General features: G+C 49.9%; 3 protein-coding genes across 4 annotated transcripts; 2 read left to right on the forward strand and 1 right to left on the reverse strand.

Annotated features, from left to right (window-relative positions):
* The first annotated feature begins 470 nt into the window (after positions 1-470).
* VSTM2L (V-set and transmembrane domain containing 2 like) lies at positions 471-41,273 on the forward strand. Its single transcript, XM_065414981.1, has 4 exons — positions 471-561; positions 30,076-30,245; positions 32,919-32,969; positions 40,935-41,273. Exons 1-4 carry the CDS (start codon positions 471-473, stop codon positions 41,271-41,273), a joined length of 651 nt encoding a protein of 216 aa, XP_065271053.1.
* Positions 41,274-53,577: 12,304 nt separating this feature from the next.
* On the reverse strand, positions 53,578-69,956 carry TTI1 (TELO2 interacting protein 1). Its single transcript, XM_065414206.1, has 7 exons — positions 67,652-69,956; positions 65,616-65,819; positions 64,547-64,695; positions 63,903-64,043; positions 62,165-62,369; positions 61,301-61,388; positions 53,578-53,842 (listed from the first exon to the last, which is right to left on the reverse strand). The coding sequence occupies exons 1-7, from the start codon at positions 69,954-69,956 to the stop codon at positions 53,578-53,580; spliced, it is 3,357 nt and encodes a 1,118-aa protein (XP_065270278.1).
* Positions 69,957-73,037: 3,081 nt separating this feature from the next.
* Positions 73,038-120,444, forward strand: RPRD1B (regulation of nuclear pre-mRNA domain containing 1B). Of its 2 annotated transcripts, XM_065414207.1 has the most exons (8): positions 73,038-73,208; positions 75,949-76,078; positions 80,243-80,376; positions 93,856-93,968; positions 94,789-94,863; positions 97,767-97,893; positions 99,328-99,503; positions 117,654-120,444. In XM_065414207.1, the coding sequence occupies exons 1-8, from the start codon at positions 73,058-73,060 to the stop codon at positions 117,801-117,803; spliced, it is 1,056 nt and encodes a 351-aa protein (XP_065270279.1). In that variant the 5' UTR covers positions 73,038-73,057; the 3' UTR covers positions 117,804-120,444. The 2 variants fall into 2 exon arrangements, with proteins under 2 accessions (XP_065270279.1, XP_065270281.1); XM_065414209.1 differs by lacking the exon at positions 94,789-94,863.
* Positions 120,445-141,583: the final 21,139 nt, after the last annotated feature.

Genomic DNA, 141,583 nt, shown 5'->3' on the forward strand with positions numbered 1-141,583 from the left:
ACAAGGGGCCCCATGGCGGGGGCAGCCCCGGGCCGGTGCACGGCGCAGCGCGGGGGCTCCGCACCCCGAGTCCCCCCCAGGGCCAGCGCGGGCGGGACGGGGGGGGCGATGCAGCCCCTGCCCGAGGGGGTGTGTGTAAATCCGGACCCCCCCCGGCCAGCGCCCCCCCCCCCGGGCCTTGGAGCCCCCCTTCCCCCCCCGGGACCCGGCCCGGCTCGGCTCGGCTCGGCCGGACCAATGAGACCCTGGGAAAAACTTTGATGCTAAATCAAGCGCTCGGATCCCTCCGCCGGCGGGGGGAGGCTCTGGGTGAGCCGCAGCACCGCCACCGAGCGCGGAGCCGTCCGCGGCAGGGAAGAGTCCCGCAGTCTCCGGCAGCAGCGCGGGAGCAGCCGGCACCGCGCCCCGGCGGCTCTGCGGAGGGGCCCGAGCCCATGTGAGCCGGGCGGGCGGACGGAGCCCCGAGCACCATGGGGGCCCTGGGCCTGACCCTGGGGATTTTCCACTACCTGGGGCTCTACCTCCAGCTGGGCGCCCCGGCGCGGGCCCCCGCGGCCAACGGTGAGCCGGGGCAGGGACCGGGGCAGGGCAGGGGCAGATACCGAGCAGGGACCGGGCTGGGGGAGGGACCGGACAGGGCAGGGGCAGGGACCGGGTTGGGACCGGGCAGGGGCAGATACCGGGCAGGGACCGGGCTGGGGGAGGGACCGGACAGGGCAGGGGCAGGGACCGGGTTGGGACCGGGCAGGGGCAGATACCGGGCAGATAATGAACAGGGACCGGGCTGGGACCGGGGCAGGGGCAGATACCGAGCAGGGACCGGGCTGGGGGAGGGAACGGACAGGGCAGGGGCAGGGACCGGGCAGATAATGAACAGGGACCGGGCTGGGGGAGGGACCGGGCAGGGCGGAGGTCAGGCTGGGGCAGCCTCCGGGGGGTAGCGCGGGGCTTTGGAAACTTCTCCCCCCGGGGCGGGGGGCGCTGAGTCCGGCCGGCTGGGCTCGCGGGGCTGCGAAGCGAGCTCGGGGCGCAGCCCGCCGGGCAGGGGGCTGCTGCGGAGCCGTGTGCGGGGGGCGGCCGGAGATGCCGCTCCCCGCTGCGTACCGAGCACCCGGCTCCTGCCGCCCGCCCCGGGCAGGGCCCCCCCGCAGCCGGTCCGTGGCGCGGGGCACCAGCGAGCGGAGCGGGTCCGCCTGTCCCGGGCTGAGCGCGGAGCTCGCTGGGCAGGGACCGGGGTCGCGGAGGGGGTTTGCTGCCCGCGGGGGCAGGCTGAGCTCCCGGGCAGTAAGTTTGGGTGCGCGCCCCCAGCCCCGCTGCGTGGGTCAGGAGCAGCCGAGCGCACCCGGAGCCTGGAGAAACCCGGGTCCGGGGACCGCGGGCGCAGGAGCTCGCGGGGGACCCTGATCTGCCAGGAGTTTAGCGAGGAAAAGTTAGCGACCCTTCTCCGGGGCTCGGCTGCTGCGGGGTGGGGCGGGGGCCAAAGAGGCCATTTCCGATTGCATAGTCTTATCAATGTAGCCTCGGCCACCCGGCACCGTGTGTGTACCATGGTCTGGAGCCACTGCAATCCCCCTGCCCGCTCCCTTCCTTCCCTCGCTCCAGTCTGAAGCCGCCTGGGTTGCTTCATCTTGATTCCCAAACAGAGCAACCCGGAAATCCTACCTCCCCTGGCCTGGTGCCAGGAGCTGGAGCTGGCTGGAACATGGGAGAGCCCTTCTTGTGAACAGCTTCACACATTGATTGTCTGGTTTCCATGAGAACTTCCCAAGCAGCTCCCACAAGGACCGCATCCCTCACCGGAGGAGGAGGAAAGGACATACTAGCTTCTGGTTTCTCCTGTCCCTGCTGGAGCCAGGGACCTGGATGTATGTTACATCCCTCACCCCTCACTGGGGAAAACCACAACTCCGGCCATGTCAGGGGATGGTAGCCTGGTCTGTAGTTATGGGAGCCTTCATCAGAACAGGGACCCCACTGTGCTGGGGCTCAGCAAACCACAGAGCGAAAGCTGGTCCCTGCCCTGAGGCGCTTCCAGTCTATTGAAGAGCCATGTACCGTGACGGCCTGGCGCTCAGAATGACTGTCTTGCTGCCCGGTGTAGTGTTACCGTGCCCTGCAGTCTGTAACAGGGATGAACAGCAGGAGTAATCTGTCATTTGTGCTAGGGCCTGGGAAACCAGGAGCATTTCCTGACCTTCCTCGGGTGCTGTGGGAAGGGGGTGCTAGAGACAGAGATCTGCCTCCCTTACCTCCCACAGCAATAGACAACTAAGCACGGAAATGGTTGCTGTAAAGAAAAAAGATCTGAGTGGGTGAGTGCATTTAGGAGCCTCTTACAGGGCTTTGTACCATGGGCAGTTCCGCAGCAACTCACTTAATCACAACAGAAACCTTTATTAAGGACCCTGAAAGGCAGTGAATAAGTGGGTCATGTATAATAAGCCATTTGTGTTCAGCAGGTGAATACCAATTTGATAAAAGCTGTGTGTGCTGCAAGCCTGGATAAATTGCTGTTTAGCAGATTGGAGATTGATCATTTAATTAGTCACTGGTACAGCTTTCCCCAAGCAGCGGGAGAGAAGGGGAGAACAGAGCCCTGGAAGCCTCCCTGGAGTGAACAAGTGATCCTGCAGGGCAGGGCTGGAACCAGGCATCAAGAAATTCAGGGGGCACGTCAAACTGGTTACTCCAGAAAACGACACCCCGGTGTGCTTCGTCCTAATTCCAGGCCTGATCCTCCACGTGCCTGTTGACTTTGGTGGGTGCAAGCCGGGGCCGTGTAGCCTCTTGGATTGAGAGGAATGGCTTCCGAGAAGTGCATCCGCCTCTGACCTAAGTGGAAGCACAAGAGGCTTTTGGAGGAGGGACCAGCAGCCTGGGTGCCCCTGTCTGCAGCTGAGAGTTTGAACCAGAACATGTGCTCTAGGGGATGCAATATTTCAATCCTGTCCCCAAAGGCATCAGCTGGGTGTTGGAATGAAAATGCGCCATACGCTCACCAGGCTTCCGAGAGGTTTGTTATGAATGGTTTGTGACTGCAGCTCCTAGGTGTTACGGTAATACACACAATACGTCTTCCTTTACGGGGGTATGTGGGTACCTTAGACCCCCCATCCTCCTCTGCGTTGCAAGCCTGAGCAATGTGATCCCAGCCCACCTGGCTGAAAGAGGCTGTTCTGACCAAATCTCTTTCAAACTCCCTCCCCGCGCCCCCACCACAAAGGGTTTGCTTTGAGCTAGTTGTGCCGGATTTTGTGCGGAAGCCCACCCTGGCCCCCCCAGCAGGGAGCCGCTACTGCATTGTACGTCCCTGTCACTCCTCCACAAACAGCACTGCCTCGCTGTTCCTCAGGCTACTTCCTTCAATTATTCATGCCCCCCATTGCAGACAGTGTGCGCACGCTGGGCTGGTGCCATTGGTTATTCTCAGTCTGTCTGTGTGCACAGAGCCGGGAAGGAAAAGAGCCAGTTGTAAACAGCGTGCATTCCAGAGCAGGAGAATCCGGCCTTCTTCTTTGCATCAGCTGCAAATGTTAGTGTCTTACATCAATGAGCCAGTTAGTTTAATGGCTGAAGGATTAAGGGAGCTGTGCCCTGATTCCCCACGGTGCTGCCCTTCTCCTTTGTCGCACACACCAATGATTATTCTAGCAATTACTTTCAGAAACACTCTGCATTCTTCGGGATTTTTTTCAAGCTTCCTGGTGGGAATTCTCCATCCGATGTGTTTTTCCTGCTGCTTCTCGTGCAGTCGTTCAAGACAATTACTTCTGACATCCCTTCCCCATCAAATGTCTGTGCTTACCTTTCCCTGGAAGAAGGCTGACATATGATGGGCAAGACAGTGGGAATTATCACATTAGGACAATGACAGCTAATTGGCATTTAAGAATTCTCCACGAACCAGGCAGCAAATCAACTAGTGCAATGGGTGCCTTTCCCAAGAATCTGGGAATCATGAGGCAGACAGGGCTGGGACCTTGATTTAACCAGGAGCTGGAAACTCCCTGCTTCCTTCTGCGTTGTCTCGGTCGTGCTCCTCTTTCAGGTTGGTGTGATTTGGGTGGCGACTGGGACAGGCGGCTCGGCTCCCTCGCTCTGGCCTAGTCCAGGTTCTCTCTGTTCACATCCCTGGGGGGGGAAGAACTTTTGCTGCTGCTGTATGGTGCAGCCTCTCCCTGAGCCTGGATAATGTGCATCTTTCCAAACCCAGACCACAGCCACCTCCTCTGGCTTGAATTTGGCCTTAACCCGAGTTCTAGTTTTGATCTTCCTCTCCCATTCCCAGCAGCCCTTGGGTAATGCTCTGTGCTGGGCAGAGGTTGTGATAATGGTCCTTGGTCATTGGACTCACTGGGGCAGATTAGACCAGGCCAGTGGTTTCTGGTCCTTCCTTTCACGCTGACTTAGTCCTGGTCCTTCCTGGACAGGCACATGCCCCCTCAGCCAGCTGCACGGGCTGGCGTAGGATGGCGCGTGTTGTTTCCTTTCCCATCACCAGACTTCTTGGAGCGCCCTAGTGATACTGACTGTGGCCAGCTCCCGGGGGCAGAACCAGAGGAGCCAAGAGCAGCGCTCTCTGAAGTGGCTGTTGATATTTGGTGCCTTGTTTATTTTGGGTGCCCAGCTTGAGATGACGTGGCCCCGGCTTTCTTCCCCCACCGCTCCACTGGGAATAATGTGGAGCCACAGGTGCCCAACCGCCACGAAAACCAGGCCATGGTGTCTCCAGCTGAGTTTCCAAATCAGAGGCAGCTTCTGGCGCTTTGGCTGGAGGAGTCTTGCCAGGGGCCCCTCGAGAGTCACTGGTAGAGTTTTTGGAACAGTCCCAGGAGTCCTGGTGCCCCGTTTTCTACTCTAACTGCTTCTCCTCTGTTCTCTCTGGAAGCGAACGGTGGGAGAGACGGGAGTGTGACCCCAAACTAGTTCACATTCAGGCTGCTGGGTGTCTCTTCCCTTGAAGTGTCACCTCTTGGGAGGGGCCTGAAACGGGGGACAGGGACGATTTCTGCCATGCATTCCTTCCCTTGCAACGGTGAAGCCTCCCATGGGGACAAGAGGCCTATTCCTCTGTGTGGGTAGCAACCCAGCCAGCAGCCGTGAACTGTTAGAAATACACACCGGATCGGGGTAATTCCAGCTCCCTGGCAAGGTGAGCTCTGGCCCTGGTCAAAATCCCCACGTTCGTTGCATTTTTTTGGTTTTTGTTTTGTATGGTACATATCACAAGCTCCTCCCCTTGCTGTAGTCAGTGGGAGTTTTGCCATTGACTGTGATGGGAGCAGGATTTGGCCCTATGTTAGTAAGGCATTTGGGGATCTTTCTGGGTGAAAGGTGTGCTCCACAGCTGAGCTTTTGTGTTTTTCTCTGGGGGCTTAGTGCTGATTTCCAGATTTGCAGTGTGTGTGTGTTTGTGTAGCCTTGCACATCATGCTATTAATGAAGCGAGTGACTTACAGATCACTGAGCAAGGACTTCTGCACAGGGACAAAGGAGAAAGATACCTTCTGTTTAAGTGTCTGTATCTGGTTGCTTTCGGAGCTGAATCCCCTTTGCCACTCTCCCAGCTATCGGTGCCCCCTCTGCTCACGCCTGTGACATAGGAAGTCATAGTGCTATGTTCGTGCATCAGGCTTTAGTGCTGGGATGCATTCTTGATGACCCAGCGTCAGCGTTCCCCGGGAGCAGGCTCATTAAAAACAGATTCATTCCAAGATTCTCAGGCCAGACAGCACCATTGTGATAATCTAGTCTGACCTGCACAATGCAGGCCAGAGAACCTCGCCCAGACGGTTTAGGAGAGAGCATGGCACGGCATGCTGAGTGTATGTGGAGAAACGGCCGTAGTTCAGATACCCTGGGTGCATTCTGGCATCAGAACGGCCCTCAGCCCCGACCCCACTTCCATCCCTTGCTCCATGGAGAGAGGCATGAAGCAGGAGCGAGCAGCATCTGCCCAGGCTAGAGGGTTAATTGAAATTTACAGCAGAAATGTGCTATACCCCTCTCTGCACACACACTCGCCTGCCTAGGCACCCTGGCTCTTCCCTTTGCTCATTCCTGCCCCAGGTTTGATGACGCCCAGCCGTGAGGTGTCTGCTCCTAGGCAGCGGAGGCCATCTCTAACCAGAGCTAAGGGAGTCCAAGGACTGGTTACCATGGCAGAGCTGTAGGACAGAAAGGCCTGTGGCGTGTGGCTCACTGTGGGCTGTATTTACTCCGGGGTTCACAAACACAGCGCTGGGAGCGTTGGCTGTGGAATCCGTCCTGCTCCTGAGGAAGTCAAGGGAGTTTTGCCATCGGCATTAATGGGAGTAGGAGCAGGGGCTGAGTGATGAGTGGCGTCCCCTGCTCCGACCACACTGGGGCTGCAGGTGAGCCCAGCCCATCAGGATCAGGGGAGTGGCAGCGACCAACTCGTTGGATTCCCACTGTCAGAGTTCGGTATGTGCCCAGTAGCTCCAGGGGTACTTTGAAGAATATTCAGTGGAGGGGGGGGGCGCTGAACCTGAGCCATGTAATAATGAATTTATCATGCGCCTTTGAGCACCTGGCCTCGGCTTGCTGATGCTCCCCCGAGCTGCCGGCTAATGGCTCCAGCCCAGGAGAAACTGCAAATCACCAGTTTAAAAGATAAATAAATCAGGCTGCCAGACAGATGTTTCCTCCTCCCTCCAAACATGGCAATTCTCCCCCAGAATTACCCAGGTTATGGGGCAAGATACAGGCCATGAGATTGTCCCAGCTTTAGATTGATAAGCCCATGCATTATCGGGAGCGTAGGGCTGGGGGCTGGGATTGTGGTGCATCATGGGTAATGGGAGCTCCATCTATCGCCTGCAGTCAGTGGAAGAGCACTATACAGCCGGCCTCATGGCAAGGGAGGTGCCAGGTGGAGGGTTGTAAAAGAATCCCAACGGGAGACGTTTGTAAGAGGCTTTCTGCAATGGAGGGTGCCGCCCGGGGAGGTGGGGGGGAAATGGCTTTCTGGGCACTCGTGCAGTGAGTGCAGAGCTCTCGGCTGTGCCACTGGTCAGTGATGCTGCCACCCCAAACTCGCTGAGAACCCTTTGTCCCAGCCCTCGCCGGCAGGCTGGCGGGGGGCGGGGACGGACGGGATTTGCATGCATGTGATAGGTGAATATCTATAATACACAGAGTACACTCTTCTCTATCCCCAGGCATTTCAGTGTCTGTGTGTTTGGGGGGATAGGGGTTGCTTGAGGGGGATTTGGGGTGGGTTCATTTACAATACAAGTGCTACAATTGGAGGCATGTCGAGAGCTGGTGCGTGACTGCCCCTTTAGCTCGCCTGTAAATCACCGTCTATGTAATATCCCATCAGGCTGTCAGGAGGTGAGTGGGAGAAGAAAGCTCCACTGGGTCTGCAGAACTAGCTGTTTGCTTGCGGTGGTTTAACCCCCAGCCCCCCCACGACGGCACAAACCTCACGAGCCGGGTGGGTGCCAGGCGTTGGCTCCAGGTCTCTGGTGAGAAGCGTGGCACGTCGTGAGTGACACAGCTGTGCGGCCCATGCAGGAGTGCAGCTGCTGCGAGGTAGGGTTGTCTCTCGCGCTATGGAGTGTGCGGTGAATCAGGACTGGGTCGGGTGTCTCCAGCGCAGCAGCAGCTGATTGGGCCAGGCAGAGCTGACGGCCGAGGGGAAGAGCCATGAGTTTTCTACACTGGGTAAGGGCTTGTCTACGGACTGAGAAGGGTGGGGAGAAATCCCCCGTCGGGAGTTTGGGGATGGCCCTGGAGGGAGCTCATGGCTCCGTGCCAGGGAGAGCAGACCCCAGGAGCAGGTTCTCCGGTGAGACACCCACGGCTCTCCATGGCGCAGTCCAGCCCCAGCCTCTTCCCTTGAGCCACCTCCCTCCCCAACTCGCGTGCTGTCTCCTTCCCAGCACGCTGGGCTGAGAGCGGCAAAGGCTGGGGAGCTCAGCGGCGCAGGTTGGAAGTGATCTGCACTGGGGTGGGGGAGAGGAGAAATGTGACCAGCCAGGACTTGGAACAGATGTGTGAAGTCAGAGGAGCTAGTGGCTGTGGTTAGTTTTAATTAGACGGGCCCTGGCAATTCCCGCAGGCTGCTCATGTGGTGGTACTGGGTGTTTGTGCGAGTAATGTGTAAACACGCGCACACACATGTGCGTGCACACACTGCTGCGGAAGCCAGAGGCAAAGCCCCTGACCCCTCTCTGCAGAGGGGCCACTAGAGGGAAGCTCTGGCGCTCCTCCTGCGTGTGAGGGACGCGAGCTTCTCCCCAGGCCCGGGCATGGCCCAGAGGGGCGAAGGGGCTGAATTGCGAGGTGATGGCATCAGGCCTTGGCTGGCCATGAGGCAGGGCTGGGGGGGTTTCCCAGAACTAATGGGAAGGTGTAAATTAAAGCAGGCACCTTCCACGTGCAGATCCCAGGCAGACATTTTCCAAAGGGCTGAAGGGGCGGAGCAGCCTAAACCCCACTGATTTCTGGGAGACCCAGCCCCCCGAGTGCCCAAGTCACTTTCCAAACCGGGACGTAGGCTCCCGACTCTCTAGGCCGGGTGGGCGATTTTACCCTATGTGCTTGCTCAGCCTCAGCCGCGTGAGCTGCCTCCCGAGCACGCCCGGCGGCGTGTGCTGGCTCTCACGTAGCATTGCTGTGGAACCTGGCCCTAACTCTGCCCTCATTTACCCCTCTGCCACCCCAGCAGCCGGCAGAACATGGCCACTCTGGGACGCAGGCCCCAGGGGAAGGTGGGGCCGGGTGGGAGCAGTGGTCACTGAGCTATTGATGGGCCAGCACCTGGTCAATGGTACCTCCAAGCCACGGCAGGCTTCCTGGGTCCGTTCGCATGGCGGTGTCGGCTGGGAGGTATAATTAAATCGCGGCATCCCCGCTGTCGCTAAGGAGCGTTGCTTCCTAACCCCAGCCGGGAGGAGGGTCAGCCGTTGTGGGACTGAGCTCTTTGCTCCTGGCTAGTGTGACATGGCCGCGGAGCCCGGGAGGGGGGAATAGCTTAGTGTACGAGTGAGACTGAGCTGGCAATTAGTTCTATGACCACCTTGACTCACTGAACCATAATAAACCATGAATTATGACAAGGAGTTCTGTGAAAGGAAAGAAGAAGCCGCACTCAATCACAGCCCAGCACGTAATGACAGAGATCAGCGGTACAGAATGTACCGAGAAATTAGAGAACTACTGATACAAAGTCCTGCTCCACCTTTCTTTGTGTCTCCCCGCTCTTCCTCCCCCTTCCTGGGATTAGCCTGCCTCCCTCGCTCCCTCCCCTTCCTTTTCAGATACCTTTCCTGCCTCTGCCTCTCCAGCTCTGTCCACATGTGATTCCTTCGTGGTCCCTGCTAGTGAAACGCTCAAGGATGTCAGCCTTGAACCGTCTCTCTGAGTGGCCCAGGGGCCTGCCTGGTGCTTTTCCCTACAGACCCGTCAGTGGCGCGGCCTGTGCTGCTGGAGTCCAAGGCCTGTTCCTGTCATTCGAGTCCCCTGTTGTTAGGGCGGGTGGCAGGTGCTCTGTGCCGCATGTTGCCATCAGCCGCCGGAGCAGCTTTGATCATCCCAACAATTCCCCAGCTCCATGGCTGGTTGTAAGTTCTCAGTGCAAGTGGAAGCGGACAGAGCTCAGAGGCTCTGACTCAGAGGTGTCAGACTCCGCGTTGTCGTTATTTAGCCTGCAAGGAGCCTGTCTCGTGATTCTTTTTCTTCTCCAAATTCCCATTGACTCCAGGAGGGCCAGGATTTCACCCCTGATATTCACAAGTGCTGAGCACGTACAGCTCCATGTCCAGCTGTGTGACTTGCAGGGACTCAGCACCTCTGGGCAGTGACCCCGAGCCTACGTAGTGGGCACTGGCGGCTTTGGGCATTTCAGAAAACAGCACACTGAAACCCACACGGATCTGTGTAAAAAACCCAGTTCCCTCTACAACCATCACGCTTCCTCAGGGGTGGAGCCAAGTCACCATGATGCTGGTCTGTTCAGGAGGAGGTTTCCATTGCAAACTGGATGCAGCTCCAGAGGAGACGCTTTTGGCTCATGTAGATGTAGCCAGATGCCAATGATTGACTAGAGTTAATAATGGTTCATCGGGGTAAATAATTCACAGGCAAGCTAGAGCTTTAACTAAGTAATTAATATGCCTTTTGCAAATGTCCAATACATCTTTAATTGCCCTTCAATGCGTGTTTACACAAATATTAACCTGTGTCTGTGCCGGTTTGTCTGAGCTACAGCGTTCAGAACATATCTTCAGAGGAGACGCTGCAGAGCATCAGCTGTGCATGCATCCCCAGCCGGGGCCCAGACTTGAGAGGGGCCAGATCCACTGTTGTTTTTTCCCCTACCAAACAACATTATTTCGTTGAAACCAAAACAGGGTCGGGTTCGACGTCTCTCCCGACTTGAAACATTACTGGGGGGGGAACTTTGGAACTGTTGAATTGTTGGTTTTTGAGTCAAAACAGTTTTTGGTTTTGAAATTTTAGTAAATTTAGACAAATGTTAACAAAAGAGAAGGTCCAAATCAAAACTCATCACTTCAAATGGCCCAAAGGGAATTTCTATTCATTCATTTATTTATTGGAGTTCTTGCTTTGTGAAAATTTTCAAGATTTCAACTTTTCATCCCAATTCGGACCAGGACAATTTTTCACTATCTTGAAAACGTTTGTGGAATGGGAAACCTGTTTTCCACCCGCTCTGGGGGTGGGGTGGACACAGAGCTGCTGCCAAGCAACTCCCAGGCACATTGGGGCTGGAGCTGACCCTGAGAACTGCGAAGCCTCTAGCAGCTTCCTGATGCCCTCACTCCCACGCTGAGCAAAGCTGGGCCCAGAGACAATCTAGCCTTTGTCTCCGGAGTCCGCTCAGTCCTGGGCTCTCTGGGAAGGCTGCTGCTAAGGGCACCAGTTGTGGGGAAGGATTTTGTGCTGTAAAACCGGAGACGCGCTCAGCCACCATCGGGATGGGCACAGGCTAAGCGATGGGCACACACTGGAATCCCCAATTCATGGTGCGCAGGCCAGCATGCTGCTGTCCGATGTCGCAGACCCGGCCTGGGTTGAAGCCGAGCACTGAGGATTGAAAGATCTCCAGCGGGAGGCCCCTGCTCTCCCATGGCAGGGTCTGAGGAGCTCCGGCTAATGTGGAGGGGATTCCAGGGAAGGGCACAGGTGGGGCAGGGCCCTGGTACTGTCCTCAGAAGCCACCCACTCCCCACAAAGCTTGTTCTCAGGAATACAGACAAAGCCAGTTGATTGCTCCGTGCACTAGCGAGCCTGTGTGTGTCACTGAGCACTGGCTCCTCTGCTCTGCGCCTGCCGCGTGCTTCTCTGTCCGAGCTGCACTGGCCACCGGCTGCCTGGGGACGGGAGTTGATCTCGGCAACAAGGACAGCTGCTCCCGCCCCAGGCTGCGGGGAGGGAAGGGGCAGAGGAGACAGTGAACTGGATTTGTTTTCAGCTCAGCACACTGAATATCTGTCCCCAATTGATCTGTTGCAAATGCCCAGTGGACAGTAATCAGAGGGGAACCTGGGGCTGCTCCGAGCCGGTTCCAGCCAGGCAGGAACACCTTGATGGAGAGAGTTTTTCTCTAGACCTGGGCCTGGCTGTGGGGTTTATTGTTAGGGTGACAAGAGGCCACAGCAGCAGAGCTGTGTGTCTGCACAGTGGTGAGTTTGGTGATTTCAGGCAAGGCCCTGGCATTGCAGGGGCTCACCTGTCTCTTGGATCATCCCCTCTCCGCAGACGCTGGTGGACTCCAGTTATCGCTGGTTAAACCCACCTGTGTTGGATGAAATCAGCTCTGCCTGTCTGCTGCTGAAGTCCTGCACGGTTCTACCTGAATTCCCTCCCGTGCCTCTCTCCTGCACGCGCCGCTCCCTCCGCCCTGCTGCTGCGCTTGGCTTTTGTTCGGCACCATCCTCCCTCTGCTCCGGAATTGTGAGCCTCTCGCTTCCCGGGTTCACGCCCTGGCTTCCCCGCTCCCTTTGCTTGGAGCGCTGCAGACTTTGCCCCTGGATGGGTTAGTATTAGGGCCGGGTCGATAGATTTTCCCCCCTCCCTGGGCCTGCTTGCAGGACCCCTGTGAGTAGGAGGCCCCCCAATAAGAATCTCCTCCCTCCCTCCCCTGAGCCTGTCCAGTTGTATGCTATGAAATCCCACCGGGGAAGCTGCTCAACAAGCACCATCCTGCAAGTGCCAGAGTGGTTCCCCCCCCCTTAAGTCTCCCTAGGTTTGTAATTCGCCTGCTGTCTCCCTTAATATCCCTGCAGCAGCTGAGAATGCATCCCAGGCACTGCCTTGCCGCTCCTTGCACGAGGAAGGGGTGGGGGGCTGGGAGTCCCTGGCTCTTACCCACTCGCCCCCAGGCAGGGGGGGTTGTATCTTTCTGGTTGGGTCCATTAGCGATAAAAGTCCATCTGTGAGGCTCGTTTACAAGTCTATGGAACAACCCCCCCACCCTTGACCTCTCCAAGTATCGCCCCGTCCCCCTTTCGTCTCTGAGCTCGCTGACGCTGCTGTTCACTGGCGCTGTCTGGAGTGACCCTCCGGCCTGGTTTCCGCCCCTCGCACTCCACTGGGGCTGCTCTCCTCCGAGTCCTTTTCCTAGCCAAATGGCAGAGCCAGGGCTCGACCCGCAGCCCCGCCTGTCAGCTGCCTTCGAGGCCGTTGGCCAGGCTCTTCTGGCTTCCCTGGCTCTGTCCTCTCTCTAATCCTCCTCTTCCCCCTCCAGCTGTCTGTGGGGCTCCACAGGGCTCGGTCTTCGGTCCTCTCCTCGTCTCCCTCTGCAGCTTCTCTCTGGGTGATCTCATCCACAAACACAAATTCAGCGACCATCTCTCCGCCGATGCTCCATAGACCTACCTCTGTACTCCAGACCTGTCACCTTCTGTCCCTCTAAACCAGAGCTCCCAATCTTCCCCTGCAAAGCCCTGCCTGCTACCTCCTTTCTCCACCGTCCTGCCTGTCACTCAGACCTCTCGCTAGGGCGGCAGGCTATGTCTAAGCCTTGCCGTCTCTTCCTGCGTACCGGCTCCATCCCTCCACAGAATTACATGCTCTCCTCATCTTGTGTCGCAATTACTGGGCCATGTTTCTCTCTGGCCTTGACACATGTGGTCTTGCCCTGCTCGTCTCCTTTCAGAATGCGGCTGCAAAGATCACATTCCTCACCCGTCACCCCTCTCTCTGCATCCCTCCACTGGTCCCCTCTCTACTGCATCGAACATAAGCTGCCTGACTTTGCTTTCAAGGCCCTTCACAGTCAGTCCCCCCTCTCCCTGTCATCTCTCACTTGCTTTCGTGGCATCAGTGCCCATTTTGGATTGGCCCGGGGCACCAGCCTCCATCCCTGGTTACATTTTGAAACAAGCAGGCTCCTGTTTTCTGCCATGCTGCCCCTCCCGCCTGGGGAGAGCTCCCCAAACATCGGCAAAGGTAACGCATTCGCCTCCCGAAAATTCTCCTTTGCCGTGATGCCACTGCTGGGCGGGGCCTGCTGCCTGTCATTCTGAGCCCTGTTGTCTCCTGGCTGCAGCCAGACCAAAGGAGGAGCCCGAGGAAGCAATCTGGTGTCTCCTGACAGACTGAGATTGGAATCTCTCTGGGGCAGGGGCTGCCCTTTTGGTCTGTCTGTTCGGCACGTGGCACAGTCAGCTCCTGGTCCAGCAAACGAGTAACTAATCATACAGATGCTGTGTGATGGGCTACCGCTCGCTGCCTAGACAGGCGAGTCGACCGGGGATTAAACAACTGACTTTACAGCATTTCCATTAGCCAGGTGTGTTGAAAGCACTCCAGGGCCTTTCACAGCGGGTTTTCAGCTCTTTTGAGTGAATCTCTGTTGAAGGGAATGTGAACCCTAAAACTGAGCAATGGCCCACAAAACCCTTCCCCCGCACTCATTCTGAAAGCGTGAGACTTGCTTTCGTGTCCCAGCCAACAGAACAGAATTCCGCATCTACCCACCATACAACGGTTCTCCCCCTTTTCAATACCGTCCTCCTCCCGTCCAACGGGGATCCAGCCAGGGCCCCCCTCGCTGGTAGCAGTGTGAGAAGGCAGCTGGCTGAGAACCCCTGCCATCATAGACCTCACCCAGCATGGTCTCTAGGAATCTGCTGGAGATGGAGGAACTGTATTCTTCTGAGGTGCCACCTCTGCAAAATGGTATCCAGGAAAGGAGGCTACACCTTGCTGTATTTTTCCGAGTATCTAGGGAGTCTAGGCACCAGATGGGAGGTTAATTTGTGAAATGTGAAGCTTCCAGGCGGGTTGTTAATGATGAGAAGGAATGTTATTTAATGCATGAAAAACTTCTAGGCCCAGATTGTTAGGAAAGGACACACGCGGCTGTGGCAAATACAGGCGCCGTGAGCTGCTGGGTGTTCATTTGCACAAGCACTTACTGCAGTTGCGACTAGAGCTGTACAACTTTTGTTCTGTGAATAGTAAATTCACTGAAAAATATGCTTTCAGGGCACTGAAACTTGGTGCATTCAGGCAGAATTGGGTGAATAGTTTTGGTTGAAAAAAAACCTGAAGACCAGAGGTTGGAATTGTGGCTTTGATTTGCCGTTCCAGGCATTTTATTCCCCTGAGCAATTTTTTTTTTCATTTCATGGTGGCGGGAAATTCAGTGTTGGTTTGAACCGAACAAATCTTTGGATTTGTCAGTTTGTCACCCAGCTGAAACCAACCTGGCTCAGCAATAATTGTACCAACCGCATCCACCCTGCCAGGGCTACTTGGCTGTTGGGGGAGGGGTTCCCGCTGGCCTCTTGTGGCTGATAATGGCCACTTGGAAAAGTCCTTTGCCATCTAGGTAGCTCCAGTAGTAGCCTGGCTTCTGTTAGTTCCTCTGACGCCCGCCCAGGAGCAGCTTGCGTTCTGTTTCAGTTTCTCCTGCCTTCCGCGTAGAGCATTGCTCCAGGGTGCAGGGGACTGACATGAATTCGAGCGTAGGCTGCACACGACTTACAGGCTTGAACGTGTAAATTAGGGCCTCAAACTTGGTGGCAAGATCGTCCCTCCCCCAGCTGGGAGCTGCATGTGAGCGCTGGTTTGGTCTGTGCGCGTGGGGCTGTCAATGGCCAGCAGGCCAATGTCACACGCTTATTGCCTCCTGCAATGACTGAGAGGCTCCTTTGTAGACCTTAGCATTGTCTTTACCTCCTGGACTCAAAACCGAGACCGACAAACTCCTCTCTGACCGACCGACCGGGCAGGGGAAGTGCCTGGAACAATTGGGTGTCGGTACTTTCAGGAGAATTTCCCTCTGCCTTCTCTCCAGGGTATCCCACCGGTGGGAGGGGACAAGAGGTGAAATGCAGGCACAGCACTTCAGGGTGCTGCAAACCTGCCCTCTCCCCCGGCTGCAGTTCTGCTGTGCGAGGAGAAGGAGTGAGCCGAAAACCAGTGCTGAGAGAGACTGTGCCGGAGAGCGGCCCTTGGCACTGCTGGCCTTAACGAGCTCTGCTAATGAGCCTCGAGATATTTTAGCCTCTTGGGGTGATTAGAGCCCTTGGAATCTGTGTGTATTGGCATATAGCGAGGAGCCGCTGCCACGGGCCGGGCTGCCAGGCCACGAGAGGCCCCGTTTGTTTCCTGCAGGAGAGACAATTACCGGGCACCAGCGCACATTCGTTATTCACTTTCCGTCCGCTCCTGGCCGGGAGAGCAGCTATGTGACGATGGCAAAGCCCTTTCGCTATGAAACTGCCCTGCCCTGGGCTGCTTCAGCCTGTGCTTTGTCAGCTTGGCACAGGCAGGGCGCAAGCGTCACCCGAGCCATTGCGACAAGCCGGGGAGCCCGCGGCTGGTGCCCCAGCTGGTCCAGCGGGGATCTCGTTATCTCCAAAAGATGCTCTGTTATGCTGCCTGCCGTGGGCGTGGAGCGCGGCTGTCACATAGGAGGCGGCGTGGGGACCGGAAGCTGTCTGTGCTCCGGTAACCCCGTAATCCAAATATTGGGTCCCCAGGTCTGCACACGTCTGGCAGCCCCAGGGGCTGCTCCTGCTGATTGTTTAGGTGGAATAGGGAGGAGAAGAGCTCTGCCCACTCCCACGTGTGCCCAGCGCGTCGCAGAGCACAGGGCAGGCTCTGAGCTGTCACCCGCCTGCGTCCCGGGAGCAGCTCCACGTTTACTCCTGTGCAGCTGAGAGCAGAATGGGGCCCACTGCTGCTGTGAGCTGGGTCCCCGGCCCAGGTCTGGTCCCGTTAAGGAACATGGCAAATCTCCTGCTGATGTCAGAGGGAGCAAGAACCAGCCCTAAGGGAGAGGGACGTGGGAGGAGCAGGCAGTGTCGCTGTCCAGCAAGGTCCCGCTCCCCCCACACAATGGATTCGGGGCCGTTTCTGGAAGGCCGAGAGGCTGGCCTGGTCTCTGTGTCCCTCCCGCTCCCCCTTGAGCCCTCAGCAAGGGAGAGCTGGTGTCAGGTCCTTGTGCTCACCTGGCCTGGATTGCGGATCGCCCCAGGAGCAGACTGGGGGGCAGCCCCAGCAGGGAGAAGTGTGGCTGAACACCTCCCAGGAAAGTGCTGGGCGGTCGGGCGCTCCTTCCCTTTCTCCCCGGGGTGTCTCATTCTGCGTTCGCTGCCAGGAGCGCCTGGCTGCGCTGAGCGACCCCGGTGGGTTGGTCTGTGCTGCCCTCCCCTGCCGGGACTTGGGCTCCGCGGCGCGGGGGAGAGAGCGAGGCGACCGGTATATCTCAGGGTTATGACAGCACCAGGCTGTCCCAGCAGGCGTTTTCAATTCCGTTTATCTGTGTTTCCCCATTGAGTTCATTTTATTTCCCCTGATTTTTGTTTCCTGGGAGATTTATCGATCCTGGTTTCCGCGGTTTATGACAGGCAGTGGCTATAAACCATCGGAGCACTGAGCCCGTTAAAGTCACTCTCTCCTTTGCCTGCTGGCTAAGAGAAGGCAGCACCAATGTCAGTGGGGGGGAGCAGAGCAAGGTGCAAAGGGGCCAGGGCTTCGGAGCCAACAGGGTGGGGCAGGTGCAGCGTGCTAGGCATGTCCAGGTGTTGTCAGGGAAGGGTGTACGGCTCAGCATTTCTGAAGCGCTTTGCAATGTCCGTGCACCATCCTCACCCAACTGGCCCTCTGAGCTCCCCAGGGAGAGCAGCCGTCCCCTCTCTGCCCCGTGGAGAGCAGGGATAAGGACCTGCTCCTGCCTGTGACCCGCCTTGTGAATGGGGCTACTCACAAGAGGAAGAGTGTTGCCCAAGGCTGCAGTGGGAGCTGGGATTAGAGCACTGAGGTTCTGGCTCCCACCACAAGCCAAGCCTGCGGACGCACAACCCCACGAGTCGAACATACAAACCTTGGCCAGTAACTCCATCGGCCGTAAGGAACGGCACAAGCGCGGCCATAGAGGGTCAGACCAAAGGTCCATCTAGCCCAGTATCCTCTGTTCCGACAGTGGCCAATGCCAGGTGCCCCAGAGGGAAGGAACCGAACAGGGAATCATCCAGTGACCCATCCCCTGTCGCCCACTCCCAGCCTCTGGCAGTCAGGGCACCGGGAGCGTAACAGCCGGTTCTGCTTGTTGGTGACCGGCCCCTAGAGGGAGACAGTCGCACAGACGAAGCCAGTGCATTACACTTAGTCCACAGCTCCTCATCCGGGAGGGGAGCATTGGCCTGCATGGGTATCCCACTGAACGGTTCCTTTTCTGCTCTGCCCTGGGCATGGGAGTCGGAGTCTGAGAAGGCAGGACCCTGCCATGTCTGTCCTCGGAGAACCTGCTCAGGCTGCAGTGAGAGCTCTGAGCAGCTACGGAGAATATGTGGGAGGAAACCAGGGAACTGTCGGTCTCAAACTATCAGTAGTTTTTAGGCCGGGGTGTCCAGTCCTTGTCTCCGCCTCTGGCCTGTCACTAGTGGCAGCACGGTTTGGAGAGTACATCAGCACCTGCCATTTGTTACACTGCAGATGTTGTAGCTCCAGTTTCTTAATGAATTTGCTTTCCCCATGTTCTCTCTCTGGGAACACTTGTGCGATCAGTTTTCACCAGGCCAAATAGTCCTGGAAAGTGAATTTCATGCACAGGCTTTTGTGGAAACTGACTTTTAGATTCACATGCACAAGTATTTGCACCAGGATTGCAGCACAAACAACAATGCCAAGTGCTCAAACATTTATCTAGCCAAGGACCTGCCTCCGAGCGTGACTAGCCAGTGTGGCCTGAGCAGGGAATATCACAGGTACACAGGACCTGCCTGGGAAAGACCAAAGTTCCCAGCCAGTTTGAATTGATGAATTGGTGAATTTCTGACCTGCTTCTAGACCTGAGCAGATCGAGAAGCATCTTCCCCTTGCTGGCCACCGCGATCTGCAGCTTTGAGAATGTGGCGGCTTCCCCCAGTCCTCCTGGAGGACTGGCCCAGGGAGGTCCCTGCTGAGCAGCACTGCGCTGAGCTGTTGATCCCAGGGGCAGGAAGCAAAGGCCTCAGGGGCTTTTCTATGAAGTGCTCCCGCTTTTCTCTCTCCTGCACCTTGCACTGTGTTTTTGGAGTGCTGGTCGGCACAGCAGGTTCGGCGCAGCCTGAAAGGGCTGTCGGAGAAAGAGTCCGCGCTGCACTGCTGTAAAAGGCCCTCGCAGTCGGCTCCTCCTAAGGCTGCGCCACTATCAATCTTTCCTAGGATTTCCCTCCAGGGGGACCCCAAACTGTTTATCACCTTCCTGGGCCATTCTCCAGCGCATTGCCAGGTGCCAACTTCGCTGAAACCGACACTGATCAGAGGCAGTAACATCATAACCCTCATTAAAGCAATTCTTTATTTTACCTCTGATAGCAGCTGCGTGATGTGATGTTCTTGCCCTTTGCTTCCTCATCTGCCACCTCGTGTAACTGGAACACTCCGTGTGGTTCTTTTGGGTTAGTTTGTTTACATGGGTGTGTGTGTGTGTGTGTGTGTGTGTAGAGTGCTGCAAATCCATATTCACAAAGGTTTGACTTTAAGGCATTTGAGCTTGTGCCCTGTTCTGTTTCATGTTCCATGAACGTTGGAGCATCCAGCTTTTCATCTGGGGACCAGCTGGGCCGTTCAGTGCCGATCCCTCCGCTCCCATGCGAACCAGGGCCTTTGCACATGAATACAGGGAGTCACGAGCCACACTTTGGGTTGGAAGTGCTTGCACAATCAGTAGCAACGCCGTGTAATTTAAGTGACCAGTCACACTGCAGATATCAGTCAGTTTACGACAGTCCGTGGGCAGAAATACGTCTGAAGAAATTGCTGGAAGAATTCCGTGTAACAACTGAACTGACGCCTGCTCCCTAACAGGAGAGAGGCCTGGGAATAGTCAACCCTAATCCAGTGTCCTTGTGGTGTTCTGTATTTCCCATTGCGTTTCCGAGACACCCGTCCCCTCCGCCCAATACCAGACCCACAGATACAGAGGCAAGACGTGTGTGTCCCAGCATCTCTCTGTGCAGTACCTACGTGCTCCATCTCCATAGACCTGGGCCTGTGGGTGAAGCTCGTGTACACTCTGAATTAGAAGAGCAGAATCCTTCCTTGTCTGCATTGGCTCACATATCTGTGGGTGGCTCATCCACTGGTGGCAGGGTGGGACGGAGCCGTCCCCAGGCACCTCTGCAGCCTGAGGGGCCGTGGCTTCCCTTATAGGAAGATCTATTTAGCGTCTTCCAATATTGCTGAACTAATAGTTAAAAAGGCTCCAGTGAAATGTTCCCCTGAAAAGCAGGGATTGCAACCTCTGACTGATCCCGACCCTAAGCCCCCCTTGATTTATTGGGGGGCAGCATGGGACCCTTGAATAGATGGATCCTTTGGACTCAGTCTATTTTTATTTCTTTTGTTCCCCCCAAGAACTGCCCCACAAATACCCAGCTAACCAAGGGGGACTTTAACCTACTGAGAACCATCTCCATTTTATACCACCATCAGCAGAAGCCCTTACAGAACATGGTATCTGCATCCCAACTGCTTGCATTTGGTCTTGCAACACCACTGCAGTTTTTGAAGTGCTACTCTCTGCTGTTGTACCTCCTGGGGATTGCAATGCCACACTCTCTGCCCGCACCGAGGGTGGCTAGATAAAATATCCCCTACAGCATCTCTCTGTTTCCTCTGTCACTGAGCCTTCGTCCCGAATTCCTCTCTCTGTCCATCACCTTATCACTCATCTGACATCCGAGCTATTGCGCAGCCTTTCTTTCACTCACAGACAGTGTCTCGCTGTCCATCTATCAGCCAGACTAGCGCGCTCCATCAATCTCAAACGGAAAAGTCTTGATGTGCTGGGCGCTGGGTGGAGCGTCACTCCCCAGCAGAGAAGCCCCGTGAGGAAAGACTGCATCCAGCCCACGCCTTTGGTGCCAGTTTCTTTGCAGTGGGTTTTGTGTCGTTGGGATGGGATACACGGGTGCTCTGGATGGGTCTGCGTGAAAGATGATTATCTCTAGCTGTTAGTAGCCTTTAGACTCAGACTTTGCTTTTAAATATAATTTGACAAATGGCCTTTTTCAAATGGAAAGCATGAAAAATGTGAATTTCTCATTTCTGGAGTCCCCTTTGTGCCGGGCCTGGGCTCCTGCTCTTCTGAAATAGCGCCAGTTCGAGCGAAAACCAACTCCAGAAAGAAGGCAACATGATTTCCAACCCGGCTGGTCTCTTGTGGCGTTCGTAATGAAATGTGAGAATTAGTGCAGTTAGTCAAGGCTTAGGAGCCGTTTGGATTCCTCTGGCTATTTAGCTGTTAGCCATTTCCCCGAGCCGTCTGAGCAATAACACTGAATTTAAAGGGACCTACCGTTACTCTTGCTTTGTTTATGCACCAGTGACATTCGTGATGCCAGCAGAGGTCTGAGGCGGGCGTTTGGTGAATTACTTGCTGTTGCAATGCCGATGTGGGGAGGGCACGTTACTCGGCATGCCCAGGAAAGATGGCAGCTATTTGATATTTTTCTAAAAGGACGGCTAGTGAGCTAGGTCCAAGCTTTGCGAGTACTGCACGGGCAGACAACGCACGCACAGCTTTGCACACGCCGTGACTGCGACTGAGCACGTACACTGGATAATTGTGGGAGCAAATGGCTCAGTGCCGTTGTTCATGTATTTACTGTACTTACCACGTTAGCAGCCCCTGGAAAGGAGCTGGCAGTGGGAGATGCGCATTTGCATGCACGCAAGTCAGAGTGTACCGTCAGTAACCGCACGGGGGTTTGGGTGTGAACAGCAGCTGCGAGTTGGCCAGGGTGCCCTCTGCTAGGTAGTGAGCCTCTGCCATCCCCTGCGGGGACGCTGCCTGCTGCGACGTTCGGCCCGGTGACCCAGGACACACTGCGCTTTCCCCAGACATTAGGCCACATCCTGCTCATATGACAATCGTCATTTTCATGGCAACGGGTTATGATCTAATGAGCAGAGACACACGCCTGGGTTCCGGCTATGGAGACGTGCTGCCAGGTAGCTGGTTGCTGGCAGGGGGGTGACTGGCCCCTGCCCGATGCGGGGGGGGCTGCATTTAGGAGCTGGGGGGGCCTACAAGGAGCTGCCTCCCCTGCGCTGCTCTCCGGGGCTGCTGGCCGATGGCGCTTTGCAGCCCAGGAGCGTGCGGGGGGGGGGGGGGGGGGAGGGAGGGGGCGTGCCCAGGGCCGGATGGTGCCCGTGGAACCAGATCGACAGTGAAATGGACGGGCTGGCCCTGCAGCTGAGAGAGGAGACGGGGGCACGAGACAAAACCCCCAGTGCAGGGGTGGGGGTAGGGATGGAGGAGAGGAGCACGGATGAGAGCCAGACGGGGCGGAAAGGTGGGAGGCTGAGAGACATGGGGGTGAGACAGGGAGACTGGACTAGCCAGGTGTGGGTGGGAGGAAGCCGGGGGGGGGGGGGGGGGCGGGGGGAAAGGAGCTGAGAATGAAGTGCTGGGGCGCTGGGGCAAGCAGGGCTGCAGTGGAGGAGGGGGAGGAACTCCCCTATTCTTTCCCTATCAGCGATTATTTACTGCCCATTTCACTCTTCGGTGCCTTTTGATGGACGAGCTCTTAGGAGTTTCCAGCTGGCCGGTCACTCCCGTTTAGCCTACCCTCCCTGGCCCTGTGGCTCGGGGCCCAGCTGCAGCCGGCAATGTGGGGGTGGGGTGGGGGAGATGGTAGCCCATGGACGGGATTCTCTCCTGGGGGGAGGTGCGTTCTGCTGCGGGCATCAGGGCCGACCAGCTGGGAAGGTTTTCAAGGAGCCTTCGCAGCTGTTCAGAGCAGCGGTGCTGCGAGCGTGTCCCGGTAGCTGGGAGGGACGGTCGGGGAGCTGCTGGGCTGAGCACAGAGGACCTGTCCATACTGGACATTGGACTAGCGAGGCTGGAGTGTGGGTAGCAGACGAGCGCACTCTCGGCTGCAGCCGCATCGGGCGTCGCATGGCGTTCAGCAGCCCCGTGAGAACAGCCTGCGTGTCACAAACGCTCAACTGGTGTCCGTCTGCTACCCGCCCCCAACAAGCAGGGGCCCCAGGCTCTGGCTGTGGGTGGGTGTCAAAGGGCTCACTCGCTGCTGCAGCGCCCCCTCATGGCTGTGTCTGGGGAATCAGCGCTACTCTGGCCTGGCGCCCCCTTCCATCGTTTGCTTGCCCCAGACCCTCTGTCTGCAACTCGGGGTCTCTCTCGCGCGGCATGTCTCAGCCCTCCCGCTACGTCACTGTATAGTGCCCCCTTCCGGGCTATCCCAGTCCCTCCAGACCAGCTGTCCAGTTGGCATCTCCCACAATCCTGTGCCACTTCTGAGTGGCTGGCAGGGGAACCCGGGCCTGCCTGCTACTCTGGTTTCAGCCCAGAGACCCTCATCAGCAGCCAGGTTCTGTGCAATCTCCACTCTCACTGCTGTTTCCCTGGGCTGCTTCCTACTCTGCCCCCCACAGGCTTTCTTCTCCCCCTTCTGGGTAAACCCTTGCCCCAGGGCCAGGATCCCAGCGCTTCTCTCGCTGCTGGGGTTCCTCCTTTTCCCGCTGTAAGCCCAGAGGGTGACTGCCGGCTTCCACACTGCAGCCCCCTTCTGCTGCAGACTTCCTGGCTTTATCCTTTAGCCAGCTGGGCTTTATCAGCCACTAGTCATTGTCAGTCAAGCCAGACACTCCACCAGATCTGGTTAATTGGCCCTGCCTGCACCACCGTGACCCCTTCAGGGCTGGGATGGGGTGTAGGGCTCCCTGCTGAGCAGAACGTTCACGGCCTTGTTGCCCAGCTTGGAGGAGCCACTGCGGCCTGGTGAGGAAACTGAGCCATGTTGGATTTGGAAGCAGTCGAGGGGCCAGTGTGGCCCAGCCGCACCCTCCCTGCCCTCTGTGCACTGCAAGGCATCCATCATCGGGGGCTGCGGGGGTGGGAGAGTGGTGTCTCCATGGCCACCCTCCGCCGGGGTTACGCCGGGTCATTTCACTGGTGGCTTCACACGGACCTGGAAGGTGCCGGGTGCTGAACCAGTGCATCCCTTGGCCGGTGCTGCCCACTCAGGTGGCGTCGGGCCTGGTCTCACTCTAACCCAACCCCCCCACCCCCGGCCCCAGCTGACTGTCATTGGTGGGGGAGGGGCTGCATGGCTTTCGGCTGGTAGAAGCCACCATAAAGGAGGGGTGGCTCTGCCTCAGTTTCTGCTTCTCTCTGCTCTGGGTCACTTTGACGAAGGGCGAGTACTGCAGTGCTTGCTGTCTCCCCAGTCCCTCGAGACGCCAAGAAGCTCCGGGGGTAGGGGGGGGAAGGCGTGACGGTGCGCGCGTGTGAGAAACCCTGGCGGTTTAGTGCTGGGTTTCAAGCAGCTGGCGCGCTCGTGGCCTTCGCTCGCGGGTAGCACCAAAAGCCGGAGCGGCGACGGGGCCGGTGGGGCTGAGAGTTCCAATAATCAAAGCAAATCACAGGACAAAGCGCAGGGATGAGGTGGCTGTTCTGGGGAAGCGTCCTATGAAACATCTCCATCACCATCACACGGTGTGGGGACGGATTGGTGCCAAATCACTGGTTTTCCCGGGCACCAAACCCAACTCTCTGTGCTGCAGCGACCGGTGGTTGTATTGGCCTCAGCTTGCCTAGAAGCCGAGGAGGTCACAACCCTTGTTGAGCCTGGCCCAGGATGGGTTGGTAACAGCCTGTGTTGCCTCCTTCTGATGGCAGCCTGCTCGCTGCCGATTGAGAACCAGCTGCTGGACTTGGCCGGACCTCAAAGGGGAGCAGAAGGTCAGCTTTGCCGAGGGCTGTTCTCAGCCAGGCGGGGAGCATGTTGCTGGAGCAGATATAACTGTCGCCTTTCCTCTCCTTTCCTGGTACGTTTCGAGCACGCTGGCCGTGCGTGCCAGCACTCCGCCAGATGGCCGGGGCCCCTCGCAGCAAGGTCCTCTTTGGTGTTTGCTTCCCCAGCCCGCTCTTTGTTGTCACAGAGGGACCCAGGATTAGAAGCAAATCCAAATCCATTCTAAATGCCCGGGCTGCTTGGCAGCAGAGGCCCTGCACATGTTGTAGCCTGGGCAATCGCTACCCGCCGCGCTTCCAGCGCCTTTCTCGCAGGCTCATGGTAATAAGCTGCTTTACGGTCTTAAGCTTCTGAAACCACCGATTTTGTAACAGATGCAATAATGGGGGTCAGATTATTTCCTCTTCGTCCTTCTCCTCTCACCACTGCAGGCACCATCAGCTCCCGAAGCCAAGAGCAAGTCCTGTCTGCTCCGGGGAATCTCTGGGCTCCATTTTACATGGTGGGGTGGCTGCGGCAGGCAGGGCCTAGCTGGGAATCGGGCTGAAATGGTCCCCAAGTCCAGCCCAGTGTGCGTCTCCCCCACTGCCCTTCAGAGCTGTTGTCTAAGCGTAGCTGGAGGGAGCAGTCTGCCCCCAGTGGCTAAAGCACCTGTCCTCACCTGGCAGAATCCAGCGTGTCCGCTCCACCTAGAGGAGTCATTTGCTCCTGCTCGTCCTGTCACCCCGAGAACGCCTCGCTTGTGCATTGGCTGGGGCTGTGTGTCGGGGGGGGGTTGTGATTCAGTTGGGCATCACGGGGTTAACTGCTTCCCGCTCCTTGCCCTACCCAGGGGTAATGCAGCCTCCTGGGCTTGTTCCCCACATCCCTCCCCCTTAGTGTTACTCAGGCTGCGTAGCAAGAGACTTGCTCCCCCATTGAGCTTGTCTCCCTGGAGCTATTCACCAGGCCCTCCTGCAGGACTGACCTGATGGGGATGGGGATGCTGCAAGGATGAGGAACTCCGGGAGATCTCACAGGGGAGAGGTCCCGCTAGAGCAAATCCCTGATCTGCAGGACGTGCTGAGGCTGTCGGGACAGCTGGCAAACGGAGGGCATCTGCCTGCTGGTCAGCACCCGGACATGCTGCTGGTACCCAGAGCCAAGGAAGAGGCTTGATTGTAGAGGCTGCTCCGGCTAAGGCTCGGTCAGATCTCCTTAGTGTCTAATGATGGGGAGGGGGAGGCGCTGATGCGGGAGGGTGGGGGAGGCGTTCCCAGCAGCCCAAGCCTCTGGAGCCTGCAGCGTGGTCTGGAACAGGCTCTCTCATGAGATCTCTAGTGGAGCCACCAAGCTCTGAGCCGGGCCTGGATCCAAATCTGAATTAACCCCAGTTTTGCAGATGGTCGGTTTCCGGGAGGGAGGATGGCCCAGCGGTTAGGGGACTTGGGAAACCCAGGTTCAATTCTCTGCTCCGTCCAGACTTCCCGGGGGATGTTGGGCCAGTTGCTTAGCGTCTCTGTGACTCATTCCCCACCTGCACAGAGGGAGAACCACGGCCCTGCCTCGCGGCTGCTCGGAGGAGAGATACGTAACAGACTGTGAGGCGCTCAGGGGCCTCTAGGGCCCCAGCTGCAGTATCTAAGGCAGGGAGCCCCATTGCAGAGAGTGCTCTGAGCTGTGGTGTCGTGATGCAGCTCTAGATCCCAGCTACACCTGGATTCAGGAAGGGGAGGCGCTGACGTTCTAGCTCTCTGCTTTGTGGTACAGATGGAGGGAACCCGGAAGGGAATGAACATAGAGGCCAGATGAGGGTCTTGGTCACCCCACTGTAAATCTGCCGTGTAACCCTAGTAGAGGCAACAGAGAGTGACGGCAGTGTGTGGGGACCACGTTCCGTCTCACTGCAGAAGGGCCTTGTCCCTTCGCGTCTTGGTGTCCTCTGCAGAACTGGTGAGGTTCCATGTGGTGTTGCGGGCGGGGGCTTTCATGGCCACTTTCCTTCCTGAGACGCAGTCGCGACAGCGTCAGCCCTCCAAGAGATGGAGCAATGGCCCCTAGAAGCTTTCCTAAAGGCTGGTGTTGCCTCCAGCCAAGATATCTCCTCCTCCGGGTTCCAGGTAGAGCTGAACGAGGAGGCAGAGGGAGCCCAAGGGAGGGGCTTCGTGTTTCCCCCGAGTGAGAAGTTGGTATCATGGGGGTGAACATCCTATCGACTGCAGAGGAGGGGAACTGTTCAGCGCAGGCAGCGCTGGTTTCAGTTCGGATGCCCTTTGAGAAGGCCGAGCCCTGAGGTTAATTAATAGGCACGCTTCCCAATTAAAACGGGAAAGAAAGAAGATGTTTGATTCAATCAAGACTTTTCTCTGCTCATCTGCCAAATTCTAGTCTCTGGGAGCTGATTTTAATTGTGTCCCGAGTAATTTAGACATGGGCTTGAGACCTCAGGCTACCCAGCACAATCTACGCTCCTTAAACTCTATAATTAAAGCAGATTCCCTTGGAGGACGTAGATCAGATCACCTTCCCCAGGGAGCTCAGGCAATAGGTGTCCTGGGTGGACAGGCGAAAAGCAGCTGGGAGAGGTGCGTTTTGTGATGAGAAACGCAGCCCTGAGGTTTCTTGCCCAGATGCCACTGGGGATAATTCTGTGTGCACAGGGGAACGGGGGCTTGGCTAACGCTAGGGGAGGGTCAGACTCCACCTGAGAAAGCAGGGTGCTGGGCAGCTGGGGGCAGGGCCAGCCGGCGTTACGACAGGCTCTCCTTGCTGTGTTGTGCAGTGTTTAGAACAAATAATGCAGATGCTAAAAACAAGCTGCTCAGCGTTAATAAGAACATATGTGGCATTGAAATCAGGAGTCCCGGTAGGATGTGCTCGTTAAAGAAAGCGCTTCCCGCTCACTTGATAGTCATTTACTTTTACGTAGCTTTGTTTAGTGTTGGGGGAACTGCAGTTCCCCGCCAGAGAAGGGCATAAATCGCAGCTTCTCCCGGGTACCGCTGGGGCTCAGGGTGTGAGCCGGGGTCCGGCCCAGGGCTTTGTGCACAACAGCAACGCTGAGGCTGTAAAGCAAGCTAGTGCCCTCTGCCCTTGGAGTGGGTGCTCCAGGGCCCTTGCACCCTGGCTGCCACTGCCAGAGCTGGACGTGTGCAGCGGACGGGCAGAGGAAGGCCGAGCCGTCGGACTGCCACACACCAATGCTGTGTTTTATGAAAGGGGAAATGAGGCACCACCAGTGGCTGCCTTGTTCCTTACAAAGATGCTGCCGGGCTCCTCTGCTGTCATGGAGCGATTCTCTCGTGAGCTGAAGGAGGCAAATTGAGACGCTGGGCTGGGCATAGGAACCTGGGTCTGAACCCCAGCTCTGCTGCGTTCTTGCTGTGTAACCTTGGGCTGGTCACATGACCGCTCTGGGCCTCAGTTTCCACATCTGTGAACTGGGGATAACAATACTTCAGCTTAAGGGATGGCTCTTTACCTTCCAACAATGAACCCATCTTCCCTCTGTTCACCATGCCAGGGCCTAACGCGCGAGCCGCTCACCTTCAGAGACCTGCTGTAGATTCAAACTCTGCCTCCCTCACAACAGAGGAGAATCTTGCTCAAGCCTCTGGTGAATGGTTTCCACCTCACCAAACCAGAGCACATTAGCCTTTGCTGTAGAGATTGAAGACTGGGATAGCAGGGCTTCTGCTCGCAGGACTGATGTGCAGGGCAACAGAGCTTCGGGGAGATCCTGCCCGGGCTGGGACAGCAGGGGCCGTGCAGGTCGGAGGAGAGGAGCATTGGCAAGGCAGGGCAGGAATGCTGCGGGCTGGGGTTTGGGGCATTGAGGGCCGTATAGAAGCCCCTGAACTGGCACTCCAGGCAGGGCTGGGGGTGAGGATTAAAGCGCACTGGCAGAGCAGTGGGAGGCGTTTGCGCGGTACCCTGGCTGCTGGTGCCCCGTGGACCCCATGAGCAGGAAATTGCCACACAAGGCGCAGACAGAGAAATCCATCGGTTGTACTTTTTGCTGATGTTGGAACTGGAGGGCGAGATCCCGATTAGGCCATAATCCGAGAACATTAGCATCGTTCTTGTGTAATTGTTTCACGGTAATGGCCCCAGCACTGATGTTGCAGGAGCAAGAAGCGCAGCCCTTCGCTGTGTGTCGCGGAGTAGCTGGAACCAGGAGGCAGGGGGCTTTCATCCTTTTTATGTAGCCAGCTTGAATCAAGAGAGCACTTTTACGCAGGCCTGTAATTCGCACTTATTTCCGGGGCTTGGCTGTTATGGAATCCCGGGGATATCTTCCTGCACTGACTGAAGCCTCTGTAATTCTTGGTGTCTGGGGTCCCTTGGTTGAATGGGTGGCATGGGAGGAGCGCTGCCAGGAATTCAGCAAGGAGACGGGGATGCCTGTTAAGCCCCTTATGCAATGTATTTTCCTGAGCTCCCCTGCTAAAATGGATTAAAGGAAAGCGATAAGTCTGTGGGATTTCCATGCGTCCAGAGGGACGGAGAGATATTAAAGGTATTAACTTTTCTGACTGGGCTGATAATAATTCAGTTTTCAGCCTGGATCAGAACTCCGCAAGAAACCCACGGGGAAGCGGCGCACGCAGTTCTGTAGAAATCAGCTCCCGAGCAGAATCGCAGAGGCAGGAAAAGCCATTGGGGCGGGAGTTGGAGGAAACCGGGTGGATTTGAGGGGCAGCTCCGGGGATCTTGGTGTCTGGACAGTCAGCACTGAGCTGGGCGGGATGAACTGGTTCTGATAAAATAGCTGCCCGCGTTTCACCCAAACGAAACACTCCTGGGAGGGAAGTTGCCTGTTCAGCCTGGAAGAGTGGGGGCTTCCAAACTCTGGAAGGCTTTGCTAAACCCTCAGCCCCATGGAGGGTGGGGAGGGGGTGGTCTCTCCTGACAGGGTAGAAGCTGTCGGTGGGATGTCATTGATCGTGACAATAGCATTTCCGGAATGACCTGCCCATTGCAAACACTCTTTACAGTGGAACAATACTCTCCAGAGACGATGAAAAGAATTCTAATTACACCTCTGAACAATATTTGTTTTGAGAGAGAAAAGCAAACCATATGGCGTGTGGGAGACTGTTTGGGGTGGCATTAAATGAGGATTTGTTTTTCATTTATACTTCGATTTAGGCAGCGCTGGGATTGTGTTTGATTTACTGGGCAGAGATCCTGTAACTTGGACATCTTGCGTGTCCTGGAACGGGAAGTGCCCGGGAACAGTCTGGCTTGGGAGAGCAGGATGGACTCACGGATCCGAAAGGCCCCCTTGGCCTTTGCATGCTGCTGGGTCTTTCTCAGGCCAGATATTTCTTCTTTTAAAAAGCCCGTGGGTGGGGTGCTGCTCTCACGGACACAGGCAGGAGTCTGGGGAAAGCGCAGGGGAGCTAGTGAAGGTTTTCGGGGGTAGAACTGGCGTATGTGAGAGGGGAACCAGGCCCAGCAGACAGCTTTGACTTGAATGACCCTGTTTGTACGGAAAGGACCATTCCCAGGATGGGGTACGCTGGCGGCAGACTCTCCGCACAGAAGCTGGTCTCTGAGGGTCCCTGGGTTAGGGCTAAGCCATGTAGCCCAGAGTGAAATGAACACGGGGGCTGCACAAGGCGGATGGCTTAGGGCTGGGCTGACGCCCACTAGTGCAGAAAAGTCTGTGTGTGTCTGAAGGTGGAGGCCAGGCTCCATCCCTCAGCCCCAGGGGATGGGATCTTTCCGGTGAATACCTCCCCATGACGGGCCCGGGCGCAGGCTGTGCTGTGGGCAGCAGAGGCAGGCTGGTGTGGGCAGGGGGTCTGGCCAGCTGAGGATGCGTGCCCTGCAGTCCCTAACAGGGGGCTGGCTCTCCCTTCTCTCTCCCCTGCAGCCCTGTTCACAGAGACCCCGCATGACATGACGGCCCACGCCGGGGAGGACGTGGAGATGGCCTGCTCCTTCCGAGGCAGCGGCTCCCCCTCCTACTCGCTCGAGATCCAGTGGTGGTACGTTCGCAATCACCGGGACTGGACAGACAAACAGACGTGGGCTTCAAACCAGGTAACCCCCCTGCTGGCTTCTCTGCCTCAGAATTACTCCCTGAGATTTGTTGGCATTTGCCTTTGGCAAACCAGACCTGCCCTCCCCCAATGCCAGGGGCTGTGGTGGGGTCCTGCTCAAGGGCACTCCCCTGCCACGAGGCTGCTGCTCCTGCCACTGTTGCCGGCAGCCAGGCAGTGTTCCCGGTTGGCAGGCATCTCTGGGATTGTTTGCCCAGGGTGTTTGTGTCTCCAGCAGGCTGAATACAGAGACTTTATCCCAGTTAACCCCCCCGCCCCCGGAGCCAAGGGAACTTCCCCCTCCGTGGTGCTGAACTCCTTGGAGGAGGAGCCAGAGCCCCGGGGAGGTGTAGGAGCCCAGCACCTTGTAGGATCGGGCCCTTTATCCAGCTCCTCTTTCCCCGCTCTCCCGTCTCCTTCCCCAGAACCCACGTTTCGAGTCTGTTTCCCCGTCCCTCCCCAGATGGGGGAAGGATTCTGGCCACGAGTCCCCGCCCTACCATCAGGGATCATACCAGGATGATACCAGCAGGGAAGGTTACTTCCCGGGGTCTTGCAGGCCAACGCTTTGCACCTTGGCTGGGCCGGAGCAGCCGGAGGTTGCGTGGCCTCCCCCTGGTGTGTCTCTTTCCCCAATTACCTTTGACACCAGCTGGCCGATCCTGCTGGGGTTTGATAATATCGCAAATGGATTTGTCTTCGCGCTCCTGTGTTCTCCCCTTGTGTCACCACTGTCCATCCCTTCCTCGCCCGCTCCCCCCTCGCTCCGGATATCAGTCCTGGCAAACAGCTGTCTCTTTATTTCTCTCTCTGTTCACACAGAGATAAGGGCCAAATAATGGAAAGGCAGCTTTAGGTATTTTAATGAGGCTGTATTCTTGTGTCTTTGGCAGTACACTGCTACCAGTATTACCATAAATTGAGAGACGTGTCAGAGAAATGCTATCACTCGACAGCATTGCTATAGAACGGGGGTGGAGGGAGAGTGAGGCGGCGGGGGGAGCTGAATGCCATGCCGCAGAGCTCGGACACCTGGGTCCCAGACACTAGGGGAGCAGACGGAGAGGACTCACTGCGCTTGAGGATGCCGCTGCACACCTTCTTAGGCCATTCAGAGGCATTGATTCTCCTCGGGGGAAGTGCTGAGCTGTGAAGCAGCTCAGAGTCCAGTAGGGAGGGGAATGGGGAAGCAAGAGGGTCGTCCCAACACTGAAACCTAATGCAAACCCCAAATCGAAAACCTGCTTCCAGCCAGGAGCCTTTACCGATCGGTCTGGGCTTGTCTCTGCGTGCTCCAGCTGTCCGAGACTCTCCCTTCACACTGTCGCCCATAGCACCCAGGCCTTCCCGCATTGCCCCGCCCAGCTGGGGGTGTCACGGCCTGCCGGTTACAAGAGCACCGTGCTAAAGGAGTTACATGCAAATTGTGGCCACGATATTTGAACTTAGGAGCAGAAGGTAAAACCAGAGCGTCTCCTGCACAGTGGGCACCCCCCGCGCCCACCGATGCTGCTTGGCGCCTGCGGGTCGCCGAGGGGTCCCCGTTCTGTATCTAGATACTCGGAGTAGAGCCTGGGGCAGCTGAGCGGTCACTAAGGTACCCACCTTGGGAGATTGTGCTCAGCACTGGACCAGCTCCCCCTCGCGGGAGGTTTGCGGCTCTCCGCAGCAGCGTGAATGCCACCTGGAAGAGGTGAGGAGAGAGAGGGCAGAGAACAACCAGCTCAGTGAACAGCTGGTTTCTTCCCCTCCCGTCCCTTTCTCCATTTCCTTTACCCCAGGCCGCTCTGTGCTGCCCCAGACGGTGCCCATGCCTTTGTCCCCATGCAAAGAAAGTCTGTTCGCTCCTCGATGCTCTGTGTGGCAAGGCTCCTGGGCTGGGGCAGGGTCAGGGTCCTGCCTCATGTGTTCTCCAGGGCTCTTCCCAGCCCACCCTTAAATCGCTGGGCCCACTGGGCCCCCTTCCCCCTGGGCGGATTATTCCCTGGTGTGAAGTCTGGGTTTCCAGACATCCAGCCTGCATTTTCCTCTGCCCAGACTGGTTCTGTTACTCCTGGCCCGGCCGTCCAGCCCAGTGATCCCTGCATTCCTTAGCCATCATTTAGCCCAGCAGCACGTTGCTAATCTCGCTTCATAAATCATTCGCCCAGCCCCTTCATTCGGCTTTTGCCTTCCTATTTGTCATCATCTGCCTGGTGCGGAGGGGCCCAGAATTGACTGCAGCATCCTCGGTGCGCTCCGTCTCCCCAGTCTCTGGTCTGGTGCCTCTGTGCCTGTTGCAGCCTGGTGTCATCATCTTGCATTGCAAACTCCTTTCTAATCTGCAGTCTGCCAGGTCTCGCTGGCCGGGAGCAGCCGGTGTGAGCAGGCAGGACTGGTGCCTTTTCCAGGCACAGCATTCAGTGCTGAAAGGCTGAAGCAGAATGAATTTTTCCTCTTTTCCTTTCACTGCTGGAACTTTCACTCAGTAGCAGGCTCGCTTCCCCTCCTCCACAGTACCTCCGCCACCTACACACCAGCTCTCCCGGCCGGCCCCCCTTCTCCGGCCTGCCTTTGAAGCATCCATTAGGGGCTGAGGTGTGAATTAGTCTGATGGGTTTTTTCCCCTTCCAGCTGAACTAATGGGTTCTCTTCTCTCCTTCTCTCCCCACCCCCATTCCTCCCTCCCCGCCAGCTAAAAGCATCTCAGCAGGAAGAAACTGGGAAGGACGCGACGAAAATAAGCGTGAGTTTGGAGAATGACTTCTGGCAAGGGCTTTAATCGAGGGTACAGCTGTAACTTGGGTCCCCGAGACGCTGGCAGCTTGAACAAAAATGGCCCCGTTCTGTGTTTTAAAGACCAAAGATTTTTTTCAACTCGGTTTGAAAAGCTGCCGGTAGGAGAACTGGTGCATGTTGTGATCAGGAGCTGGTGGCCACTCCGCAGTGAAGGCTTGCAACCCACGGCGCATGAGTGCCGTGTAGCCCTGTATGGAGTGATTCCCTCCCGGGGGTTTTGCCTTGGAATCTAAGCCTGAATTCTGGAGAGCATTTAAGTGTGCAGTGCAGTACGTGCTTATGCGCTCTCCTGAATCGGGGCCATACAGTAGAACAAAATGACTCATTTAGCCCGTGAAGCAATTATGTTTTCTGCAGTGTTTTAAAATTCTTTGGTCTTCTTAAGCGCCTGCTGTCGGTCCCTGTGGAGCGGTGCCCTTTCTCTGCCCAGTGACCACGGGAGAAATCACGTCATAGGCCTTTGCCAGGGAAGGGCAGTGAGAGAGAGAAATGGTTTCCCTGGCTTCCCTTCTGCTTCCATTGAGGCTGCTAGAGGGGGGGCTCTTGGGCTGGAGAATCCAGAGGGAAAATCCGACTGAGGGATCCACTGCACCAGCGCTTCCGAACTGGAGCATTGGGACCGTTCAGGCTGCTGGGCACATGCCCGCTGCACATCTCCTGGTGGGTCGTCCCACGGCTCCAGGTAGCCCCACACAGCCAGGTTTGGGGTCCACCCAGCTTGGGAACTCAGTCACTGCAGAACAAGTCTATGTGAAGGGTCCGATCCTGAGGTACTGAGTGCCCTCCTTCCCCAGGGGAGTTCCTGGGCGGCGCGGGACTTTGGATCCTTGCAGGAGCGCTCAGCCCTGTGGCTCTGCTGGGGCCCCTTGCATGAGTGCAGGTTGCTGGCATGAGGAAGGCTGCAGCCTTGAACCTTCCCCCTGGTTTATGAGCATTGCCTGAGCAGCTGGACGCTCTGGCTGCGAGCGGGGCCCCAGCGTGCTGGGGGCGGCACAAACATGTCCCTGCCCCCGAGAGCTCGCGGGCTGACCAGACCAGACAGCCACACGCAAGGTTTCCAGCCCCGGGTTACAGACGGGAAACTGAGGCACAAGGACCCAAATTCTCAGTCCTACTAAGGCCCCTGTCCGCTGCCTGCTGGTGTTGAGGAGAATCTGGCCCCAAGAGGGAGCGACTGGCCCCTGCGCACACAGGGTGTCTGTGTCAGCTGGAAATCGATCGCCCGAGTCCCAGGCCCCACCCTTCCCGTCACCTCCCCAGAGCACAGCTGCTTCAATCCGAGCTGGCCTGAGCTCTGGGAAAGCCCCGTTGTCGTACTCTCCGAACGGAGGGTGTAGACAGCCCAGGATAGATCTTCTTTGAGTTCCTGAGGCAGCTAAGGGACAAGTTTACACTGGGGAGAAAATAATCAAATTGACTTAGCGGATTAGAAGGCCAAAGACATTTCGGCTCACGTGAACGGAACGAGGAGACACCAATTAGTTAAATAAAATGAATGGTCCTGGCCGCCTGCTGTCACTGGCGTCTTCGCTGGCTCCCACCTGCGCTTGCTCGCTGCTCTGGCTCTGATAAGGCAGGCGCGTCACAGAGACTTGCTTCTCAATTATCTCGCAGCTCATGGTGGAGGCGGGTTTTGCCCAGGCCCGGGCTGACAGAAATAGCATCCTATGTTAAAAGTCCTGGTTCTAATTGCCTGGGATTTTCAGAGCCCTGCGCTAGCCCGAGGAAGGGCCGAGCAAGCCCAGCACATCACTCCCATGTTCTGGGCTGAGTTCAACAGCTGAGCTCACCCCTCCAGCGCTGGCACTCCCCAAACTCCTGTCGTCTTTGGCGGGAGCTGACGGTGCTCAGTACCTCACAGGATTGGGCCCTGAAAATACAGATACACTCTCAGGCGACTGGAACCCCCCGGGCTGATCTCACGACCTAGGGGCATCTACTCTCATTTCGATGTGTGGGGATGAACATGAGTAAATCCTATTGACAATAATAACCCTCCCCCCCCCCCCCCATGGAGCCCAGCACGTAGAGCATCTCCCCCTGGACCTAGTCAGCTGGGTCGTCTCCAAAATGTTGAGCCCACATTCATCACCCTTCACACGTTGTCCCGCCGGGAATTTATCTCAACGAGCGTGTGATGTGGGCATGTTTCGAACCCTGCTCTAGCTGCGATTTCTCTAGAGCACCTGTCGTGCTCCTGCCCCGGCGCTGAGATTAGAACAACTCACCCTCATTAGAGCGCGTCTGTTTAGAAAGTTCTCGGGCCTGGAGTCCAGGGGCTCTGCTACTTCAGGGGAGGTGCACGAGTCTGAATGTGGCCCTGTGTGGATTCTGTGTAACAACCTAGGGTCGTGCCCCCTTGGACTGTGGGCTCTGAAGCTAAGTAGCAGCGAACGTTGCTCATTGTTCGTCGGGGACAGCTCCAGTGGTGCTTCCCCTGCTGACTCCGTGTCTCTGGGAAATAGGGTCTCACCGGGCCATTGAAGAGAGATTAAATGGAGAGCCCAGCTACTTGTGGGCATCAGAGCACACAGAACCTTTTCATAAGAATCAGGGACGTTAATCCACATGCCAGGGCCAGACTCCAGGGAGAGGGGCTCCATGTTTCCCCCAAACACCTTGTGTAATTGTGCCTGGGCTTCACTCTCCCCTGCAAACCCCGGGTGCTGTCACAGCTGCTGCATGCCACGCAAACTGGGGCTGTTTCAGCGGTGGGGAAGTGACTCCCGGACAGGCTGCTGTGGGGCTGGACAGGACCAAAGGCGACGTGTAAATGTAAATCACCATCACTAGAGTCAGCGACGTAGACTTTAAGGCTAGAAGGGGGATCACCAGATCAAGTCTGACCTCCTGTGTATCACAGGCCCCCAGCACCCACCCACTAACCCACCAAGGCCTTACAGCCCCCGGGGGGCCTAGACTGTTCTGTGCACGGGCGGAGAATAGGCGGGAGTGAGGGGCCCCATGTCGGAGGTCCCTGCTGTGGGAAGGAATTCAGTGAGCTAAACCCAGCTAATCCTGGCAAGTGACCCCCCCCCCCAAGGTCCCTGCCAACCTGACCTGGGGGGAAATTCCTTCCTGACCCCACATTACGGTGTGCGTAACAGCACCCCACCGGCTGCGCTGGAGTACTGCTAGAGTGGCGAAAGGCGTTGTCTCGGTGTGGCGCACAGGCGGGAATGGCTCCAGCTAGTGTGGCTGCCGGACTGGGTTGAACACACGCTGGAAGAAATCCTCGATGCCCTGGACTGAGAGTCCAGGCAAAAATATCCCCATCTCCGCCCCCCGTGCTTTCCTCCCCTGGCACCCCAGCAGCGCTAGCCTGGGCGAGAGGCCTGGGGATGCCAGCCCAGTCGGTTTGGTTCATGTCCCTGCCCGGGCAAGGCCAGCGGTGGGAAAGTTACACAAAATGGCACTGGGTCTCGCTCCCCTCCACCAGCGCGGTCCCAGCCTGTCCCGGTAACGCTCGCTGGTGGGACCTTTGGAAACGATCAGGTCAGGTACAGGGCTCCCCAAGCGTGCGCCTGCTCTCGTGCCTTTGGAAATCCGGGCGCGCACGGGTCCTTGCTGCTCTGCCTGGGCACGCTCAGGGCCATACGCTGTGTCGCTGGGGTGAGCTTCAAAGCAGCAGCATTGCCGGGCGACCAAGCTCTGTGAAACGCCCGGCCCGCTCCTTGGCCACTTCTCTTTTCTGGGCTGGTTTCGAATGATTCCAGAGCTCTCTGGAAACTGCCAAGGTGTGGCTGGTTTCCACCTAAACCCAGCACCGGCTCGGACTTCCTAGCTCCACAGCCCAAGATGGGCTGGGTGAGCCTGCTCCGTTTGGGGGGGCCAGTGTTGCCTGGCGTGGGGTTTGCCATGAGCTCAGCTTCAGGGCCCATCAGTCTGGCCCCAGCTGGGAGGTCAGAGACCTGCCTGTCCAATGTGTATGGAACCGGTAAGTGCTCGCCTGGGGCCATGCAGCAAATGCCTCTTGGAGGTGCTGAGCGCCCTTGCTTCCCTTGGAGGGACCGTGGTGCCTTCACGATGTAGCCCCCTGTTGGGGACCCGTGGGCACTTGGGACAATCCGCTGCTGCTCACGGGCCCCATGCCCAGGCCGCCAGGCACGCGGCCGCTCTGCTCTGAATGAATGCGTAACGTTCAAATGAGAGAGAAGCTCCCCGGCCCTTCCTCAGCCCCTGCCAGCTGGGACCCCCCTGCGGCGCCACTCCCAGCTAGCAAGAGGCGTGGGGGGAGCACAAAGGGAAGCGGATGGGAGGCCACGAGGGCAGACGCTGCGGAACGATCCCGGGGTGGGGTCTTCTCTTTAACTGCGCAATTGCATTTTCCAGCATAATTAGGCAGTTAATTGCATGCCTGAATGTGTAACTATGATTGATTCCCAGGCAGGCTGGGGGTGACGCTTCCTCCAGCTCAGGCCACGGGGAGAGATTCGCTTTTGAAAACATTTATGTATTGATTGTTGTTTTAAATGTCCGTGATTATTAAACGTTTAGAGCCTGGGAAAGAAATACAGGGAGATGAGCCGTCCCTGCAAGTGACTGTGATAAAATGTGCGCAGCGTCCAAAGGGCAAGTAAAGCAAACACAACCGACCCAAGAAAGCAAACCAGGGCTCTGCGAACGACGGGTGGAAAACGTCGCATGGAAAGCTCCCCTAGCCAGGTGTTCTCCGCTCAGACTTAGTCAGATCATAAATACCGTTCTCGGCCCCAGAGATCCGATTGCATTACAGCCCAGGAAACAGGAACCACCTTTCATCTCCATTCACGACTTTTCAGCCAGAATGAAATTCAGTCCCGTGCAGTGGCCAGCTCCAGATCTGGGTGCCCGGGGGACTTTGGTCTTGCACTAGGCTGCTTTCCCCAGGGGTGAATTTCACCCCAGAGGCGGAAGAGAAGGTGTTTTGAGCTGAGAGATGCACAAAGGAAACTTGTCTCCTTATTGTAAACAAGAACTGCTTTCAAAGGAGCCTGTACGGAGTGCTGGGTGGCATGTCAAGGTGCTTTTCCAGCAGCTTGCGAGGCAACAGCAAGTGCACGTGTCTCTGAGTTTGTTAGCAAGCTGCTGGCTTGGTGCATTTGGGCTGTTGCCGAAGGGCAGTTATGCCCATACAACAACTGCATTTCCCTAGGAGGGCAGCGTTGGCCATGCCAGGAGAGACTGCTGGGCTACCAAGGCGATCAGTGTCCAGTTGCAGCATGGCCAATATCCAGTGCGTCAAAGAGAGGCTACAAAAGAAACCCTCCAGCATTTAGCCCAGCGTCCAGTGGCTGCACCGGGGGAGAATATTCCTTCCTGACCCCTGTGGCGGTCACTTCACACCCTGAAGCATGACATTTCATTACTTTTATCTCAGCCTGCATCACTGCAGATATTATTAGTGATCATAAAATTATCCAGCCCTTTTATAATCCAGCCACAGGATGGGACTCTAGGACCCACTAGAGCAGCAAATTCCACAGACTGACTGCAAGCTTTGCAAAGGAGGTTTCCTTTTATTAGTGCTAAATTTGCCAGCCATTAATTTCTTTAAGTGACTCCTTGTTCTTGTAATACAAAGATAAAAGGAGGAACTGATCCTTTCCCATGACACCCTTCAGAATCTCCCACACTTCAGCAAAGGACCGGTAGCTCACCTCCCTTCAAGGCTGCAATACTTGGTGTTGTGCATAAATTCTAGCCAGACCTCTAGCCTTCCCCATCTCCGTAGTATCTGTCTCAAGGGGAGGCAGCCGGGGCTGGACACAATGCTGTACTTGGAGAAATGGCATTGTCCAGTGGAACAGGGCAGCAGACTGGGACTCATGACTCATTGCATGACCTTGGTCTAGGCACTGGGCCTCAATTTCTCCATCTGTAAAATGGGAATAATGATCTTTTGCTCAACTTTCCAAAGGGCTCTGAAATCTGTGGATGAAAAGTGCTATATAAATACAAACTGCTATTTAAATTCCTTCCTGACCTTGCTGCAATCAGGAGCATGAGATTTGCGGACCCTTTTCCTAGTCTGTGCAGCTACAGCTGTGAGTATTAGTGACAAAATTATCCAGCCCATTCTAAAAATCCATCGACAGTATTTGACTCCCTGGCAGCTTCCTGCCCAGCTAACTCTCATGTTGCATTTTGAAAATGCAGGAGGAAAAAATCTTAGTGACAGCTTGGCATTGCTGTATTGGTGTTCCTTGCTGCACCACAGGGCCTTCAACCCCAGCAGAGGGCAGGAGGAGATTGCATGCCAATTCTCTGCTGGGTTTACAGCTGGAATGACCATTGACAGCTCTCTGAGATTCTCATTAGCAGACGCTGCTAAGAGGATGAGGCAAAGCAGCTACAACGTGTTGCTACCGTGCAATCTGCAGCCGCCTGCAGGTCCCAGGAGAGCCCCATCCGTGGCTGCTGCCGAGCTGCGTAATGCCAGCTCCCCCAGACTGTGCATCCAGCCCGACCCCCTCACTCCCAGCTTAAGGCATCAGCTTATTACTCTCTGGCTCCACGGCCTGCAGCTTCAGAGCACATGCAGCCCTCTAATGAATCCATTCATTAGGTCGGTGACAGGTCTCTCCCGCTCGCTGAGCCTGCGGCTGGGTTTGGTTCTGCCCTGTTGCTTCTTCAGCCGGGGGTTCATGACTCCCAGGCGGCAGCCCCCAGGCCAGGCGCTAAACCCCGCAAAACCCTCAGCTCACCAGTGCAGTGGTAAGGAGAAAAATGGCCTTTCCCATCCAGTGTGATTAGAGGGAACAGAGCCAGGGGCCTCAGGGCTGGTTATAAATCTGATTTATTGACCTCACCCAACAGCAGCAGCAGCAGCTTGGACTAGTGCGTAAGTCTTAAATTTCATTGGGTGATAAATACTGAGGGCGAATCAATTTGGTAGAAAAGCTAATTAGCCTGCGTGGTTCTGCATCGATCTTCAAACACAGCTCGGTGGAGAATGCTGGGGATTTCATCACCTCGGCCTGAGCAGCTGTGGGCTGAAGGATCCCATCGTGCACAGGGGCCTGGGAAGGCTGGGGGTGAGGGGTGTGCATTAGAGGAGATGAGGTTATGTCCCGGCCAGTGGCTGAATAGGATTCTTTCTCCTAGGACCAGCCGAATGGCATGTACCACAAGCGTGAGCTGCTTCATCTCCATGCTTGGCCTGCTCCAGTTTGCCTCACCTCTTGCCCCTTTCAGTGGGGTGGTTAATCACAGGGTCGCTGCTATCATCAAGGGGGCAGGGCCCGGCGTGAGCCAAGCGCTGGTGGCAGCCGGGCACTGGCGGTCACTCTCTCCAGCTCTCGTGCCCCCCGTGTTTCTTCTTCTCCCTCTAGCTTTGGTGGCTCTTGAGGGTGCTGCACAACCAGGGGGGAGATGGAGCTAGCGTGAGCCGGGGGCGCCGGACCTGGGGAAGGCTTTTCAAGGGCTGCAGCAAATGATTTCCCCTGCCCAGAGCAAGAGCGGAGGCTGGGATCAGCTGTGACTCTGAAGCCTAAGGCCCCACCCAGCCCCGAGTTGTTGGCGCCCTCCTTGGGGGCAGAGGCAGATTAGGGTTTTGTGGGGCCCTGGGCCAGAGCAAGCGGGGGTCCCTCCCCCTCCCCACACTCTTGCCAGGGAAATGGGGTTGGGGTGCGGGTGGACAGAGCGGGGCAAGCCCCTGCACCCCGACCCCACTCCCTGACAGGAGCGCTGGGCAGGCTGAGCAGGTCGGGACGTGGGGGTGCCCATTTTTCCAGGGTCCCCTGTTGGTCCAGTGGTTAATCCACCGCTGTGTGGGGCATTGCAAAGAAAGGTGTGATGGAGAGTGGGAGGGCTAGGGACGGGCTGCCCTGCCGAGGGGCTGTGCGGAAGCAGGCACGGAGTGGGGGTTAGGGGAGCTTGTTCTTGGAGCCCTTCTGAGCTCAGCGTTGTGCTCTCTCCCGCTCCCCACCAGGTGGTGAAGGTGGTCGGCAGTAACATCTCCCACAAGCTGCGGCTCTCCAGGGTGAAGCCCACCGACGAGGGGACGTACGAGTGCCGGGTGATCGATTTCAGCGACAGCAAAGCCCGGCACCACAAGGTCAAGGCCTACCTGCGGGTGGAGCCGGAGGAGAGCTCTGAGGCACCCCACCACGGCTCCTCCGCCAGGCACGTGCAAGACACCCAGCTGCTGGGCGGCCAGCTCTCTGACCACGCCAGACTGAGCGGCACCCCCTCCCACCACCAGCACCACCACCACAAAATGGGCAAAGAGCTGAGGAAGCGGGCGGCAGACACCTCCTGCCTGCTGTAGACTGAGCCGGCGTGGCACAGAACAGGCTGCTGGATCCCCCCCCACACACACACGTCCCTCCCCACCCCAGACTGGGCAGAGGAGGAGTGCACGAGGACCAGCGCCGGGTCGATGGAAATCTACTGCTCCGAATCAGAGACTAGCGTGTGCACACTCTGTGACTCTCGCATGTACCCCTCTCTCCCCACCCTGCCATGTAGCGATGGAGTTTTAATTTCTTTAAAAATACCCTGGAGCCGATGCAGTGCCGTTTCCAGGACTCAGATGCAGACACGGGACCTCTCTGTTCCCAAGTAGGGTGTGACCAGAGGTGGGGAACTTCCTCTGTGCCATCAGCTTGTAAGGGGGGGCTCTCCCTGCTGTCGGTGCCCAGGGGAGGGGCTGGGGCTCATTTCCATGGAACACGGCTCCTAGTCGCACCGTTCCCCTGGTGGGCCGTGTGCAGACAGGGCTTCCAGCTTTGTGCCAGGTTTTGTGTATGCCAGCTGCTCACGCCCGTCTCGCATTGCTAGCTTTCTATGACTCTAGTGAACCCAGCTGGGTCTCTCTGTATGTGGGAATCGCAATCACGCCCCTTTGCTTTGCCTGATGAGTCCTGTCCTCCCTCCCTCGAGAGACCCCGCGTAGTTACTCTGGTTGGATCCAGTTGTGTGGATACAGCGTATGTCGCTCATTCCTATAGCCTGTAAATAAAGTTACCTCGTCCTCCTCCAGGCTGCCACACCCCGCCCCCGGCCGAGGAGGCCAGTCTCTGAGGGCATGGGAGGAAGAGAGGGGCACTCTGAATGGGAAGCCCAGCTGGTTTTAAGGAGCCATCACATTGGCTGGAGGGAAGGGGCAGAAAACTCCAACCTGCCTAGAATTCATTGGATAAAAGGCGGGGCCTGGGTCGGCTTGGGGAAGAGCAGGGCTCTGCCAACCCTGGGGCGTAAGAGCTCTAGGGAGGTTTTGCACCCACTGCCCCCTCTTTCCTCATTGCATTTCATGGAGAAGTGGGGAGGGGCTCGGGCCTGGCTCGGGCTCCTGAGGCCCGTTGATGGTGCCCAGCCCGCTGTAGGGCTCAGGCTGACCCTCCCCCACTGTTGAACCCGTTCCTCGGCCCAGGGAGGGGAGCGGGCTCAAGCCACAGCCCAGTTCTGAGAATTCCTACCCTCGGTTGTTCGATACGACAGGCCGAGCCCAGCCCTGGTTCCCGGGGCACGTGTTAGTATTTCTATGTGCGCCGCTCATCCGCGGGGAGGGCGCGCTGCAGCCCGCCAGAGCATCTCCTGGTGGGGGCGGGGGGCCGGGGGCCCCCGACCTGCAATCACACAGGAGGGGAAAGGGGATCTCAGCTGCTCTCTTGCTCTAACCTCCCCATGCACCACATGATCCAAGCTGTGACTTGCAGACCCGCTGAAGCGAATAAAGCTCTTTAAATGAACGCAGCCTCCGCCTCTCTGTTCATAGCAGCGTTTTACAGGGGCAGGGGGCCCTTTAATAACCACTGGGCAATATAATCGAGCAGGGTACCCTTTGAGACAGCATCCCCCCCCGCCCCGTGACAGTGCCCCCTGGAGGTGCCCCGCAGCCATGACGCACCCAGGCCCGGTGCTGGTCCCAGCTGCAGGCCCTGCCAAGCTACACAGCAGTGCTTTAATCCCAGCTGAGGGTTTAGATCCCCCGCAGCTGGCAGTCCTTAGGCTCAGAGCCTCACCAGGAGGCCGTGATCCTGTGCAGGGCGCTTGGGGAGAGAGGAGCTGCCCTCTCGGGGCTGGCTTGGGGCGTTTGGCTGTAAGCTCTGCGCAGGGCCTGCAGCTGGAAGCAGGGTGAGTCTGGGGTTTGTTCTGTCACCAGAGCCCTCGGGAGGGGTTTTTGCTCAGCCTGGCCTGCTGGGAAATGTCTCCTGAGCTGTGCCGCCCCCAGCCCGGCCCCCGTCCTGCCTGCTGAGGGCGCAATGCGGAGCTTAGACGGAGACAGCAGCGCTCGGAGCTCCCCCAGCACGTGCGCACGGTGACGTGGGCAGCTAGTGCCTCGTGTCCGAACTCCTGCCCTGCCCCCATGTCAGGGCTTGGCCCTAATGGTAACAGCCAACTCCTCCAGATCCCGCTCGGCCAAAACGCGCTCCCAGCCAGCGCAAACTGCCCCACCCACCCGCCAGCGTGACGTGGTGGGTAATTGCCCACGGTCTTTGAGCACCTGAGCCCAGCGCGCCTCAGCCGTGGAGCTCTGCGTTCTCATACCGGGGCTCTGGCCTGCCACCGCCTGCCATGTGCTGGGAGCACTTGCTTTAGAGCGAAGGGAGGGAGGTGAGGCCAGGACACCAGGGTTCTCTCCTGCGCGTCTAGCCGCGCACCATGGCTCTTCAGTCCCCAGTGCAGAGAGGCCCTGGCTTTCTGCTAAGGGCGTTGCTGTGCCAGTGCTAGCCATAGAGCGCCGGGGAACAGGAACACAGCAGAGGGCAGAATTTGGACCCTTTGTGGGGAGACCCGGCCACTACCCTGAAAACCTGGCCAGGTCCTGGTACCAGCTGGCGTACAGAGCTGTGCAGCTACTTACAGGACAAAGTAAGAGGCTCAGATTAATTCTCTCCGCTTCATTTTCTGCTGCGCCTGGAGAGGTTTCCATTGGGTCCCTGCGTGCCCTGCTGATGGGAAGCCTCAGCCTCACCATGCTGCGTCCTGCAGCCAGACCCTGGGCTTTGGGAGCTTCCTCCAGGCACAGTGCAAATGTCCTTACCTCAGAGTGGAGCAACTCTTCAAGGCCCCGTGGCTGAGGAGGGCGGGGAGCTCAGATCAGGTGTGGGCCCTGGTCTGTGCCAGGTGGCTACAAAAATCCAGTTGCATGAAACTTAGCTGCCTGGAGGGGCCGGCTTTCCTTTGGCACCAGGGCAGGCTCCTGTAGGAGCCGTCTGGATCTGCGGATTTCACGGCGTTCTCCAGGCTCAGCTTTTCGTAATGACTAAAGAGAAGCTCTGAGCCCTGCTGGGGCTGAAGCAGCTGCCTGAGAACAAGCCATTGCAGCAGCGGGTGTTGGCGAACTTCAGAGCCTGATGGTGACCTCACAACACCCTGAAAGGCAAACGGCCGGGCCCCCGGTTTCCTGATGGCTCTGCGAACAGGGTCACATAACTGCACCTCTCCAGCGCTCTGGGGCCATGGCTTAGCAAAGTATAGAATACATTAAAACATCCCCCAGGGCCAATGCCAGTCAGTTAAAGCCAGACAGAGAGGCGGAGCACACGGCTCGCAGTCAAGGACAGTAATAAAAGCTATCCCATCCCGCCCCCTTCCTCCCACCACCCAGTCAAGTTTGACATTGTCCACAATAACACAGGCGGAAACTGTGCAGAACCCTACAAATACACAGGATACTTTGCCAGGCAAGAAATATTAACCAGCTCCTGGGACTGGTAGTTTTAGCAGGAAAACCAGCTCTCCCACTAGCAATAAGAATCGCTAATCTCTCTCTCCCTGAGCGGCCCCTGGTGTGTTTGTGTTGCTCTGATACCCCTGGTCAGAGGCAGGCGTCTCTCCTGTGAGAGAGAGGGAAAAAGCTCATCCCCCCCCCCCCCCCAAATAGTGAAACTAATCGACAAAGGCTGGCAAAGAAAGCGAATCAGAGCAGCCTCAAGAGCGACCCAGGGCGGCGAATCCCCGCAGAACAAACGAGAGTAAATAAATGGTGGTGTCTGGAGTCATAGCCTGAGAACCTGGAGGTGAGTTAGTAAAACTCAACTGGTTGTGTTAGGAGAGATTCATTTCCCTGGGTTTAATTGAACCGGCAGGAGCAGGAGAGGCAGTTCCAGCTCCCGGCACGCTGCCCCCCTGGTCGCTGAAGCAGGAGAGCCCGGGACAACCCCTAGAACACAGGACCAAACACCCGTTGGGCAATGGCTGGACAGTTCTACCAGCCCTGGCATGCCTGCCACATGCATCGCAGAGGTCCCAGAGCAGAGACATGCCCCAGCTCGGCTGCCAGCTGCGTGCCAGCCTTAAACCAGGGCCGTGTCTGAAACTCCCTGCACCTGCTGCTGGGCTCTGGCGAAGGAGCGGCGCAGGAAGGATTTCCCCCTTGCCTGGTTTAGATTCTGCAGGAGTCTCTGCGGGACAAGCGGGTGCAGGAGCTGGCGGCTGTATCGCTCGCTTGGGGCACCGTCCGTAGGCCTTGGCACTGACTGGCGTTGTGGGGTTCCTGGCGCTCGAGTGGAGACGGGCTCAGGTGCAGGCCAGTCCGCGTGCTGAGCACACCCAGCCCCCTGCAGCTCCCGGCCACGCTGGATTGGGGGCAGAGCAGCTCCCTGGGATGGAGGGCAGCCGATGGGGAGGAGGAGCTGTCCTGCAGCTCGCCGCTGGGAGCTACGCTGTGCGTTCCCCATTCTCCACAGGGTCAAAGGGCGCTCCCGACAAATAGAGTCCTGCAAGTCTGCGGGTCTCCGCGTCATATCCGTGGGCATCCACACCCGCCTGTTCGCGGATCCAAATGGTGTATCCGCACGGGCTCCACCGACAAAGGCGGCTGGGGACGAGGTGCCCCGGGAGGTGGGAGAGGTCTCTGTCTGCGGCTGGACTTCCAGTGAAATCAGCCCATCTGGAGCCGGTGCCGCCACTCAAGCACCAGGGACAGGTGCTGTTTCCAGACATGGGACATCTGTGTGATGCTGCTTTTGGGTTCTGGAGCCCCCGATACCCCCCGGGCTTTAGTTCCTCCCTCCTGCTCTCCCTTGCTACTTATTCTCCTGGCTGGCCCATGGGCCAGCAAGCTCAGGAGCTGCACAGGACAAAGGGCATGCTCAGGGAAGGGGCTCTAAAGCATGGCGTCCTCCCGGTGCCCCCTTTGTGCCTCAGGAGTCCAAGCAGATTCGCTTTCTGCCCCCCCCTGAGAGCCAGCACTGCTGAGCCCCACCCGCTGGCACGTACAAAGCGCCTGCCCCCAGCGGGCCCCGTGCTAAGGTCACAACAGCCCTGGGCGCTAGGAGGCGTTAAATCCATTTCCCAGCTGGGGAGGCTGCAGCAGAGGGGTTAAGTAACTTGCACACGATCAGGAATGAAATCCCAGTCTTCTGAGTCCCCATCCTGTGAGCCAGCCCCACTAGCCTCTCCCCGTCCGTCTGCTCTTTGCTATTCTGCCTTGTGCATTCACATCAAAACTACCAGCTGAGGTCTGGCTGCAGAGTGCTCAGCACTGGTGCCGGCTGCTGCCGGTGTATGCAGCAGAAAGAGCTCATTTCAGGTACTAGAAAAAGGGCTGAGCTTAAGTGCCAGCAGTTAGATAACCCCCTCCCCCCCCCCGTTTGGTTTGTAAACTGAACAAACTTAATATGCAAGTCACTGGTGAGGAATAAATAGGCACCATGAAAATGTCATTTCCACAGAGTCACTTTTCTGACCATTATCCCACTGCAAACAAAAGCAATTTACTCTGCCTGTAATAAAGCAGGGGTGATAACGAACCTGAGGCGAGCTGCACAGCTTGCTCCCGGGAAAGGCCGGCCTCCCTGCCCCGGCAGCCACTTCAAAAGAAACACAGGATGCTGGGCAGAGACCGCAGCCACTAAGAATTCCCAATAGATCCATAAAGCCCAGAGAAACCCCATTGCGTCACATACACCAACGCCCTGGCTGGAGAAGCTGTCTATGAAAAATCAGTCCCCTGTCAGGAGACAGTTCTGTAGCACATAGATCCACAGAGGCATTGGAGAGTATGTGTCAAAACAGCCCTGCTGCCATCAACCAAGGGCGCTGCTCCATTAGCCCAGGCACTCTGCGACTGGGGCCCAAACTGGCTGGAGCCAACACCAATTCTGCACACACACGTTTGCACATGCAGTGAATTTGGGTGCCCAGCACTGGCATGTGTGTGTGACGCTTTGGAAGCTGGGCACCTGTATGCAACTGCCTGGTTGCCTATGGAATCACCTGTGTGTGCAAACGTGTGTATGACTGTGTACATAGGTGATAAAATCAAGGCGGGGTGGACATTAACAGCCCTGTTCAGGTTTGGCAGGCGCTGTTTGCTGTTGGCTTTTTAAAGACCATTTCCCCATTGACTCCAACACAGTTCTATGGTGTTCTCGTTTTCTGCCCCCATGGCTCTAGAGTAATTTTAAACCACAGCACCTTTTGCGGTCCTGTGGGAGCTCAGGCGCTGGGCTGTCCCCCATCTCTGCCACTAGCTGCGTCTACCCACAGTGGGCGGAGAGTAGGGATTATTCAAACCCCTTTTTGGTTTCTATTGAAAGTGTCAGAGCAGCATAGGGCCCGTGATCCAGAGAACCCCTCTGAGCCTGATACTGCTCATGCTGCTTCTCTTCCCCTGTGGGGGCCCGAGGAATTATCGTTAACGGCAATATAAAGTTAAACCTTTCGTAAGTGGCCACCTGAGGACCAGCAAGAACCACTTGCCTGGTACAGCTGGTCTTTAACTAAAGGTCAAAGAAAATTGTACTGGAAGCCTTGGGGAGACCTTAAAGTGGCCACGTAAGCTCAGGGCCTTGCCTAGCGGAGGTGGGACAGAGCCGGATCTAATGCCCTGAATTATTTATAACGTTTTAAAGTTGAACTGCTTGCCAGTCTAGGGCTTTAATGCAGTGAAAGGTGCAGGGGGCTTTGACAGGGCAATCAGTGGGGACAGACAGCCTGCATGCCTCTCCGGACAAGCGCTGTAGCTGGGGCGAGGGGCCAGGGAATGACACGCAGAGGCTCGGTTCCATAGAGCGTGAAGGAGACAGCCCTTGTATTCTGCTAGCGAGAGGCTGTCAGGGCCCTAGAGCCAGGGGTCCTGCCCTCTGGTATTGGTGCTTACGCTGATATAGCAAGAGTTCGAAAACCCCCCCCCCCGCCCGCTACTTTACTAATGAGCCTCTGCCCTGGCCCCAACCCACCTGCTCCACCCCACCACGGTGCCTGGGGTTTGCAGCAGCCGCTCCTCGGGGGGGGGGGGGGGGAGTAGTTGTAGTCAGTATTGCCAACGTAGGGCAATAGTCTAATTTCATTGTTGTGGTTGCAGCTGTGTTTAAAGCCTCTTGATCTCTCGTGGCCCTGCGCTGGCTGGGCCATTGCTGCTGGGTGTAGAGGCAACTACAGCCCATTTGCTGTCAGACGTGTCTGCCGAATTCTTCACAAGGCGAGTGGCTGGGGAGCAGTTCAGGGACAGGAGCAGAGCAAAGAGGTGGGTTGATGAGCTGGCAAAACCAAATTCCAGCTCTTCCCCAACCAAGCCAGGCCTGGCCATGAACACCTGTGCCCAACAAAGAGCCGGCTGCGGCGTGTCTCCGTTACTGACGTTACAGCCGGGTTTGGCGGCATTCGATGGGTCTGTGGGCTGCTTTGGACACAGTTATTTGTGGCAGAGCACTGGCCTTTAGCCACCCTGCCCATGAGCAGCACACGTGGGATGTGGCTCTGGCTTTGCTCCACGCATGTAAGATACGTCACTGCTGAATTTGGCTCCTGGGGGAGAAATCCTTGTCGAGGAGTGAGACTCTCCCGACGGCTAGGGATGCAGAGGATAGGCGCCGCGCCAAACCAGCAGCAGCTTTTCTGTGTCAAACGCGAGTCACATAGTCTCTGTGCCTTCGCGCAGCTCAGTGGGTTTCCAGTGGGAAATGGTCGTTTCACCTACAAACCAGAAGGCTGTTTCATTAGGTCACCAGGAAGCCCATGCTAAAATTACAGCCTCAGGCTTCCGGTCCTGCCTGGGGCAGCGGGTTTGGGTTTTAGCTGTTCCTCTGCCACCAGCATTAGCACCTAGGGAAGGCAGATGGTAATTACGAGAACTTTTCCAGTTCCTTTTGTCTCACGTCAGCCCCAGTGCGACAATGCCGCACCTTCCTCCCACCGCCCGGGAAGGGAAGATTTACTGCTGGGGCAGGCGTCCCCTGCAGCAGCCGGGTCTGCCCAGACCACTGACCCTGGTGCCTGGCTCCTGCTGTTCCTGACAATTAGCCAGTGGCTAAGGCCCGGAGGCGCTTTACCTCAGAAGAATTCTTTGCTTGCAGCACCATCTACAGGAGCCCTGGCTAGACTCTGCACTGGCTCTGCCCAGAGCCTGGCGTTCGGCACAGCGCTGGCCATGGGTACACATAGGGCCAAGGGGCCCCATTCTCACTCACACCAGCAGGGCCGGCCCACAACATTTTGGCACCTGAGGCGGGGAGCTCAAATGACGCCCCCATGCCCCCTTGTAGACACAATTTTCTACACTCTGGGTCCTAGTGGTGCCCCCCCACAGTCTGGCACCCGAGGCGGACGCCTCAGTTCGCCTCCTGGTAAGGCCAGCCCTGCACACCAGTGCCTGACTCTCCCCCTGCGAGGGGACACTTGGGCCTGGTGTGTTTAGCGCATGCCCTGGCTTTCCAACGTTCAAAGGCGAGGCTCTGCAGTTGGGCAAAGCACTGCAGGTTCTCCGGGACAGCCAGTGGCAGTAAGTGCTCACCTGCCAGCCATCTCCCTCCGCCCTGGCTTTGAGCTGACACATGATTCAAGGCACCATCTGCCTGCGGCCACGGGGGAGAGGGCACCACAGTATGTGTGAGCTTGGCTCCTCTCCCCTTCCTGCAAGCTGAAACTCACTCCACTTCCGGCCTCTGGGCCTTGTCCCCTTCCTTTCACCCCACAGACAGAGCAGAGAGCCAGCTGATCAGGATGGTGCTGGGAGCTCGGCTCTGTAGGCAGAAGATCCCACCTGGTTGTGAGGTTCATGTTTCTTCTGTGCAAAACCAGCACAGCTGGGTGCGAACAAGTCTCGTGGGCCATTCCACACCCCCCCCCCACACACACACACTCTCTCTCTGCTGGAACGAAGTCCCTAGCAGTGTGCAAGGGAATTATTTGAATTATCACAGCACCTAGGAGACCGTCATGGGCCAGGACCCCACTGTGCTAGGAGCTGTACAAACACAGAACAAAAAGTCAGGCTGCAGCTGCCCAGCTTCCCCCATGCAGTGCCTGGCCAGGCCTCATTCCCTCCTCTCCCAATTGCTGGTTTGTTGTTTCTGGTTTCCAAGTGAGCAGCTTGGGCGCTGCGTTCTGGTGAGAGCTGTGTACCCACTCTGTCCGCAGGGAGTGCTCCGACACCCCCCTCTTCACCCTACGCTCTGCCCCGGACAGCCTGGCACGCGACAGCTGAGTGGCGCTGGGAGGATTCAAAGACATGCTGAGGATGCTTTGTGGCGGGTGCAGGGAATGGGGGTGGGTAGGCAGGAGGTAGGGTGCTAATCAAGAGAACTGGCCACTGGAAAGGGAAACGATCGCTAGAAACGCAACGCCCGGCCTTTGTTCTTGTAAAGTCCGCCTGGCAGGACCTGGGGCCAATGAACGCTCCCCTAAGGACCTTTCAGAACCCCGTCACCAAACGGGGAAGGGAAGAGTGTCATTTATAAAGTAATCAGCCTGCCACTGGACTCCAACACCTCTCTGCATGATCGCCTACAATGCAGCCTCTTTTCCGCATTCCTCAGGAATGGCGGTGCTGCCACCCTGCTTCCAAGCCAATCACATGGCCCAGAGGGCTTTAGAAAGGGACAGAATTGGAAAGCACGCCATGTATTGTCTGGAGTGCCGACAGGTCTCAGGAGGAGCCATACTAATCATTTGCAGGGCTACATACCTCTCAGGAGGTAGGATCTGACTGCACTTTATCTGTACTGTATGTACAGTCCGTCAGTCACTTCTGCGCTTAAACTTGTCTTTTCTGTTTTAGACGTGTGCACCAATCTGGCCTATGGACTTGTCGGAGGAAACGAGTCCTTGCCCCTTGTGGTGCCGTTTATGTAGTGTAGCCACCACCAATGCTGCTGCTACCTCTAGAGTGAGTGAGTGTTGAATTCACGCGTGTTTCCAGCCACTTTGCACAGGCGGTAAGTTACTGCACAAGCTGCAAAGCAGTGGAGAATCAGTTCTCACAGCCCCAGTCTAACACATGCAAAGGGGTAGGGCCAACAGCGCCCAACACCTCAATATGGGATTTAGAGTAAGCTCTGAGATGTCACTACCTGAATGTAACCTACAACATGGTCAAGTTGCATAGCTTCAGAATGTGACCTATTTAGAACAGAAACAGCTGGTAGGAATTCTAAATGGCTGGATATACAAAAAGGCAGTAGACTGTCCTTGAGACATTGAACAAAACCAAGGGCTGGGACGTGGATAAAAAAAGAAAAGAAATAAAAGGCACAAATATTTTATAGCATTTTATTTCCTAACGAATTAATGGTGCAGAAAAAACAGCTAATGCTGGGTGTAGTTTGATGTTTGAAGCCAGACCCCAAGCAACATCATCAGCAAAAAAATGAGGTTCAAACTAGGCTGTGAGTGATATTCAGCCATATCACTGGGTTAATTGCCACTCATTAGTCTAGCTGCCAAATTTAGGTTTAAGAAAAAATAGTGTACAAAACCCAACATGAATCCAAAAGGTTTTGTTCAGGTTTTTATTAATGCAACAGGTCTTTCCTCTTATTTTAATGTCTGCCTGCAATGCTGTGAACCTAAACACTGCATCACTGGGCTAGTGCAGTAGTATAGGCCCAAGGGGAAACATAACAAGGCCTTAGCCACGTTCCTTTCCCTGCTTAAACTACACCTGGTTTTTGCCTCTCTGAATCTTACTTCTCTCCTCCATCTCCTCCTCTCATGGTAACAGAATGTGGGATGTAGTACAGTGCTTGCAGGGAATCTGCAGGCTGTTTCTGAATGCTCAGTGTCAGCTGTGATGCAGTTTGTATCATCAGTAATGTTCAATTTTTTCCTTTGAAAGGCCTCAGTCTTTCTGATTAAGAATCATTTCTGCAGTCTAGCTGCTGCCTACAGGCAATACCCGTGCAAGCAAACAAAACAACACTTGGTGATGCGTTGCAGAAATGGTACAACCCTCGGTGCACAAACAGCACTTCCAGGTGCCATAAAATAGTGAGCACCACCATGCTATACTTGAACTACAAAGAGCCTACCCAGGACCCATAGGCTTAGGATGCTGAAATATTTAAAGGGATGCACAAAAGAATTACAAGAATGATTTGAGGTCTGAAAACAGGCCTTATGGTGAGCGCCTTAAGATGCTCACTTTAGTTTATCCAAGGGAAGGCTAAATAGTGACTTGATCACAGTCTACACGTAGCCTACTTGGGGAAGAGTCTGCTACTCGGCGATGGCTATTTAGCAGAAAAAGGGCTAACAACATTCAAGGGCTGGAAGCTGATGCTAGACAAATTCAGACTAGAAATATCCCCCAGTGTTTTAAAGGGCAGGGTGATTAACCATCAGAACAACTCACCTAGGGCTGTGGGGGATCCTTAAACACTTGCCATCTTTAAGTCGAGACTGGATATTTTTCTAACACATCTGCTCTAGCTCAACCACAAGTTATGGGCTTGATGCAGAAATTACTGGGTGATGTTCTCTGGCCTGCGATGCATGTCAGATTAGATCAGTGGTTTTCAATCTTTTTACATTTGTGGACCCATAAAAAATTTCGATTGGAGACGTGAACCCCTTTGGAAATCTTAGACCTAGTCTGTGGACCCCCAGGGATCCACAGACCACAGGTTGAAAACCACAGGACAAAATGATCAGAATGGTCCCTTCTGCCCTGAAAAATCTAGGAAGAGACCTGGGAAGTAAAACCTGCCAGTCTCGTTTTATTGCCCAAAGTGAGTGAACTGCAAAATATAAACTACCCCAATGCTGCTAAAAGGGACTTTAGGAAAATCTCTGCTGGTTTGATCATCTCAGCTCTTATCAGAAGCGCAGGTGAGGGATTTCCTTTGAAACATGATTTTATTTACATTGTTTCTTTAATAAGAAGCACTGCTAGAGACAGAGTTCTAACCCCGAAGAGAGTATCTGCCATATTGGAGAAGTTCCGGTCAGCGAGGGGAGGAAATTTCAATTCAAGTTTTCAGGCCATCATTTATAATCAGTGAAGAAGGGGATGTGCGTGTACGGTGGGGGGAGGTAGGGGAGGGAAGCAGTTGCATTCTCTGGCTTGGGGCAGCACTGGCAGGGGCATTCTGCCAGGGACCCCGGGCAGCAGCCCAGCGTTTTGATAATAGGGACGGGAGCGTCTTGACAATCTCCTTCTTTAGCCACAAAAGAGCCTGAGATGCACGTGTCCCTTTGGCCCCACGTGTGTGCAGGGGAGTGCAGGCCCGGCGTGTGCTATACCTAACTCACCCTCAAATGCCTTTGTTAACTCTGCCCTCAGGGAGCTGGGTCTCAGTCCTGGAGCAGCTCTCATCTTCCTCCGCAGCGATTCAGTCTGAGGCGATGGGACGTTCCTAGACAGCATTGCATTTACACCAGCCGTTTCTCGCTTCCCCCGGCCGCTATCCCAGGGCCTCGGTCAGCGAGGGGGGTTGCGGCTCAGGTGCCTCTCGGGGCCCGGCTTGAAACGCTGCTGTCTCCCGTCGCTGCAGCTCACCCAGCAGGCCCAGCACGTTGTCGGTGAATTCGGTCCGTTGCCGCCCCATCCCGCCTAGCTTCACTGGCTGGAGGCTGGGGTGGGGGGGCTCAGACGGGAGAGGGCAGCAGACCTCGTTCAGCAGGAGCCAGGTGGCGTCAGGGTCCAGACACATCAAATGGAGGCAAACGCTTCGGGGGGACGTGGGAAGAAAGGAAAGCAGAGTCAGAGGAGGGGCTGTCTGATCTTCCCCCACCAGGGCAGGTGACAGGCTCGGCAATAAGTGGGGCCATCAGATGGCTGCTAAGCCCGACAGAAACAGAGTTCAACAGTTTCACGGTTATTGGCAAGTGGCGGGAAACCTAGTCGCTATTCCCAGCAGCACGATATTAACGAACAAGCGGGCGGTGACTAATCGGTCTCGGGGCCGGAGAGCTCCCAGCATGACAAGGGGAGGTGCTAACTCAGCTGCTGTGAATTGAAGTCAATGGAGCGATGGGAATTTACACCAGCTGAGCACCTGGCCCAGTGGGCAGGCCAATCCCAGCCTGGTGTGAGCAGCCCCAGTGGAGGGAGGTTGCTGAGCTGATACAAGTGGCACATGGGAACACAGAGGACACGTGGATTAAGCCAAACAGCACGTTGAGTTTCCAAGAGGAAATGTGCTAATTTCTTGCTGCTGCTGGAGAGAGACGTTAGAAATAAGCCCACCCAGATGGGGCACAAACGCTGCTGAGTTGACTCTAGAATCCTGGACATGGCTTATGTGTTTGGTACGTCCTGGACCTGGTCTCTACCAACAACTAAACATCAGTTTAAAGAGAGCATGTGAGATAAGGTGCAAAGGTACTACCTAGTCCCTGGAGAGCAAGGGGTTAACCCCAGCTCAGCTGCCCCCTCCCCTTGCACAGGTGCTTAGGAGCAAGGTGATAAGATGGCTGCTTGGGAAGGGAGAGCTGCAGAGCCTGCCCTAGAGGCCAGGTCTGACTGCTGGCCTGGGCAGTGGTTCCAGGAGCTGAACACTTGTTGCTACAAACATTCTCCCCCAAGGCAGAGACCTTGCTGGCTGCCTCTGAATTTTTCCAGCTACCTCCCACATTTCATGGGGCAGAAAACGGTAACAAATTTCATGTTACAGAAAAGTGGCAATTTTTTGTATGGCTCTTGCTGCTGTGTGTCTGGCGTCCATCTTGAATTTGAATATGAAAGGGGAGGCGGGCGGGGGAGTTAAGTTTGGTGTGGGAACCTTGCATGAGAATTTCTTGTGGGTTCAATGTCAGAGCCTCTGATATGGGAAGGAGACGCTGAGCGTGACCTTAGGGGAGAGCAGGAGCTGCTGGGGCGTGAAGAGGCTAAGGGTTCATTTGCATGAGTCCTTGTATTTATTTATTTATTTCTTCTGTTAATTCTCCTGCTGTCAATCACCTTGGGTTTGACTTGGTTTGTCAGGATTTTGACGCATGGGAGGCAGATTGGGTTTAATTGGCACTAATCTCCATACCTGGGCCACAGGTTAGGCTAAAGGAAACAGGAATTGACATGCCATGTTGGCAGCACTGTCTAAGGCCCTCCTCCTGCGAGGGGCTAAGCATGATCTATTCCTCGGAGAGTCCATGGCAGTTGAGGGTGCCCAGCCTCTGGCAGGATTCAGACCAAGGTTTTAGTGCCTAAAGAGGCAGAGAGACACCTAATGGGGATTTTCCAAAGAGCCTCTGTGCCCAATTCCCATTGAAACCAAAGGGAGTGAGACACTTCTGAAAATCACACTAGGTGACTACATGCTTCTTTAGGCCCCTCCAATACCTAAAAATCTGGCCTCAGCCCTTATGCCCTGATCGTGTAATGAGAGCTGCATACATGGATCCCTCCTCCCGTGAGGATCTGACTGCAGGATCAGGGCCTTTGATCATAAGCTCTTTAGGGACTCTGATCTTTGCTTTCTGTGAAACACCCTGTGCGCACACTACAGCAGAGGTGGGTAAACTACGGCCCGCGGGCCACATCTAGCCCGTGGGACCGTCCTGCCCAGCCCTTGATCTCCCGACCGGGGAGGCTAGCCCCTGGCCCCTCCCCCGCAGCCACGCGGGCAGCGCTCTGGGTGGCACGGCAGTGTGTCTGGCTCCGGCCAGGGCGGCACGGCTGCCAGACATGCTGCTCTGAGCGGCATGGTAAGAGGGCTGGGGGGTTGGATAAGGGGTGGGAGATCCAGGGGGCAGTCAGGGGACAGGGAGCGGGGGGGGGGGGGTTGGATGGGGTGGAGGTTCTGGGGGGAGGGGTTGGATAAGTGTGGGAGTCCCGGGGGGCCTGTCAGGGGATGGGGGTGTGGATAGGAGTCAGGGGATGGGAAAATGGGGGGGGTTGGATAGGGGTGGGAGTCCCGGGGGACCTTTCAGGGGCAGGGGTGTGGATAGGGGTCGGGGCAGTCAGGGGACTGGGAGCAGGGAGGTTGGATAGGGGGTGGGGTCCTGGGGGGGTCGCGCAAGGGGGCAGTCAGGTGACAAGGAGCAGGGAGGATTGGATGGGTCGGGGGCTCTGAGGGGGGCAGTCAGTGGGCGGGAAGTGGGAGGGGGCGGATAGGGGATGGGGAACAGGCTGTTTGGGGAGGCACAGCCTTCCCTACCTGATCCTCCATACAGTTTTGCAACCCCAATGTGGCCCTCGGGCCAAAAAGTTTGCCCATCCCTGCACTAGATAAATATTAAATAAAAAATAAACACAGCTTAAAACCTTCCTAGCCTGAGCTGGATTTAACATAGTTGTTTTGCAGGGGGAGCATCGTGTATTTACGATATAGCCAAGGAAAAGACTGGCATGCCCAAATTCATCATTTCCACCTCGCTGTGGGAAGGTGCAAAGAAGCTGGATTGTGTGGGAGGAGAGCACTATCTGTGATAATTGGAATGGAGAATGAAATTGTGAGAAAGCACAGAGAGAGGTAAGTAGGTTTCTGTTTCATTGTGAAGCAGTAGACACTGTTCCTCTCATCTGAAATGCAAACCAAAGATCCTCTGCTAAGTGATTCACACAAACACGAGCCCCACGTCTATCAGAAATGTCCCCTGCCTGGGCTTTTATGCCTGAAGTCAGCGTACTTCCTATGCAATTAATTTAGACAGAAGTGCTTGGGAAAAGCTCCATTTTCTGACTGTGCTCTGAAGGGGTAGGGGTTTCCTGGGTACTTAGAACAAGTGTAGGAATAAGCTGGAGATGCTAGGAAGACTTCAAAGTAATCCTCCTGTTGCTGCGTAACCCCCCGTTACCCTACAAACAGCCAAAGAATCAATCTGCATCATTAACTTATAACCCATCTGGGGCTCCAAAAGACATAACGTCTGTATTACGTACACTGAACACCCCTCACCGCTCCCAGCGTGGTACTTCCAGAATGCAACATGACCTTGACTTCCAAACCGTGGATGGTCTGGGACCGACTGCGTCGGCACCAGTGCATGGTGCTCTGGGAAAACACATTGGGGACAGCCAGATCCTGGCCACCTGGTGCTGATCTCAGTCACCCCAGCTTTAGTTTAAGCCAGTGGGGTTGCACCAAACTAAATTGCTCCTGATTTACACTAGGGCAAGGGCAGAATCTGGCACTAGCCTTCTGGACGAATCACACAGCCAGAAGTTAGATTGTAAGGATGCAGCAGGTTTGCTAGGGCAGACACTTGAGCAGTCTCTGCTCTCTGATAGGATTCAGTGCCGTCTCTCCTCTCTACGCGCTGTCTTAGCCAGGCCCATCAGTGACTAGAGTCCACACATCCCTGGGGTGCGCTGCGGGGTCCATTGGGCCTCACCCTTAGCTTAACGATGGGCTGAAGCTGTATCTAAACAGCCCCGTTATACATGGCCTGTGCTGACAGGACGGATCAGTAATACAGCAGGTAACAGGGACTAGCACAGAAGCCGCTGTCTGGAATATTACCCAGCCAGTGTCAGCTTTTCCGCCCCGCGCGCGCACACACGTCTTACCTCTTATGTTCACAACAAAGACGTCCCACTCTCCTCCCCACTTCCCAATCAGCAGCTCCAGAGAGAGCAACTCTCAAGACGGTTATCTGGTTCCCAGAGGACTGGAGGCACTCAGCTCCCTGTGTGCCCATAATGGCCCAAGGCCAGTGATTATCTCCTGATAACCTGGAGTGCTGTGCAGCTTAAATAACAACTTGACTTTTACATTTTAAAACTTACTCTTAGGTTGCTTAGAAACGGCCTCTGTTTCCATGGCAAAGAATCCTGGGGTTAATCCAGGGGGTTGGATTTTTTGTAAACTTAAATGTGATTTTATTGAATTGTGCTTGGCGCAGGTGGCTGTTTTAGTGCACTTCAGCCCAGCCTGCGACTGACAGCTGTCAATACGTGTCCAATAAACTACAGCCCTCAAACCCAGGCGAGGGAGGGGCTTTACTGCTCAGTAATCAACTTGGGGAGCTAAAAGGTCCAAAAATAGCTTCTGCTTGTTCCAGTGGCACTGAACAATTTATCATGTTGGTGCAGAGCAGAGCTGGGCTATTCCGCTGGCTTGCCTTTCCCCATGTGATGAGCTTAGCCCTGCCAAGCACCCGGGCCAAGGTGATCAAGGCTGGCAAAGTGGAGGACGACTCTGGCTCCTTGCTTGCCTCTGTTGAATGTCCAATTAAAAAGAGCCCTGCCCTGCCACCAGGGCCCTACCAAGAGAAGGAACAGGGGAAGGTGGCCTTCCAGGAGTCTCCTGCCGCTTTACCCACAGTGGTAGCAGGCCAAGGTGGATCCAGAGCCATGCAGCTTCCCCCACCCTTCCCCATGGCTATTACAGGGACAATAACCCCAGCCTGGGCATAGTCACCAGCTGACAGCCACCTTGTCACACTGTTGGCTGCCCCCTATCCCCCCCTCAGCCGTGCTGCGACTCACTTTTTGCCAGATGCCATTTCTGCCTGCTAGGCACTGTGCGAAAACGCAGTCCCCAAACTCACTTTATCCCACTAGTTCAACTACCGGCTCCCACCATAGGATCAAACAGCCTCCCTATAGCAGGGTGATGTTCCAGATGGATCGTCCTGCACTTGCTTTGTGCAGCTGCTGCAGCTTGGCCACGGCTCCACCTAACCCTTCCCTCTCCCACCCCACCGACCCCTGCGCTCTTCTCTTGGGTGGGCGTTAGCACTCCCAGCTGGCATGCAGCATGTCAGAGGCTTTGCAACTGATTGCCCCATGACTCCTGCAGTCCCTTGTAACCCTGTGATACTATAAATCTGACCCTCGGTCTTGGCAGGTCATAAATCACGTGATACGAGTAAGAATCCAATAACCCAATCGTTAGTGATACTTGGAGCTGGAACGTGCCACTGCCCCAGCTGGTTCTAGTCAGCACGCCAGGGTTACGGCTGCCTGGGCGTTCTAGTTATAACCCTGCTTTTCAGCTGCACCATAACATTTTGAATTTTTGATCCAATCGGCTGGTAATTTTCAGACTTGCTCCCGGCCTAAACGTGAAGGGATCTGGTGTGAAAGGCTGAGTCAGACGGCTGCTGGAGCTATTTTCAAGCACTAGGGAATAAGGGAAAATACTTTCCTCGTTACTTTATAGATATAGATAGATATAGATATATCCATTTTTTAATTTTAAAAGAGCTCTAGTGCTGAAACGTCTGGCGACAAGAAGCTGAAGTCTGGCTGAGCCTTTTTAGCGAGGGAACAGTGCCTCCCATTGTTCTGGGGGAAACTGGTTTTGAGTTACCCAGGTTATGTCCCTTTGAAATCAGTGCATCATGCATGCCTAATGGTTTCTAATGCTAGTGATACAGTTAACTGTGAACCCCGCGTCCCAAAGCAGGGGAGGCAGTGCTACACAGGACTGAACTAAATTTTCTTATAAAAAGCCTGCCAAGGTTTGTGCATTGAACGAGACTCATGAAACCTTCAAGGGCTGAGATGTGCACAGATCAAATCTTCACATGCCCGGGCATGACACTAACCTCCAGCTGGCCACCAGAGCTAGGTGTGCGCTCAGGGAGCTGGCCTTCTGCTGCAGGCCTTGCCTTGTTCAATAAAAGCGTAGGGAATGACTGGAACTCCCGGGGGAGGGGGGGCAGTCCAGATAGTGCCCGCTCCTGGGTACCTTTATCTTCAAAAGAAAACTAAAATGGCAGTACGAGGGGAACACAAAGGCTACGTGGCCAACCGTCAAGTCAGGCACTGTTGGAGTTAAAGGCTACATGTGCCCTTAATTCCGCTCTCCTCTGTGCATGCCATACAGCAGGCTCTAAGGACCTGATCACAACTTAGGTCCCTAATTCAACACATCCCTGTTTTATTCCACAGCGTTTTAAGGTGCTCCGGGAACGATTAAAGCGCCAAATGTACTGCTAAAACCTGGAGTTAAGCTTTCTGCCCCAGCACAGCTTACAGAGAGGAAAGGGGCTCCCGCTAACTCGGGGGATTTGGCCCACAGATGACAAATCCATTGGAGACAGGGACTGGAGCCTGCTGAAAAGGACAACAGCCACCAAGGTAAAAATAACCCCCCATTCACCAGCCCACCAGTACAGATTAAGAGGGGAAGGCTGCAGTTTCTGAGAGAGCTTAAATCTGCACAGCTTCCCTCTCTGGCAGAGATGCTGGCCAACTGCACAAAAGCTTTTCATGCTGTGCCCTGTGCTCAGGGGAAAGGTGCCTGCTAGTTTTTTCCCTTTTAAGAATATTCTACCCTATAAACTCACAATGCCGGCTGCTTTCTGCCTGTTGTGTGAGACCCAGGCTAACACTGGGGAGGGAGGGAGGGGCTAGTTCCACAGGGAGAGGGAAGCCTCTGCCCCTTTCCTCCGGCAGAAAAATGAACCCCTGTTCTTATTCACCCTGTGTATTCTGTAGCTGGGCAGATCTCATTGACTGAGATCTTTTGTCTGCTCTCCAGGTGGCACAATAGAGCAGCAGTGATTTTTCACTGCAGCAACAAGCTTGCGACTCACCGGAGGGCAGGATCTGGTCTATCCTGAAGTATAACTTCTGTGAACACTTTGTAGATGTTAGTATATGTGCACCTGAGCCACTAGGCAGCTCACAGGGGTGGCGGGGGGGGGGGGGGGGGAGGAGGGGTTTGCCAGGAGCCCCTGAAGATGGGGAGGGAGCTTGTGGGGGAATGGAGGGATGCAAGGAGCCCCTGGCGTGTGCAGATCGGCCGACAAAAGCAAGGAAAAGTGCAGCCCTCCAGTAAGAGAAGTCAGGTAAACAAGCAGCAACTCCACAAAGTACATTCTAATGTATAAATCCAGACCCCCAGCCTGCTAAGAGCCCTGTGCAGAGCTGGGGTAAAAGCAAATGAGGCACATTCTCCTCCCTGCAAGTGGAGAGAAACTTAGAAAATAAAAAGCAACAGAGGGTCCTGTGGCACCTTTAAGACTAACAGAAGTATTGGGAGCATAAGCTTTCGTGGGTAAGAACCTCACTTCTTCAGATGCAAGAAAATAAACTCCACACTGCAGATAGGCTGGCTCTTCCGCTTCCACCTTTGGGTGGTGACTCATATTTCACCAGTGGTAGAAGGTACCTCTCATGGACCCCCTCCTCTGCAGGCTTCAGTGTGAATACGCTGGGCAGGGGGAGAAGAGAAGGGGACACCTAACTCCCTCCCCTCATTCAGAATACACCCTGTGTGTGTGTAGCGTTACCTCCGGGCGGCCTCTTGCAGTTTCACGGGTTGTTTGGCACTGAGGTAAATCAGACAGGCATCTGCTACTTTATTCAGGTCACTCTCGCCTGCAGAAATGGGACAGAAAGGAACAGCAGGAGATGACTGACACTGGTTAATGGGATCCGGGGCTTCTGCACCTCTCGCAGTCTAAGCCAGAGCTCTTCCTACCCATCCCCTAGAGAGGCCTGCTCTATAGCGAGGAAAACATCAAGACAAGAAAGGAGCTCTCAGCCCTGCAAACTCGCCTCTCCTCCCCCACAAGGCCGGGGACGCCCAGTGTACTGCAGCATGCTGCAGAAATCTGCCAGAATAGAAGGGTTATCCATGGAGTCGTCCCAAAACGAGACCGGCTCGTTGAGTTTGGGAAGGATGTCTGGATTCCAGCTCTTCATTTTGGTTAGTTCAGAGAGCAGCATGGCTTGGCCCCAGACCTGGCTGCCAGGGCTCTGGGGTTCTAATCCCCTTGTGACACCTTCTTGCCAGGTCAGAGACAGACAGGCTGACAAGGGGGGAGAAGGGCCAGCAGTCAGATCCTGAACCAGGTCCTAGGAGCCCTCCTCACCCCTTTGTCTCCCAGGGAGTCCAGGGCACCAGCCCCTCCATGTTGGGCTCTGATGGGGAGAGGTGAATGCTGAGACATGGCTGGAATAGGCGGAGCTGGAGTAAGGCTGGAGAATGGGCAGAAAATTAATCCCACGTGACAGGGACAGAGCATGGGCTTTGCTAGCCGCTGTGAAGAGTGACGGATGAGGCCTGCTGAGCAGAGGGACAAAGATCAGAGACAGGAGGGCAAGGCTGGGCAGAGATCTGACAGCTGACCTCGTCCTTCCCTGGTACTCACCCAAGTCCAGTTTCTCACACAGTGAACCCAGCCCCTGCAGCACGGCCAGCTGTAACTTGAAGGCAAGAGTATGGCTGTATACGGGTCCGGCTCTGGCACTGACCGGAGCCTGGGTGACAAGGGAACCGGCCAACTTGGGCAGGACGTCTTTGGAGAATCGTCGCCTCAGGAAATCGCCACACTTCTCGGCCAGGGTACATAGCACCTAGCAAAGAAACCCCACTGAGCCCGTGGTTACTGGGAGGGGAGCTCAGCGGTGCGCAGGGCAGAGTGGGAACGCACAACTCAGCAACACCCTCAGCGAGCAGGGGAAAGGGGAGTTCATCCCTGGATCGCGGCCTGTCGTTATTACAGCAACCTGCTGGCTGTATTCCCAGCGCGGAACCGAGCGGGGAGAAAGGAGGGATTTGTGCTTCAAACGTGGGGCTGGGAGAGCCGGGTCCCACCCCTGGAGTCCCTGTTACTTTGGGCAAGTCACGTAACCTTCTCCATCCCTCAGTTTCCTCATCTGCAGTTAGGTGATCGCTGCCTTAGCGCACAAGTGGGTCGTGAGGCTTAATTCAAAACTGCCAGGACCTCGGAGATCAGATAAAAGACGCCAAACTGCCATCATCACAAAAACAGTCCGCACTGCCAGCAAGCAAAGGAGAGCTAAGGCCAACTGCACAGGCAGTGAACGGACGAGTTTGTGAGTTACGAACAGGAAGATGACGTAACTTATGCTAACTCATCCCTAGAGAGTGGGGTGGAAAACGTATCTGTGCTGGGGTCCTCAGCCTGGGCTCAGCTTGTAGAACTGGGGTCCTGCATTGGGCATGGTCCAGTTATGCCTCACTGCAGCATTTTCTATCTTCTGTAATTTAAAAGGACACTTTCAAAGGACTTTTCATATTTTTTTAAAAAACCCTCCCTGCTGCTTATAATCATCCCTTGAATAGCTGAAAAGGAAATCTGTTCTGTCCAGCGATTTGTCTCTTCCTTTACCCAGGCACACCCGGGGAGTTTATCATAGGGCAGCTCTGAAATTCTAGGGTGCTGGCTGTTGGTATTGTGGAGGCTTTGTCACTGCAAAGGCTTCATACTCCTCCTCAGCCTGGATGGAAAAGAAGGTAAGTCAGCCTGGGGAGCTGGTGACCTTGCAGGTATCCTCATAAATGGATGTTTTATTGCCTGGCTTCCTGGGAGCAGGGTACTGCTGGAACGCGGCAGAGTGCACTGCCGGACTGATGAGGGTGGGAACAGTTTTTAACCTTTTTATTAACCTGAGCATTTGCGTTAAGTGCAACTGCAAAACCACCTCCCAAATGCCTCAGCCACAAGGAAACCGCTCCCCTCCAGGAGTAGGGCCTCTTGTCTCCGGAGGTGATCCCCCAGGGGTGCCAGAACCCACAGCTCGCATGAGAGTATACCGTGCCTCTGACAGTCAGCCCCTTAGGCTGTAAAAGGATGGGTCTTCCTTTCCATTCCTGCCCAGCCCAACACACTGCACCCAATAAATAATCATTCATAATGCTCTTCCCCATTAGGAGGGCATCAGTATCTCATTCATGGGCAAAGGGCACTAAGAGTGTACCTGCAGATACAAACCTACACTGTGCAGGGAAGCACCTTTGCTCTGCACCGTGTGTTTAAAATTCATTCTGTACAGTGAGCATTCTGCACGTGGCAGGGTGCCAGCTCTGTGGCTTGCTCTCTCTGCTGTGGCTTGAAGGCCATTGGCCAGGATTCATCGTCGTACCTTGAAGGCTCTGAGCACCGCCAGCGGGTCGTCGTTAATCAGCCGGGTTACGAGAGCCGGCCAGGCGCGATGAGCCAAGGGAAGCAGATGGTTTTCATGAAGATGCAGCACAATCACGCAGAACTCCAGCACGTCCAGGACCTGCACAAGGAGAAGGCACAGCTCTGACAGGCTGCTACAGTCCCCCCTGCCTCTCCGGAGAGCAGAGGATGGAAGAGTCTAAAGCAATGGGATCCACCTCTGCCTCTCCCTGAACGGGGGGTGGGGAGCTGGGGAGGAAAGCCACGGGGGCAGGAATGGGTGGGCTCTACCTGTCACGGGACAAGCTATCAAGCTCTGATGCCTGACACTAAGCGGTTTGAGAGGCTGAATTCAGTCTCCTTGGCGCAAGGCAGCCTCCTCTTTCACTCTCTTTTTATCTAGGCTAAGGCTTGCCAGCACTTGGAGCCTCTGCCCTGGCAGCGGTGAGATGTCAAGGTGGGACTGGCCTCCTCCTAGCGGCACGTCTGGTACATCCTGTGATTCCCCCCCACTCCCCCCCAAGCACAAGGTAACAGTCCCCATAATGGGCACCCTGAGCCTCTGCAAGGCTGGGCCCTTTGGTGCTCCCTGTCACTATGGTGTAGTGCATGCACTGTGCTAACCTTCAGCCGCACCCGCAGACTCTTGTCAGACAGTAAGTGGATACATCTCTCCATCACATCCTTTGCTATCTGGGCATGGGCTGGCAATGGAGTCTCTCCCTCCGCACTGGAGTTGTTCATCTCAGGCTCAGGAGGGGGGGCCTGCACCTCTGGAAGACAGGGCACAGTTCGCAGCGGTAGGAATGAGCGGGGAGCCATAGGCACGTGCCTCATGGCAACTGGCTGACCCCCACTGCAAGGCTCTTATCCAGCGTCCCAAAGGAGACCCGGGGCATTTGTGACTGCAAAGCCTGCGCTCTCTGGGGCTAAATGCCAGTTTGTGAAATTCAGCAGCAGGAGCAGTGTGTGTGTTATAGGAGAAAGGAAGATTTTGTTTCCTTTATTGGACTGACATTTGCAGTCTGTCCTCCCCCCCCAGACCCCTTTATTTCCAATTGGTTTTGATTAAAAATGAAAGACCTGGGAGTTTAAAGGTCAGAATTGCAGCATGGCAGAGTAATGAGAAGGCAAATGTTCCCTCCTGGAAAGTTTCTAAAGGGCCTTGGCTGGAGTCAATGCTGGGGTGGGGGTGGGGGGGAGAGAAGAAGAGGTGCTGGGGTCCTGAGCCAGGGAAGAGACAGCACAGAATTCCAGCAAGGGTGGGAGGAAAAAGCAGCAATTTTCCAGGATTTTGCTATTTTGTATGCTGAATACCATGCACCATGTGTCCTGCTACCAAAGCACTTGCTCTAGTTAGTATTAGCTAGGGCCAGACTTGCAGACTATGGTACGACTGGCTTGTGGCTGTGACCACTGGAATCTGGCCCCTGGTTATCTGCTGCTGGATCAACATTCGGTCTACAACTACGTGGCTGGTTTTCCCTGGGCCTCACTGAGCACAGATCACCAGACAATGCACTATATGTTCCCAGCAGTGTCCGCTGTGGATTTAATTCCACTCAAAATGGAGCTGAGCCCACAGAACTCATGATTCTGAGTCCCAGCCTGGCTTTGAGCCCCCACATCCCTCCAGAGATCAGTGGCTTTACCAAGCTCACAACACCCCCCAAGTTACACAACCAGTACTGACCCTCTTCCTCCTCCTCCGTGGCTGGAAGGTTGCCCTCTGCAATCTGCTTCTGTTTGATGTAGTCCAGGAAGAACTGTTCCACTTCTTGCACCATGGGGGTAATTACAGACCCTTTCTCCTGCTTCTGGGATGAAGAGCTGCTCTGCTGCTGTAGATTCTGCTCTTGTGGGTGCTCCTTACCCTTCACCACCACGAACCACTGCACTGCAGAAGAGAGGCACGAAGTGTCACTGAGAACCCAGGATTCTCTACCCATGTCCGCTATGTACCAAGCAGCCTGGACGTTGTGAACAGACAGAGACTGTCTACAAAGTGTGAGGCAGAGAAGCAAAAGCTACCTGACAGAGGTGAGTCTTAGAACTAGGCCCTTGCAATCAGACAGCCGGACTACAGAGAGGAACTGGCTCAAATCCAGCCCTGGCATAATAGAGGGCAATCTCCATTAGCTTCAACAGAATGTTAATGCAAGAAGTAAATCTGACCCTCTATCCCTCTTCCAAAAAGGGTGTCAGGTTCTGCTGCTGCAACCCCAAAGAGTCCATCTACACTAGGAAAATGTCCTCTTGATGGCAACAATTGGGTCCTTCCAATCCCTCAAGTGGGGCTGAAAACAGTTTTGTGGCTTATGTAGAGAGGGCCAAGTCTTTTTCAACACCCATTACAGACGGTGAGCTTGGGACCGTCTGTTCCACGCTCTTGCTGCAATGGGTGCTGAGAATGGTGTGGCCCCCTCTGCCCCAGCTGGGGGTGTGGGGAGGGCTCCTGTTTGGTTGAAATCCATAGTGCAGATAGAACAGGAGTACTTGTGGCACCTTAGAGACTAACAAATTTATTTGAGCATAAGCTTTCGTGGGCTACAGCCCATTTCATAGGATGCACAGAATGGAGATTCTTTGCATCCGAAGAAGTGGGCTGTAGCCCACGAAAGCTTATGCTCAAATAAATTTGTTAGTCTCTAAGGTGCCACAAGTACTCCTGTTCTTTTTGCGGATACAGACTAACACGGCTGCTACTCTGAAACCTGTCAGAGTGCAGATGTGAACCGAAAGACGAGGAGAGGTGTAGTACAGCGAGAGAAGTTTGGCAGGAAGTGTGTAACTGAAACATACCCTCAAAAATCTGTTCTAAAACTGACCTTCAGAATATTCTCCAGTACCACACGGGCCTCTCCAAATGGAGGATTAAATACTGAAACTCAGAGGAGTCATTTGAAAATATACTTCTTTAACCAGGCAAGAAAGCAAAAAGATGGTACACAGGAACTGCCAGTCTGGTTCAGACCCGAGGTCTGTCTAGCTTAGAGTCTTGTCTCTGTGCTTCAGCGGAAGCGGCAAGAACCCTGGGGGATAATTGCCCTCCCCACCTGCCCCAGGAAGGTCTCAATGATCCCCCATAATTAGAGACTGGCCTAAACGTGACATGGGAGGTGTTTCTCTCCCCAATATTGTTTTTTTGGCATTACGTGTTGTAACTCTGGATATTCTTGTTATCCATGTCTGAGATTCTAGACCCTCCTCTGACTGCCGGAATGGAAGGCCCCAGACACTGTTTCGCTGTGGACCTCCACAGCTCCCAGGAAAAGCAGGAAAAGTTTTTTTTTTTTTTTTTTTTTTTTCAAAAACAAACTGCGGAATCTGATGGTTTAGTTCTCCTGTTCTTCCCCTCCCTCAAACCTGCCAGGAAAGGCTTCCTACTTGCCACTGGTGACTGGACTTCTCATGCCTGGCTCCTGGATAACTTTATTTCCCACAGCTATCCCTCCCTGGGTCAGCTACTCTCAGCGATACTAAACCCTCTGGCATGTGGGACATGATCTTGCGTCTCTGTGCTGAATCTGCCTGGAACGTCTTCGGGCTGAGCACAGTTCCAGCACCACTGGCTTACCAGCCCAACGCTCAACGTATGGTAATGGTTGTGCTTTCTGGAAACTGCTGCTGGGCTATGGGAACATTCCAGCAGTGCTCAAGGGGTTAAAGAGGGAAATTCTTTAAGTGACAGTAAGACAAAATTATTCAAAAGGCAGGTTATTTAGATACCTAAAGCTGCCACTAATGTGGACAGGACCCCAAGGAAGGAGGAAGCTCGGTCGTCATAAAACTGATCAAGGGCAGCCAGGACATCTCGGATCACATCCTCCACCAGTGGGAGAAGGCTGGCATCCGAATGCCTGAGCATGGCCTCCAGGACCCGCGAGGCGTGAGGCTGATGTGCCACCCGACGCAGGTTTAGGGAAATCCCATTCACCAGATAGTCCGAGTTAGCATTAATCAGATTTTGCACGGAGTCATAGCCACAGGCATGGCAGACATCCACCATGGTTCCAGTCGCCGTCTGACTAATGAGCAGAGTGCTGTCCCCGGCCTTTTCAAGCACAGGGTAGAGGACTGATGCTAGAAGCAAGCGGAACTCTTTCCCCAGCACATACGCAAAGCAGCCAACCCCCTCCAGCTGGATGCAGATCTGCCAGATATTGCTGTTCATGGAGCGGATGGTTGGGCTTGGGTCTGAAGAAGGGGAGGAGGATGAAATCAAAGAACTGCTGTGTGCACCTCTTGGGATAGCACGTACTCTTGAATGTTTCACAGTTAACTCATCGCTGGTTCCCTCAGCGTCAATGCTGGTGATCAGATACCAGTTTGCCTGGTCAGTAAATTCTTCGAGGATGGATGTTATGGTCCCTTTAAGGTCTTCCATGCTCACTGCAGTTTCCCTTTCGTGAAGAACATCTACCCCCAGTCCAGCAGCTCCTGTGATCAACTCATTGAGGACCATGGCAGCTTGCTTCCGGTACACAACAGATTCGTTGTATAGCCCCATGAAATGATCCACTAGCAAGTAGAGGTTCCCATAGTAGCCAAGTACCCGGCAAACCTGCTGAATGAGCAAGAAAATCCGCTCATCAATGAAGAACCGGAAGTATTTCTTCTGACCTTTGCCATGCTGCAAGGAACCCAAGGGCTCACCTAGAGAGTCTTCAGGGCCCCAACGTCTTTCTTCAACAATCTTCACATCAGCTACATCCAGCTCCAGAACTTGCATCAGGGCTTTGGAGAGACGCTGGAGGTGGGCTGCAGAGTTGAGCACAATGTTCACCTTGGGGCCCAGCAGCTTCAGGGAGCCGAGTAATAAGCTCAAGGTAGAGAACTTGCCTTGATCATCCTGGGAGTTCATCAGACGTGGAAGGGCTGTGGCAAGGGAATGCAGATTCTCTGACAGAACATCAGCAAGAGCCCTGTTCTCAGCTACTGTTCTCAGCTCCGCAATGCTCCTGAGAATCTCATGACACTTGCTTTGGACCTCATTGCTTTCATCATTAACAAGCCCAACCACGGCTTTTAACAGGTGACCAACTGATTCCACCAGTGACTGACTACACTTCAACATAAGGAGATGGACCAGCTCCACCAATTCCATCCTGACCTTCCAGTGAGGGTGAAGAGAAGCAAATTCAACTATCTTGTGGATAAGGAGAGACAATTTGTCTGCAGTGCCTTTTACCCAGTCTGGTCCTCTATGGACCACAAGCTCAGATAGTCTGCTTTGTTCCACTGAAGGCTTCTCTTCATCCTGTGTGATTGTGGCTAGTTGTTCATCTGCCATTACCAAGCAGACAGTTTGATAAAAGAGCCTGATGGCAGAAACAGTGACCATATGACCTTGTTTGATGTCTCCAGTAATAACCCGGGACAGGGCAATAGAGATCCCAGGTAGAAAAGAAGCAAACAAATTCCCACATTGTCTTGTTTCAACCGTGTCTAGGAGTCTATGATGCTCCTGGCAGTCACACTGCAGAATTAGGACCTGTAAACACTTTAAGGCAGCCAGCTTAATTTGCTTTGCTTTCTCTTGTTCTGCCAAGGCCAAAAGCAAAGATACAGCAAATCCTAAGTGAGGAAGGGTAGAAGCCTGATACAAAGTCAGGATAATGTCCCCATAAGCTGAATGCATCAGGACATGGAGTGCTTGGATTACAGTCAGTTTTAATTCCTCTGATAGTGGAGCTGGTGGCTGCAAACCAGAAGGAGAAGATAGACACAGGCAGAGCTCAGAAAAAAGCTCCTGAAGGAGGTCCTGCTTCTTCACACATGTTGTTGAAAGGATGGACGTGATGCACTGCACCACACTCTGGACAAGACTCTCCCGTTTGGGTCCTGGGGTCTTCAGGGTGAACCTCAATGGGAAAAGGACGTACTCCTGCAGTTCCTGCAGGGCAGAGTCACTGACTGTCTGGAGCTGAGCCTGCAAGCGTTCCACATTCTCAGCAGTCTGCACCTTTGTTAGCTGTACACAAACTGGGCGCAAGATCCCGAACGCTTCTTGTGGGGTATCAAAAACTGCCATTGTCCAGCAATCCTCTCATGTGTCTGTAGTGATCCTCCTGCAGGAAGGAAAGAAAAGCAATACTTGCTTCAATGAAAGCAACCTTAAAACAATTGCAATCTGTTCCTTACTGATTAGCCAGACCTACTGTGCTCAGAAAAGTGTGACAGTGTCTATTGCAAAGCAAAAGGTAATTCAATTCATTTCTCTCTAAGTGGTATAAAAAGCATTCAGATTATTATACAGGAGCTCTTTAGGCTTCCACTCTAGAAGTGCTTTGAGACCTATGGATGAAAAGCATTATATAAGAGCTTGGAGTTGTTGTTATTATTAGAATTAAAAGTATATACTCACCCCCCATCCACCCTTACCTATAGAAATCTATAACTTAATGTGTTTACGTGAAAATGGTCTATGTTAGTCACGTCTGACTCTAAGAAAAATAAATAATTACTGATGATTGGTTTTTAACACAGCAGGTATAACACAGCAGCTATAGACCCAGGGGAAGAGGGCAGTTCCTTAGCTCAAGTACAGTGAATGTTTGTTTTGTTCAACATTTCTCTTTAGTTTCTCCAGTGTTTGGCTCCATCTCAACCAGATTTACAGCAGTGTTTAACTTTGGTTTTCAAAAACACTTTAAGCATGAGTGTAACCAAATAGGATTGTAATTGTGAAGACAGATTTTTAAAGGTACCTAGATTCTTCCAGATGCAGACAGCAGCCTAGTGGGATTTTCAAAAGCATCAAAGGGACCTAGGCACTTCTTAAAATCCTATTAGGTATTTATCTGCATCTGGAGGTGCTGAAGTATCTTTAAAAATCTGGTCTTTGGTCAGGGGCCATGGGGGCAAACTCTTAGAACAAAAGCCATATTCTAGCGTAGTAGGGATATGGCAGAGCATATGCTTGTAGGCCCCAGCTTGAGTCTGCTGAGCTAAAGTGCAGAACAAAGGTGGGTTGATATACTGGATGTGCACGTGATAGGGTAGTGGTAGGACTCTGCGGATTGATTAGTATGCTCTGGTGTCTAATGAGCGTTAGTATGTAGGCTGTTCCATACTGGAACCCATACAGGGCATCAGTTACAACCCATACGTCATGGGGACCACGGCCTGACAGAAATCTTTTCTGAACCTTCTCTTCTAGCCTTCAAACAACCCCCAACCTCTCCAAGCTCATCATCAGAAGCAAGCTCCCCATAGACCAAGACCCAGCATCTCAAAGCAGAACCAGACCTTGCCAGAACAACTGATGCAAAACCTATAGACATATCTCCACTGATCAATACTCCTCACGACCCCCCTTTCAAGACCTACACATGCCTGTCACAACATGTAGTGTACCTCATCCAGTGCACTAAATGCCCCAATAACAACTACTGTATGTGGGTGAAACCAGACAATCACTATGCATTCGAATGAAGTCACACAGGAAAATGGTGGTGGTGTTGTCTTTTACATCACCCAGGGGTGAATGCTCTAGGTAAAACGATCACTCTGTATATGATCTCTTACTCCTCATTCCCAAAGAAAACCTGCACAACACCTTCAAAAGATGAGCCTGGGAGCTTAAATTCGTAACTTTGTTAGACTCTTAAAATCATGGGCTGAATAGAGATATGGGATTTATGGCTTATTACATCATTTTATAACCCACTAACCCCTCTCCAGCTTCCCCCCTATCTCCCTATGACTGAAGGGGTGTCAACCAGCCGCTTCACCTTGAAGGAGCCCTTAAAATATGTGCTGACTACTTATGCAAAACAATCTGTTCCACCTTGTATTTCACTGTGATGCCCTGTGTACCTTCCCCCGACTGGAAGAAGAGCTCTGTGTAAGCTTAACAGCTTGTCTCTTTCACCAACAGAAGTTGGTGCAATATATGACTGCACCCACCTTGTCTCCCTAATGAGAAGTTGACAGGTAAACCTCTGACCCTGACCCCTCCAAAAAGCCCGAGTGGGTGGGATCACTCAGTGGCACTGACAGATGCTCCTGAGGAACCCATTCCATTCACAGGTGCACAGTCCAGGAGGTGAAGGCCATGCCTCAGGCTGTCTACACAAGTGGCCCGACCTGGTAACTACGGCCTTGGGCTGAATCTCTCTGCTTACACCATCTATCTGTAAGCTTGTAGGGGTGGGTGGGGGACACCCAACCAGGCGGGTCCAGAATGCTGAGAAGGGTAATAAACAAGTAAGACTCCCTCCACCCCCTCTGCTCTCCCCCCTACCCCTGTGGCACTTGCAGCAGCCCTCAAGCCTCTCCAAGCCCAGCAATTTAAGAGCCCCAGGCCTGTCCTGCCTTGGGGGAGACCCCCCATGTGAATCCCTGCCCCGTGCACAGAGCTGGGGGGGGGGCAGGAGCCCCTACCCCCCCTCGATGTGAGTCCCTGCACGGAACTGGGGGGGGGCAGGAGCCCCTCTCCCCCCCATGTGAGTCCTTGCCCCCTGCACGGAGCTGGGGGGAGCAGGAGCCCCTGCCCCCCACGTGAATCCCTGTCCCCCCCATGTGAATCCTGCACGGAGCTGGGGGGGGGGTCAGGAGCCCCAGCTTGGAGGCAGAGCCGCAGAGGACCCTCCAAGACCCCCATCTCCTACCTGCTCCAGTCACACACACACCATAGGGGGTGGGCGGCACATGCCGGAAGTAACGTGAACAACCCCCGACCATCCAGCTCAGGAGTCAAGTGAAAAAACTCCCCAGCTTGTCTAGGCAGGAAGAAGAAACAAGAAAAGTCTCAGGTGAGCGCACTGCGCATGCGGAGCTGCCCCGTGCCGGAGATTTGAAATAGGGCTCAGTTCCGCATACAGCGCATGCGTCCTCGGCTGGCGCCGGGTAAAGGTTAGAGAAGTCTCAGCTGGAGTCGCTGCGCATGCGCCGCTTTCCCGCGCCCGCCTCTGGCCCGGTGTGATGTGTGAGCTATAACTGGACACACGGGTGGTCTCTTTTCCCCGCTGGCGACCCGTAGCATGTGGCCCTTTGACCCGCCGAGGCGGGGTGAGAGGTCGGGTGGCCATCTTGCGACAGCGGTGGCGGTTTGTTGTTGGTGAGGCCCCGCCGCGCCCCCTCCCCCCCGGGCTGAGCAGGCCCCGGGGCCGGGCCGGGCCGGGCGGCGCCATGTCCTCCTTCTCGGAGTCGGCCCTGGAGAAGAAGCTCTCGGAGCTGAGCAACTCTCAGCAGAGCGTCCAGACCCTGTCGCTGTGGCTCATCCACCACCGCAAGCACGCCGGGCCCATCGTCTCCGTGTGGCACCGGGAGCTCCGCAAAGGTACCGGGCTCCGGGGGGGCTGCGAAGAGCCCGGGGCGGGGGGCGGGGGGTCCCTACAGGGCAGAGGGGGGCCCTCGCCCGAGCGCCAGACACGGGCCCAGGCCAGCCTGGGTCGGTACCCAGCGCCCGACTGCTGCACGCTCGGGCTCGGTCCTGCTCCGGAGCCGCTCGGCTCCTCCCGCCCCATCGCGCTCGCGGGTGGCGGGGCTGGAGTTTCCCCTCCTCCCTGCGGGCTGCCCCTTGGCGGGGCGCTCGTCTCGCGTTGCTCCTGGCGCACCCTTTCCTTCCCAGTGCGCTTCCCGTCTGAAAGGGGCTTTAGAAACCCTCGTGTAGTCAATTGGGGCAAGTCCCTAGGACGGATGTCGCTTCAATGTAGAATCAGAGACGTGTGCGGCTGTAAGGGAGCTCAAGAAGTCAGATACTCCACCCCCCCCCGCACCTGCTGAGGTGGGGTGAAGTGAAGTGTACCTAGATTTTAAAAGTTTGTATAGATATTAGGGTGACCAGATGTCCCGATTTTGGGGTCTTTTTCTTATATAGGCTCCCATTACCCCCCACCCCCGTCCTGATTTTTCACACTTGCGGTCTCGTCACCCTAATAGATATTGTTGATGTGAACACTTAAAAACCAGTGTAACTGCATCCGTACTAGAGGGCTGCACTGACTTACTTAACGTTGTGCAAAACCTTTATGTGGACAAGCCCTGAGAGTCAGCTGGGGTACAGTAAAACCTGCCAAGAGCAATGGGAGTTAGCAAAAGTGGTCAGCATTTTGCAGAATCAGATACCCAGATCATAACACTTATGAATACATGTTCTTTAAAATCATAGAAATAACATTGTCAAAGTAGTCTATCCGCTGTTTTGTCTGGAAGTCATGGTATTTTTCCAATATACCTATTCTTTGTGGACTGCTACATGGTAGAAGTGTGGTGGCCTCACACAGACATTTTTTGGGCTTTCTTTTCCTGGGAATTCATCCAGTGTCTACCTTTCTAGTGTCTACATTGCATTTTGCAATGATCCTCCCTGAGGGTTAGAGAATAAGACGGAGAATATCTTATTGCCCTTATATAAGGTACCCCCACATCTTGAATACTGCATACAGATGTGGTCTCCTCATCTCAAAAAAGATATACTGGCATTAGAAAAAGTTCAAAAAAGGGCAACTAAAATGATTAGGGGTTTGGAACGGGTCCCATATGAGGAGAGATTAAAGAGGCTAGGACTTTTCAGCTTGGAAAAGAGGAGACGAAGGGGGGATATGATAGAGGTATATAAAATCATGAGTGGTGTGGAGAAAGTGAATAAGGAAAAGTTATTTACTTGTTCCCATAATATAAGAACTAGGGACCACCAAATGAAATTAATGGGCAGCAGGCTTAAAACAAATAAAAGGAAGTTTATTCACACAGCGCACAGTCAACTTGTGGAACTCCTTGCCTGAGGAGGTTGTGAAGGCTAGGACTATAACCGGGTTTAAAAGAGAACTAGTTACATTCATGGAGGTTAAGTCCATTAACAGCTGTTAGCCAGGATGGGTAAGGAATGGTGTCCCTAGCCTCTGTTTGTCAGAGGGTGCAGATCGATGGCAGGAGAGAGATCACTTGATAATTACCTGTTAGGTTCGCTCCCTCTGGGGCACCTGGCATTGGCCGCTGTCAGTAGACAGGATACTGGGCTGGATGGACCTTTGGTCTGACCCAGTATGGCCTTTCTTATGAATAGGTGTGAAACTGACCGGAGTTTTGTTAATTTCATTTTGCTGCTTGTTGCAGATATGGTAGTTTTTTTGCCAGTTGAGGTAGATGGGGCTGTATGGAGTCACATTTGGAAGTTTTTAAACGTGAAAGCTTAGAATCTGCAGAAATTGATAGTCTAGCTGCATGCCCTTTACTTGGCAAGATTTTGTTAGTCCTGCACTTATATAAGGTATTAGGTGTCACCATATATGGTAATAGAAAAGACTATGTATTTGAAAGAGCTGAGTTAGGCTCGCTGTGGGAACCAGAGCTGAATTTCCTGACTCTTGTGTATGTAAATTCTTAATTGTCGTCATGTATAATATAGCTTTGCATATACTCTAGAGAGTTTGTCTCCTGTAGATTCTGTTCTTCAGAATGTAGGGTCTGTTGGCATTGACTAATGGTGATAAATGGAAAAAGCTAACTTTCGTGGGATTGAGTAAAAACACATTGCTAATAGCTATTTCCATGTAGCATGGATTAGAAAAATTGATTTTGAAAAATAAAAGGTCCTAGGTTCAAGCTCTTCCAGCCAGGGATGTTCAGTAATTAAACAGTTTAAGTATAAGGCTAAAATAATACTGTTTCAATATATTTGATTAATAAAAAATAAGTCTATTGTCACATTAATTTGGTGTTAAGTTGCAACAGCTTCTTTTCATTTTAACCTATACTTGTGGTGAGGTTTAATGTTTATGCAGCACTATGAGATCATCAGATGAAAGATGCACAGTAATATTAGGATTATTTCCCTTTTTGTTTTATAAATTAATTACAAACCAAATTCTAGCTAAAGCAAAGAGAGTCAAGAACTGGTTGATCAAAAGCAGCTAGCTGCTTTTGCTACTTTGGTAAAATTGAAATGCAGGAAACTCAGCCATATTTTAAGCTGAGAAACTGTGACCACTTTTGGAATGTATAACAAGTAGCCTCAGAATAAAACATGAAATGAGAAATAAAGAATGCAAGTTAAGTTGTCTTCTCTTCTTTCCCAGCAAAATCAAGTAGGAAGCTTACATTTCTATATTTGGCGAACGATGTCATCCAGAACAGTAAAAGGAAGGGTCCTGAATTCACAAGGGAGTTTGAATCTGTTCTTGTGGATGCTATTTCTCATGTTGCCAGGTAAGTTTGAACATTCATCCATTCAGCTTTCCTTCTCCAATTTCTTTCTCCATAGCTTTTATGCTAAATATTCCACAAGTTTAAATTCAAGTGCTTTTCAGTTATAGGAATATGTTTGCTCAGGAAGGTTAAATTGTCTTTACTAGAAGCTGAACTCTAACTCCTTTCCGTTAAGAAATTGTCAGTTTTGCCTTGCTCTTGAGAAACAGAAGTAAAGTTGTGGGAAGCTGGTTCTGATTTTGGTTCTGTGCAATGACAGTTGGTTTGTGGGTTTTTTGTGCGTAACTCCTATGCAGGTTAAATACTTTACACTAATCCATAAATCTCAAAGCTCTGTACAAAGTTGGAAATCATCTCTGGTCTAAAGATGGTGAAACTGAGCAGTTAAATGATTTGTCCAAAGTCACATAATTTGTCACTAGAAGAGAGTGTCACACAATGAGTAACTCTTTCCCTTAGTGGGAGAGTTTGAAACAGAACTCGGGTTTCCTGACTACTAGCTATCAGGTCAGTCCACTAGACCAGTTTTTCCTATAATGAGCTTTGAAATTGTGTTATTTCAAAGTGCTTTATTAATATGACCACACACACCAGTTTGGTGCGGGTGGGAGGGATAGCTCAGTGGTTTGAGCATTGGCCTGCTAAACCCAGGGTTGTGAGTTCAATCCTTGAGGGGGCCACTTAGGGATCTGGGGCAAAAATCTGTCTGGGGATTGGTCCTGCTTCGAGCAGCGGGTTGGACTAAATGACCTCCTGAGGTCCCTTCCAACCCTGATATTCTATGATTCTGCTTTTGTTTTCTGCTGCTGTGCTGCTAATTAGCTGCTATATTTGGTTTTTCCAAAAGATGTGCAGTTTAAAAATTATCTTCATATTTAAACTAATAAATCTATTTCTAGATCTCACTTACCTACCTAAAAAGTTATAGATAGGTCTGAAACATGTTACTAGCTAGAATATTCCCTATAGAAAACTTAATTTAAACTTCCTTCTTCTATACAATCTCATCAATGGGCTTTAGAGTACAGTTCTTTTATGTCTTGCTTTTGTGTAGACATCATTTTAATATGCTACTAGGTGAGATCTGATTATAGAGTTAAATTATGTCTCAGAATCTATATATCTGGTAGTTCCAAATTGTGTGAGCTTTACTGGCTCATATCAACTGTTATCAAATGATAGGCCTCCTTCCTGTCATAAGATGGTCCATAGCTAGTTAGGGATTGTTATACTATTTAGAGACGAGCTTAGTCCCTGAACCAAACAGTTATAATGCACAGGGGAATTAAAGAGCATCCCTGTGGTGGGAAGAACACCTCAACTGTCCAACACTGTGGCCTTTAATTTCAAAAGGGGGAACTATACAAAAATGAGGGGGTTAGTTAGACAAAAGTTAAAAGGTACAGTGACTAAAGTGAAATCCCTGCAAGTTGCGTGGGCCCTTTTTAAAGACACCATAATAGAGGCTCAACTTCAATGTATACCCCAAATTAAGAAAAACAGTAAAAGAACTAAAAAAGAGCCACCGTGGCTTAACAACCATGTAAAAGAAGCAGTGAGAGATAAAAAGACTTCCTTTAAAAAGTGGAAGTCAAATCCTAGTGAGGCAAATAGAAAGGAGCACAAACACTGCCAACTTAAGTGCAAGAGTGTAATAAGAAAAGCCAAAGAGGAGTTTGAAGAACGGCTAGCCAAAAACTCCAAAGGTAATAACAAAATGTTTTTTAAGTACATCAGAAGCAGGAAGCCTGCTAAACAACCAGTGGGGCCCCTTGACGATGAAAATACAAAAGGAGCGCTTAAAGATGATAAAGTCATTGCGGAGAAACTAAATGGATTCTTTGCTTCAGTCTTCACGGCTGAGGATGTTAGGGAGATTCCCAAACCTGAGCTGGCTTTTGTAGGTGACAAATCTGAGGAACTGTCACAGATTGAAGTATCACTAGAGGAGGTTTTGGAATTAATTGATAAACTCAACATTAACAAGTCACCGGGACCAGATGGCATTCACCCAAGAGTTCTGAAAGAACTCAAATGTGAAGTTGCGGAACTATTAACTAAGGTTTGTAACCTGTCCTTTAAATCGGCTTCGGTACCCAATGACTGGAAGTTAGCTAATGTAACGCCAATATTTAAAAAGGGCTCTAGGGGTGATCCCGGCAATTACAGACCGGTAAGTCTAACGTCGGTACCGGGCAAATTAGTTGAAACAATAGTAAAGAACAAAATTGTCAGACACATAGAAAAACATAAACTCTTGAACAATAGTCAACATGGTTTCTGTAAAGGGAAATCGTGTCTTACTAATCTATTAGAGTTCTTTGAAGGGGTCAACAAACATGTGGACAAGGGGGATCCGGTGGACATAGTGTACTTAGATTTCCAGAAAGCCTTTGACAAGGTCCCTCACCAAAGGCTCTTACGTAAATTAAGCTGTCATGGGATAAAAGGGAAGGTCCTTTCATGGATTGTTCCCTGTCCTTTAACCAGTTCTCAAAGGGTAGGAATTAATGGTAAATTCTCAGAATGGAGAGGGGTAACTAGTGGTGTTCCCCAAGGGTCAGTCCTAGGACCTATCCTATTCAATTTATTCATAAATGATCTGGAGAAAGGGGTAAACAGTGAGGTGGCAAAGTTTGCAGATGATACTAAACTACTCAAGATAGTTAAGACCAAAGCAGATTGTGAAGAACTTCAAAAAGATCTCACAAAACTAAGTGATTGGGCAACAAAATGGCAAATGAAATTTAATGTGGATAAATGTAAAGTAATGCACATTGGAAAAAATAACCCCAACTATACATACAACATGATGGGGGCTAATTTAGCTACAACGAGTCAGGAAAAAGATCTTGGCGTCATCGTGGATAGTTCTCTAAAGATGTCCACGCAGTGTGCAGAGGCGGTCAAAAAAGCAAACAGGATGTTAGGAATCATTAAAAAGGGGATAGAGAATAAGACTGAGAATATATTATTGCCCTTATATAATTCCATGGTTCGCCCACATCTCGAATACTGTGTACAGATGTGGTCTCCTCACCTCAAAAAAGATATTCTAGCACTAGAAAAGGTTCAGAAAAGAGCAACTAAAATGATTAAGGGTTTAGAGAGGGTCCCATATGAGGAAAGATTAAAGAGGCTAGGACTCTTCAGTTTGGAAAAGAGAAGACTAAGGGGGGACATGATAGAGGTATATAAAATCATGAGTGATGTTGAGAAAGTGGATAAGGAAAAGTTATTTACTTATTCCCATAATACAAGAACTAGGGGTCACCAAATGAAATTAATAGGCAGCAGGTTTAAAACAAATAAAAGGAAGTTCTTCTTCACGCAGCGCACAGTCAACTTGTGGAACTCCTTACCTGAGGAGGTTGTGAAGGCTAGGACTATAACAATGTTTAAAAGGGGACTGGATACATTCATGGTGGCTAAGTCCATAAATGGCTATTAGCTAGGATGGGTAAGAATGGTGTCCCTAGCCTCTGTTCGTCAGAGGATGGAGATGGATGGCAGGAGAGAGATCACTTGATCATTGCCTGTTAGGTTCACTCCCTCTGGGGCACCTGGCATTGGCCACTGTCGGTAGACAGATACTGGGCTAGATGGACCTTTGGTCTGACCCAGTACGGCCTTTCTTATGTTCTTATAATGACAGTGTGTTCTGGATAACTACATAACTCTTGGCACTGTTTCTTATTCCTTAGAAGTCTTGTTAATTTGGTTGATGTTTAATAAGTAAATTCTCATTTGAATGCCTAATGACCGAAACAATTTCATTTTTAATTAGGATGTCATTGACTGAAACAATCATTAGACATGAACATTTTAAACTATAAACCTGGTAACTTTGTAGGATTTTCATACTTCTTTCTACAACAGCAGAAAGATACTATTTTTCCCTCTCTGCAAAAGTTCTTCTGCAGTGGGGAGTGGGGTGGGCAGAAAAGACTGCGGTTACTTCTACACACTGGGTTCCAGCTTAAGGGGAAAATGTTACCTAAGTATTTTGCACAGTGTACTCCAGACGGTACAAGAAAGCCTGTCCCCAAGCTTGCATCTTCCTCTGATGGGTGCAGCTCCTAATTTGCACGATGGCATTTTAAAAAAACATACTCATGTTGTTTAACCAAAGTTTTAACTATTTTTTTTTTAATATTTGAACAGAGAGGCAGATGAGGGCTGCAAAAAGCCCTTGGAGCGACTGCTTAACATCTGGCAAGAAAGGAGCGTGTATGGCAGCGAGTTCATACAACAGCTGAAACTTTCTATGGAGGACACCAGTAGCCCTCCACCAAAAGGTAAAAGCATAGCTTTAAAAAAAAAAAAAAAGCAGTAACAAATGCCACATTGAAAAGTTAATCTGTCACTAACTGACATTAGAACTCTGGTGGTAAACAGGCCAGTTCCTGGCATCGTGCACATCTAAGGTTAGGAGAATTGCTGTCAGAACTGACACTGGAGTCACCAAGGGTAAGTCTACACTGCATTTTAAAAAACCTGGGTCTAAAGACTTGGCTGACACTATGGTGCTAAAACAGCCGTGTACATGTCTGAGCTTGGCCTCTGAAGCCCACCCCTCTCCGTAGGCTTTCGAGCCAGAGTCTATAGAGCCATGCTGTGAGATTTGCTGCTCTGGGTTTCTGCTTGCCATTTAAGCAAACCTCTAGACTAATTGTCTCGAAGAGATTTTGTATTAGTAGAGATGACGGATCTGGTTTGTTTGCCTGAGACCTCATGGCCCTGTTACCATGGGCCTGCGCCAGGTCGTTTGACTCTACACTTCCAAGTGGATACACTCTGGATCTATCTTTCTAGACTTGTGTAGATTTTGGGGATATAAGGAACAATCCCGATGGTGACCATGGTCACCACCTCCAGGGTGAGATTAGGACTCTTCTGCTCGCCTGTAGAAACAGGCAACTGCAGTGATGGTCCAACCAAGGAGACAATGTAACTTGTTGGTTTCCAGGGCACTCTGACAGTTAAAATTGTCCTGCCTCCAGACACGAGTGTGGATGGTTAGGTGGGTCATTACAATGGTCTGTTCTCCACACTTTGGTCCTCGGATGCCCTTCCTCAGTCTGTATCATCCTTATAGATCACCATGATTTAACAGTGAGTTTTTGGCAAATGGAAGTGGAAGGCTAGAAAATGACATTGCAGTTGGTTTGGCTGGTTTCTTTTTAACTCATGTTGGTAACAACTGAAACTGGCTTTTGTGTGATGGATTTTCAGTGGCTTTCTGACACAAATTGACTTCAGTCCAATTCCTGGTGGGCATCTATATCACAAAAGCCACCTTTATAGCTGGTAGATCAAAGATTGAGTGGATCATAAAGTAAAAACACTGACCTTCTTGCTTGTTTTCCTTGTGGCTTTTCAAACACAAGTAAGATTGCAGTATGTAACAAAAGCAGGTGTGATATTAGCCTTCAGAAAAAACTGACTTCAGTAGCTTCTGAATTTACAAACTACCATGGAAACAGTAGGTTGGAAATCTGTAGTATAAATATCTTTAGGTTGGCAAAAGGTGGCTCCGTTAAACAAAATTCTTGGAACTCCTGAGGATATTTGATACTCTGATAATGAATATACTTTTCTTTTTAGTCCTAAGACTGTGTGATAACTCAAAGCAGAAAATTCTGCGTGGTTATGTCAATGTATAAACTGGCCATCAGGAAGTTTAGACTTGAAATTAGACAAAGGCTTCAAACCATCACAGGAGTGAAGTTCTGGAACAGCCTTCCAAGGGGAGTAGTGGGGGCAAAAGACATATCTGGCTTCAAGACTAAGCTTGATAAGTTTATGGAGGGGATGGTATGATGGGATATCAATTAATTGCCAAAATTAGGCTCTTTGACTATTAGCGTTAAATATGCCCAATGGCCTGTGATGGGATGTTAGATGAGTTGGGATCTGAGTTACTACAGAGAATTCTTTCCTGGGTGTCTGGCTGGTGAGTCTTGCCCACATGCTCAGGGTTTAGCTGATTGCCATATTTGGGGTCGGGAAGGAATTTTCCTCCAGGGCAGATTGGCAGAGGCCCTGAGGGTTTTTCGCCTTCCTCTGCAGCATGGGGCACGGGTCACTTGCTGGAGGATTTTCTGCACCTTGAAGTCTTTAAACCATGATTTGAGGACTTCAGTGGCTCAGACATAGGTTAGGGGTTTGTTGCGGGAGTAGGTGGTGGGTGAGATTCTGTGGCCTGCGTTGTGCAGGACGTCAGACTAGACGATCATATTGGTCCCTTCTGACCTTAAAGTGTCTGAGTCTATGTACACCGTTGTACAAAGCCACAGTGATTGATAAGATATGCTTGAATAGATGCGATTTGTTGAACAGGATGGCTCTGAATAAATTCTAGAGCTTTCAGTATGCTTAGGAACCTGTGATACTTGCCCAAATGTGGTGACACCATAGAAGACTGAGTAGGGAAAGTATCAAAGCTGAACACTTCATATTGCAGAAATATTAATATTGATTATTCACTGCTGCTTGCTTGATGTAGCCCCTCTCCTCTTCCTCTCATTTAACTGAAATCATTGCAATTAATTTCTAATCAATTTGAAACATATACTGGCTATGTATCCTATGGGTGCATATCCTTATGATACAAAATGGATTGCATGAGTTAAGGAAGAAAACATAAAATCATCACTGAAAGTTTGCAGATAACACACATCGGGGAGTGGTAAATAATGAAGAGGACAAGTCCCGCATAGAGTTATCTGGATCACTTGATAAGCTGGGTGCAAGAAAATATGCACTTTGATATGGTTAAATATATACATCAAGGAGCAAAGAATGTAGGCCATACTTACAGAATGGGGGGCTCTTATCTTGGGAAGCAGTGACTCTGAGAAAGATTTGGCGGTCATGGTGGATAATCAGCTGAACATGAGCTCCCAGTGTGATGCTGTGGCCATAAGGGCTAATACAGTCCTTGGAGGCGTAAATGGGAAGCTCGAGTAGGAGTAGAGAGGTTATATCACCTCTGTATTTGGCCCTGGTGCCACCAAGGCTGTAATATGGTGTCCGCAATTTATCTTGGAAAGGGCTCAGAGAAGAGCCGTGAGAATGATTAAAGGATTAGAAAACCTGCCTTATGGTGTTAACTTCAGGGATAAATCTATTTAGTTTAATAAAGGAAAGGTTAAGGGTTGACTTGATCATGGTCTGTAAAGTATCTACATAGGGAACAAATATTTAATGGGCTTTTCAGTCTAGCAGAAAAAGGTATAACGCAATCTAATGCTGAAAGTAGTTGACACTAGCCAAATTCAGACTGGAAACAAGGTGTAAATTTTTAACAGCGAGGGTAATTAACCATTGGAACAGTTTACTAAGTGCCATGGTTGATTCTCCATCACTGGCAATTTTAAAATCAAGGTTAGATTCTTTTTTTATATTTAAGATCTGCTCTCGGAATTATTTTGGGGAAGTTCTCTGGCCGGTGTTACACAGGAGGTCAGACTGGATGATCACAATGGTACTTTCTGGCCTTGGAATCTATGAGGAGACAATCCCATGAGGGGAGGAAGAGAAATCTTGCAAGCAGATTTGTTATTTAGCTTTCACTTCTTATGGGTTATAAGCTATTTCCACACTGGAGGCCTTTCAGTTTCCTCAAGGAAATATGTGGAGTATTTCTCTCACACATACATGCAAACATATGTGGACATCTATATTTCGTTTGTATGTCTTTCAAACCTAAATGTATCTAATAAGATATTCTTGTAGCTAGTTTCTAATTAATCTCCTGTTTGTTAGTAGAATTTGAATAGCCCATTCCTTTAGCAAGAAATGAATTGTATATATCCTACCTAGTTTCAGTTAACTTATATTTTAAGCACTTAAAAAGTCAGAAAAACTAGGTCTGGGCGGACTTTAGTTGCAAAATCCTTTGTCTAACTATTAAACATACCAGCTTTATAGATTATTTCCATGTGACTGGTTTGCAAGTGAAATAGGGGAGAAGTGGTTGAGCTAACTCTGTCACGATTACAGGCTGAGCAAAAAATTTTTGGGGAAGTTTTTTTGTGGGGAAAACGCAGTTTCAGGTCCATCGTTGTTACTGTTACAACTCCTAGTCGTGATGGCAGTGGATAGTCATTGGGCTAAGGAAAGAGTGAGTGATTGTACAGCCTGGTAGTTAGAGCCTTCGCCTAGAATGCAGGCAACCCAAGTTCAACCCCTGCTCCAACGGTTATTTATAAAAGTGGAACCACTTCAAGAGGAGAGATTGAGAATGCCTGAGACACTGGGATATTCTGGTATGAGGCTCTCTCCTGCCATGTGGGAGACAAACCCTTTCTGCACACCAGAGAGAGGAATTGAACCTCAGTCTCCCACATCTCGGGTGAGAACCATAACTCCATTGGGTTAGGATTGAGGGAAGCTTCTCCTCCTCTGGCCACTTTGTAAATCCTTCCCTTTCCATTGGTGAAAATACTTGAAGGTTAGGGCTGTCGTGCAATTAAAAAAATGAATAGAATACCATTTATTGAAATTTTTTGGATGTTTTCTACATTTTCAAATATATTGATTTCAATTACAACACAGAATACAAAGTGTACAGTGCTCACTTTATATTTTTTTTATTACAGGTATTTGCACTGTAAAAAAACAAAAGAAATAGTATTTTACAATTCACCTAATACAAGTACTGTAGTGCAATCTCTTTATCATGAAAGTTGAACTTACGAATATAGAATTATGTACAAAAAACTGCATTCAAAAATAAAACAATGCAAAATTGTAGAGCCTGCAAGTCCACTCAGTCCTACTTCTTGTTCAGCTCAGACAGACAAGTTTGTTTATATTTGCAGGAGACAAAGCTGCCTGTTTCTTGTTTACAATGTCACCTGAAAGTGAGAACAGGCGTTTGCATGGCACTGTTGTAGCCGGCATCGCAAGATATTTATGTGGCAGATATGCTAAAGATTCGTATGTCCATTCATGCTTCAGACATCATTCCAGGGGACGTGTGTCCATGCTTATGATGGGTTCTGCTCGATAACAATCCAAAGCAGTGTGGACCGACTTAGAAATATAGAATATCAGGGTTGGAAGGGACCTCAGGAGATCATCTAGTCCAACCCCCTGCTCAAAGCAGGACAAATCCCCAGACAGGTGTGTGTGTGTGTGTGTTTTTTTACACCCCAGTTCCCTAAATGGCCCCCTCAAGGATTGAACTCACAACCCTGGGTTTAGCAGGCCAATGCTCAAACCACTGAGCTATCCGTCCCCCCTTCTTGATTTTTGTTGAAAAATGTCAAAAACTATCATTTTTGTTTGACCCCAAACAGTTTATTTTAAATGCCAACAAACTGAAAAATCTGTTATTCACCCACCAACTGGGGGGTGGCACAACTTAACAAGGAACTGACCTGTTGAGCTCAGTAGCAGAGGCTGGATCTAGTGTAGGATTGGAATGTGAGGGGCAAGGCCAGTGCTGAAGCTGAGGGAGCAGAGAAGAAGAGCACCAGCAGAGAGAGAGAAAAGCAGGGAGGGATGGCTCCAGCTGTAACTATAATGAGGCAGCCTGGTGACAGTAGAGAAGGAAGCAGTTTGGAGCAGAGCAGCATTGCTCATGTCCACCCTGGATAGGCTACCAGCTAATGTACGTGTAAACCGACATGGATAGTCTTCCCCCCTCCCAGAAACCAAAGAAAGGGGTTAGGTATCAGAAGATGCACTGGAGCTCATGGCCATAATATGTAATAGTTTTTTGGGGGGTTCTCGTATTTAGTCATGCCCCCAGCCTCTGACTTTTTTCTGATGATCTCCTTCTGTCCAGTCCCAAAAGATGTATTTTAGTTGGGATTTGTAATTTGGTGGTAAAACAAACAGACCTTAATCTTTTTCCAGAAATGAATTTCTCAAACTGAGGTTCCTTGGCCATAGCTCAAGTTGCTAAATTGCTGCAATTAATAAGCTAAAGCCTACTGAACTTTCACTTGTCCCACACTGGTGGCAAGCTGTGTATTTCATATTTTTATTTTCTTGTTCTCAGGGTTCTTCTATAAATGAGCAAGGTTTAAAACACCAGGTGGGTCTTTGAGCATTTGTCCACACAGATCCCACTGTAGGATGTGTGCTCCCGTGCATGGGAGCTCAGAGTCTTTTAGCCAGCAGTGTCCGTTGGGGCTGTGCGTGTGCCCTGTACACCCTGGCACCCCAGAATAAGGGTATAAAGGGCAGAGCAGCCCCAACCATTTCCTGCCACCCGTGGTAGCTAGTCAGAGCCTGTGTGTCGTGTCGTCTTTTGGATAGGATTAGGGTTTTATAGTTGGTGAGTCTCGTTAAGTTTAATTAAAGTACATTGGCTTTTTAAAAAAATACTTTTTCTTGTTTCTTCTGGGTCTCACCTTGGTACCAAGGAGTAGGTGTGGTGGCTGAGAATAGGTCTCCTGGCTTTTAAAATCTGCCTGCCTGTGAGACAGCTATGCCTATGAAATGCCTCTTTTGTTTTGGGGCGTCTCCTGTCTTAAACAAGCGCTCTATTTGTAACTTTTTTTTAAGTGCACTCAGAAGGCTCATGATGCCTGCTTGAAGCTGTTTCTGATGGTAGAGAATGAGAAGAGTCTCTCTGACTCCAAGGATCCTCCTCAAAAGCAGTCTGCTCCTGCCTCACAGCTGGGTTCAGCTAATGTGCTGGCTACAAGAGACGCTACTTGGGGTGCTAAGAGGTCTTCTGGCTCTAAAAGATGTCATGCTTCCTTGAAACACTCTGAGCCTTTTCATCAGTCCTCTTCAGCTCAGTCAGTGTCTACTACTGCCCAAGGTAGGAAGGGGCAAAAAAATCTCTGGATGGGCATTGGCACGAATAGCTGTCCCTGGTCCCAGCCAAGAGGAAGGCTCAAATTCATCATGCCTCTGACTTACCCAAGCATGCGCCTTTGAAGTTGCATCTGTACTTCCAGTTTTCAAAGACTGGGGGATCCCATTTTTCAGCTGCTATACCACGTCCTCTGTCTTCAGTGACTGACAGTGCTTTCTTGCTACTGTTGGCATTGATACTGTATACCACAGATTCATCACTACCGCATCCTGATGAGACCACCTCATTTACTGAGACTCTTGCTTTGGTATGGTCAGTCACAATATTGTTGACATCAGTATTGCCCAGGCTGCCTTTAAGTCTCCTAAAACTGGAGTACTCTTTGCTAGATGTCTCTCCTTTATCTGTAGCATCCAAGTCCCTGCTGATCCTGGAAACCAGGGTATTGATAGTGAAAATCTCTGGTCATCTTCTGTGGTAGTATTGCTTACTTCTCATAGTATGATGTCTGAATCTGTTCCTGTTTCTACTCCTGAGGGGAGTGTGTCTCCTTATACTCATCTGCGTTGTAATTTTCATATAGCAGCAGGAACCCTTCTACTAGCACAGTGGTTCTCAAACTTTTGTACTGGTGACCCCTTTCACATAGCAAGCCTCTGAGTGTGGACCCCCCCCCATATATATTAAAAAAAAAATTTAAAAATATATTTAACACCATTATAAATGCTGGAGGCAAAACAGGGTTTGAGGTGGAGGCTGACAGCTTGCGACCCCTCCTCCCCCCATGTAATAACCTCATGACACCCTGAGGGGTCCTGACCCCCAGTTTGAGAACCCCTGTACTAGCAGATCTCCTCCTTTGCCTAGAATAGTTCTTGAGAGAAGCCTTGAAAGGAATCTCTTTTGTCATAGATCTCCTCTTTAGAGAGGTTTCAGGTTCTGTACTACGCATTTCTGTGGCACAATACAGGGTGAAGTTTTGGCCCTGTTGATCTGTATGAAACCCTCAGCTTTACCCCCTTTTTATTCAGCTACATTGATATTTAGAGTAAGGTCACTTGCTCCTAATGATTCATCTAAGGAGGCTCCGTTATCTCATCAAGAGTTCTTTCAGAGTTACGAACAAGAACCCCATAATGAGGAAGAACACCTTGTGGAGGAGTATGAGGACCTATCGGTTTCCCCAGCCATATCGTCGTCATCACCTGATGAAACTGTGACTCCATCTACCATGTCCACAATAGACTATTTCAAGGCACTCAAAGACCTCCTTAAAAGAATGGTGGACACCTAGAGATTTTCCTAGAGGTCATCCTGGAGAGGTCTTGTGAATTATTTGATATTTTGCACCCAGTATTCCAGGTTTGCTTGGTCATGTCTATTAACCAAGGATCTGTGGCATATCCTGGCATCTATCTTTGATACGTCTAAGAGGGCAGGTCGCAGGTACAAAGGGGTTCCCTCTAAGACATTTGAATATTTTATTTTAACCTCATCCTTAAGTTTTTAGTTGTGGCAGCAACTCATGACAAATCTAAGCTGTCTTGCACCCCTAAATCTATGTACAGAGATGAGCCCCAGCAGATGGATCTTCTTAGGGCAATAAGGTTTATTCCTCTGCTGGCTTGCAGATCTGTACCGCCAACTATCAGGCTTTGTTGGTGCAGTTCAATTTTCTGCAGTGGGAGAAAGTGTTACAGCTAAGAGACAAACTTCCTCAAGGCACCAGAGGTAAGTTGAAGGCTGTGACTGTGGAGGGCCAACTGGTGGGGAAGATAGAAGCATCCAGAGACCTGGCAAAGCTGACATTGCAGTGCCCACTCACCTCACAACAATCAATAAGCACTGAACATCATGTTCTTAGACATACTGAAGGAGGTTCAGACCGCAATTGAAGACCTTCCTTTCAAAATGACAAGGTACTTCACTCTTCAAAGGACTCTAGTGTGATGCTTCAGTATCTGGTACTATACACACCCTGGTAAAAGAGGAAGCAAAGCAGTTATAAGCCCTTCTCAAGGTATCTGCTTCGTATCTGTAGCAGCAAAGTGCTTCTCATCTTTCTAAGAAAACGCGTCACTTCAAAGGAATCCCCTCTACCTTTTACTGCTTATTTTTTATTTATTTTTTTTTCTTCAAGAGAAAATTGAAAATACAACATAGCCTTCCCTTCCTTCCTTCCTACAACTCCCTCCTCCTTCTCCCTGGTCAGAGATGCAGAAATTTCTGATTTGCTATCTTCCTCTAACCCCTCCACTTGCCCCAGTGACTCCATCCCCTGATCTGCCTCATGCCCACTTTGATCTCCTTCCTTACTCTTCTCTTTAACCTCTCACTCTCCTTTGACGCCTTCCCTTCACAATACAAACATGCGTTACTCTCCTATCATAAATCCCACCCTTCACCCCACTTGCCTTTTCAGCTAGTGGCCCATCACCCATTTCCCTTTCATCTCTAAGATCATTGAGCGTACTATTTACATAGGTGTCTGGAGTTCTTCTCCAGTTCCATTCTAGATCCTCTCCAATCTGGCATCTGTTCCTTGCACTCAACTGACGCTGCTCTCGCCAGAGTATTTAATGGTCTCTTCTTAGCCAAATCTCAGAATTAGTGTTACTCCTTCATCCTCCTTGACACTTTTAACACAGCTGATGATGCTTTTCTTTGAAATATTATCCTCCCTTTGCTCCTGGGACTCTTTCTCTTGGCGCTCCTCCTACCTCTCTAATAGCTCTTTCAGAGTCTGTTTCTCAGAATTTTCCTCAGATTTCTATGGGAGTTCTACAGGGCTCCGTCCTTGGATCCCCTTCTCTTCTCCTTCTACACCATCACTCAGGCCTGTAATCTGGGCATCATCTTTGGCTCAAATCTTTCTAGGTCCTCGCATCCAGGCTACGTCTAAGTCTTGCAGATTCATTCTACAGAATACTTCTAAGATAATACCTCTCCTCTCTGTCCACACAGCTTAAACTTGCATTCTGGCACTCAGCATCTTCTCTCTGGCCTTGGCATAGGCATTCTTACTACATTCATCTCCATTCAGAATGCTGCTGTGTAAAAGATCATTTTCCTAGCCTGTGGCTTTAACCATGTCAGCCCTCTACTTGTGTCCAGTTTCATGGCCTATCCCCACTGTACCTATCATCTCTCATTCAGTATAGAAAGGTTGACTTCCGCCTCCGATCAGCCCATGCTGTCAGCCTCCATTGCCCACTTCTCAAATTGTCAAACAAGTATCTTCACATTTTCTCCCATGCTGTCCTTTAAGCTTGAAAGGCACCTTGCCCCTGGTAAACTAACTGTAGCTCGAAAGCGTGTCTGTCTGTCTCTCTCTCTCTCCAACTGAAGTTAGTCCAATAAAAGATATTACCTCACTCACCTAGTCCCCCTACAAAGCCAACTCATTTTCCTCTTTAGAAATCCCTCCTTATCTCTTTTCCATGATGCCTACAAAAGATAGAACAGGGCTGCTGGTGTGCTGATACTATTGCCTGTTATGTTGACCAACATTTCTCTCGTTGTTTCCTTGTACTCCCCTATCGGTCTGTCTATAGCCATTTGTTGTCTGTCTTATGCATAGATTGTAAGCTCTTTAGGTCTTTTTTCACTGTTGTTGAGCAGCTGGCACTGTGGGGTTCTGGTTCATAACTAGGGATCCTAGAAATTACAGTAATACAAATAATAGATCGTGTACTCTTCATTGGGAAGAGGTTGCAGGTTTGATACTTTGATCAAAAATCCTGGACAAATTTTAGAGGCTCTTTACCCCCTCTGTTCCCTCTGTATATCCCCTTTCTTTTTGTGTGGGGATGCATTGGCTGAAATTGCTACCCGCTAGTAGGTATTAGGAGTTCTCTAGAAGGCATATATTCAGTCCACTTTTAGTCTCTGCCAACTCCTTATCCCCTCCCCCATCCCTTTTCAAGGACTTTTCTCTCAACATCCTGCTGAGTTTGGAGATACTCTCTTCTTTAGCTGGGGGCTGTAGAGAAGGTGCCTCCAGAGTTCTGCAGCAGGGAGTTCTATTCCCACTACTCACTCACCCCAAAGAAAAGAGAAGGATGGATGGCATCCAGTTTTAGATCACAGGTGTCTCAGCAAATTCATCTCTCGTCAAGTTTCAGATGATCACCCTTTCCTCTAAAGTTTTATTTTTATTTTTTTTCCTGACAGCCCATGAATTGATTTGCAACTCTACTAGCAGGATACTCACTTCTGTGTGTAAATCTATCCTGCTCAAAAGTATGTGTTTGAACTGGTAGTGGAGTCCACTGACCATGAGAGTCCTACTATTCAGCCCTTCAGCAGCTCTAAGGGTGTTTACCAAATGCTTGGCTGTGGGAGCAGTGCAGCCGGGGGGAGAAGTCCTCCATATACTCATCCATAGAATTTATAGGGGCTGTGCGCCACTTCCACTTGGCAGGATTTTTCCTTCAAAGATTTTTCCATAAAGAATTGCCTCAGGTCATGCATTCAGTCTCATCCAGGAACCACACTGACCGTCTGACTCAATTTTCTGGGTTATATGGTAGTTTATACTTATGTGACTATCATGGTTGTCTCTGGCCTCCTTTGGGGTTGGTTAAGGATGTTTATCCACCAACCAAACATGGTACGAACTTCCCTCTAAAAGTTCCTCTGTAATGCTGTCATACCTACTTTGGTGGACAGAGCCTCAAAACGTCCATCTGGCTACTCTGTTTCATTCACCATCTCCTTCAAAGACTCTGAAAAATGCATCCAATCAAGGCTGGAGTGCACATTTGGACACTCTCTCTCCAAATACAGGGCACATGGTCCTGTACAGAGTCTCAATTATACATAAATGTATTAGAGCACATGGCCTTTCAGCTGGCTTGCGAGGTGTTCCTGCTTCTCCTTCAAGGTACTGCTGCTCAAATCCAGATGGATTATATCCTGGCTATGAACTATATAAACAGACAAGGGGGAGAGTGAGATTATCCCCTTTATGTCAGGAAGCAACACATCCGTGGGATTGGTGCATTCTGCATCAGATTAACCCAATGGCCCTGTGGAAGATCAGCTAAGCAGAAGAGTTCCTTCACTCATAAATGGGAGTTAAAAGACTCTGTTCTAGACAAAATATTCCTAAAGTGGGGAGTTGCTCAATAGACCTGTTTGCTACCAACGTGAACACGAAATGTCCAGTGTTGTGCTGATGAGACATAAGACCAGCATCTATGGCAGATGTATTTCTGGTTCAGTGGGAAAATAACTTGCTTATGCCTTCTTCCCATTCTGCTAATTCTCAGTCCTCAGAAGGACATGTCAGTTCTAGTATTCTGACCTGATACATCGATCAATCAGGCCACCTCTTCAACTTCCCAAAACTCCTCCATGTTGTTTATCAGAACCAAGGCCTGATGCTGCACCCATGCATTTGACAGACTACCTGGCCAAATTTCTGTGGACAGAAGCTGCTTAGCAGCTGTATGGGAGGTTTGGATCCATAGCAGAAGGGCCTCTATTAGAAGTACATGCCAAGTTAAGTGGAAACATTTCTCACTGCGGTCCCATTCAGAGACCTCTTCAGCCTGTGGAATCTTCTACTCCATCTATCTTGGACTAATTGTGTTTGAAACACATGATTGCTTAGTTCTAATAGAGTTCATCTGGCTAATATAGCTCTCTATCTGTTGAGGGTTAGTCCACCCCCCCACCCCAAGTGGTATCTGGATTGATTGTTTTTTTGTTTTTTTTTAAAGATGGCCCAATTCATACATTTTCATCAGTGAGGCATAGTTACCTGTCTGGGACTTGAATGTGGTGCTCCTATCTTTGATGTACCCGCCCTTTGAACCCAGGTTGTAATATTTACTATATCCCCTCTCTGTTAAAATGGCATCAGCTTGGCTTAGAGGGTGAGTGATACTTCAGACTTTGATGTCAAGTCCTCCATTAGTTCCTTTTCATAAAGACAGTGACTCAGGCCATATCCAACATTTTTTGGAAAGTGGTTTTGGATTTTCATATAAACCAATTTACACATTTTCCCTAAACCACATGATTCTTCTGCTGAGGCTAAACTCCACAAGTTAGACATTCTTAGGGCTATTCTCTTTATCTTTCCAGTACAAAGCCATTTCATAAAGCATCCAGGCTCTTTGTGCTTTTGTGATAAGTCTCAAGGGCAGGCTGTTTCTCTTAAAGATCTCTAAATGGGTTACAGACTGCTGTAAGATTTCCTACTCTATTAAATAAACTACTTCTTCCTTCTCGACTTAGGGCACACTCTGCTAGGCTCAGTCAACATCAATAGCTTGTTTTAGGTGACCCTCCTATTTGAGACTTGTAGGGCAACTATGTGGACTTCGGTACATATGTTTATCTATTACTACTCCATTGTGAAGCTTCTAGCTCAGATTCGCAGTTGGAAAGGCTTTCCTGCTGTCATTATTTAGATACCCCTCAAGGTGGGCAGTAGAAGTGCTAACTGCTAGTCACTCATCTACAGCGGGATCTGCGTAGACAAATGCTTGAAGAAAGAGGTTACTTAACTTTCAGTAACTGGAATTCTCTGAGATGCTTTTGTCCACACAGATCCTGTGACCTGCTTTGCTTGCCTGGATATTCTGTATTAGTGATGAAATTAAGTGATGGTTGGGGTGCTTTGTCCTTTATAGGGGGCATAAGAGCATACAGGTGAATGCATGTCCCCAAGGGACACTGCTGTCCAGAATATTCCCGGCTTGTGCGTACATCTGCTTTTGTTCACATAGATCTCACTACAATCTCCAAGAACTCCCAGTTACTGTAAGTGATGGTTCTTTTGCCCTTATGCTGCTGCTCATTCTGAAAGTGATACATAAATTAGCCTTCTGTAAAGAAAATTAAATTGTAGATTGACCCTCTGTAGAGATCATGAAAGCATCTGGTACAACTTTTGAAAATGTAGATAGTTAAGATTCTGTTGAAGAATGCACATATGGCATCAGGCTTGAATAGCTTGTATTGAGACTGTGTGTGTCTGCAGTTACAGAGGAGAAAAAGTCCTTGAAGCGGACATTTCAGCAGATACAAGAGGAAGAAGATGAGGATTACCCTGGGAGCTACTCGCCCCAGGACCCCAGCACTGGGCCATTACTGGTATGTTTGGAGGGCTGAGGATCTGAGAAATTGTGAAAGGTGACCTCTTATAAAGATACAGCCACAAGGTGGAGCCATTAACAAGTAAAATGTAATTAATGGAGAAATACAATTTACGCTTGGAAGTCAATGTGTAACAACAGTTTTATTAAACCACTGGGTTATCTGTTTTGTGGTGGGCAAGAGGAAGGGATCATAGATGCATTCTGTTGTGAATGCTATTCCAAAAGTTCTCCTTAACAATAAAAACCTGGGTAGGTCTGATTTAATCTAGGCTGAACCAAGGCCCCTGCATTACTGCCAGTGTGTTGTGTTTTTAACTTTGAAACAAAACAAAAACAAAAGATATATTGACTCATGAACTCTCAAATCCAGTGCACGAACATTGACTCAAGAAATTTCATTTGGGTTTCAGGTAGAATACAGCCTGACAAAGACCAACAGCAAGTTTTGTATACCCTGTAGCTGCAAAAGATCAGCATTAAATGGATTTGTATGGAGTTGGAAACTAAAGTCAGTTGAGAACATTTGAACCTTAGTTTGGGACTGGTTGGAGTGTGGTGTTAATGACCCGGAGATAACAGAAATGAAATAAACAGTATAATCAAAACTCTCCTCTTTAAGGCTACAATTGGCCTTATGTTAAATCTGTGGCTATTTGAAGGAAGGTGAAGAGTTAAACAGTCTGCCAGATGTGTGGTGTAAATACTACAAAATTACATGAGCCGAAGAAATGAGAGCTTTTACTGCAGATAGCTTACAGCTTTTGGCTTGTTTTAACACACGTTTAATTTGTCACTTATTGGAAATCATTATGTAGCTTACAAGGAAGTATGTATGTCAAGCAGACAGTGAACATCCTTTGGTTCTTCAAGCCAGCATAAACATTGAAAAGGTGTGTGTTCTTAAGAAATTTCTGTATTTTTGTAATAAACGTTTTGAATGTGTACCTAAAAAATTAATTACTGAAACTGGAGGATAAAAATCGGCACTACAAATTTAGCCTAGCTAATGCCAGCAAAATCATCAAATCCTTGAATGCTTTTTAAAACAAAATAAAACTGAACATTTGTGGTTTTCCTGCTTAATGTCTCTCTCCCCTTTTCCCTTTCTTTGGGCTCCTATTAATGCTCCCATCACCCAGATTCTCCTTTTGACTAGGTTAGTAAAAGCAATGTGGGTTTGTTCAGTTGCACTGGTGGATCTTTCTCAGTGGCCATTCCATTTGCTGATTGTTAACATCAGAATGGCCATACTGCGTCAGACCAAAGGTCTATCTAGCCCAGTATCCTGTCTGCCGACCGTGGCCAATGCTGGGTGCCCCAGAGGGAATGAACGGAACAGGTAATCACCAAGTGATCCATCCCCTGTCGCCCATTCCTAGCTTCTGGCAAACAGAGGCTAGGGACACCATCCCTGCCCATCCTGGCTAATAGCCATTGATGGACCTATCCTCCAGGAACTTATCTAGTTCTCTTTTGAACCCTGTTATCATCTTGGCCTTCACAACATCCTCTGGCAAAGAGTTCCACAGGTTGACTCTGTGTTGTGTGAAGAAATGCTTCCTTTTGTTTGTTTTAAACCTGCTGTCTATTAATTTCATTTGGTGACCCCTAGTTCTTGTGTTATGAGGAGGGGTAAATAACACTTCCTTATTTACTTTCTCCACCTCAGTCATGATTTTATAGATCTCTATCATATTCCCCTGAGTTGTCTCTTTTCCAAGCTGAAAAGTCCCAGTCTTATTAATCTTTCCTCATACAGAAGCTGTTCCATATCCCTAATCATTTTTGTTGCCCTTTTCTGAGCCTTTTCCAAGTCCAATATCTCTTTTTTGAGATGGGGCGACCACATCTGGACGCAGTATTCAAGATGTGGGCGTACCATGGATTTATATAGAAGCAATATGATATTTTCTGTTATCTATCCCTTTCTTAATGATTGTCAACATTCTGTTTGCTTTTTTTGACTGCCGCTGCACATTGAGTGGATGTTTTCAGAGAACTATCCACAATGACTCCAAGATCTTTCTTGAGTGGTAACAGCTAATTTAGACCATTTTATATGTATAGTTGGGATTATGTTTTCCAATGTGCATTACTTTGCATTTATCAACATTGAATTTCATCTGCCATTTTGTTGCCCAGTCTCCCACTTTTATTGCAAAGAACTAAATAAAACTGGCAGAATGGGATTAATGGAGTACAATATCAGTCAATTATATTGCAATTATATTCCCAAAGAATCAGTTGAGCTAGTGAAGGAATGGCAATGGCTTTAAAGTCTGCTTTTAAAAGGATGATTTTTAGCTGGCGCCAAGTGAGTATGCGGTGCTTAGAATCCTAGAATATCAGGGTTGGAAGGAACCACGGGAGGTCATCTAGTCCAACCCCCTGCTCAAAGCAGGACCAATTCCCAACTAAATCATCCCAGCCAGGGCTTTGTCAAGCCTGACCTTAAAAATCTCTAAGGAAGGAGATTCCACCACCTCCCTCGGTAACCCATTCCAGTGCTTCACCACGCTCCTAGTGAAATAGTGTTTCCTAATATCCAACCTAAACCTTCCCCACTGCAACTTGAGACCATTGCTCCTTGTTATGTCATCTGCTACCACCAAGAACAGTCCAGATCCATCCTCTTTGGAACCCCCTTTCAGGTAGTTGAAAGCAGCTATTAAATCCCCTCTCATTCTTCTCTTCTGCAGACTAAATAATCCCAGTTCCCTCAGCCTCTCCTCGTAAGTCATGTGCTCCAGTCCCCTAATCATATTTGTTGCCCACCGCTGGACTTTCCAATTTTTCCACATCCTTCCTGTAGTGTGGGGCCCAAAACTGGACACAGTACTCCAGATGAGGCCTCACCAGTGCCGAATAGAGGGGAATGATCATGTCCCTCGATCAGGTGCTAATGCTCCTACTTATACAGCCCAAAATGCCGTTAGCCTTTTTGGCAACAAGGGCACGCTGTTGACTCATATCCAGCTTTTCGTCCACTGTAACCCCTAGGTCCTTTTCTGCAGAACTGCTGCCTAGCCACTCGGTCCCTAGTCTGTAGCAGTGCATGGGATTCTTCCATCCTAAGTGCAGGACTCTGCACTTGTCCTTGTTGAGCCTCATCAGGTTTCTTTTGGCCCAATCCTCTAACTTGTCTAGGTCCCTCTGTATCCTATCCCTACCACTCCAGCGTATCTACCACTCCTCCCAGCTTAACTAGGTGTTATTCAGAAAGTCTGGTTTATTTAATCTTTTGGATTTTTAAAATGTGCCCTCTCCACATTATCCCAAGGTACATGTATGCATTTGAATAAATTTGCATGTAAATTTGCCTCTTGGTCAAGGCAAAATAAAAACAATCCTCAAAGGCAAAATATTGAGATGAAAAGAAATAGACCAGATGCAGAAGTGAAATGTAAGGAATATTTTTATTTCTCTAATCTGCATAGTATTGTCCTTCATCTTTTCGGCCTTATTTTTAAATGCCCTCTTCTCTTAATTGGGATGAATGTCCACTGCAGTGTCCCTGTTAAGATAAGTGTATTGTACTTATGCAAGAGTCCATAGTTTTGGGCTATTTTAGAGTTTAGTGGATACTATGTACAGGTACTTGCTGCAGTACTGAGTGTAAGGAGAAAGTAGGACACTAAAAAGCACTTTAAAAGGTAAGTGATCTCAGCCTGTGGTGCAATGACAATAGCTAGAGAAAATGGCTTAGCAGTAGTCCTGTTCAGAACTTGGCAGTGCTGCAGTTACCTGCTACTCCATTTGAAAACGGTCTGTTTTTTGTCTTTCCATTCTGCAGACTGAGGACTTGATCAAAGCCCTGCAGGACCTGGAAAATGCAGCATCAGGAGATGCCACAGTGCGGCAGAAAATTGCCTCACTGCCACAGGAAGTTCAAGATGTGTCACTGCTGGAGAAAATTACAGGTAAGAAGCTAGAAGATGAATGAAAATGAGCGTAGAGGGATTTGACTTCCAAGTAACTATAATGAGTGGGATGGATGCACCTCATGCCCTTTATGCATGCCAGCTTTATAGCTCCCTAACTGTTAGCAGGTATAAATCTTCTGGCATGTGGTTGGAGGCAAGATTTACATCTCTCCTTACATTCCTTGGGCCAAAACCAAAATGTGTTTACAGGGATTTTTATACTTGGAGAGCCTGTATTCACTGTCCTTTCCTCAACCAACTTTTGACAGCTTTATTCTCTAGTTCTGAAAAGAAACTAGCGCCAGAATTTTCAAACTCAGGTGCTGAAAGTTAAGCATTAAATATATATTTATGTATATTAAGTGGCCTGATTTCTCTTCTCCCGCTTCCCCCCCCCCCAGAGCTGAGTACCTGCAGTTCCCTTTGTCTGCAATAGGAAGTGGGTGCTCAGATGTGCTGACCAATTATATTTGGGTGCATATAAATTTATGCATCCATGTTTGAAAAATGTTTGTTTAAGAACCTGGGAGCACATGCAAATAAGAGTCAAAATCAATTCTGTTTTTGCAAGTATTCCTAACTTTTTTAATTTTAGAATTCTATTAGGGCTACCACTTATTCAACTCTTTGTAGTGTGTGCTCATCATCATGTCCAGCTGTGAGAAGGACAAATGCGTATTTATGTGCAAGCTTGTGTTCTGGGTGTTGATAAATATTCACAGGCATAAGATCCATCATACAGTGCACATCTTGCATAAATGCTAGGGCCCCATGATGTGACAGAAGACATTCTGTTAATGTAACCTAATATTCTGGTATAATTAACAGCTCATAAAAGATCCACAAAAACAACTTCTAAGGGAGTGTTAGCACAATTGCAACAGTGGCACAGCTCTGGCGCTGCAGCTGTACCAGTATGTCTCTGTAGTGTAGACTCTTCCTTCAGCAACGGAAGGGGTTTTTCCCATCAGTGTAGTTAATCCTCCTCTCCAGGGGGCGGTAGTGTAGTTGACAGAAAAAAATCTTCTCTCAACCTAGCTGCATCTACACTGGGGGTTAGGTCAACCTAACTGTGGCATTCAGGGTATGAATTATTTCGCAGCCCTGAGTGATGTAGCTAGGTTGAGCTAGTTTTTAAGTATAGATCAGACCTCCACTGTTAGATCTGCAAGACTAAAAATGACCAACTGGTTCTGTTTTTAAATCTTCTTCCGTTTTCAGGTTGTTGGAGTCCTAGCAATTTTTGGGTGCCCCTTAAATCTCTTGATTACAACTAATTTTCTTATAAACCCTGGATAACTCTTGTGAATAAAATGTTACTGTGCATGTGGTTGTTGGATTAGAGGCTTTTTTTTTTTTTTTTTTCAAAGCATAAAAGGTTTTTAACTGAGTCCATGTACATTTTTTTTTTTTTACCACCTTTACATGTAGACAAAGAGGCAGCAGAACGTCTTTCGAAAACGGTGGATGAAGCATGTTTGTTACTAGCGGAGTATAATGGGCGGCTGGCAGCAGAGTTGGAAGACCGACGCCAGCTGGCACGCATGCTGATTGAGTACACCCAGAACCAGAAGGATGTATTGACCGAGAAAGAGAAAAAGTTAGAAGTGAGTACTGCTCAGAACAATGCTGAAACCTTATCCTCCTACCAAACACACATACTTGCCTTCAAACTTAAACATTTTTTCTTTTAAATGAGAATGATGTGAGGTAATGTAGCAATTTAGTTCTCCCTGGAGCACTTTGCTGTTGGAAGAAAATAGGCCTGAGGAATTTTTTTTCCCTGTAAATAAATAAATTTAAAAACTTTGAACTGCTGAACTCAGATGTCCAGCACAACAGTAGATGGAGAAGGAAGCTCTAGAACTTAAAACAATCTCTCTCAAAAAATAGATTTATCATCCAACATTTTTGATGTTTAGTCCTGGTTCATTTCAGGGTTTGCTCTTGAATGAAATCCCTATCTCAAAAAGAAATCAAGTGTCCATGTTACCCCTTCCTGCAAGTAACTGATGCTTTTTGTATATTTTGTATATAGTTGGTTGCTGCTTGTCTGGCTTGAAGGTCCTGTTTGCTGAGAACACTTGTCAAATGCGTTTTTTAGTACTGCCAACCCCGCTTAACCAAAAACTGGTGGTGCTCTTAACTGCCTTTACGTGCAGTGCTTATATGAAGGAACAGGTAGTGGTGATGTAGAAAGATGACAACTCAGACTTCATGCTGTAGCCAGCTTGAACTTGGAGGGCAAGAAACTGCTGTAAAAATAAGACTGTTCTGACTGGAACTCAATAATGACCAGAAGCCCTAGAGCGAGTACATGGGGAACAGCAGACGGTCATTTATCTGAAATGTTCTTCTTTCACTGAGGAAGTGTTTTAAGCACCATGTCGTGGGACTAATATGGCAGTTTAATTAATGATTCTGGTTGTATGTCACTCTGCCATCTGTTGAACTGCCCCTGGGCGACACATTATGGGCTTCCTCTACACTGTCAGATGCTGATTATTATGAGCAGCTGCTGTCGGGTGGGACGAGAGTTACAGAGGACATAGTCATCTAGAAGGAGACTGGATTGCAGAGCAGTTCAACCCTTTGTGTGCCCTCTTTCCATCACAACTTGTCTTCTCTCCTGGAATGCTAGGCAGTACTATTTAACTTGTACTCCGTTTTGGCCATAGGTTTTCATCCTATGTCTACATAGTAACTTGAGTATAGTGTACATCAGTGTTTTTCAACCACTGTGTGCCGCGAGATGTTGCCTGGTGTGCCGTGGGAAAAAAATATTAAACCATGCTTGAATGTCGGAACTGGTTACTAAAATTTTTGAATCCCACCACTGATGTTAAGGACTATAAATAGCTCAGAATATCAGCTTTGTGTTCAGCCAAACAGGCCCAGGTTGTGCACTGAATAAAGTATTTTATAATTTTTCATATTTCTGTTTACTTACTATTTCATAATAAAGTAATTATAAAATACTTTCTTTGTTTATTTGATTCCTATTCAAGAGAATTACTTTATATATAGTCAATATAGGCACAGAGTTAAATTTTTTAACATTTTCTAATGGTGGTGTGCCTCGTGATTTTTTTTCATGAAACAAGTGTGCCTTTGCCCAAAAAAAGGTTGAAAAACACTGGTGTACATTATCCATCCAGAGTTAAAATCAGCCAGAAGATTTAGGACTGTTGCATTCAAAAATCTAAAGATTGTTAGGCTTTAACTATCTATCTAGCAAATTTATTTGATCTCCAGAAGCTGATTTGAGAATTGAGTTTATTGTGGTTTTCCCATAGTTGATTCATTATAAAGCACTTGAGTTATCAAGAGTACAAAAGAAGCCATAAAAACTGCTTTCTGGCATCAGTTACTTTATTTACTGAAAATGCCAATAGAAACCTTGGGTCAGATCCATCTTTCACTGAAGTCAGTGATAAAACTCCAGTTCATTTCTGCAGGAAGGGGATTGTGAGCCCCTCATACATCTCTTAACTGCTTTAATGGCACCTACGATAAAAAGCAGAATGCTTCAGCATGCATTTTAAAAATCCTAGATTTGAATCAGCTTGAGGTATCGTAAAACTAATTTGGAAACTTGTGCTATAGCAACTCTAATCTAAAGTTTATTATAAACTAAGTTATAAATGCTGTGGGTTTTGTTTTGTTTTGAAATGACACTTCTGGTAAGTTCTCTTATGTGAAAGTTAGCAAACTGCTATAGGCCAAAATAATGAAAATTCAGGCACTGATCCTTCAAACAGTTAAGCAGATACGTAATTTAATTCACATAAATAGTCCCATTGACTTCAGTGGGACTAGTCATATGCTTGACTTTAGCATGTGCAAAAGTGTTTGACGCATTAAGGACTAAACCTGTATTTTTATTAAAAATGTCTCTTAATGGCATGAAATCTTTGTCAGTTCAGAACACAGTTACCTCATTAACAATGAAAAACTAGACGTCCAGCATACTCTCTCAGTATACCCTCAGGCCAAAACTTAAAAAACCCTAGGAGTCTTAAATTAAAGCAGTTAAGTGACACAGAAGCACAAGTCATGTTGAGGTTGTACTGCAAACCCTTTGGGGTATAGTCGACAAGCATTTCGGCTTTCCTGACTTGTGGAAGTTTAATATGTTGGAGAATTTTGTTGGTTGCACATGTGTAGCCCAGGCTATTTGCTTATCAGTTTTGTTTGAGTTTCTGGTGTTCTCACAGTAACAATGTTAATGACTCTGGGTTTATCTCGTTCAGCATAGATGGGCGTTTTAAAGTGTGTAATCTCTTAACAGAAAAAAATTGAAATTCTTACAGGATACTAAAGAAACAAGTACAGAACATCCACTCTAGCAATTTAAGTCTATAAAATAAGAAGAAAGTAAAGAACTAGCAACATGTAAATACTCAGATTTAAATTAAAAAACCCTGTTCCTAATACTTCTCCATGACATGTTGTGCTCCGTCATGACCTTTTTCCAAACCTCTCGAATTGCTAGCTGTATGTGTTTACAAAAATAAACCTTGCTTTCAGCTGAGATGCGTTTTTAAAAGCAAAATTCTGTTTCAGGGTGGACTGTTTACTTCATCAGCTTTTCTGTTGGAAGTGACTGAGAGGAGAGAAAGTAGGCTCCTTGTTGGTCATATGAACCAGGATTTTATTCTGTCGAGTCATGAGAAGTGCCAGTATCTCTGTCTGATCAAAAATTGTAAATCCATTGTGGATCGTCAAGGTACTGGGGTTGCACACACAAGTAACTTTTTCTTTGAGATAGTAATAAAAATAGCTAAGCCCTGTGTCTGGGAAGGGAACTTTGGCTGTCTAAACACTGGAGTTCTTATTTAATTTAAATAGTCCAATACTACTGCCTTTCATCAACCATGGCAAATTCTACAAACAAACGTTATTTACATTGAATGGGAGTATTTACTCATCGTAGGCTATTACTCAAGAGATTTTGAAATAAGTCCAGGGTGCCAAAAGCTCATACTGTCCTCAGTCACACAAAATCCTTTCAAGACATGCTATATTAGAAAAGATGAGGTTGGACATGTGGGCTACAATTCATGAGTGAGCAGTGGCAAAGATTTGCATGAGTGAATTCAAAGGCTGCTATAGTACTAAGAAACCCACAAACTGATGGTTTGAGGGGGAAGCTAGTACTGGGTGTTGAGTCTGAGAGAAGACATCTAGGGGAAAAGAATGTAGGCCCCACATGCTGTGGAACTGTGTCTTAAACAGTAACTCTGAAAAGGAATTGGGGGTCCTGGCTGGATAACCAGCTGCACAGTCGCTCCCAGTTCAGTGTTTCGGTGAGGAGAGTTAGTGAGGTCCTTGGAGGTGTAAATGGGAATATCAAATAGGAGTAGGGAGGTGGTGGTATTTCTGTCTTCAGCATTGGTGAGGCCATTAATAGAACACTGTGTCCAGTTCTGTTGTCAGTGCTTCCAAAAGGATGTTGAAAAATTGGAAATGGTTCATAGAGCTACAAAAAAGATTCATGGTCTGAAAAACCTGCCAACAGAAATTGGTCCAATAAAAGCTATTACCTCACCCACTTCGCCTTACAGTGAGTTTCTTAAATCTGTGTAGTTACCAAAGAATAAAACGTGACTTGATCAGTCTATATGTACGTGGGGAGAAGATTTCTGATAGTAGAAGACTCTTTAATTTAGGAAAGGTTTAACAAGATCCATTGGCTAGAAGCTGAAGCTATACCAATGCTGACTGGAAATTAAGCTCAAATATTTGAGGGTACCATTGGAACACTTTATCAAGGGATGGGGTGAGTTCGCCATCACCTGGAGTTTTGGATTCCTTTCTGAAAAGAGATGCTCTAGCTCAACCAGAACTTGTGGGCTTGATGCAGGAGTTACAGGGTGAAATTCTATGGTCTGTTTTATGCAGGAGGTCAGGTTACAGTATTGTAATGGTCCCTTCAGGCACTAAAATCTATTACTGATTCTTGTGTCCATTACTTTATGTATTTCAATACCTTAGCATGTATAAACATTCTTATTGGAGGCGATGGCTTCCTATTGCTGATGAATAGATGACTCAAATCTAAGTTTCTTATCTTTTGGCACTGATATTTTTTGGATCACCTAAGATCCCACTGAAATGCTGATCAAATAAAAGCATATGGAGAATAAAAACTGTGCCAGAACCGGCAAAGTTAAATGTATGTGCTAGCTACTGTGAAGCCAAGTGCACGCTGTGCCTATTGAAATAAATGACAATAGCTATCTAAGAAAAAACAACAAATCAGTTATACCGTTTAAAACTGGAAACTGAGAACTATAGGGAAGATATTCAATGGAGGAGACGGCCTCCATGTTCAAGTTGCCAGATGATTGTAAAATGAAGGTAGCCGAATAGAGGGCGCCACATAAGTGAAAGTACTACCAGAACATCTCCGATCCTATGGAAGAATGGATACCGAAAGTATATGTGATATCTGCAGTAGATCAGGACTAGGTGGAACAAAACAGCAGAATGACTCTTCTGCAAGAAGTGTCAGTCTAACCTGGGGGAGTGGGAAATTGTGTTCACGGCTGTAGCTTTGGTTTATAAAGTCAATACTATGGACTGTTCCCTCTTTTCTTTCCTTCTCATTTGTCATCTCCGTATGCTTTTTTGTATGCTCTTTGGGACAGGGTATGTTGCTTATTCTATCCAGGCCTCTGTATATTCCATGATTCTGCAATCAAGAAATTTTCCGCAGAATTCACCTGTTGTTGAACATTGAGATCCATTATCTCTGCTTTCAATCAAAAGTTTTGTGACCTTACAGTTGCAAAGATAACTTTTGACAATGTGACCTGAGTGTAAACCAATGGCTGTCTGAGTCTGCCAAGAGCCTCAAAGAATAGTTCAGAGGTGTGAACTGCCCCCGTCATCTCACTTAATGTTCCATGGACTCTGTGATTGCGTGGCCGTGAAATTTGTCATTTTCCCAAGCTACTCATGCCCTGCATGAACTTGCCTATAGCTGCCGCTTTCTCCACAATGGGGAATTATTTGGGTTACAGTGCATGCTCTCTTCACCGTTCTGTAGAGAAGAACTGGATTCCTGTTTGCATCCAAGAAGTGTATAGGCACAGATAGCTAGGCTGCCTAGTGAATAGAGCGCTAGGCGAGTCCGAGGGAACCACTGAAGCAGGCTACAAGTTCTCTCTGTCTCTGGCACACGCTGAGTGAAGTAAGAAGTCTCTGAGCTGGACCACCAAGATAATCTAGTACACCTCTACCCCGATATAATGCTGTCCTCGGGAGCCAAAAAATCTTACCGCGTTATATCGAACTTGCTTTGATCCGCTGGAGTGTGCCCCTTCCCCCCCCCCCCTCCTCCCCGGGAGCACTGCTTTACCGCGTTGTATCCGAATTCATGTTATATCGGGGTAGAGGTGTAATTGCTGCTATAGAACTAGGCTGTCTGGAGAATGCAGTGAAGAAATCAATCATTGACTAACTGTATATCAGTGAGTATTTCCAACTGTGAGCTATTGTCGGTGGTGGGGAATACAACGAAGTAATGTTTGCAGCGGAATTTGGTCCTGGTGTGCCATAGAGCACACGTGAGCCATGACTATGTGCTGCTTATACAGTGTTCAGCACAATGGGACCCTGACCTGATTGGCACTTCTAGGCATTCCCGCAATATAAATGTTAAGTGAAATAGTAATATTAAAAAACCAAATTATCTAGAGATCATGAAATTGTTTCCATGTAATGTTGCTGTACTTTTCAGAGAGATGCATGCATTGCTACACTTCCCCCTAGTGATGAAAATCAATAAAATATTTGAACAAAGGTGAATGTATGACTGGAAGTGTGCTTGTGTTGTGAACTTTATGCACTGGAGGAGGTGTGGTTAGCATGCGGGGGGGAACTCTGCACATAACACAGTGCCCCATTTCTGCTAGAAGTCAAATTGAATAATGTTCTGGGCCAATAGTACTGTGTGGGCTTAGATTCCATATGGCATTGATATCTATCTCTGCATGGAGGGGGGATAGCTCAGTGGTTTGAGCATTGGCCTGCTAAACCCAGGGTTGTGAGTTCAATCCTTGAGGGGGCCACTTAGGGAACTGGGGTAAAAATCTGTCTTGGGATGGGTCCTGCTTTGAGCAGGGTTGGACTAGATGACCTCCTGAGGTCCCTTCCAACCCTGATATTCTATAGAGCAGGGACTGCCACAGGATGTAGGAATGATACGTTCAGGGTTGTAAATGGTGCTATGTGCTACACTGGACAGCTTCTTAACCTGGCACCCTAGTAAAAGGTGAGCAAGAAGAGTTTGTGGAGCATGAAATGCTGCCAAAAGCAGCAGCAACATGTTTAGTAAACTGAAGTGAATGATTCTGGTGAGGGAAAGACGAAGCTGTATCTCCTTATTTAAAGAGTGGGACCAATCTGCCAGCAAACCTGATCTACCACACATAAGCTTTAGCTCTGAAAGGAGCAATGATTACCCTTCCGGTTCTGAATGGTGCGTTGTTCCTTTGAGAGAAACTTGTCTGCAAAGTCAAGTTTGTTGCTCTCTTGCTGCTGTGAAATGAGAAAGGGAAATTGGTTCCTTGGTTCTGTCTGCTCTCCCCAGGTTAGACTGCAGAGAATATCTATTCAGAGATGCTTGTTCTGTTCAGAAAACAGTAGGCAGTGAGAGACCCCACTTGAGACACAGCTTTGCTTCGTGTATTTTTTTGGGGGAGTGGTTGGTTTTTTTTTTTTAAATATATATAAATATTAAGACGAATTCTCCTGTTGCACTGAAGAGCACAGAATCTGACAGATGGAAGCTGGTTCCCTCTCTGCTATATTAGCTACCTTTCTGCAGGGGGGAAATTGCATGGCCTTTTTAAAGAAATCCTCAAAATAACCTATCATCTATTCAAATGTTAACTTGGGGTCAGACCTCACCCACAACGTATCTGAGAGTGCGCTGTTCCTTACTTCTTTTTACTGGGTCTGCAAGCCCCCTCTGCTCTATGGGATTTTTGGAGCCTTGAGATCAGAAGTAGGACCCCGAGGTGGAGACGGTCACCTCTAAACTCTTTGGTTTGTAGCCACTCCAGAGGAGCTGCTTTTCAAGGGAGAAAACTTTTAGGGCTTGATTCAAAGCCCCCTGAAGTTAATGGGAGTCTTTCAAGTTACTCTGTTGGTCTCTGGATCAGGCCCTAAAAGTGTATCTAACTTCTCACCTGCTTCTCAGCTGAGTTTGGATGAAAATTAAATATAAATGATGCACACTAAATATTTAGTTTCTTGTTCTTTTCCTGCTTGATTTGTACACATGCGTGCGGGCCTCGTTTATTGGGACCAAGTAACTTTTTGATTACCGGGGTTGAGATGTTTCCTTATTAGGTTAACTTGTCCCTTTTGTATGCAGCCAGGCTCTCTCGCAGTCTGCTGTATAGTAAGCCGGATGTTATAACTGATGTGGGGAACTCTTCCCCCTCCCTTGTTTAACTGTTTGTAATTTTATTTGGCATGCTGATATGCTCACACTTGAACAATGTGTGGGGAAAATGACTTGTTTATAAAACAATAGGGGTGCTGTACAGAATGGGAGTGAATACAATTTTAAAAACTACAGACAGGACAACTGAGAGGATGTGGGGGTAGGTGGGATTGGGGGGCAGAGGAAAGGGAAGGCAGTGATAATCCCAAACACCTCAACATTGGAAAATCTTCAGCTGTTTTAAAAGCAGGGAATAGTTAAATGGCTGGATTTCAAAGGGGAATGAATGCTGTATCCAAAGGGATGATCCTCAGCTGGTTAAGTGGCAGTGAAGTTATCCTGAAAGAGGTTGATGTTGAGCACAGAATAGCCAGGATTAAGCTCTAGGAGGTGTTCTTTGTAATACAAATAGTAATAAAAGAGTATATGCTAAAAATGTTGAGTCCAGCTAGTTACCCATCTAGCAGCTGTACCTATTAATAATCCACACTAATGAATAATAACAGGCTGCTAGCGGAAAATCTTATGGTCATATACTTCAATGTATTTTGTCTTTTTGAAAAGCTGTAGAAACATTAAGGGAGGGTTTAGCTAATAAACATATGCTGTTGAAATAGCTATTGATCAGTTGCAGTAACTGTTTTTCAACAAAACTTCATATTGGCTTTTTTCTATAGGAACAATGTCTCCGCGACTGTCACATTGTGACTTACATTTTAATGAGTCCACTTTCTAAAAGCTTGTTAAACACAAACTTGGGTGGCAAGCTAGAATAGCCAAGGAATGATTGATTGGACTACTTTGTAAATACTGCACATTTTGGGTATCCCTGATGCATATTTACATAATTTTAATCAGCCTGTTAAAATGGAAACATAAGCTTATGCCAAACTATTTAAACTCTGAATATTAGGCTATTTATACAACTTTCACGGTTTTCAAATAATTACTCTTAAGCCAATGGTGCATGTTTTAAAAATTCGGAGTGAGGCCTTCTACCTTCCTTTATACCGTAATAAAAATGACATTTTTAATGTAAATTTCCAAGGATCTGATTTAACTAACAAAATAGATGATATTCACAGCTCAGACTGCAACTGTCTTCAGCTCATTCTTGCACTGTAGCACACATAATGTAGATAAAAATTACCCACTGTTCTGATATCCTGCACACGAAAGCCTAGTTAAGTTACCCACAACAGGGCAACTTAAAAAGGGTCTTTCAAAGGTTTATTTTAAGAGAGAGAATTAATCCTGGTGTGGGTTAGTGGGAGCTGTGATGTTGCAGAACATTGAATTCTGGGCTGTCTGGTGTGACTTTGGAGGAGCTAAACAAACTGGTGGTGGGAGGGGGGAATGTTTTTAAATTATCCTCTTATTTCAGGCATTCAACACAAACTGAAGGGTCAGTGCCATTTAAACCTGCAGATCCCTTTTTAATGCTGAAACTTCCACCTTATCTTCCATCACTGTGCATAATATATGTCCTTTAATCAACAATGTCAACCAAAGGGTGTTTGTACATATGACCTGCTACAACAGAGGTGCTTGAAATGAGTACCTGGGGAGATTTAGCTCCTTCTCCAATTCACCTACTAAATTACGTTAAAGCTAAAATAAACACGTGCTTTGTAGTGTAAGCATAAGAACGGCCATACTGGGTCAGACCAAAGGTCCGTCTAGCCCAGTATCCTGTCTTCTGACAGTGGCCAATGCCAGGTGCCCCAGAGGGAATGAACAGAACAGGGAATCATCAAGTGATCCATCCCCTGTCGCTCATTCCCAGCTTCTGGCAAACAGAGGCTAGGGACACCATCCCTGTCCATCCTGGCTAATAGCCATAGATGGACCTATCCTCCATGAATGTATCTAATTCTCTTTTGAACCCTGTTATCGTCTTGGCCTTCACAATGTCCTCTGGCAAAGAGTTCCACAGGTTGACTGTGTGTTGTGTGAACATATACTTCCTTTTGTTTGTTTTAAATCTGCTGCCTATTAATTTCATTTGGTGGTCCCTAGTTCTTGTGTTATGAGAAGGAGTAAATAACACTTCCTTATTTACTTTCTCCACATTAGTCATGATTTTATAGACCCCTATATCCCCCCCCAGTCATCTCTTTTCCAAGCTGAAAATTCCCAGTCTTATTAATCTCTCATATGGCAGCCGTTCCATACCACTACCCTTTTCTGAACCTTTTCCAATTCCAATATCTCTTTTTTGAGATGGGGCGACCACATCTGCACGCAGTCTTCAAGATGTGGTTGTACCATGGATTTCTATAGAGGCAGTGATCTTTTCTGTCTTACTATCTTTCCCTTTCTTAATGATTGTCAACATTCTGTTCGCTTTTTTGACTGCCGCTGCACATTGAGTGGATGTTTTCGGAGAACTATCCACAATGACTTCAAGATCTTTCTTTAGTGGTAACAGCTAAGCAACTGTTGTAATTGCATACAGGGATCTTGTATAACTATACATTGGGTCAGAAGTTGCCAGTGTAATCTCTATACTAAAATGAAGTTCAAGCTATGAAAAAGTTTGCCATTTCCTATGCTATAGCACAATCGAGTGAGTTAAGCTCAGGAATAGCCTTCACTCTATTTCCTGTCCTGTCAGTTTAGTGGTCAAACATTTTCTCGTCAGTGGGTATTTTCCTGTCGGATCACACTGTTTAATGGTGTTAAATTTTGATTCTGGAGTTGTTTTTTGCCACAGAGGAGTTAGAATTTTCACTTTTATTCTGAAAGTGAACATAGATTAGGAAAGGCACTCACGATGCACAGTGCCAGTTTTTTCCAACCTCATCCTCAAAGCCGAGCTACAGCAAATATTGAGTCAGTTCTCATTACTTTGACCATAAAAGGCAAATAACATCCAAATGCTGTCGGTCTTAATGAATCCCTCCTATGCACCACGGCAGTCAGCTGTGTGCACAGAGTGCAGACCGGGGCCACGGAAAGCAGCAGTTTCTTTTAGGCACATTTCAAGATTTGTGGGGGTTTTGGGATAGAAGGACTTTAGGGAGGAACCTTCAGGCTGTATTTTCAAAGCATGCTTCAGCAGGGGGGCTAATTTAAGACGATCCTATTCTTCGTAAAAGCTTTTCCCAGAGTTCTCCACGGCGGGTTGCCTGTGCGGTTGAATTTGGAATAGCTAACACCGCTATTCTTAGGAAGGTTTGTGTGCCACTACTTACTTATGCCCATCTCTGAATGGAGAAAACAGTTTCTCTTCTGCACGTTGAGGTCTCTGAATCTCTGATGTCTCTCCAAATGGAACATTCTCCTTTTTGTTTAGATAACTTTTTTTCAAGCACAGTTTGGACATTTATTTGAAGTTAAAAACAGTGACTAATAGATTTTATTTTTAAGGCTTGTCAATGACCCAGTATTGCCAAGGACCGGGTTCAGAGGTCTGTCAATATACACACAGTGTGCCCGGCAGTCCACGCCTAATGTGACTTGGGGTGACGTTCTCCTACGTGATGTCCGGTTTGAAGTAGGACTGAGCACTCCAGCCACCGACTGAAGCAGGCAATGTAGGCTCCTGAAGCTGGCCACAGAGAACCTTAAAAGGACAGGAGATCTTAACTGTAATATTGCGCTTAGGGGTAGACATTAAGGGTATGTTTACACTGCAGCTGGGAGCATGTCTCATGCTAGCTCTTCTCAAGGCAGTGTGCTAAAAACAGCAGTGTGGGTGTTGCAGAGCAAGCCTGTGCGACTCCCTCTGTTTGAACTTGGGTGGCTAGCCAGAGCCGCTGCCCTTGCTGCAACGGTCACCCTGCTATTTGTAGTGTACTAGCTCAAGCAGAGCTAGCATCTCTCTGTGCTCGGAGGCATGTTCCCACCTGCAATGTAGACCTATGCTAAGGGCTCTTTTAACTAGGGTTAAAGGGTTCACCCTGCCCTGACTGAGCACCATCCTTGCCTTGAAGGATTAATCAGTGAAGTATTTACATACTCTCTTGAGGCCATAGCTTCTGGGCTGGTATGGGCTGTTCTTTTGTTGTGCCTGTCAGTTGCTTCAACTTCAACTCTGCCAGCTGTTCCTGCTCCAACAGTGGTTTCCAATCTTTCTTCTCCCTTGTTGCCATTTTCTGCATCCGCACACTGTCTCCTTGGCACCAGAGCAGACCGTGGCTGTTAAGTAGAAAGTAGGTAATACAGTGTCTGTAGTGCAATCAGCAACCAAATTGCGTGGTAGCTCTTTAACTGGAGGGATTTGATCCATGGCACAATGTTCTGCCTGGCATCCTGAAGCACCTTCTTTTGCTTTCAATCCTCTAGCAAAGCTTTCGGATACCTGGGTCTCTTTCTCAACCTGCTGTGGCACAGCGTCTTTCTCATGGCTGTGATCTGTTTCTGAGCCCTTTTTGTAAGCTCTCTAGGGTAGGACCAGTTGTTTTATGTCTGTCCAGTGCCCCACACAGTGGGGTTCTGCTCCATGGCTAGGGCTCTGAAGTGCAATAATATTGGTTTGGGGTAGATCACACTCCCTTTAGCCCCCAGACAAAGATTGTTCTAAGGATTGTACAGATATGGTGGTTGGGGTGACCTGAATTATTTTGCCATTGATACGTGTTCAAAATCCAGTTACTTTTCAGATAGGAACCCTTGCCCCAGGGACTGGGTGTTGGAGGGATATCTCAAAATAGTGCACACCTACAAATAAGGATAAACTGAAGAATAATGTTCCCTGTCATGTAGTTAAATGTTTGAAGCTGTGCACCATATATTGGGGAACAAATAGCCACGTCAGCCCTTAGAAGAAACTCTATCTCAATGTGCATACTTGTCTGCAGCACCAACATTTGGGACAGATGCACATACTTCCACATTAATAGCATTTTGCAAACATTTTTGTGGGTATGTTCTCATAAGACTTGACTGAGTGAGGCATTCCAAAGATTTACAGGCCTGAGAATCTTTCTGGGATGGGAGGAATGAGATTGTTTTGGTTTTCAGTTAATTGGAATACAAGGTTTTTTATTTCTTTCATTAATATTAAGGCATGCTCTTCCTGTTCCCTCCCGCTTGGTCCTGCATCTGAAAGATCGGGGAGGGGCTCTGCTTTTCCCAACTGGGCAGAAACAGTTTGCAAGCTTGGATTTAGTTCTATCTTGCATGCACACCTCTTCATTTCTTAAGAGTAGTTAACTTCATCCCTTGGTCCTCACATGGAATTTGCCACCCCTTTGGATAATCATACCGTTTGGTTTTGCTAGTCTCTTGCCCTTTTTTATTTCTCTCCTGCCTGTTGAGAGAGAGAGAGAGAGAGAGAGAGTGTGGCAAGCTTTCTTGTTGCCCTCCCCTGTCTGTGTTGGTGGACGTCAGCATTCTTGAGAGAGCACAGCCTTTTCCTCCCTCTTTTCTAGCTTGGCATCTACCATTGTCTGGCGGATTCATGTGCAACAACTTTCAGACTGCAGCTTCTTTGCAGAAAGCTATCTGTAGATGCAGCAGTATCCACCTCCTATCTGTGAGCAGATACAGTTCAATAAGCTCCTTTGCTGTCTGTATTCTAGGTACATGAGCACTCATGCTCTTCCCTCTTCTTACTGCATGTTAACGATTAACTTGTCATGCTTAAGCAGAGAACTCAATTTGCCATAACTCTGGGTGGATGGTACAACATATACTCCTGGGGAAATTCTGCGCCACTGCACAATGCAGAATTTTGCAGAAATTAATGTTGTGCACACAGAATTTCCTCCCCCCCCCCCACCCCACCCCACAGAAATGGGCTGCAGAGATGTTGGCTGACATGAGGGGCCATTGGACCCAGTAGAGCCCAGCTCACAAGTAGAAGACAAGGCTGTCTCTCCCTCTGTATCCCTGACCTCTGCGGGGTAGGGGGTGTGAGTGTCGGGGCCGTGGCTGGACTCTAAGGGGATGAGGGGGTGCAGCTGGCCTCTGGGGGATAGCAGGTGAGAGTGTCTGACCCCCCAGCAGGGCTCTGGGGGACGGGGCATAGAAACAGGAACTGGGTTGTCATACACTCTACTCCTGGGGGAATTTTTGTGTCTCTGTATTATTACAGACATACTTGCTGACATTTATTTTGAAATAAATTCCCAAAATAATTGAAACTGACATGATTATATAGTGTTGTTTTTGACAAAATTTGCAGAATTTAAAAATATCGTGTGCAGAATCTTTAATTTTTTTGGTGCAGAATTCCCCCCAGGAGTAAACATGCAGTAAGCCTTGGCATTTCTTTTGGGATTGTAATTGCTGAGACTTAATGGGGAGAGGGGAGGAGCACTGCTTTGGTTGCCCTACAATCTCCCTTTCTTCTGTGTTGGTTCCCATATTCTACCAGAGAAATGCAATAACCTCTAGAACCATGAATATATTGATAAATCTATCCTTCGAGAGCTTTATTGCCTTGATTTCAATTTTTGTTCCCATCTCTTGTTCTTTTTTTCATGCCTTTAACTTCATACCATGTTCTCATTTTTCCCTTCCACTGTTGTTACGCATTCAGTGTCCAGCCGTCCCCCCACTCTCTTGCCTCATTTTCCCCATATGAAGTCTCTTCCCCACATTGTCCACTTCCCCCCCCCCTCCTTCCTTCCCAATCTCTCTGCTCTTTCTAACAGCCTTGGCATGCAGTAGCTGCTCACATACTGGCCTAGTTCAGGGCACTAGTTCAGTACAGGGTCTTCAGTGGATCAATTTCTCAGCTTCCTTGGCTGCTTATGATCCCATGTGGACTCCTAGGCCATGGTTCTAAAGTCCTTCAGCACCCTTCCCACTTGGCACTCTTGCAGGGTCTCTTGTCTTCCCTGTGAACTGCTCTTGTTTTCACATGAACGTGCACCTAGACTATGCGCACAGCCAGCGCCAGTGAGCCTCCCAGCCCAAATCGATAGCCTTTAGAGTGCGAGTCTCGCTAATCCGAGATGTCTGTGTAGACAGGGCTTTGAAGTTGCAGCTTGGGCTCTGAAGCCTAGGGAGAAGGGTGGGTTTCAGAGCCTGAGCCACAACTCCAAAGCGCTGTCTTCAAACCAATTTTTAGAGTTCTAGCGTGAGCCCCGCTAGCCCGAATCTGTTGCCCTGGGCTGGAAGGTTCACTTCTGTGGGCTGTTTAGACATACCCTTAGAGAGAGAAGTAGCTCAGGAGGTAACTGAAAGGTCATTGGTATTCACCAGTACATCTGGATGGCATAATGAGTCCTGGGATTGCAGAAGCATTTCTCAAAAACTCACAGTTGGGGATGTTGGACGCATTCTTATTTCTGTCCTTTGCCTCCCACCAATCCTTCCGCCCCCCCCCGTAAATTGGAGAGTGCATTTCCTCCTGAGCCTCTGCAGTTCCTTAGCTTCTGAAGCAGCACACGAACGGTTTCTGAAGCCACCAGAGACGCATTTGAATTCCATCCTTCCAATCCATTCTCCTGTGTGTACATGTAGATGTTTATGATGTAATGATCTGTTACTGCCGTAGCCTGGTGAATCGGCATAGATCTGAAATAGGATGTTAAAGGAAATCCATAGTTGTGTCTCTACTGGAAATTTACAGTATACTTTCATACACCCACTTCAAGAGTAGGGATATTTTGCATTATTGCAATCACTTCTGTTCTCACTATTCCAGTACAAAGCAATAAACCGATGAGAATGTAAGCCCATCATTCATGATCAAAGCAAAATATTTCCCACATGCTTTGAGATTTGGGGAAGGTGGGGAGAATTTCCATCATTGTAAGGACTAAATGGGGAATTGGATTCAAATTAAAGTTGTAAACTCTTCAGAAGGCTGATTCACTATTAAATGCCCAGTTTTTCTTGTTCTTCAAAGAGAGGATTCCATAAACTGTTCTTCTCTTACTACTAATTAAACAAGAAATCAGAAGTAAATTAGTATTGCAATTGACTATATGGAAACCTGTTCAGCACTCTGAGGTTTAACTGTCACATTGTTTCTCATAGATTTATATCACATTTCAGAGATGACTTGAAAAATACAGGATAAGCAATTGGGTAGAGAGACACTTGAATACAGTTTAAAATTATGACATTATATGGGGATGGAGCTCAATGTAATAGTTTAATATTTATTATTCTGGACTATTAGATATCTTAATGCTATTGACCTATTGTATGTAGGCAAAGTGCTCTGATGGGAATAGTGTTACAAAGTTAATGTGTTAAATCTTAACTGAGCTTTTGAATTGGATAGTTTACTTGTATTTGGGTGTGAATGTGTTAGTCTGCTTTTGACAATCTCTAAAAGTCATTACTAGACAGGATAATGTGATGCATGATGATAGGTGTTTTCCTGGGCTTTTGGGCTTCTGATCAACCCTTCCTCCTCCTCCTCCTCCTCCTCCCCTCAGCTTCCCACAATGAAGAGTCGGCCTTATTTCAGGTCATCTTCAGGCTGTGGAATTCAGGGATGACTTCCCCGGAGCTCTAAAATATTCACTTACTGGACTTCTGAATGAATGGTCCTGGCTGCCTAGCTCTTGGAAGGAATCCTTTCAGATTCGTTCTGCAGTATCTGTTCCTTCTACATACTGCCTTTCTCCTGTTGCTGTTGCACATTTCTGAAGTTAGCAGAGACTATGTTGGTCGTTTCAGTCTCTGGCCCTCTGATTTTTCGCTCACATTTAGTGATTATGTGCATAATTCTGAGTCACTGCTAATGCGCCAATATAATGCTACAGCTGTTATGGTTAATAATCAGTTGGCTAATATGTTATGGATAAGTGCTAATAACACAAATTGACTGGCTAATAGTAATGATTTCTCTTTATCCTTGACTACTTTTATAGTTCCACAAGGGAGAATCTACATAGATTGTTCATAATGTCATTCTTTAAATGTATGTGGAGTAAAGACTATTGTAGTACTGTGTGCTGGGAAGTGACAGGCTTGCCTCTCACATACATATATGCTTTGTAGGGATTGATCTCATTTTTCTCTAGGAGGACATTCTATTGACCTTCAGCAAATTAACTAGTTGTTAATTTCAATCCCTTCGGTTGTACCCGAGGAGGGACATGCTTTCTGTAAACGTACCATCATACTACAGCATGTTAAAAAGGTAACTGGACCAGACTTAAACGTAAAAATCATGCAGTAGATGGTAAAATTTCAGAGCCATAATTTCTATTTGGGAACTTATCACCCCTCTTACCAGTAATAGCAGTCACAGGCCTAAGGGGTCTGTGACTTCATGATGGCACTCCATGTGTGACCGAACCCTTGTGTTGCCTCTGTCTTCCACAAAGATGGCAAACACACATACGAGGCTAGATGGAGCAGGAACTCCTATGTCAGTACAGGAGGCAAATGTAGGAAATGTTCATAAGGCCTTGAGCCCCGTGGAAGCCAGAAAACCAACATAGGTCTGTCTGTTGTGTTTGTTTGACCGAACCGGGTGGGGGGGAAGGATAACAATCTGAAGGGAAATCCAGATTCTCAGTTTGAATTTTTAGATGAAGTTTGAAGAAAGTGTCTTCTGTAGTGACATCTGTAGCAACTGATGAGAGCCCTACTAGTTGTCAGTGAGAAATAATTTCCCTGCCATTGCAGGGGCCTCGAGCACTGGTGCACCTCCGTTCCTCCTGTTCTCTGCCGGTGACACGCAATTGTCTAGTCTCCTTTGGGTCTCATTTCGGTTGTTGGGTTTAGGGTGCTGTGTGGTGGGGATGGCCTCTGATATGCAAGAGGTCAGACTAGAAGATATAATGGTCTCTTCTGGCCTTAAGCTCTAACTCTGTGACATAATTGACAGAGGCACTAGGGGACTCTACCCCACCTCAACAGGAGGAGGAGAATTAATGGCTCTGGAATGCTAAAGCTTGTGGCATTCCTGTGATGGGGAGCTACTAGACTGTCTGTCATTATTGTTGAGACCAGGTGGGTGAGGTAATATCCATTATTGGACCAACTTCTGTTGGTGAGAGAGACCAGCTTTTGAGCCACACACAGCTCTTTGGGTCTGGGAAAAGGACTCTGAGCATCACAGCTAAATACAAGGTGGAACAGATTGTTTAGCATAAGTAGCTAGCATGTATTCTAAGGGACCGTTCAAGGAGAGTGGAAAAAGGGGGTTAATCAGTTACAGATTTTTGTAATAACCCATAAATCTAGTGATTACATCACTGACCTTGTGTCTCTAATATTCTGGGACTGACCATGGTTACAACAACACTGTAATTATTATTCTCAGAGGTAGTAATCAATCTTCTCCAGGAAACCGGTCCTAGAAAACTCTCTCAGTACGCACTGATCACATGTAAAAATCTGTTTCTAATCTTATTCCCTTGTCTCTTCCCCTCAGGAGTATAAACAGAAGCTTGCTCGGGTAACCCAGGTCCGCAAGGAGCTGAAATCACACATCCAGAGCCTTCCAGATCTGTCGCTGCTGCCCAACGTTACAGGAGGCCTGGCACCTTTGCCATCTGCTGGTGATTTGTTTTCAACTGACTAGGACTAATGGTGCCCGCATTTACTAATTCCCCTTAGTACCAGCAGAAGTAAGAAAACTCTCATGTTGACTGGAAATCCAGTCTTCCAATGATCTACCATAGGAATGAACATACAGACCCTACTTTCAACCTACCAGCTGCACATGCGTGCTCTCTGTGTACAGTGTCTCATGTTGAGGGGAAGATGGAGAGTGTGTATGTCCATGTTCTGAAGGGAGTGGGTATAGAGTCCATATATATTTTGAAAAACTTTTCTCACCTTTTCTGTACTCAGATTAGTTTCCGTTTGCTCTTAGCACTTGTTACTCCCACAGAAGTCATAAGAATCATGTACATATACCTTGAAAGTTTTCAAAGAAATGTTGTGTTTTTCTCTCTAAAAGTGTCTGATTATTTCTGAATCTGTTTTGTGTGTGTTAGTTGGGTTTCTGACGTTCAAATCTATAAGCAGTAGAGTGGCTAGTGTGCTTCATGGGGGCGTATGCATGTGTGTACTGTACCATACTGGGATCAGGGGGACATGTCCACAGAGCAACAGTACAGTTAACCTTTTGTTAAATCTATAGTTGCTGTTACTGTTGTAGGAATGACCTCAAGGTGGCTCCTATTTGGTATGGTGCATATGTACATACACTGAGACTCGCACTATGGGCGATAGAAATGAACAGCTTGTTTTTGTGAGTTAGAGATAACTTCATAACTTGCACTGTGCTGAGCAATGCAGAACTGGTTACTAAGCATGAGTAGAAGTGAATTTTATTCCAACTCCCTTGTATTATATTTATACCACATTTCCCTCTGTATTATATAAATGTAAATGCTACTGAAGTTTTAACTAGCCAAGAGGTTGGAGTGGTGGAATAAAACTAGTGATATCTCAAATAGGTACTGTAACTTTCTTTGTGAACTTGAGAATGGCTATATTGAAAATCTTGTTCTATGAATTTTGTCTCCTTAGGTTAAATAAGTGAATTTATTTGATGGACTGAAGTTAAATGTGGTATAAATATTTTATTTATATAGCGTATCAACATATACAGACCTGTATGTATATGTATACACACATCCTGTATACCATACATCAATATACATGAGCATGTATATATTGGGAGGATGTATGTATTTTCGTATCACACATTAATGTGAGTTGATTTTTTCCCAGTAAAAATCGAAAAACAAATTTAAAAAATACTAATTCTAATTCCATGATCATGCTAGCTAATGGTAGAACTACCATGGATGTAGTTAGCTTTAAATTTGTGTGTATTAGTTTTAGCAAGCAGGCCTGCCTGCTCATTGCAAACCATTCCAATCTGGCAATTTTGTTTTAATTTAAACACTTCTTGCTAAGGGCATGACTTCACGAGCGATGTGGCAGTGCTTTAACGTGGCTGTGGAGTCGCGTCATCAGTGCTGGTGCACTGTCTCCCCAAGCGCTATAAAAAACCCACCTCCCCAAGTGGAGTAACTCCCAGCGCGGGTGCACTGTCTACACTTCCACTTCAGAGTGCTGAAACTTGCAGCGCTCGGGGGTGTTTTTCACACCCTGAGCGCGAACGTTGCAGCACTGTAAAGTGCCAGTGTAGACAAGGCCTAAGACTTCACAAGCTGCTGGAAACACTTGATTGGATATTATAGGTTCTGTAATACAGAGGCTGAAACCAGTAAGGCAGAGTGATGTGCTTTGTTTGTGCCTCACTGTGGTCTTAAGCTGCTCTTTTCAAAGACATGAGAGGAAACCTATAGAAATATGAAGCTTGTTCTTTGTGCTCGTTAACTTATTTTACAGGGAATATAATGGCTAATTCAGCATTCAGTGAAACCGAATAAACTAGCATTTCTGGTCATTTAGTTTGTGAAAAGTTCATGCACTTCATTTTGGCCCTTTATTCTTGCCTCCTTACTGCCCATCTGTGGAATCTGTTTTCCCCTTGTTGTAGAGGAGAATTCCTGGGGGCAGAACTACATTCTTCCATGAATTGATGTGATTTGGAGAGCCCTTTATCTGAATGTTTGGACCATAAAGTGTTCTACGCTCTCTCTGCTTTTGCCAAAAAAACAAACAAAAGAAAACCCCAAACTCTCAAACACACAAACCAAAAGATGCATTTCTATCCTGTCCCAGCTCAGTGGAGTTAACCCCAGACTGTATTTTATTTAAATAACTATTCTTGACCTATAATTTGACTGCATAACCATTACTGGACAAAAATGAAGCAAAACTGTCATAGAAATTATGTAGACAAATGAGTGTTGGCATCTCAAACTGCTATTTTGGGCGGATTTTCTGTGAGAAAGTTGTATGTTTGTTTTTTAAATTGAAATGCTTTGATTTTTCCAAAAAAGTGTGTGTTTTACTTTATTTTGCTTAATTTAAATAGTCTTGTGGTTTTTATTGACGGGGCGGGGGGGGGGGGGAGGGCAAAGGATGCCTGGTGAACTGGGTACAACTTCCTCAAACAGTTTCCCCAAAGTGTCTCTTAAAAAAAAAAAAAAAAAAAAAAAAAAAAAAAAGGAGCTTAAATCTGTATATGAATTGATCTAGGAATTAATTTAGAAGCATAGGCTGCCGTTTTGGCAGCAGTATATTCTGAAATGTCTCATAGATATCTATTTTTGAATAAAGAGGGTGTTGTTGAATGGTACTGGGTTTATTTTATTCAGAGCTTGCATTTTGCACTGGCACACCCCAGGCTTCGCTTTGTTTAAAGCAGTAAGATCCATGTGCAGTGGCTACTAGAGAATTCCCACTTTGAGGAGTTCTGCAGCTGTGAAGTATCATTTGAACTTGGCAAATTGACAGTCACCCTTTAACTGCTTACTGGCCACACTTGTGTATGATTGTCTTAGATCATCACCACACCAAAGACCCTCTACTCAATGGACTAACTTCTGCTTAGAGGGGCAGAAGGTTGGGAGACAAATTCAATCAACAAGTAATCCCGGTTGCACCGGGAAACGTGTAATTAACTAACTACACTGTAACTAGAATGCTATATCAAGAACGGTGGTTATAAGAGTTTGATACTGGGTAGTTGAGGCACTTTAGCTTTAGAGAGGGTGGTATGAAAGAGAAAACATAGAAGTTGTGATATTAGTTCTTGCATAATGTTGACCAGAGTGTGTGAGAGATGCTTATGGCAAGGTTCTTCAGCCTAGTTGACTTCTGAGTTTAAGGATGCCTTCAGACAAATTTAATTAGCAAGGGGTGCATCTACATTGCAGATAAGGCTTAGAGGTTGGAGAGTAGCCATAAATATTCTCCTGCCTCTCAGATTTTTATACCAGCTTGAGAAGTCCTGTAGTCTGTGGCATATTTAAAATTCAATGCTACTTTCTTTACCATGAAAGGCATTCAAGGTGGACATCCTTCCTGTGAATAAGAGGAGACCTGTTTCATTTCCCTGCTCACTTGAAAATTCTTCATCTTCTGGTGATCTTAGGAACTAGAAGGAAGATTTTTTTCAAGGGCACAGATTGCAGGTAGGTGCCACCTGCCAGACACACCTCTGGAGATTTTCATTTTACAGTTCTCCAAAAAAGACTTGGCTTGTTCACAACTTCTTTCATACTGTTCTCTACTTCAACATATTCTGTAGCCTTTGCCAAAAACATAACCATAAGATAATGCTAGTTAAAAGGCGAATACCAATATTTCACACCTTCTCTGGAACGGTGGAGGGGAAAAAGAAACTTGGATGTTGACAGCTCAAGGATTTATGTAATTTTGTGAAGTGCTCAGATACCATGTGATCATGGTGTCAATAAAATTAAAACAACTTTTAGCTTCCACACAGGAGTTAGAGAGGAAGTAGACTCTGGAGGCTTTGTGTTTGCCCCTTGTGCTACATGAGAGCATTAATATGTTTAAAAAGTATTCTGATGCTAGGAGAAATGAATAACCTAAGTACTTTACTCAGTCTACTGTCCAGGAGTCCATATATGGTGTCCTTGTGCCCTATGAGCAGGTCCTCATACATCTATTCTCTACTCCTTCATGGTACAGAAGAACATAAGAACATTGTAGCATGGTATATACAGTTCAGCTTGCATCTTGCAATCATCTGCTTAATATGCGCCATTAAATCTGACTTTTCTGCGAGAGCCAGATACATTTATAAGTGCACTAGGCTACTGCCACACAAGCTCTGAAATCTTGCTATTATTGAGGATCACACCGATTCTATTTTTTTTATAATTGAATGAAAGCCTAGCTATTTAGCATGTTAAAATGATCACCAACTACTGTCCTCACTATTCCTGCCAATAGCAAACCTTGGAAGTGCAGCATTGGAGAGTAGGAGCCTCCATGTGGTTTTGAAGTCAAGAATAAGACTTCAGAATTTAGGAGCCAATCTCCTTTCAAGCTGGGGAAAAAATACATGTTGTAACCTTTTTAAAAACATAGTCCCAGTATGCCAGACGTCTCAAGTGATTTTGAAAGGAGATAGTTAAGACTTTTGTGTAGGCCTAAAATCTTTCTTGTGTTTTTAATCCACCTTAAAAGCCTAAATATTTTTATCAGTTTTGACAAATATGTGACCTCTCTTCTGTATGGGAGCTGAAATGTATTTCCCTAATTTGTGTGCCAGTATTGCTGCAGCTTCACAAGGAACTGTGTAGCCTATTATCAGGGGGTAGCCGTGTTAGTCTGTATCCACAAAAACAACAAGGAGTCTGGTGGCACCTTAAAGACTAACCGATTTATTTGGGCATAAGCTTTCGTGGGCTAAAACCCACTTCTTCCGAGGACTCCTTGTTGTTTTTGTGTAGCCTGTTGCCACTGCCATGGAAGGCTAAACAGGGAGGTTTAATGAAAGTACAATTCTCTGAAAAATGACTTTGTAAAACTGTCATCTTCAATCAATCTGTGTATTCAGTCACATTTGCTTATTTTAGTGACGAATATAAGTTACTAGTGCTACCTCCGCCAGCCCTATAGCAGCGTGGGTGGGGAGGTCTGGTCTGGGTATTAACAGAACTGCTTACTAAATTCCAGGCCAATTTGTGTACCATTGAACCCCACCAGTTATTCCTAGCGCTAGCGTAACTGACGGCTGGAATTGCCTGAATACTATTCATCTAATTGAGCCAATGTGTTTTGTGATATTTTTCAAATAACATTAACAACTTGTTTTCAGTATTTGTCTAGCTCGAAAGGCAGAATTTTGTCTGCCTGATCTCTCTACTTGTGATGGGAAACCCAAAAAAATACAACTAGACTTTCAGAAACGAGCTGCTTAGAAAAACCTTTCTATTTCTTAAATAGAGCAGATTTGATGTGGAAATCCTAGAGATGCAATAAGCGTGGAGCCCCACAGTGACATCTTTAGGCACGTTTGTGGAGTAGAACTGCATGTTTAGGTACCTCCAGAAATAGTGGTGGATCTAACTTTATCAAGTCAGTTTTCAGAGAACACATTTTCCCTTCTTGTATGACAAACTAAATATTAAATCAGGCAGACTTTGCCCCATAAGCTCCATAAGTATCTCCTTCAAAATAGTGCAATGGTTGGATGATTTATAATTTGATAAACTGACTTTTTTGGGGGGGTGCCGTGGTCTCTAAGACTGCAGACTTCACTTAATCAGAGATTTGTCATTCAATTTCTTCTTTCTTTAGAAGAGAGAAGGTCCTGTTCTAATGTTTAAAATCAAAGCGGGCTCCCTTGTGGATGACCTAAAGAGATTGCCTCCATCTCTCCAATGATTCCATAAAGGGAAGTGGCACCAGACCCAGTGTTTGCTGTTGTTTATTGGTCCAACCTTCCTTGCAGTTTTCCCTGCCATACATGTCAATTGCTTCTACTAATCTTTACTGTCAAACTCTGCCTTTTAATGAAATCATGAGGTGCTTCTCTTTAGCCACATTTTCAGTACTGGTTTTAACACCACAGCATTTAAGAAGCTAATTTAATAAATATTATTAGAATACCATAAGCCTCTCCTTACAACAGGTTTGTACAATACACAACGTTTGGACAATACTAGTCGAGGGGTAGGGGTGGGGGCAGAAGGAAGGACTTTAAGGAAGCACAGCCTCTCTAATCAGAATGGTTGGTGATAATTGGGGCACTCAGGAATTAGGTAGATGAATCATCCAATTGCATGTGAATTGCTAGCAGAGCTAGTTGACTATAGGTTGATCTACTTTAACTTTGAGAACTCTCATCTCTTATCTTAATACCACATTGCTGGAGCCACATCAGTGTCCTTTCCCTCTGCTGCTCTAACCTGGTATCTGACAATAGACTACACACACATTCCTGGCATACCAGCATTTGGCCCATTTCTCTTGCTAATAAATAAATCACCTGATTTGTTCTCCCTTCATCTCCTCTTGGAGAATATGCCACAAAGTCACCTCACTATCATCCTTGAGATCCCCACTTCAAAATGTCCTGAGCTGTGATGCTGACAAAATTTTGACAATGAGACAGCTGGTGAGCTGAGACCATCATGATGACCGGTATTGTCTTATTGTTTCCTTGCGCTTCCCCATCTGTCTGTATCCATCTGTTGTCTCTTGTGTTCTACTTCGACTGTAAGCAGCTGAGGGCAGGGACCATCTTCTTGTTTGGTTAGTACAGCACCTACCACAGTGGTCCATGAACATGGCTCCTCGGTGCTACTTCAATAAAATAACCAGCATTGTAAGGAATGAACGCGTTGGTTGGGGCTTACAAAGTCCAAAGCGGTGAAAATATCAGTTCACCAGTGCTAAAATAGACGAGGTGGGGGAGGGAATATCTCTTATTCGGCCAACTTCTGTTGGTGAAAGAGACCCTTTCGAGCTCCACCAAGCACTAAGAGCTATGGCCTCACCCACTTCGTCTCTAATATCCTGGGACCAACATGGCCACAACAAACTACAAACAAGTGCTAAAATAGTAACTTCCAGGGTACAAAGATTTTCCAAGGCCTATGGACACTTTGTCTCTGTATCCAAGTTTGTAGAAACTGGTGGGTGACTGCTATGCCTTGTTCTGCTCGCCTTCCTTTCTTGTGGCCCCTTGAGTACTTAATGTCCATTATCTCCATTCTCTTCTCTTTACTGCACCATGGGCTGGTCTTGTTTGGTGCCCAAATACCATCACCATCGCATCTCCCAGTTCTCTTTTGTAGACAAAACAGATCAGGTGAAAGGAAGAGAGAGGAGCAAGCTGTGTGGGTGTTTGTACATTCTTAAAACACCAAGAAAAAGACTAGCATTAAAACATACCTACACGATTTGGGCATATGCTGTTTATAGTCTGCATTTGCCTGCATAAAGTGATGTTTGCTCGGGGGTAAATGGCTGCACACAAATACCCACTGCACAAGTAAATGCCAGATTTGGGGGGACACGTTTTTTGGGTACAACTACACCATCAGCCTTTAAAAATCTGGTTGTAAGTAAATGTCTTTTCCCAGCATTCTCCCCTACTCCAGGGATTTAATGGGTATCTAGAAACTTGAGTGTTTCATGGTCAATTCCATTATACTGGTTTCTACTCAGTGCTGGCAGCAGAAAGAAGAGCCCGTGTGGAAATGACTTGGAAACAGACCTTTTTCGTTTGTTTGTAGGGAACTAGCAGACAGATGTGTGATACGGTTTGAAAATGAGAAGGCTCATGGCGGTAAGCAAGGCACCTGCTTTCATGGGTCTGGTGGATTTTTATACATTTGTCTTATGTGCATGAGTCTAGCCATGGCAAATACGGTGCTAGGCCCAGAAACGATGTTGGTCTGTTACATGCTGCACCCACTGTCGGATTAAAGCCAGCACCAAACTCCTGTTCACTGTTTTCTCCTTCCTGGCACTGTATGAAGAGATCCTTTCTGGTGGGCATGGAAATCCTGTTCTCTAATGGCCAGACTGCAAGCTGACCATGCTTCCCGTGGAATACTCCTTTCATGGAAGAAGGTGGGGCGGGGGCTTGGGAAAGCAATGACTAATCAGGACTCCTGGGTTCTGTTCCTTGCTTTGCTGCTGCTTATGTTGCATGTCCAGGCCTTGGTTTCCTCCTTTGATCAGTATAAAATACTTTCCTGCCTTGGCCAGATGGTGGGAGGATGATGTTTGCCAGGGTCTTGGAGAGGGTGCAAGGGAAAAATCCTACAGCGATGTAAAGCATTGTGTTTGTACTACTGCCAGTCTCCACTCCCTTGATCAAGGTCCTTAAGACTAGAATGAGCAGACAGCCAACTGAGGTGTCAGACACTGGTACCCAGGGAATGAGTAAGATGTATTTATCTGTGTTTTCCACGTACATGGATGTGTCTCAAATTACTGACTTCCCCTGTCCTCACAGCCCATCAGCTGTACCAGAGCATTCTGTGACCTAGAGATGTAGCCAGACTTTGGCTGCCCCACTCCAGCCTCTGAGTGAACATCTCTGCTCTCCTGTGACAGACTCCTCTGCCTCCATCTCACTCCTCAAGCCAGCAGCCTTTGGGAGAGGGCTATTCTGCCCCAGGGGTTGAGTGAAGTGCTCTGCATTGTAACATCAACTCCTGGAAATGGTAGGGGCCAGGAGGCAATAGCGGTGGTGTCAGGGATGGGGAAACCTGACCTAACGAGAACCCAGCTTTGAGCCAGGAATTCAACAACCAGTTTCCTAAGTGCAGTTTCTGCTAAAGCAGCACTGCTGCCGAGTGTGGCTAAGGCAGATGTGACTGACCTTCAGAAATAGCTGGGCTCCTATTTTATTTTATCAGGACCCTGCTTTGAACCAGAGGAGCTGCAGGTTATTTTTAAACCAGGCATTGAGCAGCTTGAAGCCCGGCTCAGCAGAGCTGTGTGTGACAAATGCTCTTTAAAGTGCGGTTGTGCATTGTTTCCTGCTCTGAAGAATGTTTCCGACAAAGGAGGAGAGTGTTGAGTTGTTAACCCCTCCGGGACCTCTCCCTCAATGGCTCTTGCGTAATGTCTGTGTTTGTGTTTGCACAGTGCAGTCTCTGGCCTCGCCAGGCAGTCCTGGAGGAGATCTTGATGGTCCCCACTCTTCTTCCTTCAAAAAGAGAATCAGGGTGGCCAGCAGCAGGAATCTTTCTGAGAGTTCCCAAGCTGTAGTGGAGGAAGCCTGTCTCTGCCCCTGTCTTCTCTTTGCCCAGCCTGGGAGCTGGGTTCACATCATGGGCACTAGCACCTCTCCCCTCTTCCTGCTCCTTTCAAAGAGCCACAACCCGTTCCTTATTCCATGGCTTCTGGTCCCTCTGTCCTACACCTTTGGAGAGCCGCTGCAGACCCCAGGCATGGCTTTCCTAGGCTAGCTGCTGCAGCGATGCCAGAACGCTTCCAAAGGCGCAGGCACGAGGCACTACCCCTTCGGGGGGAGAAGCATGTCCACCCCGCTAAAGGGCTGTTTGGTAGCCTGATCCTAAACTCTGTCCCATGGCTTCCCAAGGCCAGCCCTTCAGTTCTGCAGAAACACCCCCTGAGGCGGTTGTCCATCCCAGGCATGGTTTGCATAATCACCCGGAGAACCCCTGCCAGCCTAAGAAGCAGTGAAGAGGCTAAAAGTTAAATGGCTGCTGCACAGCAGCTAAAACGCCAGGACTGGAACCACGCCTTCCATCGTAGCCCCGGTGCAGCAGCAGGTGTCCTAGCAAGCAGGCCCAGGGCGATGGCTGCCCCTGCCCGCCCCTCCAGCCAAGTGTGTTGCACTTCATTGTGTGTTTAATCCTGCTGTTTTGAGGGTGGTATGAGCACGTGAGAACAACCCATGTTCACCAAAGCACAGCAGTTTGAAGGCAAGTTGATCTCTGCTCTGCTGAGAGGAGCTCACAGCCTGAGGGGGAGAGATGCAGGGTGGCCACTTGCATGTGTCTTTAGAGGCTGAGGTTTGGAGCACCCTGAACCGGCCTGTAGAACAAAAATCCCTTTGGGTAAATGTGAATTGTCTGCTTATGTTCAGGGATGAGCCCAAACCAAACCCCCAGAAATTAGTATCTGAATCAGAACTGCCCAGCTGGTCCCTACCTCTCTGATGGACAGAACCAAAGCCCTGGGTTGGATTCCCCTGAGACTTGGGGGAACCATCTCTATTTGCTCTGTCCTGTGGAGTGCTGGAAAGCGAGAAGCCAGCTAGTCCCCTGATCGGGGCGAATGAGACATCAGCACAAATTGGGATGTGGCACCGTTTAGCTTTCCCGCTGGGGAGCTGTTCAGCAAGGAAGGAAAACTGCTCCCCTTGCCAGCCTGTAGCCTTTGGTGGTCCTGTCCATTAACAGCCTTGAGCAGTAACGTTACATATGCCGAGAGGAGACTGAAAAAGGGCTGTTTATGCGGCTAATTTTTGTTGCGGGGCAAGGCGTTACAGCAGGGGTCGGCAACCTTTCAGAAGTGCTGTGCCGCGTCTTCATTTATTCACTCTGATTTAAGGTTTCTTGTGCCAGTAATACATTTTAACGTTTTTAGAAGGTCTCTTTCTATGTCTATAATATATAACTAAACTATTGTATGTAAAGTAAATAACATTTTTAAAATGTTTAAGAAGCTTCATTTAAAATTAAATTAAAATGCAGAGCCCCCCGGACCGGTGGCCAGGACCTGGGCAGTGCGAGTGCCACTGAAAATCAGCTCGCGTGCTGCCTTCGGCACACGTGCCGTAGGTTGCCTACCCCTGCATTACAGGAAGCAGATCTGTATTACTGGACCAGTACTGATGATATTAATGCCCCTCTACCTGTTTTTTAAAGAGAGTTGACAGCTACAGTATTGTAGCCAGAGGACTAGGAGGGGTGGGTGCAGTTGTATCGAACGCTGGCTGAAATAGGATCTGCATTTTTTTCCCCTTCTTCTAGGACATCTAAGCCCTTTGCTCGGACGCTAATGAACGGGCCTGAGAGATTAAACATGGACATCGTTTGGGTGAGACTGAGAAATCTGCGCCGCAAAGCACAGGGGGGGCCAAGCTCTTGCCTTAAACTGTCCTGCTGAGCAGTGACCAGGGTTTCAGCTCCTATGGGTCCCAGAACAGCACGGCTCCAATTTAACGCTCGGCAGTAAGTCCGGCTGATGTAGATTCGTCACCTCGGGGCAAGGGTGGGGACAAAGGTAGAACTATCCAGCGGACTCCCCACCCTTTAATAAGTGCTGCATCTCCCCCTGCGAGGGCCTGAGTTGTGCTCCCAGGGCAGGTGATCGGTTTTATCCTCTCCAGTGGGAACAGGGTACAGCCTAGTTTAACAATCTTAGTCGAATCTCCAGTGCTGTGTTAGATCACTTGCAGGGGGGCAGGGAACCTGTGCGTGGGGGAGGGGTGGGCACCCTCCCTTTTAATGTAACTTAACCCAAAAAATCCCTGAAACCCTCAAAGCTGAACTCAGCAGAAACTATCAAGTTCCAGGTGTTACCATCAGTTCTCCCCAAGACTTGACCATCTCCTACCCACAATGGAAACCTCTGTTTTTCTCTGTAGCATGACAATGGGATGCTGAGAAGTTGGGGTACAGATACTGGTGCGTGTCACTCATGCGCCTCTCTTCAGGGCTAGCACAGGCAGCGCTGCCTGTCTGACGTGGCCCAGGTTTCTGCACTGGGCAAAGCATCTTTCTCGAAGTAGCTGAAGATTCATTTAAAGCGTGTCTTTAAACCCTCAGGCCAAGTTTGCCTTGTGCAGGCCTCACTCATTCAGTTGTATTTGGACTCTCTCCAGAGCCAGCTGCCCATGGTTCGGGTGATGTGGGTACACGGCCAGCTGGAACTGGGTACCTTCCCCTCTCCCCGTAGAGTGGAACAGACGACTCCTCGGCGCTCAGATATACGTGAGCTCTGCCTGTGCACTGGCCAAGCGCCGCGCTCCACTCACGGTGCAGTAACTCATCCCACCTGAGTGCCCCCCCAGCACCCCCAGGCTTAGCCTAAAACAAGTGTCTTAAAATGTGTTGGATAAGCCTCTCCCCTCCCCCACAAGCTCATTACTGTTTGGCTTTAGCTGGCTGCCCAGGGAGCCTTTTAATTTATCCCTTAGTAACCAGGAACAAACAGGAAAACAGATTGACTTGGGCAAGGAATAGCTGTTTTCCTGCCTTCGGAGACATAAACCAGATGACTATGGAGCAGCCAAAGTTCTCAGTGTCAGGGTACATGCACTGAGCTGGGGCAGGACAAGTTTTCAGAGCCGCCAGTGGCAGTGTGGATGATAAACCCATGTCTGAGGGAAGCATTAAAACCCAGTTCTGTTCAGGGGCACTTCTGCTGAATTATACAGAAAACTAAGACCCCTTTGATACTGCAAGTAACTCAGGAATGTGCCCCAGAACAGATTGCCTTTGCTAGGAAGGACAGAGCATGCCACACCCTGGGATTTATCCCTCAACATTACTAGTGAGACAGAGGCACGGACATCCTCTGGCTACCCAGCCATTGCACCCCCTTAAGGGACCAGATCACAGGAGTGAGCTAGGTCAGGGAGGAAACTGGCTAAACCATTCCCATGTAAATGATTGCTGATACCTTCCCTTTTTCCAGGAGCACGAGTGCCTCCTGCTTTTTCAAACCCCAGCCATACTGTGCTCTGCGAGGTTCCACGGAGCAGCCAGACTTGGCAACACTGATCTGTGATGCCGGGGTGTTCCTAGGGCTATTAGAGAACGTGTCCTTGCGGATACAGGACGCTGGAAGATTTGACATGTCACTTCAGCAAATATAAACTAGTTTCAAATTGAAAATGAGGTTCTGTTTGGCCCCCAAACCAAAAAGTGTATTATTCACTCAGCTCTAAGCTAGAGCCTTGATGGTGGGACTTTAGCTGAAAGCCCCCTCACACTGCCATTGGTCCCGAAGGGGTGGCATAGGATCCTCATAGCAATAGGTCTTTTCCATCACCAACTTAGATTCATAGAATATCAGGGTTGGAAGGGACCTCAGGAGGTCATCTAGTCCAACCCCCTGCTCAAAGCAGGACCAATCCCCAGACAGATTTTTGCCCCAAATCCCTAAATGGCCCCCTCAAGGATTGAATTCACAACCCTGGGTTTAGCAGGCCAATGCTCAAACCACTGAGCTATCCCTTGTAGGCTTCTATGAAAATAAGAGATTTATGGCGGGGGGAGTGTGGGGAAATCTAAACGCTTTATGGAGCTTTTTTCTGTAGTCAGATCCCTATATGCAAATAGAACTAAGAAGATCTCCAAGCAGCACTCAATTTGTCTGTTAATCTTAGGCTCCTAGTTTCCCTTTTGTCATAACACTCAGTGTTTCCTTCTTTATCAGCATTTAAATAACTCCGACTAGCAAGTAATGCCCAGGGAGGGAGACATTTAAATAAGACCTCCCGTGTGCTAATCCCCCGTGCTGCTGTTGTGCACTACGCAACCAGCCTGCAGCTGGAGAATTCCCCACGGGCTCTTGCCAGGAGTTCTTTATTCCTCTTAAAAGACTGAATTAAGAGGAGTTCCTGTTGTCCAGTTCTGCTCTTAGCGGCTTTCAGGCTCAGCTGCTGGGGAACACAAGGAGGGAGCCTTCAGCGCTCTGAAGGACTGCAATTTGTTTTGAAAAAATAAATCCAATCTTCCCATTTCCACCACGTCCTACAGCTTCTATTAAATCTGCCAAAACCCAAACTTTCCTGCCCTGCAGCCAGTCTGGGCTTACGTGACCAATTGTAGAAGATGTGAGCCTGGCCGTTTTCAGGAGGGGATCAAACGGTCCCTCAGGGCAGGGCCGGCTCCAGGCACCAGCCCACCAAGCTTGTGCTTGGGGCGGCACCTGGAGGGGGGCGGCGCGGCGCTCTGGCCGCGGGGAGAGCAGGGCCACGGCGGGGCTCGCCGCCCTCCCCCCGGCGCTCTGGCCGCCGGCGCTCTGGCCGCCCTCCCCCCGGCACCCTCCCCCCGGCCGCCGGGGGGAGAGCAGAGCCCCCGCCGGGGTTCGCTGCCCTCCTCCCAGGGCTCCGGCCGTCCTCCCTCCCGGCGCCGGGGGGAGAGCGGAGCCCCCGCCGGGGTTCGCTGCCCTCCTCCCAGGGCTCCGGCTGCCGGGGGGAGAGCGGAGCCCCGGCCGGGGCTCGCCACCCTCCTCCCAGGGCTCCGGCCGCCCTTCCCCCCCCCCCCCCCCCCCGCCCGGCCCTGCCTCAGGGGAACAGTGAAAGCTGCTGTGTCATGTTGAGAGTATTTCAGAAGATCTAATCTGTCTTGGATGTTGTGTATTCACTGCACAAAGCAAAGCTGAATTGTTCTCGGGAGAGTTCATTATCCTCCCTCCACATGAACACACAGTTGAAATGCACAAAAATGGGCAAAACTGGAATTTGTGTCTTGCTTCATAACCCCATCCCAGCTGGAAACCACTCCTGACCCAGCTGATGCCAGCTGGGCCTTCTCATGATGTTGTGTGTGCTGAACCAGTTCTCCCGTTTGTCTTTCCTGATGTTTAAAGACACAGACACCTCCCCCGCCCCCCAGGCCTTACGACCGTTCACAGATACAATGTCAGCACTGCAAGAAGAGAGTTACGTGATCTGACAGCTCAGCCCCGCTGTCGTTTTGTGCAGCTGAAGCGATGTCTCCTAAACAGCTGAGCTTCTCCATGAGACACAAAGTTCTGACAGGTAGCACTAGTGAGGGACATGCCTACGTGCTGCAGGGAAAGGCACGTTAGCCATGTCCAACATTGTCCTTGTGGTACGTGATACATGTGTGCTGTGAAGCTGTCTGGGAAGTCATCTGTAACTAGGGACAGAACATTTGTCATTGCAAATGTGACCAGCTGTCCTTCAGCTATCTGTCACTGGCCCACGCATGATATTTCAGAAGATGGTGAAAGCCTACTTTGCCCCCCATCTGTTATAATGCACTCATCAGTTAAGCCGTGCTGAACCCCAGTGGTTTCCAGGAGAGGGGAGGGTGGAGGCAGGTAACTCCTTGGACTGTAAGAATAGAATCTGCCCGGGGAAGAGGAGATATAATTTTTGAGAATTAACCCTATCCCTCTATTTGATGGCCAAGGCTCATGTTAGATGCACACCCAGATCGATACAGACTAACACGGCTACCCCCTGATACTTGACACCACACTGCTTTTGTATCAGTCTTTTAAAAAAAAATCAAATACCTTTTTTCCTTGTAATACAAGTCTGTCTTCTGAACTGCCAACCCGGCACACTCAGCCTGGGATCTGAGAGTCGAGCTGGGCTCTTTCCTTCTTGTGCATCATTGCTACTTACAAAAGTTTCATTATGGTTTCTGGACAACCATACTGTTGTGATTTATGTCTTTAACAACACCCATGCAATCCAGTTGCCTTCAGTGGATTTGAACGTATGTAACTGGCCCTAGAATTGGACCTTCATAAACAATTCTCACAAGAGTCATGAACTCTTATCTGCTGACTTCAGTGTCAAACATGAGACTTGGAATGTACCTGGAAAGTGAATCTTCTGAGCAAGAAGGTGCCGTTCTCACATCAGAGAGGAGCCTTCCTCACGTTAAACAAGGTCAGGACTGGATGCCGAACGCCCAGCAGAGCCTGGACTCCCAGTCAGGCAGTAGGGGCTGGTATTTTAATAAAATAAAAATGTTTTCAATATTTAGTGGCTTTTCCCCTGCTGCTCCTGGCTCCTCATTCCAGTACCCGAACTGGGCGGCACGTTGCTGCTCTCTCCTTGTGTCCTTCAATGAGCTCAACTGCAGCCTGCAGAGCTGTGATAAATGAGGCCTTCGCGACCAACCCTGTTGGTCAATGACCTCAAAGGCCTGACAGATCCTTTGTCGCAGGGTTTAGGTGAGAAATGCATGCTTGGAACTCCCCCTCCCATTCACCACCTCTACTTCATCTTAGCCTGCCCAACCTCCTGGCTTTGCAAAAAGCTTCACGCTTCAAGGCCCGGATGGTTTCCCCCTGTGATTGAAGGTGATGTTAGACTCGGATTTATCGCTCCGGAAATGAGTCTGCCCCTCTGTGGGATTTCTTCTCTGCTCCCCCCCGAGTCCGGTCCCGGGGTTTGAGGGCTGGAAGCGACACAGCTGCAGCCTGACGCAAACCGCAGCGGCTGAGCTTTGGAGCCGCCTTCTGCCTCAGCTTGTAGCCAACGGCTTGTGGTACTGAAGGAGGCAAATCTGTTCAGGTGCCTCCTGCAAGGGGGAGTGAGAAACTGGACTCGGGTCTCGTCCTGCGAGGTGAGCGATGCTCAGCCTGTCCTGGCTCTGGGACATACCAGCCAGCGCTTTTCAGCCTGGAGCGAGGAGTATGCAATCCGGGCCCTGCGCTGCTGGCTGGACATCCCCTGCCCTGGGTAGCCAGAGCTGCATTGGGAATTGCACTAGTGTAGCTTGCCTGGGTTCAGTCATGCTAGTGGAGGATGGAAGATCCCATATGCCTACGCTCGCTGTACACTGTGCATACACGTGCCATGCCCTGCATACCCCGCGGTGCTGGCAGAGTCCCTGGAGCTGGGGCAGCCTGGCTAACTGAGCCCTCGGTCACATTTTTGGTTGGTTCAATGAAAGGCTCAGCCCCAAATCCATCAAACAAACAGAGCAGCCAGGAAGGGATTCTGCAATAGGTCTCTTTGGTTTGTGAACTAGGCCATTTTCTCCTTGGGCTTGTTTTGGGTCTCAGTGCCTGGTGCTAAGTGTCACTGTTGACCAGCCCTCTGGATTGTCAGAAATAGTCAGAGATTCCTGATCTCAAGCTGTGTCCCTAAAATGAAACCCCTGCCTTGGTAACTGCTCCATTCACTGGCGCTGGATGCTCCCCAGGATAAGTAATGATCCCTGTAGGGGGCTTGGAGCCAGTGTCATGGGTCAATGGAAACGCTCTTGGTTCCTTGGCTGAAGGTTTGCTGGGGTCCTAGGTCACTGGCAATTGCTGGGCAAATGCTTGTGAAGAGCAGGACAGAGTCGTGACTGTTACAGACCTTCTGTTGAATTGGCTGGCTGGGGGAGCGCTCAGAGCTATTTCAAAGGCCTTCATGTGACTGATTTACTGGAGCACATGAATCGGGATTGCACCACGCTCTCGCTCTTCCTTGTGTACGTTTGGGTCTTAAATTCCATCTCTCACTCCTCCCTCGGTCCCTTTAGCTGGATTCGGTTTCTTTAAAAAGTTGTTTTCTTGGGACCAGAATAAAAGACCAAAGCTCTGCATGAAATGCTAATCTTCACCTGGCGCTTTGTATTTATCTGTATTTTCTAGGCCTAGCATGCGTAGCGCTGTACCAGCTAGCCCCACAAAGAATCCTCGGCGTGTCTGGAGCGCCTCTCGTCAAAGAGCTCCAACACCTTCACGGGTTTCCCCTAGTGTCTGCTGCGCTAAAGAGGCTCAGTCCCCAACCGCACAGGGGGATTATTACGGGTCCGGTTGAGAGCTTGTCTCTCAGCGGCGAGCTCAACAGCTGCCACACACGCGGCTCTTTAGGAACCCAACGGGCAAAGACGTTTTGCAGCTGCCCGTGCCAGATGGAAACGTTAGAAGTGGAAGAGGAGCTACACGAGGACTGACTGTCCCAGGGGACTGGTGAAGGGACATGGTCTTTCACCTTTAGGCTGCTAGTTCAAATCTGGCTCCGGTTTGTAGTAACTACAAATGTGACTGTTATTGGCCAGCGTAATGAGCTGCTGCTCTAATTCCCGAGTGCTAGAAAAACCCACCATCTAAATTCTCCCCTTTGGTGACCAAACCTGAACGGGTCATGGACGCTGAGCTCCGCTGTCTCTGCTCGAGGCCTCCAGTGCAGGGTGGGGGAAGGAAAGCTTGCCCTGCGTCTGCCCTTGCTGTCCTCTTGTGTGTGAACAGAGCAGTCCTGGCACCAGGGCTATGGAGCTGCTCCTTTGCACAAGCACTGCATCTGCCTTAGAATGATCCAGGTGGGAGTAACATCGCCGTGGAGAAGGCCCGAGGCCCCTGCTGGTTGGTGCAGTTCGGCCGAGAGGAGGCTGGGGGCGATTAGGATTTTCCCGTTCCCTGAGAATTCTAGGAAACCTTTAACGACTTGTGCCAAGCCAACAAAGCTGGCAAGTTTTTACACCAATCCGTCTGTGCTGGCCTGGAGAACTCCTCCTGAGCCAAAGGCCTTTGTTCTGCAGTGTGTCGTCTTCTCTAAAATACAGTCGGGGAAACGATTTTGGGGGTATATGTGCTGCTGTTGGTCATGCTTTTCAGAAACTCCTCTGCCATTAACGGCACGGGGAGTGTTGTAGAAACGCTTCCTTCTGGGTTATGGGAAGAGCGGCTCAAGACGCAGAATTCCCATTTCACAGGGACATTTTCGACATTTTCAAATTTTGTTTTCATTCCAAATCGGAATCAAAACAATTGTCTTAAAAGTCTGGAAAAAAATTCCTTAGAGCAATTTGTTGCAGAAAATGTTTTGAAGTTTTGTTTCAAAATGAAGTTTTGGTTGTGAAATGTCTGGTTTTCATGGCTGTATTTTACGTTCCTGCATAACATGTCAGTAGTAGCAGTGCATAGCTGTGTCATGATGACACACTAGACTATTTCAGTGATTGTTTGATTTTAATGTTATTTTTAACCAACATTAAGGGCAGCTGTTACTTGAGATGTTTCAATCAGTACTGTTTTTAGATGAAGGGTACTCCTGTTTGTGTTGTAAAGAAATAGTTTGACACTGACACATTCAACATGAAAATATGATAATCTTTCAGTATGCTAATTAGAAGAGCAGCTGTATTTAATATCCTAGCAAAATGATTCCAGGATCACAGAAGTAGATTGGAAACAGCTGCTCCTCTAATTAGTACTCCCAGCACTTATCTTGTATTGTTGTTGAAAGTGTCAGTGTCAAACTGTTTCATTACAACACACACAGGAGACATTTTCAGCAAGAAAACAGTGTTTCAATCTGTACTGAGCAGCAGCTGCCTTTAATCATGTCAAAAATAAAATAAGTAGATATTTCAATTATTATTTAGTTGTCATAATATGACATGACTTGACATGCCATGTCATAATGTAGTACTGCTAACATGTCATGAAATAATGTAAAAAAAACCAAAAATATAAATTACAATAAAATAAATTGACACATTTTATTTTGAAACTAAATTTCAAAGTTTTTTTTCAAACCAGAAATCGTTTCAATAAACGTGGGAAATTGTTAGTCTCTACATCTTCATGACCAATTTCACTTTAATCAAAACAGCATTTTCCACCAGAACAGCGTTTTGATGAAAACTTTCTGCTAGCTCTCAGTACAGGCCTATAACTTTGGAGAAAATTTAATGATTTTTCTTCAGTGTACTCGCTGTGTCTATTGGAATCGTTGGCATAGGTACCTATTGTCATTCTTAGCCCGCCCATGTCGAAACAGAGCTGGACTGAGACACTGTCAAGGAGGGTGAACTAGAAGAGTGTGTTGGTTTTACCCCAGACCAGGGCCAGCGACCTGTAGAGCAGCAGTGACCAACATGCAGCTCAGACTAAACGTCGTCCTGAGTTTTACAGCCTGGTCTGGGACTCCATGCTCTGAATTGTCCCTGGCCTCTGTTTGCCAGAAGCTGGGAATGGGCGACAGGAGATGGATCACTGAATGATTCCCTGTTGTGTTCATTCCCTCTGGGGCATTGGCCACTGTCGGAAGACAGGATACTGGGCTAGATCAGGAGCCCTCAAACTGGGGGTCAGGACCCCTCAGGGGGTCGCGAGGTTATTACAGGGGGGTCACGAGCTGTCAGCCTCCACCCCAAACCCCGCTTTGCCTCCAGCATTTATAATGGTGTTAAATATATTAAGTGTTTTGAATTTATAAGGGGGGGTGGCACTCAGAGGCTCGCTATGTGAAAGGGGTCGCCAGTACAAAAGTTTGAGAACCACTGGGCTAGATGGACCTTTGGTCTGACTCGGTCTGGCTGTTCTTATGGACTCGTCTTGACAAATTCATGGATTCTGAGGCCAGAAGGGACCACTGTGATCCTCTAGTCTGACTTCCTGCATAAAAAGACCTGCCCCAAACAAGTGCTAGAGCAGAACTCTGCAGAGAGGCGGCAGGATCAGCTGCCAGGGAAGGCGAAGGCATTGCCTCATTGTGGGACAGAAGCCCTGTCTACACTGAGGACATTGAGATCAAACCAGCCTTACTCTAGCATCAGTTCTGCCCTTAGGGTTGCAACGGGAAGAAAACTACAACCCCAACAAGGTGCTGGCATTTCACCACTGTGCGTCTGGCTCTGCTCAGAGCAGCGTTGGATGGCACAGCTGAAACTGGCAGCAGGGTGTCTAGGCCAGTCCTCTCCCGTCATTGCTGGCATCAGTAGAACTGCCCTGGTGCTGGAGCACCAGGGGGAGAATCTGAAAAAAGCCTGAGCCTAGAGCCAGAGTCTGTGGTTCTCTCTGGCTTCTGACCTGCACCTGTGCAAGCGGGTCTCTCTCACCAACAGAAGTTGGTCCAGTAAAAGATATCCCCTCCCCCACTCTGTCTCAGATTTTTCTCAGCATTCGGAGGAATGTTTGATCGTGGCACAAACCTCCTTGACTGCCAGGAACTGACATGGTGGAATTCAGGGGCCCTTATGTTCCAGAGGCCAGGCTGGAAGATTTAGGAGCAGGAGAGTCTTAGGTTGGAGGTTTGTGAAGGGGGGGATGAAACAACACTAACCCCAGGGCCCTCTGGAACTTCATAACTGACATGGAGATGACTGCAGCGTCTGCATGGCCCTGTTTTATGTTCTCTCCCATGGCTGCGCTGCTCCCCTTCCCGCTCTCTGCAAAGGCATTGGGTAAGTTGGCGTTTCCTTCCAGGCTGGTGACTGATACAGACACATCCAGAGCAGCTGGGTCCTGGGTGAGGGGCACTTGGGAGCTGCCTCGGATTAGATCAGTGGAGACTCCTGTGCCCAAGAGCAGGATTTGGCCTGGTGCTTTCCTTGGAGGAGGCTGCACATGGGCTCCAGACACGCATGCATGAGCTGCCGACGTGTAATTCCCCCCAGGGGAGCTTGAGTCCATGTTAGGGGTCTGTGCTTTGCCTGTTAGCAGGTGCAGCATGCCGTTGTGCATTGTCCTTCCCCAGGGGGAGCGACTTTGAACTGTAACTGGGAGCTTCAGCGAGGGAGCGGTCATGCACCTGGCTAACTGACCCCACTTATAAGCGAATTTAATGATTTTAACATAACGTGCATGTTTGGCCTAAATGAGAGAAAAGAAATTCCCTGTGGACTTTGCTGTGGTCTCGAATGGGGAAGGGGCAAAGTCCTATTGTTTGAGAGGAGACTAGACCCAGCCGTGGAGTAGGGAGTGAGGAGAACACTCCTGCATGGGTCCCAGGCCCTGCACCTGCTGGAGAGTTTCACTCTTTCCCCTGGACGCCAGAGATCTGTTGTTGTTGAGGCCTAATAATGCAAAGTTCATTAATTGTGTTTCCTTGAGGCTTAGCTGCTGTTTTCTTCTCCCAAGCATCGGGGAATGTACCCCTCAGGGCCTGTGCTTGAACCACTAGACAACACTTCCTCTCAAAGCCTACATGAATGCTCTCCTGCAGCCCGCTGCTGGCCACCCCACAGGTCCCAACATGCTGGGTCCATACGTTCTGGAGCATCCCGGGGTCCCAGTAAGCTGCAGCCCTGTTTCTCCCCTTGGCCTCCGTGGCAAACTGCCTGGGCCTGGGTTTTGTCTGTTACCATGTCACAGAAATAGCCCCCAGCTGCCCTAGGTCCCCAGAACCAGTGCTGACCCCCCAGCCTTCCTCGTAGCTCAAGCGCACCCTTTCCCAGAGCTCCCAAGGGGCAGGTACGCTAGGTTTACAATTCTCTCCAGGGGCACGGGCGCGTGAAAGGGAAAGAGACATGGGCATTGGAGGGGTTTCTAAACATAACTGCCCTTTATTAAGACAGTGTGAGAAATACACAGATTTAGGCAAAATGATAAAACCCTACATTTATGTCTCTGCATCAGTGTCCTCACCACTTTGGAGCATTCTGTGGGCTTAGGCAGAGTCCCCCAAGGAGGCCAGGATAAGGCTCAGGATCTTCCTCCAGGACATGGAATCTCTCAAATGGCTGGTGAGAGACCCTCTTTTACAAGCTCCAGCCCCCTTTGTCAGGTGATCAAAGTCCCTCACCGGGTGATCTTTTCATCAGTTATTACCCCTCTGGAGTTCAGATTTGAAAAGCTGGTTTGCCCTGCACAGTAGCCATCTCTTTGTCCAAGGGTGCTCCATTTAAATGGATGATCATCAAAGTTTAATGACCTTCCAATGTTAGCCTGTGCTACCACGCCTTGGAATTTTTGTTCAAGATGCAGGTAAATGGCCAGCAGGAAGGCACTGCCCAGCTTTACGATCAGGATGGAGTTTGCAGCCTGACAAAGATACATGCAGAGAGTCCCCAGTATCAAACAGAATGTGTAGGGCGTACAGACAATTCCCGAATCATCACAAACACGTAGGAGTTACTGCAATTCACATGTACAGAGGCTACTTTTCAAAGCCCAGCTGGGCTCATATCCTGCCTGGTCTTAGAATCCAGGGCCTAATTCTCAATGCTGTGCTCAGGTCATCTCTGGGTATGAACATCTGGGCTATAACGTGCATATAAAATAGGGCTGCATCTATAGGAGGATGTCTGGCCTGTTACCCATGCCTGGCGCAGGTCCCTCAGTGCAGCAGGGGCAGAGGCTGGAGCATGGACAGGACTCTGGTGTTTTTCTCACTTGTGTGGAAGTAGAGCAACCAAAGAGTGAGAACTGTGGTTTTCTCCGACAATTTGTTGTCTAACCCTACCTAGAGGGCACAGGGTCAAAAATGCCTGAGCCCTGCCTACATTACAGCTTCCTCCATTGCTACCCCTGGAGCGGCAGCACTGGTGAGAATTACAGGTCACCAGTTTCTTAGTGTAGCGTCAAGGTGTAGAAGTGGTGTGTGAAATACAGAAACATTAACAACAGTCAGAACTTATTTCTTTAGAGCTGCCATGAAAATACATTTCCCCTGAGACTGCGTCCAAAGATCTCTGAGGCACTCCCATGTACTATCTGAGCACCTCACAATTAGTGTATTTAGCCTCCCAACAGGCCCTGAGGCAGGGTAGCACCAGGATCCCCCTTGCATGGAGGGGGAGACCAAACAACTTGCCCAGGGACACACCTGCTGGCTGAACAGGGCATCGAACCCGGGTCTCCCCAGTGCAAGGTGAGCAGCTTACGCTGTGGGCTACCCTGCCACTCAGCAGCAGCTGCTGCCTTTGGCCACCAGTGACATGGGCCCCACTTTGTGTGGTGCTTTCCTGAGCTGGAGCTGGGCTACCTGGGTTCTGGCACCGGGGCGTTTGCTCCAGATCCCTGACTGGCTGAGCCGCCCCCATCATGGGCTCAGCAGAGGAAGCCATTTTGAGTAACTTCCTCAGGCAGGAGAGAAGGGTCCAGAGGAAGGAACGGGCCTGGTTCTCACTACCAGCGTTGCGTGGGCTGGTCCTGTCCCACAGAAGACACCACCAGGTAGGGGACCAGGTGTTTTCTATCTAGCCTGGCTGCTGCATACGCGTTTGCAAGGCCCCGTCAGCGTAGCTGCTCCGGGCAGGGCTGCGTGGGCTTGCGGTGGGGAAGGGGATTGTGACGGGCTTTGGGTGTCGCCACGGGGCTGACGCTTGCTCAGAGATGCTCACGCTTGGCTCGTGGGGCAGGTCCCACGTGGCTATTCCTGAGGGGAGGCTGTTGCCCCGTGTAGCTGAGGGAGCAGGGGCAGCGGCTTGGCCTAGCCTCCAGGTTACACACCCAGGGGCCCGGGCGGGTGTGTGGCGTGTTTTTAGCGAGCCAGCTAGAGCACAGCTAGCGTGGGGACGGCACCTCCCGGCTCAAACACGGATGTACTGTTACCCCGGGATAACTGACAACTCAACCTCCATTTTCCTT

Source organism: Emys orbicularis, chromosome 12 (assembly GCF_028017835.1).
Source record: "Emys orbicularis isolate rEmyOrb1 chromosome 12, rEmyOrb1.hap1, whole genome shotgun sequence".
In the NCBI taxonomy this organism is placed as follows: domain Eukaryota; kingdom Metazoa; phylum Chordata; order Testudines; family Emydidae; genus Emys; species Emys orbicularis.

Excerpts from the sequence above, each read along its gene's own strand:
- VSTM2L (XM_065414981.1), top strand. The coding sequence starts at position 471 with ATGGGGGCCCTGGGCCTGACCCTGGGGATTTTCCACTACCTGGGGCTC. Across the intron at positions 562-30,075 it reads GCGGGCCCCCGCGGCCAACG|CCCTGTTCACAGAGACCCCG; the intron begins GTGAGCCGGGGC and ends TCTCCCCTGCAG. Across the intron at positions 30,246-32,918 it reads AGACGTGGGCTTCAAACCAG|CTAAAAGCATCTCAGCAGGA; the intron begins GTAACCCCCCTG and ends CCTCCCCGCCAG.
- TTI1 (XM_065414206.1), bottom strand. The coding sequence starts at position 69,956 with ATGGCAGTTTTTGATACCCCACAAGAAGCGTTCGGGATCTTGCGCCCA. Across the intron at positions 64,696-65,615 it reads CACGGAGGAGGAGGAAGAGG|AGGTGCAGGCCCCCCCTCCT; the intron begins GTCAGTACTGGT and ends CCTGTCTTCCAG. Across the intron at positions 53,843-61,300 it reads CTGCAAGAGGCCGCCCGGAG|CGTTTGCCTCCATTTGATGT; the intron begins GTAACGCTACAC and ends GTCCCCCCGAAG.
- RPRD1B (XM_065414207.1), top strand. The coding sequence starts at position 73,058 with ATGTCCTCCTTCTCGGAGTCGGCCCTGGAGAAGAAGCTCTCGGAGCTG. Across the intron at positions 76,079-80,242 it reads GCTATTTCTCATGTTGCCAG|AGAGGCAGATGAGGGCTGCA; the intron begins GTAAGTTTGAAC and ends ATATTTGAACAG. Across the intron at positions 97,894-99,327 it reads ACTGCTGGAGAAAATTACAG|ACAAAGAGGCAGCAGAACGT; the intron begins GTAAGAAGCTAG and ends CTTTACATGTAG.